The sequence below is a fragment of the Notamacropus eugenii genome, chromosome 1 (assembly GCF_028372415.1).
Source record: "Notamacropus eugenii isolate mMacEug1 chromosome 1, mMacEug1.pri_v2, whole genome shotgun sequence".
NCBI classification, from domain to species: Eukaryota; Metazoa; Chordata; class Mammalia; order Diprotodontia; family Macropodidae; genus Notamacropus; species Notamacropus eugenii.
Window position 1 is genome coordinate 44428990 of NC_092872.1, and position 144179 is coordinate 44573168.

The 144179-nt window shown below is 39.5% G+C and overlaps 1 long non-coding RNA gene across 1 annotated transcript; it reads right to left on the reverse strand.

Moving 5' to 3' along the window:
* Positions 1-71237: 71237 nt before the first annotated feature.
* LOC140497204 (uncharacterized) lies at positions 71238-110778 on the reverse strand. Its single transcript, XR_011964570.1, has 4 exons — positions 110527-110778; positions 104875-104955; positions 102560-102873; positions 71238-71508 (listed from the first exon to the last, which is right to left on the reverse strand). It is a non-coding gene; the product is annotated as an uncharacterized lncRNA (long non-coding RNA).
* Between the last annotated feature and the right edge of the window lie 33401 nt (positions 110779-144179).

The window sequence follows — 144179 nt, forward strand, 5'->3', positions numbered from 1 at the left end:
ATTTAGTTTACCCTGCCCCCAACACACACACACACACACACACACACACACACACACACACACACACACACACACACACACACACACACCTTATAAGAAACAGAAGACACTAATTCTTCCACAGCCAGATAAAAGAAAGGGAATATAAATGAGTTAGTGGATAGGGATTTAGGAAGACAAAGAAAGACATAACCAGGTACAGAGGAAGAATCCTAGAAACCTAGCTGAAGTCAGTTTTCAGGTCTTCCTAACATTTACTCTGGGTAGGGACCCAGTTAGGTATCCACATTCCTCAATCTGAGACAGTAAAAAAGACCCAATTTCATGAGTCTACAAAAGAGAAAAGGTGAATGGCAAATCAGTAGGATTTTTAGTTGGACCAGAAAATGAGAAACCAAGGATAAATTCCAGGGAATATAAAACTATTGAAAGGCAGAAAGTCTAACAGAGAAAGACTGAGTATGAAGCCTAGCTCCCATACAAATAAAGCCCAGAGACTTAAAGAGAGAAGGAAAAATTCCCCCCAAAGTCATAGCTCTTTGAATAAATATATTACTATGAAGGAAAATTAAGCTGAATAACCCCATTGAAAAAGAGTACTGTACAGTTCCCAGAGATCATTAAACAACAGTAGGAAAAAGCAAAAATGTGCACAAGAGAAATAATTGTTAAATAATACATGAGGATTGAAGTTAGTTTGAAAATCATAGCTCTTCAAAGCATAATTAACAAAGATAGATTAGATAAATTAGAACTCACAATGAAGGATCCCTCAAAAGTAACAAAGGATCTGAAAAATAGAATCATAGCTTTTGAACTCAAAAATACTGAAACTGAAGAAAATCTGTCAAAAGAGAAGCAAAAAGCAGCAACTCTTAAAAAACATGACATCTATGCCAGCCAGAGCAGTAGTGGAATTAACATAAAGATGATGGGCCTCCAAGAAAAAGAACATGATAAAAGAATCCTAATACCATAGTATGCAGAATAATTTGAGAAATATTCTCAGAACTTTGAACATAGAGACCAATCATTAATTGATCAGTGGAGGAGAGGGACCAGGACAGGGATGGAGGGAACAAAAAGATGCTGTTATAGAAGGTTCCCACAGAGTGAGAAGGGACATATATTTATCTACAGTAAGATATAGGAACTTTATAATGAGCATGTCTGGGAGAATGGAACAGCAAGAGAACACCTTTGAGCAGGCTTTATACTTCCTAGGACTGCATCCCACAGCAAAAAAGGGAATGCAGCAGGCAGAAGAATGAGTGAGACAACAATCTAGAGAGAAAATATAAAGGCTCTACAGTGGTGGCGTGGCTACAGTAATGGGAGAAAGGGAAAGAGAGATCAAAAGAGAAATGGTCACTAAATAGATTCAAAGAATTTAGGACAGGGAAGGTAAAGTGGAGCAGGAGGGAGAGTCTATGGGAACTTAGAATAAACTAAAGCAAATCAGAGTAATTAAAATTAATTGCTGAGACAAAGTGTTGACTTAAAAAGAATAAAAGGATGAAAATCAATTTAAATAAACCCTTTCTCCTCCTTCTATTCAACCCTACATCCAGCTCATTAGTCATCCATAATAATACACTATTCTAAGATATGGATTAACTTAATAAATTGCCAATCTAACTACAAGTCATAATCTAGGCAATATGAATTCTTCATCTATGTTTTCATCAACAGAAGGCTAGAATGGTTTTCAGAATTATAGTAGATTTCATAAATGAAGCTCTATAGTGTTCCAGAGCCCAACCTAATCAATACAACATGATACAATAGATTGAGAAAACCAGGTGACATGGCAGATAGAGCATAGGATTAAAAGTCAAGAAGGTTTGAGTTTGAATATTGCCATTGTGAGAGCTAATAAATATGTATCCTTGGATAATACATGTAACCTCTCAGACTCAGTTTTCTGATCTCCAATAGTGGGAATAATAATACGATACTTAGGTCACAAGAAGGGTAACTCTCCTCACAACAACGCCTGGGTTGTAAACATCTCCCTATGTTACTTCTATTTGATATTAAAATTCTTCCACAATTTAGAACCAACCAGTATTTCCAGAATGACTTCACATTTGACACCCACTTTTTATTCCTTATATATGAGGTTCCATCACCCAACTCTATGCCTTTACTCAGGTTATTTACATTTCTGGAACACCTTCCTTCCTCATTTCAGGTTCTTTGAATTCCTGGCTCCCTTCAAGTCTCAGGTTAAGTGCTATGCCCTACCTGACACTTTCCTCATTAGTCTCCACCCCTGGTTGTTAACTCTTCCTCACACTACTTCATACAGCTCTTGTACTGATTTATCTGGGCACAGATAGACTATCTCACCATTCCTTAAGAGCAGTAACTGTCTTTCTTGTTGTTATTACTGTCTTTATTGGCTTTGTATCCTCAGCCTTTGCACAAAGTCTAACATCAAAGCTCAATAAATGCTGATTGAATTTAATTGACTTTTAACTCACAAATTCTCAGACTCTGTAAACAATGGGTAAAAGTTACAAAGAAGCAAGTTTACTTGGCTTACTAGAACATCTTTCTAACAATTTGATCAGTCCTAAAGTGGAACAACATGCCTTAGAAGGTGAGCGGTTGTCCGAGGGGTCTCCAAGAATAGAATGGATGACCACTTATTGAAAATGGTTTAGAGTAATTTATTATCGAGGTATGGATTTAACCTCCTGGCTTGGGGTTCTGTGATTTTCATCCCTTCTATCCACTCTAAGTTAGAGTCAGAATGGGTAATGATCTACTCCCAAAGCACACATTATATTCATACACTTCAGTGCATTCCTTCCAGTGTTCTCTGTGCTTGAAATATCCTTTTTCATTCTCTTCATCTGTTGAATGTTGACTCTGCCTTTAACTTCCAATTCAAATTCCATTTCCTCTACCAATCCTTTCCTGATTTCCCCAGTTAATATTGGCCTTTCCTTCAGGGCTCACAAAGAACGTTTTTGTAGCTCTCTAGTGCTTGTTATATAATATTTTTGCATTAGATTAATCTATGTTGATGTCGTATCTTCCTGCTGGACTGAAAATTCCACAAGGACAAGAATTATACTGTGTTTTATCTAAAATTTCTGTCTCCTCTAGCCCAGTTCTCTGTACCTAATAAGTATCCAATAAATGTCCATCAATTTTTATTAAATAAGCTTGTCTGAAGCTCCCACCTTGCCTCAGGTAGTAGTAGCTTATTCCCCTTAAAATATTATTTTTGTACATCTTGTGGAGCGGCTGGGTGGAGTGGTAGATAGAGTGCTGGACTTGGAGTCACATTCATCTTCATGAGTTCAACTCTGGCCTCAGACATTTACTAACTATGTGACCCTGGGCAAGTTGTTTAACCATATTTGCCTCTGTTTCCTTATCTATAAAATGAGCTGGAGAAGGAAACAGCAAACCGCTCCAGTATCCTTGCCAAGAAAACCCCAAATGGAATCCTGAAAAGTTAGATATGACTGAACAACCACTCTAACATGTGTCTTGTGGAGGGAATGCAAGCTTCTTGAGGTCAAAGATCATTTTTTTCTTTGCATCACCATTGCCAAGCACTTAATAAAAATAAGAACATATAAATATATAATATATATTATTTTTTCTTTGAGTATTAACCCTTCAATTCTCACAACCACACTGTGTTGCAGATATTACTATTATCCTCATTTTATAAATCAGGAAAGTGAAAGGTTAGATGACTTGCTGAAGGTTCACATAAGGTTTACATATCAGGATTAGAGCTCAGGTTCCCCTGGATCCAATTCTAGCACACTGCTTTATTCAGTAAGTGACATCACTGCCTCTATAAAGCACTTAATGAAGCAAGCCAGTTTGACTGAATTGTAGAGGGCAAAAGGTGAGAGTAGAAGTTTTATTAATTGAATGAATGAGAAAGCTTTTATTGGATGCGAAGTATTGCAGACACAAATAGAAAAGCATGATACTCCTTGCACTCTCATGAAGGAAACACATATAGAAGGTTAATGAAATACTCACATTTATACACAGTTTTAGGGTTTTCAAAGTTCTTTCCCCAAAGACCTCTAAGGTGAGTCATACAAGTATTATTAGCCTAGTTTTTGTTTTTTTTTTTAACAATGAGGGAACTGAGTTTCAGAAAAGTAAAGTGACTTGTCAGCCAGTACATATAGCAACCAGGATGAAGATCCATATCAACCTAGGTTCAGCACTCCACAATCCTAGACTGCCTCTACTTTATTAAATACAAAACCTTTCAGCAAAACTTTACAGGAACTTTCCATAGAGAGGAAAATGGAGGGCAATAGTAGAAGGATGAAGATCAGGATATGGAGAGCAACAGGGATGCTCCAGAACCTTCAAAGATGGCCTCTCCAGCTCAGAGGGAATATTTGCGTGATGCTCAGAACCTTTTATGTCACCACCCTCCCTCCCTTGTGATGCAGGACCCCCAGTCCATCTGTATCTGTCTGGGGAGATAAACACAGAGAAAGGAAATAGATGTAAAAACTCAATTAACTCAGCCCTTGGAATATCATCTGGGAGAGAGGCTGACATTGTGAGATGTGGAGAACAAAATGGCCTTCAGAGAGCAGGGCATGGACGCCCAGGAAAACTTCTAAGGCACATGGCCAGACAATTCAGTAGTTCCCTTGCTTCCAACCCCTTTCAATTCCCTCAGACTTTCTCTGAAGCAGTATCTATACAACAACAAAGCAGGTGCCTCATTTGGCCAGTTTAGTCAAATCCCCAGTCATCTCAGTGGAAAACTGTTTTAACAAGTGTCTTGAGTAGACCAGTAATCTGGCAGTAAAAAGAGTTTCTGTGGTTTTCAGAGTGCAGACTCTGCTAGAACTTTTTGAACCTAAAATAATAGATAGTCAGGTGGGATGGGAACTCAACTGGGGCATAGCCACCAGGAAACAGAAAGTGAGCTGAAATCCTTGAGGTCTATATACTGATGACTGGCCACTGCTGAGGACTCAGGAGAGCAGCTGTATAGCCAACAGGAGAGACAGGAGCAAGCTCCAAGATGACATTGCTGCCATTCTCAAAATTTTGGTGATCTGGAAAAAAACCTGTTATCTTGCCTTAGTTATGGCTCTGATAGTTACCCTGAGGGAGACAGCTTACATGTTGAGAGAGAATTTTGAAACCAAATGGAGTGAATATCCCCTCATCATCTGATCTAAATATCTCAGATGGGCTATGTTAAGGTCACTATCCATCCCTTGGAAGATGTCAGCATTGATGATAAAAGGGATGGGGTCTGGGATCACTAAAAGCTCCTGTCTGCCAAGAGATAAGAAACAAAATCCATTTAAAAAATCATTCCATCAACACACACATATTAAGTACTTCATACATGCCATGAGAAAAACTGATCAGAGACCCATGGGGGCTCCCTCTAAATCCAGAAAGCCTCAATAATTATGAGTTAGACCTAAGGAGGAAGCCTTGATAGCTCCAGTTTAAAAGGCATCAGAAACCCTCTGGTGACTATCAAGGCTATTTATTCTACCAGAGTGTTATAGCAAAGCTCCCAAGAGCATAAGAATCCTATAGACCAGGATATTTAGCCTAGAGATTACTTAAAGGGGAGATGATGGCTACCTTCAGGCAATCAAAGGTCAGTTAGATAGAGGGTTGATTAAACATTGTGCCAGTCCCTGAAAGGCAGAATTTAGAGCAATGGGTAGAAGCTGCAGTCAGATTTCAGCATCATGTAAGGAAGAATTTTCCTCAAATTAGAGCCATCTAGAAATGAAATGTGCCACTTCAGAAAGTAATAAATTCTCCATCACTGTCCGTCTTCCACCAGAGGCTAGTTAAACCCTTATCATGTATGTGATAGGGCAGATTTTTACAATAGATGACCTGTGAGGCCTCTTCCAGTTCCAAGATTCTACCTAAATCCTCTACAACACTATAAACCCCAAGAGGTCAGGGGCCAAATTTTAGCTAAACTTCAACTCACCCCACAAACCAAGCACAGTACTCTGTACCAAACAGGTAAGATAGCAGTTGGAGCTCTAAGAGAAAAGACTACCCTATCAACTTGGGAAAGGGAGGCCAAATAGAAGGGGGTCCTTGGGCACGGCCCCAAGGTTGGCCACGAAGAATCTAAAAGTCTCCTTTTAAATCTAACTATGAGCAGGCTGTGTTGTGTAAGAGAGTCTAGGAACATAGCTAGACAATTAATCAATGAACAAATATTAAGTGCTTTCTATGTGCCTAGGAATGCACACAGATATTAGCTGGAGCCAGTCTCCTTCACCTAGGAACCTCATATGCCTCCCTGCTTCCTAGAAGTCCATATGCTTGGACCTAATTTGAAACCTTACAGCAGTTCCTTTCTTTCCAACAAGGTTGTCAGTAGGCTGTCTCCTCTTCATTGATGTAAAGCACTGAGGAATAGAATTCATAGTCTGAGGGCCCCAGGGTTCTAAAGAACAAGGTCAGGGACTTCAGTTAGCACCTCAGAGCTCTTTTATTCTGACTGAAGAGGAAAGATCTGAATGCCCAAGGCATATAAATATAGTTATTATTACATGTGAGTTTCTGGAGCACTTCAGAGCTCCTTCCTCAACCTTCCCTTATCTCGATAGTTCCTCTGGATTTAAAGCACCCCTGCTGATCTCTGACTAGTCTCCATCATCGTCTGGCATCCTCTAAGAGACACTTTCAGATGGAGAAAGGGAAATAAATCCCTCAGAGTTCAGGACTAGGGTCCTCATTCATAGACCAGGTATCATCTCCCAAAATTGGTCAGAGGTCTTAATCACATAGGACAGTCCTCAGGAATGTGTGCAGAAAGATGGCCAGCTTTCCCTAAGAAATAGGGCAGTTATAGTCAGAAGAGAAGAAACATGGGATTTTAACTGGTTGGCAATACAAGTAAGAAAGGAAGAGTCAGCCACAACACCAAGCAAGGGAAGCATCTGCTCCAATTAGGTGGGAATGGGAACAATGGAGTAGGAGGTTGGGGTGGGAGGGGAGAGAGAAAAGATTTATATGGAGGACTTGGGCTGCTGGAGGACTTGAACTTGCCAGGTGAAATGAAGTCTAACTGTCAAGGTTCTGAAAGGATCTGACACCAGATCACTATCAATGGCATAATGGAAGCAAAAAAACTCCTATTCTGCAAAGGCAAGGGGGAGAGAGGGAAGAGATGTCAAGCGTGCAAGGGAGAGAAAAGTCAGAATACCTGCCTAATCTCCTCAAAGGTTTCCTAGAGCCTGGACCCAGTCACATGAAAGAGAAGGAAAAGTGAGAAGGCAATTTGCATATCCTCTAGCAATGAAGGAGTAGAACTAGGCATCTGGGGTCAAACTAAGCAGAGTCTTCTCTCTGGCTCTACAGGATGGTATAGCATAGAGGTTCCCAAAGTGGGCAATTCCACCCCCTGGGGGACACCAGAATGATCCTTGGGGGAAGGGTAGTAATTTTGGGTGCAATTGAGAGGCACTCAATAAGGGGGTGGTAGCATAAGAAAAGAAGAGAAGAGAATTTTAAAAAACTGTTCATACATGTTTCACCTATTGTGTAACAGAGTTAAAGTAATAATGATTACATTATTTTCCAGATAAAGACACAAAATGCAAGTTATAACTGATCTGTAGTCAAGTACGCTGACAGGTCTTAACAAGCAAGTGTTGGCAGGTGAGTGTGTCGTGCAGTGTCAGGAAGTCCAGCATGCATTGGTAGAAATATGTGCATGTAATGACTTGTTTACAATAAGATAGTATATGTTTATGTGACATATTATTGTATCATCAAAATTTCAAGGCAGGAAAAAACCCCACAAATTTACAAAAAAATTATTAAATTTAAGATGCATCACTTTTAGAAATCTATATATTTTATATATTTTTGAAATGACACAAATTTCCAAAAAACAACATTAAAGGGTCAAAGAAAGTAGATTTGCGGGGGGTGAGGGGAGAGTGCTTTCTTTTAAAAGAAGGTGGTAGGCCAAATAGTTTTGGGAATGTCTAATGTAGTGGTAAGGGCCCTGGGCTCAAATTTAGGACATTTGTATTCTCCAAGCTGCACCATTTCTCTATGTGAAATGGGACGCACTTCCTCCCTCTGGATATTGGTTTTCTCTTCTGTTATTGTTCATATTTTGTAGAGGACACTGAGGCTCAGAGAGGTTAAATTATTTGCCTACAGTTTAACAGCTCCTAATTGTCAGAGATAGGATTTGAACCTCAAGTGTCTCAACACTAAGTTCACTGCCTTTTCTAATTTTGTTTGTCTGTACTTCCACTGCCTAACACATGACAGATACTTAATAAATACTGGTTTGGTTGATATACCACACTGACTTACAATATGCCCCTGAATAATAGCAATGGGCCAAGGACTAACTGGTCAGGTTACTGCCTTTTACCAGCTGCTTTCCACAGGTGAAACAAATGGGTTCTCCCATGAAGTGGATCTTTTTGGGTAGTTAAAGCAGATATCTCTCAATTCTGGATATTTTCTCTGGCTGTCTCCCTTACCTGAAATACTCTCACTCCTCATCTCTCCCTACGGGCTTCCCTAGTTTCCTTCAAGTCCCTAAAAATCTCATCTCCTTCAGGAAGCCTTTCCCAACCCCTCTTAATTCTAGGACATTCTCTCTGTGGATTATTTCCTATTTATTTGGCATGTTGCTTATTTTACATAATTGCCTACATGTCATTTTCCCCTTTAGACTATAACATTAAACTGTGACTTCTTCAAGACTGGGAACAATCTTTTTGCCTGTCTTTATATTTATTTATATTCCCAGCACTCAGATGCTTAACAAATGTTTACTGACTGATATCCAACTTCCTGCAACCATTTTTGTGCCATGACTGACATGTGGTCCTTGTGCAGATCACTTAACTTCACAAAATCATAGGATTTAGAACCGAAACCTTTACATTTTTGGCATTGCTATTATTTCCTCTCACCCTCAAATCCAACTCCCTAGCAAGTAAATAAAATTTCAAATACAGAACATAATACTAAATCTGGAAGAAGCATTCAAACTGGGGACGTAAAACATGAAAATAGAAAGGAACCTTAGATACCACCTGGAATTCAACTCCCAAATTTTTGTTGTTGTGTTTGTCCTTCATTCTCAAAGAAGACCATGACAAATTTTACACGTGAAGAAAATGAGGAGCATTTTCAGGAGAAGCAAAATCAATTGACCTCTCCATGCTCACATTGGTAGTAAGTAGCAGAACTGAGATTGAGACCCAAGTTCTTATATTTCACATTCAGTGTTCCTCGCACCATATCTCCTCAATGTGTCATTTTGTGAAAGAAAGATGAACTCTATACCCATCTCCTCTCCAGTCTACCCAGGGAAAACAAACCTGAATACTCTTAGCCTAGGAAGGGGTCTTAATAAACCCTGTTCTAACATGGTGAGTTCTGCTTACACTAAAGTAATCAGTTATCAGCACAAGTAGAGTGTGGAGTTGATTCAAAGTAGTAGTGGTGAAGCCCTCTTCATCTAAGCAGCTCTGCCAGCTGGTTTTATGAAAAGAATAAAATGTCTAAGTGAATTTAATGCTCATAAATCAAAGGATTTAATGAGATCGTCATGGGAAGTACCTGAAAAACTCCCTCCAAACAGCACCAAGGATGAACCTGAAACCCCCTCATCCCTGACCAAACTTCACTCCAACCACTGCAGCAAGGATGGATGATCAGACATGATACAACCCCAGAATCTTAGTGCTAGGAAAATTGTTTGAGATCATGGGGAGAACCCATTTGTTTCACCTGTGGAAAGCAGCTGGTAAAGGGCAGTAACCTGACTAATTAGTCCTTGGCTCACTGCTATTATCCAGGGGCATATTGTAAGTCAGTGTGGTATATCAACCAAACTAGTATTTATTAAGTATCTGTCAGGTTGAAGCTAGAAGGAACTTTAGAGGTTAGCCAGGGAGGGGAAGTGAATTTCTAGCTTTCTGATCTTGAGTAAAGGGTGCGACAAACTTTCAAACTCAGGTTCTAAGTGAACAGGTTCAGGTTCCTTTCTGCTATGCCTCTGCTGTCTCCCATAAGACAGCCCTTTATTTTAAAGATGAGGGCACTGAGATCCAGAACTGGATACTCCCCAGGTCATGTAGAAATAATAAGAGCAGCTCATTTTTATATATCATTGTAAGGTTTGCAAACTGCATCATCACCTCACTTGATCTACATCACAACCCTGTGAGGTCCATAGTATTATTATCTCCATTGTTCAGATGAAGGAATTGAAATTCCTAGAGGCTAAGTGGCCCAGAGTCACTCAGCTAGCAAGTATTTCATGCAGGGTGTCAACCAGTTTTCCTAATCTCAGGGACTGCCTGGGTTAGGACCCAGATTTCTTGACTTGGCTTGTATTCTTTCCATTACATCCTACTGAAATAAATGCTTTTGTAATGCTGTAAAGGGAGTCTCCTTTATATAATAGATGGGATCATGATATTTCTTTATTTATTTTTTCATAATCAAATCATGTTTTCCCATTGACATGCAGTAGAGTTTTGTAGATTGGATCTTCATTCATTTGTGTGTTAAGCAGCTAAAGCCACGATGCTACGGAATTCAAGGGCAGAAGAGAATTTAGTGTTACAATGACTAACTACAGTCAGGATGGTAAAAAAGGGATGTGGAGCCAGATCAAAGAGGAAGGATACACAAAACAGGAAGTGATTCAGGTACTGCTGGACAAACAGCTGGTTTGGGGGAGAGGTGGAAGGGCAGGGTATTGCTCTTATAAAAGAAGATTTGAGGAGCTCAGTTTTGCAGATGAAATAGAGAAGGAAGAAGTGGAGGTGGGGAGGGGAGGGCTGGACCGAACGAGTTTGAGAGTGCCTGATTAGATGAAAGCCTTTTCCCTGGACATTTCTAAATGATTAGAGATTAAAGGAGCAGGAAGTTGGACGTTTGCTAACTACAGGGCTGGGGGGAGTTCCAAGATGGCAAAAGTCAGGGGGGGGGGGGGAGTAAATCAGTCCCATGACTCTAATTAAAATGTTGGTATGATGAAGACTTCACAGATACCAGCTCCCACGTGCTTTTATGGGTTCTAAATTCCTCTGAGCCCAGTCTTTCTAGCAAACAGTTCACCACCTATAAACATATAGCTCCTGCTAAAATATTCTTATTTTAAATGGGGAAGAATTTTGATCTAATGAGGACACCCACTTCCTGGGAATCCCACAATCCTGGGTCTATTCCTAGTTCTGACATTTACTTGATCTGTGTCACCACCTGTAATGGGTCAGTGACCCTTATTAGTTCTGTGACTTTGAACGATTCAAACTGACAGGCTCCAGATGTGGTGCTAAGCACTGGGGATACAGAGAACCATCCAGGAGAAATACTAACAGTACTCACTCAATACTGTGATCTGTGCTTCCAAAGACCTTTCTTATATTCACATTCACAATCTCTTTTAGGCCTCAAGCAGGAAATAAACATAAATATCGTTACCTCAATATTGTAGATGAGGAAAATGAGATTGATAGAGATGAAGTGACTTTTTGGGGTGCTCGGGATCCCAAAATACTGACACACGGGGTCCTGCCGAATGAATTTGACTCAAGCCTTCTTTCAGTCAAAGTAAAACAAGGTTTATTAAAGATCTGCCATACCAGGTTGACTCTTAAGGAGCCTAACCATTTGTGATGCTTGTATTGACAAGTGGGCCAGATAGAATCTCAGCTGGACAGAAACACAGTTGGATTGAATCTAAGCACCTTCATGGAGGCAAGAATTTATATACAGGAAGACTGTGGAAGAGATCTGGAGGTGGTCTAGTCTCGATGGGATTGGGGAAACTCGTGATATAATCAAGGGTGGGAAACAGCTGAAGGCAATGAGGAGGAAGTATCAGACCATAGATGACTGGGGCGGGAAGCAGGTGGGGCAATCCAGAGGTAACAGATAATGGAGGGCCAGGCTAGGTTAAGGGCAACAGATTAGGTATGAAAAGCCAGATTAAGTGGGAAGATTCAAGGAGAGCTCAAGGAGGTTCCCAGAGTCTGTACCCCATCAAAGTCACACACCCAGTGGTATGCTACAGCTAAATCTTGAACTCAGATCTTTTCATTCCAAAGAGGCTTTTCCCACCATACCATGGAACCCTGTCCTAGGTGGGAAAACACATACACATACACACACACACACACACACACACACACACACACACACATTCACTGTGTTCATAGCCAATATTTTATAATGCCTTGCCACAATTTGTTGCATACATGGTAAGTGCTGTAGGAAGCCAAGAAAGAGAGAGATACAAAATGAAACACCATATAATTGGGAAGTAAATGAGGTTGTAAAGACAATAAGGGTGGAGAAGGTCAGAAGCATTTCCTATTACACCAAAGACCGGGTTCCTGAAAGTCTGCTCCTTTTCTAAGGGAGACTTTACAGGGCTAGACTCTAAACATCTCCTCATCTTTAGGAGGCACAATTTCCAATGTCAAGGGGCAAAACGGGGGGGGGGGGGAGTGAGGGAGGGTGTGTGCAATGAAGAACACTATTTAAAAAAAGATTTCACAGAAGAAAAATAAGCAACTCATTTATTTTCCTTCCAAATCAGAAAGAAGATGAATGAGAAGTGTCCTTTCCAATTTATATCCTCAGTGCCTCTCAGCACATCCTGGACTCCCTGGCATTTCTCATTTTCCTGTCTCTTCTGTCAGGGTCCAACAGTAATTCTCTTGTCCATGAAATGTAGCCCAGTTATCTCTTGTTCTTCACCATCTCTGGAAATGAAACAGTCACTCCTATTTCCAGGGTTTACTAAACATTTTCCACATTGACAGCCCTGTGGGTGCTAGTTAGTACAATCATTCCCATGTTACAGATAGAGAAACTGAGCCTCTGATAGGCTAAATGACTTGGCCATGGATTAAATTATAGGGTCTGGATCTAATCTCAGGACTCCTGACTCCATATCAAAAGTTTTTTTCCACTCCGGGACTCTCCCACCTCTAATATTCTTGAATTTTATGACTATTTCCTTGAGAGATCAATGATTAGGGAAAGAATAATCCAAGAAAACTCTCTCATCTTGAATTTTGATTCCGAGTCCAATACACCATGCTACCTTTCCCAGAAGAAGGAAAGACAAAGCCAGAGTGGCATTCCAGGACACCTATATCTCCTCCTGTACCTGGCATAGCTCAGGGCCAGATGGTCCCAGCCTTCAAAATGTGACAACATCTCCTTCCTTCATAATTCTCAGAGTAACCAAGGATGACACCTAAGTTAGAATGCTTTCCATGAACATTTAATGACAGATCTAATATGGATAAGGTCAAGACAACTCAGACGTAATTCCTAGTCAGTACCATCCATATAACATTTTACTGAGAGATGTAAGAGAGATTTCAGATCTATTCTAAATCAATCAGGATTGATGTATTGGGCAACAGACATCTTGTTATAGAAGGGCATTTCTAACCACAAAGGTTAGACCCATGACCCCAAGCAATCACACTGCAGCTCCATCATCTGCTTTGGGAGGCTGTAGCTGCTGTTTAACATTTAGGGCAAACACCAGAAAGATCAGTTCCATACAGTCTATCATGATTCCTGCATTCTGCCTTTCAGCCAAACTGAAATAGATCTCCTCTTCTCATTTGTAGCCTGACTCAACCACATCTAAAAATTTGCTCCTTCTTGGAATCTTTTTTTTTCTCCATCTCTAGTCTATATTAATGGCTAGAGAGTCAACATGGAGTCACCCCTAGAGAGTGGCCTCTGAGTAAGGAAGACCTGGGCACAAGTCCCACCTTTGATAAAGGCTACATCATATAACCTATTAACCCTTTAGTAACTCTCTTAGACTAAAAATTACTGATCTGATTCTGGTTCAGATTGGTAGAGAAAGTTTCTACATGTCCAGTCAAAATAATAATAGCAATAATAATTTTATTGTTATTTATAGTTAATCATGGGTCTGAACCAAATATAATAGCTAAAATTTCTGTAACACTTTAAATTGGGTAGCCTTGAGCAGATCACTTAAGCTTCTCAGAACCTCAGTATACTCATCTGTTTGATGGGGGTGACAGTACTTAGAGTGCCTATCTCAGAAGAATGTTGTAAGAATCTTGAGATGACATATGTAGAGCACTCAATAAACTTTAAAACACTATGTAAAAAAATGTATTATTTTGGTCTGCTAGGGGAGAGTTAGACATCACTCTTAAAACTATAATCAATATCCATGCCAAGATCCCTTCTGTGATCTCTAGGTATTTATTCCAAATCACACAGTAGGAGCCATTTTGGTAAGACAAGAAGGGGACTTTAAGAATGGTGCTGAGAACCATCACTTCTCATTTCCATTAGGGGTCTGGTTTCTGACTAGTGCCATTTTCCCATTCCTTGGGAAGCTACAGGGAAATGTACATCTCCTCTGAGACTGGAGACAATGTGAGAAGACAGTATAGTGAAGAAGTAATACATAGGTATACTAGAGTAGATAGCCATACCTTCTTCTCTTTTGCCTTTGAGACTTGCTTAGACTTTCTTCTGCACCATGTGGGAGTACAAGCACAATTGGCTGCTTCACAATGAAGGCTGACAACTGACTGTCAAGTGGTCCAACAGTAAATGACATTGCAAATGACATTGGAATAACTGTACACTGGCCACAGTCCCATAGACTCCTTAACCAGCTCTTCAGGTGTGGGGCAGAGAAAGTTGGGCCAGCTGGCCTGGCCTGGCTCTTAAGAGTCAATTGCTATATTTTCAGTGTGAGCATTTGTACCTTGGAAATCAAAAAATACTACAAATCAGGACTTGGTTTATTGTTCTGTTGTTTTGTTGACTGATAAAATGTCTGATCACATCACCCTTCTCCATTACACTCCAGGGATTTCCCAAGCATTCCAATGAAGTAGGAGGAGATTTAGAGACGATTAGGCAAAATACTCTATCAGAATGGAGCGCTTGACAGTTTCTCTGCAATTTTATTATGTTTCACATACCAATTGGCTACAGAAAGGTCAATTGCCTGTGAATCATGAATATAAAGAGGGTTGGCAGCAGGAAATTTCTCAGAGTTGCGGTGGGGACTAGAGCCATAGAGATTTCCATATTTTAATAATCCTGAGCAATATTTTATATCATGACCTAGATTCCTTCAGAACCTGGTCAGCAAGGGCTTCTCTCAGTCCATCTCATTGAAGCTATGTCACTTGGCACAGCTGTTTGGGCTGTTTAGTGGATTCACAGAGGTTGTTATAGATCCCCTGGGCTGGGGATACACTACCTACTAGGCAAAATTATGAATAATAACTGCTTGGTGATTAATGATACAGTGACACCTTTTTTTTTTCCCATAGCCTTACAAAAGACTGCAGCTAGGTGGTGCAGAGGATAGAGGACTAGGCCTGAAGTCAGGATGACTCATCTTTCTGAGTTCAAATATGGCGTTAGATACTTGCTAGCTGTGTGACCCTGAACAAGTCACTTGATCCTGCATGCCTCCCTTTCCTCATGCATAAAATGAGCTGCAGAAGGAATGGCAAACCACTCCAGATCTTTGCCAGGAAAACACCAAATGGGGTCATGAAAAGTCTGACGCAACGAATCAACGCAACAACAAAAGAAAAGGCAAGATCTGAGCTGTCTTTGTTACTATAGCACCTCTGGAGTCACCTGGATTACCTACCTGGTGTTAGATATCACAAAGTATTGGGCAACATCTTCCTTTATATCCTTATGGATTAAAAAATAAAATTGCACAGATAACTAATCCAGAATAGGACTTGATAAGGAGATGTATGGATCAATATTGAAAAGAAAGATAATAAAAGGGAGAAATCACATTCAACTGAGGAAAGGCTTCATGAAGGAGACATCCAAATTGAACTGGAAGGCAGAAATGGATTTCAGCTGGTGAAGATGTAGAGGACTGAGAGGGGGGCTGGAAAGGGGAAACACTACACTTTTCCTATCACTCACATCTAGTTTTGAATTAGAAATGTTCACTCTCCCTTAGACTAACTTCATTCCACCCCTTTCCTCCCTCCTACCTGCCACCACCAATACCATTCATAGCTTTCAGATGCCTGGAGAATTCTAGAACACCATGTCTGGAAAAGACATCAAAGATCATGACATCCAAATCCCCTCATTTGACAGATGAGGCAGCTGAGACATAGAGAGGGGATCATGAAGCACATAAGTGTCTGAGCCAAGACTAGAACCCAGATCCTGTGACTCCCAGGATGATTGATACCCAGCCTTCCCTGCTTTCCCAAAAGTGCAATGCTTTAGGGAGCTCAGGGTGGTCAGATGAACAACAGATTTGGAGCTGCAAAGCTGGGTTTGGGTCCTGCCTCTGGTCCTCCCTGCATAACCTTGGGCTGTTGGACATCTCTGAACATCAGCATCCTCTAGCATAAAATGGAAGGTTTAAACCATAACTCCAGGGGACCAATGATGGAGAATGTTATCCACCTCCTACCAGAGCAGTGATAGACCCAATGTGTAGAATAAGACATAAATTTGGAGGCATGGATAATGTAAAAATTTGTTTTACTTGACTATACACATTTATTAAAAGTTGTCTTGTGACCATTGTTTTTCCTTTAAGGGAGGGAGGAAGGGAGAGGAGAGAGACAGAGACATACAGAGAGACAGAGACAGACAGAGGTGGAGACTAACAGAGACAGAGAAAAACACAAACACAGAGACTGAGAGACACACACAGAGAGAAACAGAGACAGAGAATAAATGCCTGTTAATTAAAAAATTAAAAATAAGATGAGAGGGCTAGGTTAGACGGTCTCTGCAGTCCGTTCTAACTCTACATTTTTTGTGGCTCACCCCGGCTATTCTCAGCTTCCTTCTCCCCCATCCTCCCTCTCTTTCTTTTTCCAGATATTAACATATGTCAGGGTTCTGAACAGGTACAAAGTGACTAGAAATGCTAGAGTGACGGGATCACTGGGCAGAGACACAGCTTATAAACTGTCTCCAGACTCCCACGTCAGTGAAAGGTTTGACAGGAGAGAATATAGATTGGCAATATTGCGTGGTCCACATTTCCTGGGGAGAATTGAAGCTATCCTTCTTAGGAATGGCCTCATAGATCAGGGAGAATGCTTACATCAACCACCAACCAGAGACTAAGTGGCCCCCTCCCTGCTGCCCCTGTCACCTTACTGATGAGTTCCCTCCTCCCTTAGTTGTCTGTAGCCCATTCAATAATGGGAGGGTAAGGAGGGGCAGGGAGAGGGGAAAGATCAAACTTGAATATCTTACACAGGTTAAGACTCAGGATACTAGAGCCTAAAAACTTCCCCAAGAAGAGAATTTATGCTAAAGTAATAGAGATTATTGGGATTGATTTTTTTTTCCATTTCAAAATAACCTCAAAAACTTTTCATTTCAATACCATCAAATATTCAGTCTGGAAGGGACCTCACATCTGATCTAATTCTAATTCCACCTTTTTAATCCCCTCATCAGAGGTCTTTATGCAGAGCTGGGAGTTGTGGGGTATGTTGTGATTCTTTTTTCAGATACAGATTGGACTAGATGTCCATGGAGGCAAGTTCCAACTAAAAAATCCTATAATTCCATGATTCTAGAATATGTGTAGCTATCTTTAATTCCATTTTACAGATGAATAAATAGAAGCCGAGAAAGAAGAAATTAGCCAGGAGAAATAGGATTAAAATCTAAATTCTCCTGATTCCCAATGCAGTACTCTTTCTATCACTCTGTATACCCATTCCCTACCAGGGCTTTGACCAATAAAACTCCTGAATATTCTGGAAACATAGATGATAAAACTGACATCTATGTATGACTTTAAAGTTTGCAAGGCACTTGTTGTTCGTTCTTTGTTGTCTAGGATATCTCAATGATATCATGAGCCTCACAATAACCATGGTAGGCAGATAGAATTATACCCATGATACAGATGAGGAAACCAAGACTCAGGGAAGTTTTTGGTTACACAGCTAATAAGTGTCAGAGGTGGGATTTGAACTCAGGTCTTCCTGACTGCAAGTCTAGGACTCTGTCTACTATGGGGCACTGACTCTAAGATGATAATGATAATAATAATAAATATCACTGATATAATACTTCACTTTACCTCTTATCTAACATGACCCTCTCAACAACTCTGTGAGTTAGGTGTTATTGGCTGAGGAAGTTTTTATTATTTGCCAAAGGAGAGTCTGATATGGAATCTGAAACCACATCTTCCTAATTGCAAATCTGTCATTCTACCCATTATACCACACTGCCCATGACATAAGCTAAACAGAAAGCATCTTAGATCACTGAATGTTAGAAATGAAATCAAATTTAGGGTATAGAATACTATTAGAGTAGAAAAGTACCTTAGAGCCCACAGCCTACTCCTCTTATTTTACAAATAAGGAATCTCAGTTTCTACAAGAAGTGGTTCTCTCCAAAGTGATTCTCTCTAAAGTCCTATAACAACTAAGTTGTTGTTTTGTCATTTCAGTTGTGTCCAACTCTTCACCATCTCATTTGGGTTTTCTTGGCAAAATACTAGAACAGTTTGCCATTTCCTTCTCTAGCTCATTTTGCAGATGAGGAAACTGAAGCAAACAGGGTTAAGTGACTTGCCCAGGGTCACGTAGCTAATAAGGGTGTGAGGTTGGATTTGAATTTACAAAGAGGAGTCTTCCTGACTCCAGACCCAGCATTCTATCCACTGGGCCACCTAGCTGCCTGGCATACCCCATAATCCCTAATTTAGGCGATGTTATCAGAAGATAAAGGTCATCTAAAGAATATATTGCTCCCTTTCCAATCTGGAATCATACACATGTCCTGCTCTATGTATTTACAATTCAGAAAGCCACCCTACTACAAACAGAACACAGAAACACTGAAGTAAGGCATAGACTACAACATCAGAGTGTAGCACGAGAGTGTGGAAAGACTCTACAAAAAGCTAGTCTGCAAAGGGGGATTGGGACAAGCACAAAGGAATGGGTTGCTGTGTACGGGGCTTGAGGATAGGGACAGGAATCAGTTGTCTCATTATCCTTCTATGGAATTAGTGAAGAGATTGATAGAGCCCATTTCTAGCAAGGACAGAAGGATGAAACATTTGATGATGATGTAGAGGATTGTAGAGGAACTACAGCATTAGAAGAGACACAAATTTCACATTTAAAAAGCAGAGAATTAAGCCTTCAGACCAAGCTAACAATTGGTTCCTGAAAAGAGTAGATTTCCTAGGGGGATACAGGGTATTCAGGAAAACTAGCACTTCTGATATGAGGGCTTGCCAAGCCCTTTCCAGGACTACTCATCCACTTTTGGTGTCCACCTGGCACTCAGCTCTCAGCTGTGACTCCAAGAAGCTGTGGCATGCTTGGTGGTTACACTGAGTAAACTGTCTCAGCTGAATGACTAACCCAGGTTTAGGGTAACTTATGGGCCTCAAACCCATTGGTGAGTCAGAGTGGTGTTGACCACAAGCATGTGAAGACATCCCCCATTGGAATGGGTGGATGATAATAATGTGTTCACCCATGAAGGCAGCAGAAGCAGGCACTGGGGAGAGCTTAGAGCTTGGTCAGACATGGAAGACATCAATGTCATCCATCCATTGCATCCAAGGACATTGCCAGTCATTCTGCAAAGGTAAGAGAAAGGAAGGGAAGGGAAGGCAAGGCAAGGCAAGGCAAGGCAAGGCTAGGCAAGGCTAGGCAAGGCTAGGCAAGGCAAGGCAAGGCATCCAGGAAGAGAGAGTGAGGCTGATGACTTTGTGTAACTCTTCCTGACTTCAATCCAATTCACACCCAAGTCAAGATATCACCTCATAATGTCTTTAATCTGCTTCAAAAACATACAAACAACACGACTTCCAAAGAGGTTTCAATTGAGGTTTAGCCTGGGGTTGATATAAGCATGAGTTGATATATTCAAAGAAAATACGAAAATTTGAGGTCTCAGGTCTGTAAATGATCAGTTCTAATTTGGTTCTTCTGATCTATTGGCCCACTCCATCTGGTCTGGTTCACAAACCTCATTTCTTCAAGAAGCATACAAAGATGCAGTCCAAAAGTGCAGGCCACAACTCACGCATGCCTTCTCTTCCCATATAAATTCTCTCCATGTTTTCCCATAATAGAAACTTTTTTGATTGGCCTTTAAATCTTATCCCAACATGGTCCCTCCTACCTTTCCAGACTTCCTCCTTATCCCATCCCTTCACATTATTATTCAGCTATACTGACGTTCATGTTGTTCTTCCCCCATAACACATCTCCCCTCTCTGTGTCTTTGTGCTGTCTAGCCCTCTCCTCCAGAATCCACTCCTACTCATTTCTGACTCTTGAGATGGTGGGCATCCTTCAAGACTCAGCTTAACCATAACCTTTGTCAAAAAGCTTTTGCTCATCCTGCCTTCTCCTCCAAAGGAACCTTGTTTCTGTTTTGTATTTCATATTATCCCTATGTTGTCACACCAATGTAATCTGAGTTCCTTTTCAGCCACAGATTGTTTTGTTCCTGTCATGTTATTCCAAGTACCTAGCTCCAAGTACCTAGTACATGGTAAGAGCCTAATAAATGGATGATTAATAATTCTCCATCAGTCATCTCCCCAATATTCTAGAGGCCTTCTTCAAGATCTAAGATTATGTTGGTACAAGGGCAGCACATGGACTGTCCATCTATTATCTACTCTTGATATAGAATAGGCCCACCTCCCTTTCTGGTCATATATCTCCTAGATGTTATCTTTTATACCATTTCTTTTAGGCAAGTCAGTCTTGGAAATGAATGTGCTGCAGGCCATCATCTCCCTTATAGGTATCTCTAATGCCCTTTGGACTACCCTGTAATTTCAATTTTTCAGAAGCTGTGACTTTTCATGTTTCTTAGCTATATGTCTTCAATAAAGAATATTAGTGATTTGGGCTACAAAAATGTGCATACCCTTTGACCCAGCAATATTGCTACTAGTACTATATCCCCAAGAGATCATAAAAATGGGAAAGGGTCCCACATGTACAAAAATATTTATAGCAGCACTCTTTGTAGTTGCCAAAAACTGGAAGTCAAGGGGATGCCCATCAATTGGGGAATGGCTGAATAAATTATGGTATATGAATGTAATGGAACACTATTGCGCTATAAGAAATGATGAACAGGAAGACTTCAGAGAGACCTGGAAAGACTTATATGAACTGTTGCTGAGCGAAAGGAGCAGAACCAGGAGAACTTTGTGCACAACAACAACCACAGTGTGTAAGGATCTTTTCTGGTAGACTTGGAACTTCGTAATAACGCAAGAACTTAAAAAAAATAATTCCCAATGGCTTTCTAAGGCAAAATGCCTTCCACACTCAGAGAAAGAACTATGGAATTCATTTGCAGAATGTAGCAGATCATGTTCGTGTGTGTGTGTGTGTGTGTGTGTGTGTGTGTGTGTGTTATGTTTTGATTTGTTATACGATTTCCATTTATTTTAGTTCATCTACATAGCATGACTATAGTGAAAACGTATTCAATAGGAAAGTATATGTAGATCCTATACAGAATTGTATGCCATCTTGGGGAGGGAGGGGGGTGGGGGGGGTAGGTGTGGAGGGGTTAAAATCTAAATTTTATGGTAGTGACTGTGGAACATTAAAAAATATAAATTAAATTAAATTTAAAAAAGAATATTAGTGATTAAAAAGATAGTTTTTTTTTATTTTAGAGGGTAAATTGGGATGATTCAAAGCAGTCATCATCATCATCACCATAGCTAATAATTATGATAATAATAATAATAAAATAACTAAGCTACCATTTGTATAGTGCTTTTAAGGCTTGCAAATCACTTTACAAAATATTCTTATTTCATCTTCACAACAACTCTAAGAAGTAGGTGCTATTATTGTCCTCATTTTACAGATGAGGAAACTGAGACAGGTTAAGCGACTTGCCCAGGATATCATAGCTAGTAAGCATGAGACTAGATTTGAACTTGGTTCTTCTTGACTCTAGGTCCAGTGTCCTAAGCACTATGCCACCCAACTGCCTATTTAGCTTATGCTAAGATCAAACAAAATTCTTTAACATAGGCAACAAGAAGAATAATCTTATTATCCAATATATACAAGATAGAATCTATTCACTTTCCCCCTAAATCCATCCATTATCCTAAGTCCCCTCATTCTATAGAGGAGACCATCATCCTTTCAGTAACCCATGATCACAATCTAGGAGTCACCTATAACTCTTCATTTTGACTCACCTTCCACATCTAATAGGTTGTCCTATCTAATTACTTTTTATCTCCCACAACATTTCTCATCTTTCTCCTCTCCACTCACACAACCATCACCTTAAAGCCCTCCTCACCTCTCACCTGAATTAAGATGGCCACTTAATTTGTTTTTCTGCCTCTGGTCTGGTCTCTCCCCCAACCAATCCATCCTCCATATAGCTGCCAAAGCAATATTTCTAAAATACAAGTCTGACTCTGACATACACTTCCAACCCTGGCCCTGCAGACACTGTAGCTCCAAGCTCCTTTGTACAACATGTAAATCCTTTCACAATCTGACTCTAACCTTTCTTTCTTGATTCCAACCAAAGTGGGCTGCTTGCTGCCCTTTTTATATGACTTTCTTACTCTGACCTCCATGCTTTTGTACAAGTTCTCCTCCAAACCTGAGATGTTTTCCTTCCTCTCTTTCAGATTTTGGAACCTCTCCCTCCCTTCAAGGCTCATCACTTGGGTCACTTCCTATAAGAGGCTTCTCATTATTGCTGAGTTGGTAGTACTCCCCCACTTCCAAATTAGGAATAACATTGAGTACACATCATCACCACTGTCCTCTCTGATACTAGAATTATCCTAAAGAACCTTTCCATGAGTTTCCAGAATCTGAACGTATAGACTAATATTTCTCTTCAATTACAAAATACAATTATTATAGTTTCCTGTAGAATAGAACTTTAAAAAGAACAATGGTAAAATTGTGGCCTGACCCAGAACCATTTATATCTCAACTCCTTTAAATAAAAATGGAGAAATATAATAAATTAGTATTGCAAGTAAAACATTTTACTCGCTTCTTCTTAGATATTAACCTGATTTCACCTTTCTTAAGAGGAGGCATTACATAACCATTACTTCACTTATTAAGGATGAGAATGCCAATTGCTCTTCCAATATCAGTTAGTCGTGAGTTTATGTACTTAAGTATTCCCAGCTCATATAACCAAAAAAGTGACACATACTTAGAATAAAACAATATATTATCTGAGAAGCAAAAAGGGCCTGCCAAAAATTCTCAAGGGTATAAAAATCAACATGCTATGGATCCAATAATTTTTTAATAAGCTTCACCAAAGCATTGTAACATTTATTCTGCCTTTGTTGATTACCACAAAGCCTTTGACTCAGTTCAGTATTCATGGCTTTTTTGTAGCATAAACATATACAATGAACAAGTATATTGAAAATACAATGTCCATATATAATGCATATATATGTATATTTTCTATTTTAAACATGCCGACAGCATTATAATGTCAGAATGATATGAAATATGGCATTTTGGAGGGAATTCATTTTAGTCTATTTTGGTTCTGCCTCATTAAATCCATTATCATCTCTTAAACAGAAAGAAGTATGACTTCAAATTGAAGAGACAGTCAAACAAATGCATCTTATTAATCATTTGATGTACATGGGTAATATTAAGCTGTGTGGTAGCTTAAAAAGACCACATTGAACAATTTTATCACATGGGATCTTTTTAAACACTTATTGTCAAATTATCATTGTTACTTGATAAATGTAAAATTTTTAATGTATACCAAGTAAAGATGGAGACTAGACACTTCAAGCTAGAATTCAGAGTTCATATTGAACCAATGGAAGGAAATGATACCTACACATCCCTTGGTCTTCTCTAAGTAAGACACATCCAGCATTAGGATATCAAAGAGAAGATTGTGTCTGACCACATTGAGAGACTCACTGGCATCCCAAAATAAAAACTAAATGAGAAGTATGTGTTTAAAGCAATTAACACCTATATAATGCCAGTTTTAATGGACATTCTCAGAACTGTAAAATGGACCATAACAGATTTGGAAAACATTCTAATAAAAAGCAGTAATATTTCAGTGAAATAATTCCCTAAGACAGCTAAAGAAGGATTAACGCTTCTTTGCCAAAAAGGAGAAAAAGAGGAAGAGGAACAAGAGAAGTCCTCAGAATATATTATCAGAAGACAAAAACTACAGAAATATTTTTTGGGACAAAATAGATATCAATTCATTAAGCAATAGTAAAGGTAAATAAAAATAGGTGAATTTGTCAAATATTCCCAAAGTTGTATACCTCCAAATGGATCCTATGAAATGATTAATATCCAACAAAGGAATTAGAAGCCCCTTCATAAGCAACTAACATGAATTCAGCCAATGATGTCAACAAAGAATCATCTAACAGATGTGTATACCAGAAAATGGAAGAAAACCATACAACATGTTACCAAAGGCTATTTTTAAAGGTCTCTTTTTTTGGTGAAATATCAGGCAAAGGTCCTTGATTGAGAGTGTATGATGCCATTAAAGGCTTAGAAAAAGATCAGAAGAGTCCTGTATCCCAGAGATCATACAAATGGGAAAAAGAACCCACATGAACAAAACTATTTATAGCAGCTCTTTCTGGGGTAGCAAAGAATTGAAAATTAAGAGGATGCCCATCAGCTGGAAAATGGCTGAACAAGCTGTGGTAGATGAATGCAATGGAATACTATTGTGCTACAAGAAATGATGAGCAGGTGGATTTCAGAAAAACCTGGAAAGACTTATATGAACTGATGCTGAATGAAATCGGCAGAACCAGGAGAGCACAGTAATAGCCACAATGTACAATAACTAACTTTAATGGAATTATCTCGTTTTAGCAAGGCAAGGATCCAAGACAATTCCAAAGGACTCATGGTGGAAAACATTGTCCATGTCCAGAAAAAGAACTATGGAGTCTGATTGCATATTGAAGTATATACTTGCTCTCTCTCTCTCTTTTATTTTCCTTTTTGTTTCTTCTTTCTCATGGTTTGTCTCATTGGTTCTAATTCTTCTTTCCAAGATGACTGAAGTGAAAATAGGTTCCATATGAATGTATATATAGAGCCTATATCAAATTGCATGCTATCTTGGGGTGGGGTGAGGGGAGAGATGGGGAGAAAATTAGGAACCCAAAATCTTATGGAGGTGAATATTGAAAACAAAAATAAATAAATTTTAAAAGAAAAAATATCAGAAGGTTTAGAACATCTGCTGTGAGGAGTAAGATAATGAATCAGTTACAGAGATTTAGAATGTTTATCTTCTTGCAGTAAGGACCTGGCTGAGATCAGGTAATATATATTTGTAGCAGACCCCATCAGCAGCATGTGAATAACTGCAAAGAAAGCTAATAGTGCTAGCAATCTAGGGTTGAACTTTGACAAAGCGTGATCAGCATTTGAACAGAGATGCAAAGGATTTAAGAGTGAAGTATGACAAGAAATTGAGTTGGTTCATTAAGGAACTTGTGTTGTTATTGTGTTCATCGTTTGTTGCTGAAGAAGACCATGCCATCAGAGAAATAATGACGTGATTTGCACTTGACTTTGTTTTGAGTGAGGGCGGGTCGTGCAGGTCACCAGCCTCACTTCTCCTCCAGAGCCATCTGAATCCAGTGACCAGATATTCATCAGGATGACTGGAGATGACCCAGGATGCAATGGGAGACCTTGGTCTTTTCAGGTACTCACTTAGAGGGAAGTAACACCCATTGAGTGAATAGGCCTCCTTAAGAAGTAGCTAAGGAATAGAAGAGCCAAGATGAAGTATAGCAAATACCACCACTCCTACCAGTTGCATCAATACTGACCATTTCTGTCTCTTATCATCTTTGTCACTGCAAAATGAGGTAAAACCTCAGAGTTGTTTTGATTTGCATGTATCTTATTGTTATTTAGAACATTTTTCATGGCTCAGTGGATAGAGCACTGGGCTTAGAATCAGGAACACTCATCTTCCTGAATTCAAATCCGGCTTCAGACACTTACTAGCTGTGTGACCCTGGGCAAGTCACCTAACTAAGGACCTGAGATAGTTAAGGAAGACCAGTGCAAAGTTGATGGTCTAAGGAAAAAATTGAGGATGTCAAGGTAATAGAAGCCATGGTAAAAATAAAGAACAGGAAAGATGGAATTATGAAAGATTACGATATGATCAAGGAAATCCAAAGTTTGTGAACAGGAAGTTGAATTTATGGGTGATGGAAAGATACTGGACAGAATTATTTCTGTGTGTAGCTGAGGTGTAATGGAGGCATAAGTCATAGGAATTGAATAGATTGCAGAATTAGGAAGTTATGGAATTTGAGGGAATGTCAATGTGTATGTTAAAGTCTACCAGTATGAAGGGATGAGTGAAAGCCTGCGAACAAGGCATTGAACTCATTGAGAAAGGAACGAGGATGTCCTTGGAGTCAAAAGATAACAGCCAATAAAATCCAGACAGGATGATAAATTTGGATATCATAAACCCAGAAGTAGAAGAGTTCACTTAGACAAGACGGTAGGTAGAGATTCTGGAAAGGAAAATTAGGAGCAATGAATTTTTGGATCCCTTACCTTGACCAGTGAGTTGGGGAGTATAAGAAAAGAGAATCTGTACTAGAAAGAATGAAAAGGTGTCATCATTAACAGGGAGCCAGGTTCCAAAGCAGCCCCAAATATAGAATAAGAAAGGAAGCATTTTAAGATGAAATGATGTTTGTTCATCACGGATCAGGTATTCCAAAGGGCAGGCAGATCTGGAGTGGGATCTTGGTGGGAGGATGTGGGTTGAGGTACACACATGTAAACAAATAGGAAGTTGAAAATGAGGAGATTTTGTACATCAGGACAGAGGGATTCAGAATGACTAGAATATGACAAGTGTAAGGGGATGGGAATATACTGACCATTTTGGAATGAATCCAGGCCAAGTATCAGTGGTTGAAGAGAGGTATATTGAGGGAGGCAGATTAGACCGTATAGGTCCTCCATTGAGGTTCCACCTGGTGACATGGTGATGCTTTGTCCTGTGAGGCCCAAGGAGATCTGCTTCAGAATAGGAAGGAGCAGGAAGAGGTGTGAATGCCTGATTAGGAGATCGAGTGCTTTTCCTGCCTTGAAGAAGGGAGCATGAGGTGGAATAGATCTTGCTAGAGATGGTACTGGGCAGAGACTGATGGTAGAAGGAGGTGGGCAGTGAACCCCTATGTTGTGTTGGAGAGGGGCTGGTCTTCTCTCCCAATGCTGTAGGAAAGGGTCCAATGGAAAACAAGGAGAGGTCTTATATAATAAGGTACACTATCTGCCTTCACTTAAATCCTGTCATATTTAGTGGCATAGAGGTGATCCTGGTTTCTCAAAGCCCATGGTTTTGTCCATGTTAATGAAATACTTGGTCTTTGAAATAAGTGAACTCCCCAATTGGGTTGTTCATTTTGAGAAAAAGAGAATCTTTTTAGTGAAAAGAAAAGCTACTTTTTTGCCAATTTTTGTTTTAAGTCAAAATACTTGCTAAAAAAAATGACTTTCTAAAGTTGAACAGTTATTTTGGTTCAAATGTGAATGGACAGACTATACTTTAGATTACCTATAGGTTTACATTTGATTCAGCTGACCAATTGTTTAGGCACTGACAATCAAAGCATCCTGTGTCTCTGTGATCATCAGAGTCTTAAAACCCAGTGGTCAGGGAGGGACCTTAAACTGTAAAACCTAGAATGTTTGTGCTACAACGCCTGAGGGTATGGAACATTGGGTAGCGGAGCTAGAAGGAATCCTAGAACTTACCACATAGGATTTTGGAGCTGGAATGTGACCTTAGAAATCCCAGAAACTAAGAGTGGGCAGAGACTTCAGAGGTTATGTAGTCCAAACTGTACCTCACATGGATCTTATGAGGATCAGATGAGTTAACATATGTAAAGTGCTTTGCAAATCTTGAAGTGATATGTAGATGTTACTATTATTTTTATTACATAACAGAAATCTCTTCCACCATATCCTTGGCAAGCAACCTTCTGCTCTCTATTTGTTGACTTCTAATGACAGTGAACTCATTACCTTATGATGTAACTTAACCTGCTCTCTTAGCAAGTTTTTCCCTTATACCAAACCTCAATCTGTCTCTCTGCAGTTCCCACCCATTGCTGCTCCTTCTGTCCTGTTTGACCGGAATAGGCCTGATTTGTTTGCATCACAGCCCTTCCAATTTTTATCTTTGTAGATTTTAGACAAGAGAAAAGAAGCCTAGAGAAGGAAGTGATTTACCCAAGCTCATGTGGTTAGTTAATGGCAGAAGTGGGACCAAAACCCAGGGATTCTGACTACTAGTCCTGTGCTGTTATCCCTATACTATACTGACATTCTCATACGAGCTTGAGGGGTGGGCGATCCAAGTGAAATATTTTGGAAGGGAATAAGGGATGCAAAACTCTGGCTTCTCTTCCCTTTCCCAGCTAAACCAGAAGTTTCTTATCTTATGTCCCTTGTTCCTTGTTCCTTCTTGATTGAGTGACTGATTGATTGATCAATTCCCCAGGGCCAAGAGGTAATGGGCCAGACTAGTCAAGCCAGTTTCTCTTTGAAGCCAGGCATTCCGCCAAGCAATCACCCCTTTTCCAAGTTTCTCAGGTGTCCCTTGTCAGCAGGACTCCATGGGCTAATTAAAAAGGAGGCACACACCATAAACTTTATTGTGCGGCCAGGCTTGTTTCCCCAACTCGAGTTTCTGCTGATTTTTCAAAGAGTTGATGAAGGTGTGTGCATCTCTGCTGATCACTGATGCATCACAGAAAGGGAGCCAGAGTGTTTAATTAAATGTTATTTGAGGAATAAAATTCAGCCCCTCCGCTGACAACGCTGAATATTAAAGCATCAATTTCCTGAAGGAAACCTGCCTTAATGAGATTCTCCAAATAAATGGAGGAAAAAAGAATATATTAATCCCAGCTGCTAATGTCAATGCCATCAACATTTGGGAGACATCCTGATCAACAGAGGCTGAGGATATTGTTTTCCTAGGGGGAAGAGGCAAGGCAGGCAGTAATGGCAACCTAGATCAGATCAGAATTCAGGATGCAACAGCATTCCTCGATGGCTGGTCACTTTGCCGAATATGAAGCAGTGAGGGTGTTAGAATCAGAATCTTAGGGCAGTGGAACTCTGTTTAGTGGAGAGACTGACTTCCCTTCCCAGTCTGGAAGCAGACACTGAGCCTGGATGTAAGGACCATGCCTGGTGTTTCTCCATCTGTGTGAGCTTGGGCAAATCGATTAACTTCCCTGGACCTCAGTTTCCTCCAGTGTAATTTGAAGACTCCTGTGATCCTCTTCTATACACACTCATTAGCACTCACGTGATTTCACACAGAGTGAACAAGTCAACATGCATCTACTGTTTACTATATGCAAGCATTATGTTTATAATAATAGCAACAGATTTTATTTCTAGTGAGTTGTATAATTTACGAAGTATTTTCCTTGCAACAGACCTATGAGGTAGGCAAGTAGAAGTATTTATATCCCCATTTGAGAGAAAATGAAATCTTAGGGTTCTGAGAGATGAAGTGACTTGCCCACAGTCATTTAGGTAGAGCAGCAAGGGCTTGATCAGGAGCTTAGGACTCTAATTCTCTTTATGAGAGAATTATGCGGTGCTTTTCTCTCTTTCCGAGTCTAGGACATTGCTCTACATAAGTAGGTATTAAATAAATGCTTATTAAATTTAATAGGATATTGAGTGGAAAACTGACCTACATGGACCCATGTTTCCCTAAGGATGTGGCAAGAAAGAGTAGGTATCAGATACAGAGGTCAGAATCCACTTCTCCTTTATTAATACCTTCCTAAACATACGATAGCCTTTGTAGTCTATGGTAATAGCATTTAGGGTCAAATATACTTTACTCTTATTATTAAAAGGTCATCCAAAGATGCCTTCATAAACTTCTGAATTCCAAATATGTTCCAAACTAATTTAGCAAAAATCAACAACTTCAGGGGGCCATCCTTAGGAATTTCTGGACTGTAAGGGATATGGGACTGAGGAATGGGGAATAGGACTTCAGGCTATTGCTAAAGGACTGTTCCTAAGAGTTTTAGGGTCCAAGGTTATATCTAGGGGAGGTGAAGTCCAGGTCTCTCCCCAAAGTATGAGAACAGGGTGGGATGGGGTTGAAAGACTACAAGAAGATGTGAAGAACTAGGATTATCCAGGTAAGGGACAAAGCCCAGGGCTATTTCCAGGAGATTTGTTGCCTTGGGTTGTCACCAAGGTGTGTAGGTCTGAGATTTGGGACTCCGGGCTATCCTTAGGGAAAGTAAGGGTCCGAACCATCTCTAGCTGGTATAGTGTTGAAGAGTCATCCCCCAGAGTTATAAGGTTTATTCCAAACATGAGGAGCTTGGATCCTTGAGGTTATATGTGGCCTTCTGGATCCTTACGTGCAGCCTTTTTACTGAATCCAAATTTTACGGATCAGTCAAAAAGCCACACTTAAGGATCTAGAAGTTCACTTGTGGCCTTCTAGATGAAGGCCATAGTTTCCACACCCTGTCTAGTCTCTTCCTAGTGACTCAGGGAAAATCAGAATATATGCTTACCACATACTCCCCATTCCCTCTCCAATTAGTAAAAAGTTCAAACAAATCATCAGCATAAGTTTGAAGAAGTAAAGAAAACAGAAGAGCAGGGTTCTGGTGAAGGAGACAGCTCTATCCCATTTTGCCTTCAAGGGAGTTTATAGGCTTTTTGTATAGAGAAGCTTCATCTTTTCTCAGTTGCCACAACTCTTTTTCTCCATTGGTAACTTCTGGTACTTCCCAACTTTCAGGGGGCAGGGGAAGAATAGGGAGATTTAAGACTTCGGTATACCCCATACATTATTTTTGAAAATTATATTGGGGGAGGAGAGGTACAGAATGGAAGGTTGAGATAGGAACCAGGCTCCATACCACAGGATCAAAAAGGAAAGTAACGAATAATTCCAGGAAGAAGGTCAGCCCCAGGCTGTGATCATCTCATTCAGACAAGCATAGGATCTGATCTCATTTTCTTTAATTATTAAATTTAAGTGGGAACAGAGCTAACATTTTTCTTCTTATCAGTCTTCTAGTATCCCTGTATCTGAAGTCCACAGCACTTATGCTCTGCTGATATTCCATGTTTTTTGCTCAGAGGGATGTATGTAATCTTCTAGTTTGCCTAACGTGATGAAAAAAGTCATAACCCAGCTCTTTCCAGAGGGGATGGTGGTCTCCCCAAGAAGGGATGTTCTCTCCCTCCCTGTCCTCTGAGCTTCCTATGTTAAGATTCTTGCCACATGTAGGAGCTAAGGATGCAGATGTATTAGAAGTCAAATCAAGGATATACCCGTGGGTATTATGCAGTCACTGGGAGGCAGAGAGAGGGACAGATCTCACAATTTCCAAAGAAGCCCAGACTTCCCTGAACCAGTTCTACATGCAGCATTGGAAGGGGAACAAAGGGAAGTGGTGGGATTCCCAAGGAATTCATCAAACACTCCCCACTCTACAACTACTGAAATCTTAGAAGGCAGGGTACTACAATGGAAAAGGCATGAGAGCTGAAGTCAGAGGACCTGGGTTCAAGTTCCATCTTTGATACTCATTACCTGTATGACCTTGGGTAAGACACAACCCTCCTCAACTGTAGTTTCTTCCCCTATAAAATGAGGGAATTGGACTAGATCACAGCTGAGGCCCTTTCCTATTCTATGATCCTGTTCCACCATGTACACACTCCATCACAATCATTCTATCCCCACTGGCTTCCCTGCTAGCCTGAGCTCATTCCCTTTGGGTGCTCTCTTTCCCCATATGGGGACCACATGGGGCTTAGAAAGTTACCATTCTGATGGAAAGATTAAGATCATGTGTTCTCATCACCTTTTCCAAAGTCATTTTCAGTAGATAGGAGGAGGCCAGAATCATATTTCAGGGCCTGCTGCATGGTTGGGAAGGGAGATCAGTCTCTGCACTTGACCTAGTTCTTCCCCAGCCCCAGTTCTTTACATCAAGCTTCTCTGCCTGTTCTCGACTAATAAACAACCTGCAGAGAATTCCAAGCTTCTGAACACTTTCACCACACCCACACCAGATCACTCTCCCAGATCACTCTTTCCACCTCTCCTTCATACGACTCTTCTCTTTATCAGCTTCTCAAATATTCCAGCACAATAGTCCTTTCTCTGAAAACACCAAACTCCCAAAATACCCAAATATGTACTTCCAAGGGCTTGTGTCTATTGCCACAGCTACTCAAACAGAAGCAACAGAAGCATGTCTGGAAATGAATAAGAGATCAGAGCAGCCGCATAGCCTGAGGAACTTAAGTTTATTTCTCCCTGTTGCTGACATTCTTGAAGTTTCTTATTCTGGGCTCTGAATGGCCAATCCAGGAAATGATACCAGTTCTTAGGAGAAAATTCAGCAATTTCAAGAGTTTTTGTTGTGGCTGCTCGATCGTTTTAAATAGCGTCTGACCCTTCGTGATCCCATGTGGGGTTTTCTTGGCAGAGGTACTGGAATGGTTTCTCATTTCCTTCTCTCATCCATCTTACAGATGAGGAAACTGAGACAAACAGGGTTAAATGACCTGCCCAGTCACACAGTTAGTAAGCATCTGAGGCCAGATTTGAACTCAGGTCTTCCTGACTCCAGGCTTACCAGTCTATCGAGCTGCCAATTTCAAATGTTCCTAATAAGAGTCAGCATTTATATAATTCTTTGTTTACAAGTATTATTTCATTTGATCCTAACAACAACCCTGGGAGGAGGTGCTATTATCCCCATTTTGGAGATGGGGAAACTGAGGCTGAGATAGATCAAGGAACTCACCCAGAATCACACAGCTAGTAAGAGTCTGAGGTCAGATTGAACCATGTCATCCTGATTCCAGGGCTAGTGCTCTGTTTTCTGTCTTACGTAGCTGCCTGTCCATGCTGAGCACTGAACCCAGTCTACAATGGGATGAGCAGCTACGGGCCTCATGAGCCTTCTCCAGTAGGACACAGGTTATAAAGCCTCCTCAGGGAAGAAATAGCCATATTCCCTTCTTGGGATCATGTGGACCCAAACAGCTACTATTTCTGCCTTTTTAAAAAAATTTCAACTGGGTTTTCAGATGTCAGAGCCACAAATATGAACACAGGGTAGAATGTTAAGGCATCATAGTGCCAAGTCAGAGACACAGTGGAATGTCCAGACATGGTTTTCACAACTGCATATACACCCACAGTAGAATGTTCCAGTGCCCTGAGTCTAGTCATGGACACAGCCAGAGCAAAACAATTAGTTGTTAACAGTCAAAACACAGATATGCATAAACAATACAAAATATTTTGTTGTTCAGTAGTGTCTGACTCTTCAAGACTCTGGGTTTTTCTTGGCAAAGATATTGGAGTGGTTTGCCATTTCCTTCTCCAGCTCATTTTTACAGGTAAGGAAACTGAGGCAAACAGAGTTAAGTGACTTGCCCAGGGTCACACAGTAGGTAAGTGTCTGAGGTCACATTTGAACTCAGGCCTTCCTGACTCCAGGCTCAGCATACTCTATCCACTGCACTACTTCACTGCCCTAAACAACAAATAGCCCAGTTTAAATATTCTTGTTTGATTGTTGGGAGATACAATATGTAATAGTTTGGTCATACTCTAGCCACTGGATATATTTTTATTAAGAAAACATTCTGATACTGAAACATTCCTAACATTCTCAAACACTAATAACCTCTCGGTGGATCGCATCCTCTTCCCCAGCTATTATCTAACTCAAATTACAACTGATCTCAATGCCCTAAATAGTATGAATGGAGGCTCTTTGTCAGGGAATACAGGGGATCGTTGTTAAGGACTGTGTCTGGTCTGGTCCTCTGCAGAGGCTGGTCACCTGTCACTTTGGACTCTTGTGTGACTTTAGCTACCTCTGCTGCTCTGGCAACTCTACCTTAATCTCTTTTGTTTATACAATCAGTCCCATTTGGCTCATTAGATCTTTAATTAGCTATGTTAAGTAATGCTAAAGCCCAGAATGAGTTGAGGCTGGCAAAGAATACTAAGGATAACAAAGAATTTTCTTTTTTTCTTTGTTTAATATGTGGGGGACAAAGAGGAGGACTAAAGGAGGGGTGAGATTGCTACTCAGAGTCAGTGGGGTGATGATAATGGACCATAGGAGAAGGCTGACTACTCAACTTTTATTTCTGTTTTGTCTGGTAAGGAGAATAATCCTTGAACTGAGAAAGAGAATTAAAACTAAATTGTTGTGGCCAGTGTGTAGCCTCTCTTTGAGGTGAAACTTAAAGAGCATCACCCTGAAGCATGTTTCCTTTACCAGGCTGGCCACACTCCCCTACAAAAGTAACAGAAATTTCTTATTGAGGCTCTGCTGAGAAGCTAAGAACATCAACCCTAAATTCATAGAGAGTTGGAACCACAGTGAGGAAATGCCTTAGCATTAACTGTTTGCCTTCAATGAATTCAGGTTAGGATGAGCTACATTCTAAGATACTGGAAGAATAAGAACTGTGATTAATTGAAACATTATTAGATCTCAGAGAATGAGAGATGTGTCCCAAGACTGGAGAAGGTAAATGTTATATGTTTTTTAAAAGGAAAGATAATAGAATCTGAAAACTATAGGCCAGAGAATTTGAGTCCAATCTTTGAAAAAATTCTAGAAGAAACAGAGACAGAGAGATACAGATACAGAGAGAGAGAGAGAGTTATCTGAGGATAACTGATCAATCAGTCCTTTCCAATCCACTTGATGAAAACAGATTATGTCAGGGATAGCAGAGAGAGAGATGATATCTGTGTGCCTTTCTCTGACTTTAAGAATCATTTGCATATGGAAGGATCAAGAAATTTGGCTCAGGACCGGCAAAGGCATGGGCCAGCCCTATAAGACAACCACATCAGAAAAATGCTATTGAAATATTTTTAATTTAGAAAATAATTTGACAAAGTAATTATGTAGACTACATTGTAACACAACCTAGTGAATTGAGAACCAGGAGAATGACTGAAACCCAAAAATGGTCATTAATGGATCAGTATAAACTTGAAATAGAATTGAGAAAAGTGAATTGTCCTAGAGATCTTCTTGGTTCAAAGCTCCATCAGTAATTTAGAATAAGGACAACTAGGTGGGGAAATTGATAGAGGGCCAGTCTAAGAATCAGTAGGACCTGAGTTCAAATATGGCCTTAGCTGTATGACCCTGAACAAGTCACTTAACCCTGTTTGCCTCATTTTCTCATCTGTAAAATGTGTTGGTGAACCATTTGGCACCTTTGCCAAGAAAATCCCATATGGGGTCATGAAGAATCAGACATGACTGACGCTGAATGACAACAAAAAACTTGGAATAGAATTGAGTAGAGTCTCCTAGAAATCTTGGCTCAACAACTCTATTGGTAATTTACATGAAGTGATAGAAGATATATACCTATCAAATGTACAAAATATACAAAGCTAGGAAAGATAACTAACACAGTACAGTCAGAATTACCAAAGTTCTCTGTAGTCTAGAATCATAGGACATATTAAGTAAGATGAAATTTAATGGAAATCAATGTAAATTTCTCCAAAAAGTTTCAAAAACTCAACTTCATAATTATAGGATGAGGAAGGTATAGGTAGACAAGTTTGTCAGAAGAAAAGTCTGGAGGTTTTAGTGCACTAAAAGATCAATATGTCGATAGTGACATGACACCCCCTCCCAAAAGCTAAAACTCTCCTTGGCTGCATTAGCAGAGACATTAAAAAGAGCACAAAACATCTCGCCCTATTGCTTCACTGTGGCGTGGTGACCCTGAGTTTCCAAAGACCCACAAGAGCATATAAAGCTTTGGATATGAGTCTGTTATCAGGAGACCAACCTAGTTAAATATGAAGAAAGCTAGCCAGTACTACTCTGTAGTAAAGATATTACAGTGAGAGAAAAAGGGAGATAGTCTCGCCCACCATGGGAGAAAAGCATTAACTGTCAGTATTCAAAATGTAAAATATTTGCCCAATTGATATTTTATTGGAAAGACTGAACAATATGAATATGGACAATTTTGTAAAAAATGAAACTAAAGGGAGTAAAAGCTAAAGGGAAAGAAGACTCCCAGGTTCTCCCAGGTGAGGCAAGCAAAGAAACTTGACAGAGTTGGTTTTATGATCTGCCTAAAAGTAGTAAGAAATATTATTTGTTACTTGAAACTAACAATTATTTGTTCTTCCTATTTTTCGTTAAACATGGTCACTGTAGGCAAACTATCTCTGCCCTTGTTATTAACGTTTTCCTTTATGCTACCTCACACAGTCCTGTACTTTCTCACCTTTAAAAACTGCGTAAAAAAACCTGGAGAACTGGTCTGCCTTGTCTGTCATGTAGTTTCACAAACATTTAGACCTCAAATAAGACAGTGCCCCTCAAATATGCTTATCGTGTACAATTTGCATTGTTGATATCTGTTTTGGCCTTATTTCTATACTTGACTGTCAGGTTATCTTGTGGTGTACAAGGATTTTGCCTTATCTGAATTTTGTAACATATCTATTATCTGGCATAGTTTTATGCACCCAGTTAGGTGCTTAAGAAATGTTTGCAGAACGAATGAGCAGATGAATGGATGGATGGATAGATAGATATAGATGAAGAGATAAATGGATGGATGGAGATGCAGATGGATGGATGGATGGATGGATGGATGGATGGATGAAGTTATTTATTAAGCTTTTACTACAAGCCAACCACATTGCTATGTGCTAGTGAGACAATCCCAAAAGAGAGACAGTCTCTGTCTTTAGGGCATTTGCATTCTAAGTAAAGAAAACAACACAAAGAAGGAAAGTGCCTTATGGAGTGTTATGGAGTATTGATTCTCTTTCCAGAAGGGATGGTAATGTTGAGTTGATTATTCCTGTTTCCAGAACAAGAGATGGGAAGGGAGTGAGGAGTGACACATAGTAGCAAGGCAAGATATACAGTGAGAAACATGATCTAGAGCAAGAGCAAAGAACTTGCAGCATTAAGGCCACATGTAGCCCTCTAGGTCCACAAGTGTGGCCCTTTAAATCCAGACTTCAGAGCCACAGTTTCCTCACCACTGGTAGTCTGAGCCAGCTAAATATACTAGCTTCTTACCAACCAGGACAGTATAGCCCCAGTACAAGAGTTTCAAATCTGAGAGGCTTAGCACCTCCAGGGCATGGTCTCCAGAGGTGGAGCTCAGAAGATGCCACAGCGGCAGCAGCGGGATGGCATCGCAAGAAGACGGAACTTGGTGACTGAACTGCCCATATTCTGTCCACATGGTAACTACATCCATGACTAATGCCTCCTCTCATTCCTCTACCCCAGTGGTCAATGGCCTTTCCAGTAGAGCTCTGCATTTATCAGTTCTGTCAACATGGACAAAATAGTTTGAGAAATGCTGCGGAGTTTCTAAAGGAATGACTTTTGAACTTTAAATTTTTCAACTCAAGATTGTTACTCTACAAAGAATGAGTCATTTCTTTATTGTGACTCATGGGTGAGAAGGAGAAGCTAAACATACTTAGAACTGTCCTTTCTTTTCTAAGAAGGGGCAGGGGAAATCTTAAGTAGAAAAAAACCATTATATAGTGAAAAGGGCATTAACTTTGAAATCAGAAGTCTAAAGTTGAACCCAGCTTTTAAGGAAGGAAGGAAACAAGCACTTAATAAGTACTTTACTGATGTTAACTCATTTGATGCTCACAACAACCCTGAGAAGTATATGCTTCATTTATAGATTAAGGAAATGAAGTAGACAAAGGTTAAGTGACTTGTCCAGTGTCACACATTAAATGTGTAAGGTCAAATTTGAACTCAGGATTTCTTGACCTCAGGCCCGGTACTCTATCTGCTGCACTACCTGGCAGCCTCCACCTCTTAATCAATTGCATCATGTTGCCTATAAAAAAGGAAGGAAGGAAGGAAAGAAGGAAGGAAGGAAGGAAGGAAGGAAGGAAGGAAGGAAGGAAGGAAGGAAGGAAGGAAGGAAGGAAGGAGAGAGTAAACACTGGTGAGGATACTAACTAGCTGTATGACTTTAACAAGAGATTTCACCTCTCTGGCTTCAGTTTCCTCCCAAACTAGGAGTAAGGGCTATATGCTCTCTTAGGTCCAGTTCCCTACCAACACCTTAGGATCCATGGCAAGTACAATAGCAGTAGATGACTTACTTTGTATCTTCATTTTAAATTAACTGTACCTTAACTTCCTTATATGTTGATTCCCCTTTCAGTGAGTGGTTTAGGGGAGATAATACCAGTGTTTAAAAGGTCATTTTCAGGCAGAGGTTCTGAAATAGCTTAAGAACATATATTTACAAAGTGCAAATCATTCTCATAAGTGCCTATAATTTAACCTTTATAGATAACTAACAGAAATATATAACACCACAAAAAATAAAAGAAAGAAAGAAAAAAACAAAAAGCCATTTCCCCACAGATAAGTGACCAAAGGATAGGAACAGTTTTCAAAAGCAGAATTGCAAACTCTAAACAACGTAAGACTACTCTAGATCACTAATAAGAGAAATGCAAATTGAAACCACCTTGAGGTAATTCCTTTCCTCCAGAAAATAGACAAAGATACAAAAATGGGAAGAATCAGTGTTGGATAGCTGTGGAAAGAGCAGCACACTGATGCACTGTTGGCGGAGCTCTGAAGTTGTCTAATCATTCTGGAAAGCAATTTGTAATTATGCCAAGAAAGTGATGAAAATATCCATACCCTTTGACCCAGAAAGCTCACTAATCATTAGGCATGCACCCTAAGGTTGTTGTGGCTATTGTTTTCTGTCCTTTGTCCTTGAAGAGGACGATAAGATCAGGGAGGTGATGTCATGACTGGCTAGTGAACTGGATTTAAGTGAGGCAGGGCTATGTAAAGTCACCAGCCTCACTTTCTCCTCTGGAGCCATCTCAGTCCAGTGGCAAGAGATCAGGGTGAATGGAGATATTCCTCACACCCTAAGGAGAACAAAGCCATAAGACAGGGTTCCCTGTGCACCAAAATATTTATAACAATGCTTTTTTTGTAATCAAAAAGAACTGGAAACAAAGTAGATATACATGTATTGTAAATTAACTAAACAAACCATAGTAAATGAATGAAATAGAGTATCGTCATACCATAAGAAACTGTGTATGCAGGGGACAGAGCCAAGATGGTAGAGAGAAGCCAGGAAGTTTTCTGAGCTCTCCCCAGTTTCCCTAGGAAACAACATTAAATCAAGCCTCTAAACAGATTCTGGAGTGACAGAACTTACAAAAAGATGGAGTAAAACAATTTTACAGCCTAAGATAACAGAAAGACTTCAGGAAAGTTCTGTCTCACTTAAGTTGAAGAGGTGCACAGCCTAGAGCAGAATGTGTCCAGACAAGTCAGTGGGAGCCACTTAGCTATAGCACAGATCAGCACTCAAGACCTCTCAGTCCTGGCTCAACAGGCTAGTGACACAACAAGCCAGCTGTGAGGCCTCCAGCCCCAGGAAAGAAAGCAAACTAGCAGAGCAAAACAGGCATGACTAAGCCAGGTCACCCCAGAGCAATGGGTAAGACGCTAGCACCTGAGAAAGCCAGTGACCAGGTCTCAGGCTCCCAGCACAAGGAGCTTGATACAGTGCTCTCTGTGCCACAGGAGCAGAGCTCAGCTTTAAAAATCATGAAACAGGCTTAAAAATGAACAGGGAAAAAAAACAGAGAAGAGTCCTGACCATAGAAAGTTACTATGGTGACAGGGAAGATTGAAAGACAAACTCAGAAGAGGACAATAAGGTCAAAATGCCTATGTGTGATGTCTCAAAGGGGAAAATGAATTGGTCTCAAGATCAAAAAGCCTTCTTGGAAGAGGTGAAAAAGGATTTTAAAAATCAAATGAGAGAGGTTGGAGAAAAATTGGGGAAAGAAATGAGAATTATGCAAGAAAGAGTCAACAACTTGGAAAGCAAAGGACCAAAATTAATTGAAGAAAACAATTCCTTAAAATAATAATCCAACAATATGTTGTTTACAGGAAACATAATTGAAGGAGAGATACACACAGAATAAAGGTAAAAGGCTGGAGAAGAACATATTATGCTTCAGATGAAGTACAAAAAAAAAAAGCAAGGGTAGCAAAGCTGATCTCAGACAAAGCAAAAACAAAAATAGATACAATTAAAAGAGATAAGGAAGGAAACTGCATCTTGCTAAAAGGTACCATGGACAATGAAGTAATATTAATACTAAACATGTAGGTACCAAGTGGTATAACCTACAAATTCTTAGAGGAGAAGTTAAGTGAGTTACAGAAAGAAACATACAGCAAAACTATACTAGTGAGGGAACCTCAGCTTCCTGCTTTTGGGATCTCTTTCAGGAGCTGATCAGTGGATCCTTTCCATTTCTATTTTGCCTTCTGGTTCTAGAATATCAGGGAAGTTTTTCTTGATAATTTCTTGAAAGATGATGTCTAAATTCCTTTTTAGATAGTTGTTTTCAGTTGTACCAGTAATTTTTAAATTCTCTCTCCTGGATCTATGTTCCAAGTCAGTTGTTTTTCAAATGAGATATTTCATATAACCTTCTATTTTTTTCATTGTTTTGGTTTTGCTTTATAATTTCTTGATTTCTCATGAAGTCATTAGCTTCCAGTTGCTCCATTCCAATTTTGGAGAAATTATTTTCTTCAGTGAACTTTTGTGCCTCCTTTTCCATTTGGCCAATTCTGCTTTATAAAGATTCTTCTCATTTTTAGGTTTTTAGACCTCTTTTGCCATTTGGGTTAGTCTATTTTTAAAGGTGTTATTTTCTTCAACATTTTTGGGGGTCTTCTTTAGCAAGCTGTTGACTGGTTTTTCATGATTTTCTTGTATTGCTCTCATTTCTCTTCCCAATTTTCCTCTACTTCTCTTACTTGATTTTCAAAATCCTTTCTGAGCTCTTCCATGACCTGAGACTATTCCAAATTTTTCTTGGAGGCTTTGGATATAAGAGCCTTGACCTTGCTGTCTTCCTCCACTTGTATGCTTCGATCTTCCTCATTATAAGAAAATACCTTTTCACCAAGAAAGTAACCTTCTATAATCTTATTTTCCCCCCTTTTGGTCATTTTCACAGTCAATTACTTGATTTTTGAGCTCTTTGTTAAGTGGAAAGTGTACTGTCCCAAGTTTCATGGGGTTTGTGCAGCTATTTTCAGAGATATCTCTAGGGACCTGTAAATTCTCAGTTCCTCCAAAGTGGTATGATCAAAGGAGAGATGTTCATTCCTCTCATGGCATGCACTCTGCTCTGTGAGCAACCATAAGCATTCTTTCTTACTCTGAAACTGTGGGTAGAATTTCCTCTCCACAGCTGCCACCAATTCTGCCACACCAGTGCTCCTCCTCACCTGAAAAGGTCTTAGCCCAAAAAGGTCAGTGCCTCCCATTGCATCCTGGGCTATTTCCAGTCATCCTGATGAATATCTGGTCACTGGATCCAGATGGCTCTAGAGGAGAAAGTGAGGTTGGTGACCTTGCACAGTCCTCCCTCACTCACATCAAAGTCAATTGCAAGTCATGTCATCATTTCCCTGAAGCCATGGTCCTTTTTGAAAATGAAGGACAAACATAACCTGCGAGTAGACCAATCTGCCTGAATGGGGACCCAGCTAGTTGGGTAACTCAGCTCTCCCTCTTCCTCTCCCTCGCCCTCTCTGTCTCCTCTGCAATGGGAGGTAAATTTCCAGTTAACTTGGTATTTACTGCCTATATTCCTTCCTTCCATCCTTCCTTCCTTCCTTCCTTCCTTCCTTCCTTCCTTCCTTCCTTCCTTCCTTCCTTCCTTCCTCTCATTTCATTCTAAAGCTCATACATTCAACCACAATGGGTCCACTTCATGGCTGTGTTTTGAACCCTGCTGGCTTTGAGTGAATTTAGAGTGAATGTCAATGATAACTGTTTCTCTTTGAAATAGCAACCCCAAGGGTCTTCCCCTCCCAGCTCAGTTTTTTTTCATTTTCTTTTATAAAAGGGCCAACCCTTAACTCTATTCTTAAAGAGGCAATGCCTATTCCCTGAATGGGCAATACCTCACTTTAAGTGAGTACCTGAAAAGGCCTTAGCCTAAAAGGAAAATGTTAAAGTAGATATGGGGAAATTGGGACACTAATGTATTGTTGGTGGAATCATAAACTGACCCAACCATTCTGGAAAGCAATTTGGAACTATTTACAAAGGACTATAAAACTATGCATACCCTTTGACCCAGCAATATCACTATTAGGGTATATTCCCAAAGAGATCATAAAAAGGAGGAAAGGACCCATATGGATAATTTTATAGCAGCCTTTTTCATGGTGGCAAAGAATTGGAAATTGAGGGGATGTCCATGAATTGGGGAACGGCTGAACAAGTTGTGGGATATGAATGTAATGGAATACTATTGTGCTGTGAGAAAGGATGAGCATGTGGATTTCAGAAAAACCTGGAAAGACTCACAGAAACAGATATTGAATGAAGTGAGCAGAATCTGGAGAACATTGTACACAGTAACAGCACATTGTATTATGAAGAACTATGATAGGCTTAACTCTTCTCAGCAATGTAATGATCTAAGACAATTCCAAAAGACTCATGATGGAAAATGCTGTCCACATCCAGAAAAAGGATTATGGAGTCTGAACGTAGATTGAAGCAGACTATTTGTCTGCTTTTTGTTTTTTGGGGTTTTTTTCTTACGGTTTTCTTATGTTTTTTTCTTTCTTATGGTTTCTCCCTTTTGTGCTGATTCTTCCTTCAGAACATGACTAATGGGGAAATACATTTAACATGCTTGTACATGGATAGCCTATATCAAATTGTTTACTGTCTTGGGGAGGGGGTAAAAGGATGGTGGGAGGAAGAAAAATTTAGAATGCAAAATCTTATAAAAATTGAATGTTGAAAACTATCTTTACATCTATTTGGAAAAAATTAAATACTAGTAAGTGAAAATAATTATGTATGTAAAGAATAAAAGAGAAGCATGGGAAGACATCAACTTATAGAAAGTGAAGTAAGCAGGATTAGAAAAAATGAGTAGTATTTGTAGCAATGCAGACAGAGAGGAAACAACTGAGAAAAGAAAAAAATTAGAAATTGAATGTGAAGTATGAACAATTACTGATCAAGCTTGGACCCAAAAAAGATGTGAGAAAATGAACATCCCTCTCTTCTTTGCAGATGTGGGAAACTATGTGTATGGAATTTTGCATATACTTTCTAGCTCAATAGGTTGTTGCACTACTTTTTGCTTTCATTCTCTTTTTTATCATGTTTATTTTTATTATTTTGTAAATCATCATTTATTATGTATATTAAATATATTTATTATATCATTATACATAATGCATTTATTTTTATTATTTGTTCCATGGCTCTCTGGAGAGAAAAGGGATGTATTCCCGAAATGAACATAATGGAAAAACAAAAATATTCATAAAATTAAGTTTTTTTATTAAAAATGTATAAGAATGTCTCCACATAATGTTGCCTGATTGGAGATAGAAGGTTGTCCTAATTTTGCATTTCCTGACTTCCTTTGGCAAGCAGTGCCAGGCTTCTCTGATTCTGGCCACCTGGCCACCTCCTTCTTCTACCTCCCCCTTAGCCACAGGCATTAACAGACAGGCTCTTCCTCAGAGATGACAGTTGATGCTTTGAATTCTGCATGGGGCAAACAGGTGGCCAGGTGGCTGTCCTTTCAGCCTTAGCAAGGCACTTAGAATTCTTCTCAGCATTAAACAATTAGCTTAGAGCTCAATTTGTTAGAGTAGAGAATAACAGGGACTCTCTATGGTACACTCTTCCTCCACAGAAGGCTTTCCCAGGTGGTCAGATGAGCTAATCACTTTCAAGTCCTCCTCCTACCCAGGAACTGAGGCTCTCATAGCTTCTCAGCCCCAAAGCACCCATTGACTCCAAATCCACTTCTCTCGATAACAGCAACCTGCTTCAACTAAACAAATACCCATTATGGGTGCAAAGGAGATCATGGGGTGCTGGAAATGCTAAAAAAAAATGATAGTACATAAATCTAAGGATCCTAACTTTTCACAAGGGGATATGACATACATAAGTGAGTATGGCACAAGGTAGACAAAAGAGGAGGGACAAAAGAGAGGTCCAGACAAGCTGATTTGAAAAAGTAGAGAAGGAGGAGATCATTTTCACCTGAGCAACAGCAGGGGAGGGAGGACAAGAAAAGTTCAGGGAAGGCTTCCTGGAAGAGGCAGCACTTGGATTAAGTTTTGAAGGAAGCATCAAACAATTAGTCAGTATTCACTGTTGTTCAGTTGTGTCTAGTTCTTTGTGACCTTGTGGACCATACTATCCTTGGGGTTTTCTTGGCAAAAATACTGGAGTGATTTGCTATTTCCGTCTCTAATAGGTTAAGGCAAACAGAGGTTAAATGACTTGCCCAAGGTGAAACAACTAGTAAGTGTGTGAGGCTAGATTTGAATTCAGGTCTTCTTGACTGTAGGCAGAGCCATCTGGCTGACTCCTATGCATTTATTAGGTGTCTATTATATGTCATTGTAATGTTAATTATGTTAATGAGAGTTAAAGATGTTCCCCACCCATTAAGGGAAATTTGAATAGGGGAGATTTGTTTTGTAGGAAGGCACTGTTAATGAGGCACTGGTTCTCAAGGGTTGTGATGTCCTCTGGCTCTGAAAAGTGTATATATACTCTGAGGTGAGATGTATTGTGGGCTTACCCCTTGGAAGTGTTTGTTTGGCCAGATGAGTCTCTTGGCAGTTGCTAAGGAGCCCCCCAGCTTTGAACACCTAGATGTTGGTGCTTCCCTCTCTGGTAACTCTGTATGTGTGGTCAGACAGTTGGATCTGCCTGTTGATCTGTGATGTATGTATTGCCTATGGTCAGACAATTGGAAGTCCTATATTTTGGTCCTTATTTCTCTGTATTTTTTCTGAAGTCAGGGTACTGACTTTTTCCCCTGAACTAAGTGAATGATATGAGTGTTTGATTAAAGTGATTGCTGACCCCTCAAAAGTTGCTTTCCTTTTAGAAAAGCATATCTAAGAACCTGTACAGCAGCCCCTTCTGCGTATGTCAGGGTCCTTGTTGTTATAGTCATGAACTTTGATAGGGACTGGGGAAACAAAGACAAAATAAAATAGTGTCTGCCCTCAGGGATTTTCAATAGACAAATAGAAAGAGAAGGTGTAAAGTTCCCTGGGATAGCAAATAGCACTGGATTTGGAGTCAAGGAACCCTGAGAGCTAAGAAACATACTTCATCTTTCTAAGATCCTTCTGCACAATTAAGGATTTGGAGTCAATCATCCCTAAGGTCCCCTTCAGCTTTAAATCCTTTGGTACTCTGACCCACCCAAAAGTAAAGGCCTTATGTTTGAACCATGGCCTTTGCTAGTTAGGTGACTTTAGATGAGATGCTTAATCTCTCTGAGCCTCAGTGCCCTCATCTTTAAAATGGGGATAATTAATATTTGTACAGTCTTCCTCACATGGCTGTTGTGGGGAAAGCACCAAAGGTCTGGAGGTAGAAGTCAGGTTAAGAATCAGTGCAGAGAGTGCCTGTATGACCTTGAACAAATCTCATCACTTCCATGGTCTGGAGTTTCTGAATCTCTAAAGTAATGAGGTGGAATTAGATGATCTCTGAGTTCCCTCTCAAGCCTAAATCTATGATCCCATGACCCTATCAAAGTAGTTCACCTTATCTGGACCACAGAAGACACAAAGGGAAGCATTGTGAAATGACTGTCACAGATCTAGGACTGGAAGGGACCCCAGAAGCTGACACTCCCATTTTAGAGATGAGACACCTGAGACCCAGAGACAAGGAGGGATTTGTTCAAGGTCACAAAGGTAGTAAATAGAAGATGTGGGCTTTGAACCCAGGTTCTCCAACAGTAAATCTACTGGTCTTCCCATTACAAAATGATTGGAGTCATATTGTGGTGGGCTAAGGAGTTGAAACTTTACTTGATAGGCCATGGGGAGTCAGTAGTTTCTGTTGGAATAATTTCCCCTCTTCTACCCCATATTTTTGGCATCAAAAGACAAAATGGAAAAATTGAAATCCTCAAAAGGTGAGGTATCCCAGGCCCTAGGGTAGGACAGTGGATAAAAGATATATCCATTCAGGGAGAATTCATTTCTATGTCATTCTCCACATTAAGTATTCCCCTGCCTCAGGCAAGAGAGCCATCTTAGACCATTGCCCCCCACCAGCTTCTCCCACTATCTTCCAGCTCTCGTTTGAAGAATATAGATAATTCACAAAATTATTGGTGAGAACGTCCATCTTTATTATGGATGGGACGAATCCACTTTAGGGGAGTTTGATTGAATACCCAGTAGTCACAATTAGTCTTCATTGAATGCAGAATATAAATATGAAAAATCAGAGAAGACAACCAGATTGTGAAAAATCTTACAAATTTGTTTTTGCCATGCTGTTAAATTCCTTTTCTGATTAAAATAATTCATCACTTATCTATAGCAAGCAATTCTGGGTGGCTATCCATATATAAATCTGCCTTGGAAAATATGCACCAACTTAAAATGGTTTTTAATAAAAATATATTATTTTAAGCTGACGATTGGATTCCAACTGCTGCTATACTACAATCGGGAGAGGATGCTGTGCTGCAAAAGTGTAGATGTTTCCCAGTAAATAAATTAAGAAAAAAAAACAGGATCCATAGATAACTAGAAATTTTGATACACATTCATACTGCTTGTTTTTGCACAGAGACACATTCTTCTTAATATTTTTTGGCAAAGTCAACCTGAACTGCTCCTAAGAGCTCTGACTCTGCAGTTAGTTTAGCATCCCAGAAAAATCATCATTTAAATTACCCAGGGAGAGAGTTAACAGGAATGGGGCAGGTCAAAGGACCACTTGGGAATTGTGAATCTAGATTTGCAGGGTCCTTGGAAACCTATAAACCATCTCTTAGACATTGCTTTGGCACAAAGCCCTGGGGTTGCTCTTCAGGAAGGATGTTTCTAGGAAAGTCTGTTAGTCAACCAACATTTATTAAGCACTTACTATGTGCCCAGAGTTGTATTTAGTACCGAGAACACAAAGAAAGGCCAAAGACAGTCCCTGTCATCCAGGAATTCATAGTCTAATGATCGACACAGCATCCAAACAACTATATACAAGCAAGCTATGTACAGGATCAAGTTGAAATAATCAGCAGAGAGAAGATATTAGCATCAAAGGGGGTCAAGACAAGCTTCCTGTAGAAGGTGGTCTTTTAGCTGGAATCTGAAGAAAGCTCTTCTATGAAGAGAAGAGTTGGATGAAATCAGGAATTCCTCAGTTTTTGTGTTAGGGACCCCCTTTAGTAGGGTGATGAATCCTATAGATAGTTTCTCAGAATAATACTCTTAAATGCATAAAGTAAAATACAAAAGATTACAAAGGAAATCAATCATATTGAAACACTATAATCAAGGTAATATTCAAAAAAGAAGTTCATAGGCCCAAGGTTAAGAATCCCTGGACTAGATGGTAACTAAGGGACCTTCCAGGTTTCATAGTCTGTGCTCCTTATAAGGCTATATCCTCCTCAGATAATCTATGGCCTGTCTTGTCTACTCCAGTCTCTGATGGAACTCTCAGTTCTCCTATTCTCCTAGCTGGCATCCCCTGTAAGTCATCTGCCAACACCAGCAGTACCAGCCACACCAGCATCAGCACCAGCAGTAGCAACATGGTTATATATTTCTGTGTTATATAAATTACCAAACTATGTCTGATTCTCTGTGACCCTGTTTGGGGTTTTCTTGACAAAGATATTGGAGTGGTTTTCCATTCCCTTTTCCAGATCATTTTATAGACGAGGAAAGTGAGGCAAACAAGGTTAAGGGATTTGCCTATGGTCACATGGCTAGTTAGTGTCTGAGGCTGTTTTTGAACTCAAAAAGATGAATCTTCCTGATTTGACACTCAACACCCTATCCATTGTACCACCTAGACACTCCAAACTAGATCCATGTTCAAATTCTGTCTCTGATACCAACTAGCTGTGTAACCATGAACCTTCATCTTGTTCATCCTCAGTTTTCTCATCTGTAAAGAGGGGATGATAATGCCAGTACTACCTACCTCACAGAATGATTGTAAGTATAAAAAAAGATGATGCATTTAAAATGCTATGTTAGTATCAGTTATTAATGCAAATATCTGATGCTTGTAAGCTGTTCAGTCATTTAGTCGTGTCTAACTCTTTATAACCCATGAACCAAAATATGCCAATACTCTCCATGGGGTTTTCTTAGCAAAAATTCTGGAGTGGTTTGTCATTTCCTTCTCTAGTGGATTAAGACAAAGAGAAGTTAAGTGACTTGCCCAAGGTCACACAGCTAGTAAGCATCTGAGGTTGAATTTGAACTCAGGTCTTCCTGACTACAGATCCAGAGTTCTATCCAACTGAGACATCAAGTTGACATTCGTATTTTACAATTGTCAAACAAGATTAACAATAACAAATCACATTTGTACAATGCTTCTAATGTTTTCAGAGAACATTCCTCCCAATGTCTTTATGACATAGTTGGTGTAAGTATCAGAGGAGAAAACAGACCTGGGGAAATAAAGCGACAGCCAAGATGATATCTTTATTAAGTGCCGAGACTCGAATCCAAGTCCAGACCTTTTGACTCTACATGCTCTTTCCATTATATCAAGCTACTTCCAAGGATGGTCAGAATTTATTCCCTCTCTTTTTGAGTGTGTACTCATTTTACTTCTCTGTTGGGCTCACAGCTTGGTTGTGGAGGTGCAGGACCTTGTACTGAGGCCATTCAGAATGGAAGAGCTAGTATAATGGAAAGATTAAACTGGAATTGAAATCAGAGGAGTTGGAACTGGGGTCACCTCACCTCTGTGCCCTCAGTGAGCTCATCTAAAGTAATGGGTAGATTGAATTCGAAGATTCTTTCCAATTCTAAATTAGAGGGTCATGAATGAGAGCCAGCTAATATTCAATTTTCTTTGCAAATAGAATGAATGAAATCTTATCTCCATGTTGATATTATGATTGCTTCTGGAAACACAGAAGAGAAAGATTAGACTTGTTATGCCTGGCCCTAGAAGACATGATTGGAATCAGTGGGCACAAGTTGCAAACATGCTCATTTTGACTTGACAGAAGAGATAACTTCCAAATAACTATAGCTATCCCAAAGTGAAATAAGCAACTTTAGTAAGGATTCAATTTTTGGTCATTAAAGGCCAAATGACCACTTAGGAAGAATGTTAGAGAGGGCTTTAGAAACCAAATAGATTTCATATTTGATCCTGGAGGTGATAGAGGGCTACCGCAGTTTATTGAATAGAAAAGTGATATGGTCAGACATATGCTTTAGGAAGATTACTTGAGACTTGAGGCAGGGAGAACAATAGTCCAGGTAAGAGGTGATGAGGCCCTGCACCACAGTGGTGGTGATGGTGGTGGTGGTGGTGGTGGCGTAAGAGGTGTGAAGGGAGAATATATGAGAGATATTTCAAAGATAAAATAAACAGAACTTGGCAATTGATTGGATTCGGGGGAAGGAGGTGAGAGAGTAGTGGGTGGTGGATGACACTGAGGTTGAGAACCTGAGTTGAGTAAGAGGGTGGTAGTTCCCTCAACAGTAATAGGAAAGTTGGAATGAGGGAAAGGTTTTAGGAGAAAGAAAATGAATTCAGTCATGGTCATTTCCAGGTGGAGGGAAATACTGAACTAGGTACCGAATTCATTGAGGAAAGATGGGTAGTGTCCTGATGGCTGGTAGACAACAACTACTAGGAACTTGATTGGGTAGTAGATATCAATTTAGTGAACCTCAGAGGTGGAGAGAACTTGAGGGCAGAGAGAGAACCTGGCAATAGCAATGAGGAGCAGGAAGTATTCTAAGAAAGGGAGACCAAGAAGGCTGCATCATAGAGACTGGTCTCAGTGAGTGTAAGAAGATGGAAAGAGTAAGAAAGGAAAAGATTTAAGCTAAAAGCAAGTTTGTTATCTTTGGAAAAGGCATTCCAAAAAGCACAGTGTAAAGGGCAGGTAGCTTTAATGGAATATTAGGGTGTTTGGGCTGATGAGTGTGGAAATAAAGGAGTCGTTAGTGAAGGACAGAGAAAGAGTTGGGATGATGACAACTTGGGGTTCAGAATCACTGGGTAAATGGGTAAAAATGGATGGGAGCTAATTATTGAGGAATGAATTCAGGTGAGTTATACTCAATTCTCAGGGTTGGATCAATAGGTAGAATCATCCTAGGGCATCAGGCAATAATGTGTAGCTGGAAAGATGAACCAGGGGTGGGTCAAGGGATACTCAGAATCAGGCAAGAGGTGGAGTTGTAGGAGGACGGAGAGTGCACTGGAAGAAATAATGATAGAATGGCTGACCCAGGGTGAAGGATGGCTAAGAAGCTCCCTCCTTTTCCTGTTAGATGCCTCTGTCCTTACCCAGGAGAGACAGGTTAGCATCTAGCTGTGGAAAGGACTCAGAATAAATTGATCTGTGCTCAAACCCCAGTTGTCTAATTTACTAGCTGTTGTTGGACCTTGGTCAAGTCACTAAACTTTCTGGGTCTTAGTTTCATCTCTATCCAGAGAGAATTGGACCATATTATTTCTAAGGTCCTTCCAGGATGAAAGCTGTCATGAGAATCATTTTAGAAAATGTAGTTCCTGAAAATCCTTAAAGTGCTAAATATAAAATCAGCTTTTATGTACAACACACACATTGCAGAGTAGCATTGTACACTAAGACAGCTTAGACCTTATTAGATATTATCTTCTTTATCTTATTATTATTCATAATTTATATTTCTTCAATATTCTATCCCCACCTCAAAAATCTCAATGCCTGAGCTACACATTCCATCATTAAGTCAACAGCACTGAAATTTTCAAATCTTTGGATATATGAATTTCATAGTTTTTGTTTTTCAAGATGGCAGATCATCTTGTCCATCCATTGCCAATATTACAAAATGGAAATTGAGAAGCTACCCTCCTCTATCCTCTACTTCAACTCCTCCTCCGCCACCACCCCCACCCCCAAAAAAACCCACGGAAAATGACCTAGTTTGGTCCTTCCCCTTAATGTTGATCACCACCACCATAATGATTATTCACCATTTCTGATGATGAAATTAGTGTGGGGTAAGATAAATAGAAGCATACTATTTTTAACAGACCTGCTGAATGTAAGAATAGATTGCCACTTTGAAATTTTCTCATGAATCTGATCACTTTTATAAGTTGCTTCACATTTAATCGTATTTACCTCCTTGCATTGAAGTATCATATTAATTTTATTTATTTCAGAGTATGGGCAATAAGATAAGATTTTAATGGAAGGAGGTGAATCCAATCTTATAGATTGGTGGAATGGGACTCATGATTGGAACACAAAAATTGAAAGGTAGACCTGGTTGTTGTGGGTTATTTTTAAGAAGAAACAAACCTGATAGAAATGTCAGAGTAGCATTGTACATTAAGATAATGTACGCTGCATGAAAATCCATCACCTTGAGGGTGAAGACAAAGCATGGAACATTTGGGTAAGGTTAAAAAGGGCAAAAACAGAAGTGACAGCATTGTGGATTTAACCGACCAAGCAGTCAGATGAAGTATATGAATTTTTTTTCATGTTCTAGCTAACAGAAATTGTCAAATAGAGGAGTTATCCTAGTAAGTGCCTACTATTCATTTAACAGGGGCTGAAGCAGGGGTTGTGGAGTGTAACAGTACGGACCCCAGCATACACAGGGGGGCCTACTGTACAGGTACTTAGATCTACTTTTCTAAAAGAAAAGCAACTTTTGAGGGGGGGGGGTGTTTCTTAAGGGCTACCCAAAGTCTCATCTGGCCAAAGGAACATTTTTCATGAGTAAGCTCCTAAAGCAAAACCTCACCTCAGAGTATGTATACACTTTTCAGAACCAGAGGGCATCACAACCCTCGTGAACCAGTGCCTCATTAGAAATTAGCAAAAGTTGTGTGACTTCCAACAAAACAAATCTCCCCCAATCAAGCTTCTCTTAATGGGCAGGCCCATTAATGGGCTGGAAAGATCTTTAACTCTCATCAATATAATTAACATTACAGGGAGGGTAGAAAACATTGGATACATTGGCAGTGGATGAGGTAAAGGGTGAATGTAAGGGAGTTGTTGAGAAGAAAAATCACTTCTTCATCAGATACTGATCTAAAGAAAAAAATAGTAGAGGATATTATAAGGAAGTATGAAATGAAAAGGGAGAAAAAATGGTGCTCCTAGCAAGTAGCCTTGATTTCCTGAGTAAAGGAGAAAGGTGGGAATAGTGGGTGCTGCTAGAGGTTTGAAAAAAGAAGTTTCAGAGCATCTGTCATGGTGGGTGGGATGATAAATTAATTAGTGAGTCACAAAAGGATTGCCTTGCTGCAGAGAGGGCCCAGTTGAGATTAGATACATCAATGGGTAGTGGACCCTATCAGCACCATTGCATTAATTCCTTCATCCAGCTCCATTTAGTAGCAGGTAGATAAGAGTAGATGAGGAAGATGGTGGCAGTCAAGAAGGTCTGGAGTCTGGCCAGGTATAAGCAGTGACTGTACAAGAGTATAAAAGCTTCAAGGGTAGGGGATAGTGCAGGTTTGAACTGGTTAGCTAAAGGGCCAGGCTTGGAAGGAAGGAGATGCAGAGAAATGGTAGTGAACTGAGAAAATAATGATGGCAGAGAAATGGGAAGTCACAGTGAGGATGAAAAGTAGGTTGAGAGGAATAAGGCAAAGGGAGAGGGGAAATGACAGGATTTAATGAATGTTCAGTTGCTTCAGTTGTGTCTGACTTTGTTCTCCCATTTGGGATTTTCTTGGAGTGGTTTGCCATTCATTTCCTTCAGCTCATGAGGGAAACAAGGTTAAGTGACATGCCCACGTTCACACAGCTTCGGAAGTAATTGAGGTCTGATTTGAACTCAGGAGCATGAGTCTTCTTGACCTCAGGCTCAACACTCTATCCATTGTGCCACCTTGCTGTCCTTATTTGATGAATAGATAAAGGAATTTCAGAGTTCTTATTCATGGAAGGGTAATCCGTGTAGGTAGAAAGAAAAACCAAGTGTGTGACCATCTTCATCTCTGTGTGTGGCTGAGGTGGGGTAAAGGAGTAGGACATGCGAATCAAGTAGATTGAGGGATTGGCTTAGGTTTCTGTGTGTGTATTATACTGTATCATATGTGCATTGTATTATGTGTGTATGTATTATTTTACATACACACATACATACATAGGTTTAGCTGTTTGAAGGACATTAGCATGCATGCTAAAGTTCTAAAGACCAGAGTTAGGCCGTAGACTTTGAGCTAAGCTACACATTCATAAAAAAGGAGAAAAATGTGCTGGGAGCTGTCAAATAATAGTCACCAATGTCTAGATTGGGTAAGAAACTTGTATAGTGTGATCCTCAAGGGAAGGGAGGTTGCTGAACAGGGGTGGTAGAAAGGGAAAGTGGAAGTGACAATAGGGAGCTTCACATTTTCCCTCTAGGACCAGTGTAAGTGTGAGTGCTGGGAAGGGCAGAAGGAAATTATGAAAGTATAACTGATTCTGGAAAAGGTGGCCAGATTACAGTGTCACTGAATGCTTGTACCCCTTTTGTCTGCTGCTCTCAAGCAGTTTATATGTCATTTCACTTGATCCTCCCACCCAGGCACTGGTTACAGATTTTTAATTATGTATTTTATACACACACATACACATATACATATATAAAACTATATGTATAAATATCGATATGCGTATACATATGAATATATGTACATACACATAAATATATGTATCTGTGCATGTGTATATACATATATGTGTCGATGTATGCATGTGTCTATAAAGAGAGTTGTTCAATCATTCAGTCACATTCAAGTCTTCATGACCTCATGGACCATACTGTCTATGGGGTTTTCTTGGCAAATGGATACTGGAGTGGTTTGTCATTTCCTTCTCCAGTGGATTAAGGCAAACAAGGTTAAGAGACTTGCTCAGGGTCACACAGCTAGTAAGTGTGTGAGGCCAGATTTGAACTCAGGTCTTCCTGCATTCCTGAATCCAGGCCCAAAACTCTACCTACAGAGCCATCTAGCTGGCTCTATAGAGAGTGTATATGTATACAAATATGTGCATATATATATACATGCATATGTGTATATCATATGCATGTGTGCATGTGTGTGCATAGGTATATATCTCAATATACCTATATATGTGTGTATGTGTTTATATATGCATGTGTATACATACACATCTACCTTTATATTTCTTTATACCTATATAATTATATATACACCTATATTATATATACACATACATATGTATAAGATATGTGTGTATATATACAGAATCTATGTGTGCGTGCACACATATATACACATATATGTATGTATATATACATGTATGTATGTGTGTATATGTACACACACGTGCACAAGCACGTTCTCTTGTGACCTGAATTTCTTCCAGGCCTAAGCTTCCAACACCTGCCCAACATGGTTACTCCCAGGGAGGGTGACAAGCTCTAAATGGAATGGCCTTAACCAAGGGCCCTGGCAGTTTGATGTGCCCTTTGCTAGGACTGTCAGATCCAGTGGCTGCTAATTGACCAATGTGCCTGCCTCCATGCAGCGATTAGCCACCGTACAGTGACAGCCAGTTGACGTTAATTATCTGTGAGTTAGTGGCATCTGAAAGCACAAACAGCAGTTTGTCATTGCAGCAAAACAGCCTCATTATTACCACCAGGCCATATATCAGGGCTCTGGAAGAAGAGAAAGTTGTTGAATTGAGGGGCAGTGGGAAGGAACCTCCATCACAAGCCCAGTTCCCTGAGATCTCTTTCACCAACCTGTCTCTTTTGTAATACACTAATTCCCCCAAAATCTCTTTCACAAACCAGTGTCTCCTTTGCCACACCCAAATAGCACTTCCATCAGCTTATCTCTCTATGATAACCCCGACAAATAACTTCTTCCACAATCCTGTCTTTTGTGCAAGACCTCTCAGTATTTTTTTTCTACTGATGAATCCCTCCCTATAGTCCTTACATCACCTTGCAAGCTTCTTCCAAAACTCCATCCCCCCAAAATCTCTTCCATCAGCTTCTAACCTATGTCTGAAATGCTACTAGAAGAAAGTTGTCTTAGCTAAGGAATGTTAAAGATGCAAGTGTCCTTGGAATGGCTAATACATTCAGGTAATGAAGCAAATTTGCAAGCTGGAACGCCATATAGAAGGAGGTAACCAAGATTGCAAAAAGCCCATAAAGTATGTCACTGTGTTCTCTGGTTGATATCACTGGGGTGGTTGAGGTCAGAGAGAAGACTTGTGGGAACACTTTTAACTAAATTCAATGAAACAAGTATTTATTGAATGTTTATTAGGTTCAAGGTCCTGTGCTAGACATCAGGGAAACAAAGACAGAAAGTAAAGCACCCCTGCCTTCTGGCGTCTTCCATTCAACTAGGCAGCTCTCCTAGGATTTTAGGGCAGAGAGGGATCTTATCAAAAGAGGAGCCAAATTTTGAACCCAGGTTTTTTGTTTTCTACTTCAGATCCATTAACTTATCACCCACGTGGATGATTCATGGAAAAGAAGAATCAGACTTCTGTGTAATTCTAGAGGACAAAGTTAAAGCCAATCATAGAATTTTCTAATAAATTATTAAATTAATTTATTAAGCTAATACTTAGTTTTTCTATTATTAATGAATCATAGGAAGTAATAATAATAGCATCCCATATTTTGTGATAGAATAAGGGAATACATCACCAGATTTAGAAATGAGGGAACTTAGAGGTGAAGTAGAAGGCCATGGCACTGAGATGTTAAGTGAGTTGCCTTAAGAAATATAGGTAATGAGAGAGGTTATAACTAGAACTCCATTGCTTGATATAAATTCAGCGTGTCACAGAGGAATGGGAATAGAGAGGATAATCCAGCTAATTCAAGGCCAGTTTTATTGGAGGAAGGAGAAGGCAACCCATCCCCAAGAGAATCCAATCCTAGTCCTTCCAGTGCTGCCAAACTTTAATTGCTAATCTCTGGGGAATAGGTATAAAGGCAGAAAACAGAGGGATATGGTGAGGAGGAAAGGCAAGTCCTGGGATACTACACCCATCCAACCACCCAATATTAGCCCCTGGAGTAAAGCTCTTGTCACCTTCTCATAGTTAGGGCTCTAGGCAGTGAGTAGTAAAAAAAAAAAAAAAAAAGTTTCTGAAGTATCTTCATCAGAAGAATTTTTAAGGTAGAGAGTTCAAATATTATTCCTATTTAGAGATAAGACTCAGTGAAGTTAAGATAGAATGGGTAGAGAAGAGTGGGGAAGGATTTGGAAATGAAAATAAAAATAAAATTGAAAAAAATAATCTTTAAGAGAAAAGATAAGGAACTTCCTTGTAATCATATGGTTAGCGTCAAAGGCAGAATTCAAAACCAGATCTCTTGCTATTACACTTAGAGGGTCTTAGATGCTCAAGATATCCCATTTCCCAGGCAGCCTCTCCTGGTAATTAAGTCATTCTTCCTACGTAACAGACCTAGCAATTGGTCACCCAGCTGCTACTTCAGTGTTCCCATTGACACTGGCTCTGAAGACAATCCATTCTCTTTTGGCCTAGATCTAATCATTAGCAAGATCTTACTTATTTTGAAACAAAACCAATCTAGACCTATGTCCCTTTACCCATCATCCTTTCCAATCACCTTGTATCTTTTTTCTATATGAGTATATATAGTTTATATATGCTGTTATATATTATACACACTAATATATTATTATATATACACTATTATATGTATATACATACATATATGTGTGTATATATATATATATATATATACTCTTGTATATGCGTGTGTGTGTGTGTGTGTGTGTGTGTGTGTGTGTGTATGAGAGAGAGAGAGAGAAAGTGTTTACCCCATAGTGTAGAGCATCAGCAGCTAAGTGATTCAATGGATATAACTTTGGGCCTAGAGTCAGGAAGACCTGAATTCAAATCCAGACTCAGATGCCTCCTAGCTGTACAACCCTAGGCAAGTCACTTATCCCAGTTCACCTCAGTTTCCTCATCTGTAAAATGAGCTGGAGAAGGAAGTGGCAAACTCCTCCAATATCCCTGCCAAGAAAACACCAAAAAGGGGCCATACAGAGTCAGACACAACTGAAAAAATGACTGAACAACAAGAAAGATATAGCGCAGAGTGTATTTCACTTCTGTCATTTGATCTCCGAAAAGCTAACATGGTACCTAGTATATAGCTGGCACTTACTGCTCATTGACTGATGGATTGTCCAGTGAGTCACCCTTACAATAAAAAGGCATGAAGACATGCCACCTCCCAACACTAATAGGTTTTGCAAAATTGTTAACTAAAGAAAAGCAATGTTTCGGGAAGCAGCTTCCTTTAACAATCCAATTCAATATGGAACTGTGATTACACATTACCAATGTTTTATTTGATTCCTCTAGCTCAGCATGTGCAAACAGAACTTTTCTTCCTCCAAATAGCTGTCCCTCTTCCCATATTCTTTATTTCTATCAATACCAGTGTCATTCAAATTACCAAGCTTCACAATTTTGCCACCATCCTTGATTCTTTACCCCATCCCTTATTTATCAAATCCTCTCTGTTTTACCTTCACATTTTTCTAGTAATAGAACACTGACCCTGGAGGAGAGAAGGTCTGAGTTCAAATCCAACCTAGACACCTCAGACAAAGCAAGTCATTTAACCTTTGCCTACCTCCGTTTCCTCATCTATGAAAATGGGGATAAAGATAGCATCAATCTCCCAGAGTCATTAGAGGGAAAAAATGAAATAGTAATCCTTAAAGTTCTCTACAAATATTATGATTATTTCTGTCAGTCAACCTTTTCTCTCTTCTCTCTACTTTACAGTCATCTCCCTAGTCCAGACCCTTATCACTTCTCACCTGAATTACCCTGATAGCCTCTTAACTCATTTTCCAACTTACCGCCTCCTCCCTCTGTTATCGGTCTTCCACAGACTTATCAAATCAATGTTCTTAAAACATAGGCAGTACCAATTTATTCCTCTGTTCCAGAAGTTTCAGTGATTCCATATTGGAACTAGGATCAGCCATGAAGTTCTCTGATATTTAAAGCCCTTCTAGATGGGGCATCAGTCTGTTTTTTCCAAATTTATTTCACTTCATGGGTACCATACATTGAAACTACATTGCTATTTCATACACAAAACTCCATCTCTCACCTCTTTGAGTTGTATAGCTATGACAAGTCTACAAACATTTAATGCTCATCTTGTAGGCAGAGTCCACAGCTCAGAGACTGGAAAGGCAAAGTGGAGACAAGAGCACTGTCTTTGCCCTCCTGGAGATCACAGCTTCTTAGAGGGAAAAAGAAGTAAAGTTGAGTCGTCATCGTCATCATCTTCATCATCATCCACACTCATGTTTAAATTCTAGTGACTAGAGTAAAGTCAGTAAACACGAGGTTCCAATCCCACATATGACACTGAGCTTTAGGCAATTCCCTAAGACATCCATGAAGTTATAGACAGATTTTGAGGGAGTCTCCTCAGGGATGAAATCACAGGTCCTTGAAGTATTGACATATTGATTTAAGTGCATAATGTAACCACAGGCAAAATGCTTGCCAATGACCTTCTCAGTGGAAACTAGGTTCCTGGGCAGCTAAAATCCAAACTACAGAAACTTAATAGGCACCTATCACAGCACCAATAGGGCTGGGCTAGGCTGGGCTGAACTGAGCAGCTAAGGGCTGCTTGGGTACCTAGTAGACCCAAGGTGTAAAGACCTGACATTCCTCCATCCAGGGACTCTGGAGATTTGCAAATGGCAGTCAGGTGATTGGGGGTACAGCAGGGGTACCAGGTAGTTTGAGGACAAAAAAATAAAATCCAATGACATCTTGGAAGTAAATTAGGGAGAGAGGCTTACTACAGCCTTCCCAAAAATATTAAACTCGAGCTTCAGATCTATCTAGACAGAGTAACTCATAGTTGTCTTTGAAGCACTATTTCTCAGAACAAAAGAAGAAAGAAAGTATATTATTCATTTCTGGGCACAGATACATACTATATTCCCACCCCCACCCCTGAGAAAAAGGAGCAAGAGAAACGTACTGAGTCTTAGTGGATTGTATGAAGGAGGAAAAGTAATTGTTGATTGGACTTGGGGTCTTAGGGTTCAGAGGCTAAATCCTATAGTCTCTTAAAGAGTCTGAAGAGTGGAGGGATGAATAGGCCAGCGACTTAAAATTAAAGTTGGGCTAAAAGGGTCTTTCAAGATTTTGTTATTTTTTTCTCTTCTCTTTTACATTATTTTCCAGAGGCTTTCAGGTAATCATCTCAATGCCTGTTTTTGTGAATAGGGCTGCTGCAGCTGCTGCCAAGACCCCTATAAGTGAATTGTTTGGATAAAGTGCTTAACCTCTCTACAGCACTCTGCATTAGCAGTAATGAATAAAGATTAAAAGTGAACACAAGGTCTAAGATGGGCTGGTCTCTGGGGATTGACTGAAGGACATCATAGGAAAGAGTTTAATTTGAGCGTGAGGTTGTATGACATTCTTATGAAATGATGTTATTGGACCAACTTTATGTATACTATTTTACTATCTTTTCTGTCATATTTTGACTTTATGTTATTTCAAAAAAATATTTCAATGATGTTTTAAAATATCTATCCTCCTCTCATTGGAGATAGAATTAGCAAGTTAATCTCTTTGGGTTTCAGTTCTCTCATCAGTAAAAACGATGCCTTTCCTAACTTCTTTAGGGAGGATAAAAATCATTTTATAAGTTATAAAGGGTCACAAAAATGTCATTTTTCACACACTTATTTAAAGTGTTAATAGCTGAAGACAGTTGAATGTGTTCTACTTCTTTACACTGTAATAGAAGTGTCCAGAAATGAAGTTTTTACTTAAAGAATTAACTCTCTCAACTGTTGAGATTTCTAACTTGAGGATGGTAAACATACTTTAAAAAAGTTTTTCTAACTGTATTTTATACAACTGATTTCCTTTGTAATCCTATTTTATTTTGTGTATTTAAATACATTAATCTGAGAAGAGGTTGTTGTATTTCCTATGAAACCTAGACAATATACCAGTGCCATGCCAGGAAACTGAATCACTTCACTAGACTGCCAAAGAGGACCAGGACATAAGAAAAGGAGATGAACTGCTCTAAAGAATAACATTTCAAGAACTGTCAGTGAAAGGGAGTAAGTAGAGGGAAGCCTAGTGAATAATCCTGTCTGAACAACACACCATAAAGCTAGAAGTGAGCCAAGGACCATCTAGCCCAACACCTTTATTTTAACATGGTCGCTGTCCTTTGTTCTTGAAGAGGATCAAAATGACATCACTCTGTTGGGGTCAAGGTACCGACTGTGGCTGACCAGACCAAAGGAGCTCAGAAGGTTCTACCACAGGTCAAGCACAAATAGTCCCTATGAACATTTAGAGTGGAGATGTCTCTAAATTTGCTCACCTAATGTTGCTTTTGAGCTACTGCAATTCTGCTTCGGTCATAGAGCATAGCCCTTTTTTTTTATGAGGACATGCTGTAGTGGGTGGTCCTGGACCAGTGTCTCCCACATCACACAATCAATTCAGAGAGACTTTAAGAGTGTCTTTGTAGCATCTGACCTCTGACCTCCATGTGAGCACCTGCTTCATGTGAGTTCTCCAGAAAATAGTCTTTTAGACAAATGCACATTTGGCATTTGAACAATGTAACCAGCCCATCGGAGCTGTGCTTTCTGCAGTAGAGTTTGAATGCTTGGCAGTTTAGTTAAAGAAAGGACCTCAGTGTCTGGTATCTTATCCTGCCAGGTGATCTTCAGAATCTTCCTAAGACAATTCAAACAGAAGCAATTCAGTTTCCTGGCATGGCACTGGTATATTGTCTAGGTTTCACAGAAAATCCAACAATGAGGTCAGCACAACAGCTCTGTAGACTTTCAGTTTGGTAGTCAGTCTAATGCCTCTTCTCTTCCACACTTTCCTTCATAGCCTCCGAAACACTGAGCTAGTGCTATCAATGCATGTTTCAACCTCCTCATCTATACGTACATCCCTGGAAAGCATACTGCCAAAGTAAGTGAACTTAATCACAGTATTCAAAATATTTTCCATTTGCTGTAACTGATAGCTCCACATATGGATGGTGTGTTGCTGGCTGCTAGAGAATCTGTGTATTCTTGCTGCTCATTGTAAGGTCAAAATCAGTAGCAAAAGCAGCTGAGAACTGCTCCATGCTTTGTTGCCTCTCAGCCTCAGAGGCTGTCTGTGCTAAGTGCGCAGTCGTTGTACACAATGAGGGGACTGAAGCAGAAGGAGAAAACATGTCTCACTCAAAGTTACCCAGGGAGAGAAGGTCAGAGGAGGGATTTGATTCCAGGTCCTCTGACTCCTAAGGGGATCCTCCTCCCTCTTTACCATGCTATATTATTTTAAGGTTCAAAAAATGTTTTCCTTAAAACACTTTTCTGAGATACATACTGCAAGACTTATTATTCTCCATTAAACAGATAAGGAAACTGAGATTCAAAGATATAAAGTGAATTATCTGCTGTCCTGTCACTAGTAAATGTCAAAGTCAGGACTTAGATCTTTCTTGATTTAATTGTCTCTTGATTGACCAACCCTCCCCCAAACATTCCCCACTAATTGGTTTTTGTTTGTTTGTTTGTTTTTTATGACACTGCTCTCTCCTATATCTTGGTCCTGGACTGTCTCCTCCTACTCTTCTTCTTCCCCTTCATTCTCTTTTTCCTTCCCTTTCTTCTTCTTCTTCTTTGTTCAATTCCTCCTCCTTTCTTCCTTCCTTCTCCTCCTCCTCCTCTTCTTCTTTTTCTTTTTCTCCTTCTTCTCTCTTTTAGTCTCTCTGTCTTCCATCACTGTCTGTGTGTGTATATGTCAATCTCTCTCTGTGTCTCTCTGTCTCTGTCTCTCTGTCTCTCTGTCTGTCTCTCTCCATCTGTCTGTCTCTGTCTCTGTCTCTCTCTGTCTCTCTGTCTCTGTCTCTGTCTCTGTCTCTGTCTCTGTCTCTGTCTCTCTCTCTCTCTCTCTCTCTAGCCTATTTTTCCAGACATTTCATTCTTGGGCCACTTTACCTAAATTCCAAACAAAATGGTCCCCTTGCTGCTGCTGTCGCTCTTCCTCTTCTTCCGCCTCCTCCTCACACAACGCTCCATCTCCCACCTCTTCAGCACCTTCACCTAACAACTTCTTCCTCATGTCTTTAATCTTTTCCCCTCTTTGTTCTGTTTCTTATAACCCCTAGCTCTTATAATCAGGACTCAGTTCAGTTTCCAAATCCTACACAGAGACCTTCTTAAAGTTCTCTATTGTTAGTTCTCACCCCCCTCAACCTTTTCAAGAAATAATTTTATATTTATTTTATAAATCTTTTGTGTTTACTTCTCTGCGTATACATTGTCCTCCAATCCCTGCTCCTCAGCCCCCACCCCCCATGGAATGTAAGATCCTCAAGAACAGAAAATGTTTCTTTTTATTTCTGTTTTTTTTTTTAATCTTTAACTCCCTAGTGCTGTGACAATGCCTGGAAAATAGCTGACAATCCCAATAAACACTTGTTGAGTTGAACTGAACTCCAAATCCAGTGGGTTTTCCACTGTATCATATGGACTATGACCCCAATCTCTGTACCTCAGCACCTTAAAGATCCCTTCAGCATCATCAAATAGGCAATGCCTTCTAATCCCTAAGGAGTTGGCAGTTAAGGCTGGTGTATCTTTTTTCCCCAAGGACTAAGCTCCCAAACTTCCTCTCCCCAGTATTGAGCTTCCCTAAACTGAGTTCCATCACTTGTGACCTATCCCCAGGTGAAAAAGGGGGCTCTAGTCATTTACATTGAGTTAAGGCATCAAGAGTTGATGATGGTGTAAAGCAGCTTGGAATAGTATGAAGGGCACTGATCTTGTCAGAAAATGAGAGGTTCAAGGCTGGATGAGACCCTGAAGGACATTTAATCTGATCACCCCTTTCTACAGGGGAGAAAATTGAGACCCAGGGAGATTACAGGATTTGCCCAAGGTCATATAGACTGTAGGTGGTAGAGCTGGGATTTGATCATGGAGTCTCTTACTCCAGACTCAGTTTTCTCTCAAGGCTGTATCCTACTGGGTCCTGACATCCAGGTTTGAGTCACAGTTTTGCCATTTACTAGCTGTGTTTCTGAGGGAAAACCACTTAACTTATCTGTACTGCAGCTCTCTCCTCATTTGGGCTTCCCTCAAAGGGGGATAATAATGCTTGCACTTACCTACATCCTAAAAGTGTTGTGAGCATGAAATGAGATAATGTACATAAAGTCATTTGTAACTGTAAAATGCTACATAAATGTGAGCCATTATTATTAATATTATTAATGGCTTCTCTTATTCCACAGTCATGGGGAATTCCTGGGGCACAGTGAAAAGAATGTTAGATACAAGAGGCAGAAAATCTTCTCTATCACTTTATAGATGTGTGACCTTGATCAAATCACTTCCTTTCCTCTGGTCCTTGGGTCCATTGTCTACAAAATTTATTGAGAGGCTCAAATAAGCCAATAGCTATAAAGCCATTTATAACCATTAGGAACTATTACAAATGTGGGTTATGAATTATTAGTTATTGCTTCTGTATTGGTGCTGGTTTGGGTTGCTGATTTTTTTCACTGTAGTGAGGCACTACTAAAAAAAAAAAACACCAACAACTCTCAAAACAGAATGTCCATATCCTTGTTAGATGCAGGTGGGAAACTAATTTTCAATGCAGTATTGCCCTTAGAATCAATAATATTTGGAAACAAATGCCACCCCTAGCACTTATGAACTCTATGACCATGAGCAAGTTTCAACTTGCATATTCCTATCCATGATAGGAATGTTAGGTGTTATGAGGTGTCGCTATGAGGCTCAAACAAATTTATGTGAAGTGCTTCATAAATCTTAAAATGTAACCATATCAGTATTAATAATAATAATAATCTATAGTTAATGGAGTCATGCAACATATCATAAAAGTCATAGACTTGGTTGGTGTCAGGAGACCTTGATTTTTATCCCAGGTATGGCACTAAGTTGAGTGACCCACAGAGGAACCACCCATCCCCTTTATGAACTTCTATTTCCCCCCTCTATAAAGCAGTTGGATAAGAATAGCTCCTATTTGGTTCAATGTCCACATGGCAGGAGATGGCCAGAGGAGTACTTCGGTGCTCTGAGCTTGGTCTTGGGTGCTATTGAGATTTTGGTAATGATTTGAATTAAAGGCATAAGTGCAGTACTCCAAATTTCCCATCACCATGAAGCTAAGAGAGACACTGGGTGGGCAGCAGGATGCCATAGGAGCTTGATGTGCTAGAGGATTGAAAGAAACCTAATCATTTCTCCGTAATTCAATAAGGAGAGATATCAAGTCTTACAAACGCACACAAAAAACAGTCATCTTCAAAAAGGCTAAAGAGGGGTAACATAGTTAGACAGCATGTGTTACGAAAAAAGATTGGGAGGTCAGGGTTAGTGGACTGCACTGTCAAAATGAGTCAACAATTTGACACAGCAGCCAATGCAGCACTGAGCTACATTCAGAGGGACACAGTTTCTAGGAATGCATCCAAACCACAAAATGAGAATAATAAATTTTGTATTATACTTTATGGTTTAATTATGTGATTAACATATACAGCTAATTGCCCAGAACCTCAAGGCTCCAGATTTACGTGAATGGGGTACAATATAGGGAACACTGTACCTCCAAAAGAAAAATTTCTTTGGATAATAGCAATATCCAGGCTGTAGTTGACATCTATGTCTTCATACGTATTGATTAAAGAGTCACCAAGTTCTGTGCAATCATTCAAGGTAACAATGAACATATCTCAGTCAGGACAACCTTTATTTCAGTTGTCTTCTTTTATCCTCCCAATGGACCTCTAATGTGAGTAGTATGAGTATTAATACTATTGGTGTTTCACAGATAAGGAAGTAGAAGGTGAGAGGAGTAACGTGACTTGTCCAGAATCCCACAGTCATAGCTCAGGACTCAAACCAAGGTCTTCTAACTCTCAGCCCTGTGATCTTCCCATTCCATATGCTAGTGATGAGTTCCCTTGGTAACATGGCTCATGACAGTTCCTATTTTTCCCTTCCCTTAGCATAACCCAGAATTTAGGGTTACTGTTGCAGTTCACTGTATATTTTTGCTTTAAAAAGTCAAGATTTTGTTTCTAATTTCATTGTTTTGTTTGCCAATAATAGTAAACATTGACTAAGTGCCTACTATGCACCAGGCATTATGCTAAGTGCTGGGGAAACAAAAAGAGGAAAAAGACAGTCCCAGGCCTCTCATTAGTAATTTTTTCAGAATTGTGGAAGATTTTTTTCCTTTTTATTGGATACCCTAACACATGCTGTGCAACCAGATCACTTATAACTCACGACATATAAAAGAATATAGTACACTAGGAGGGATAGCCTTACTCTCTTGGATCATAACCCTCACCCTGAAAATCTGAAACACACAAGCATGGCACTCCATGGTCTACTAAGACCAGCTTCCCACTTGCAAGCATGTATTTCACATTGTTACAGAGGAAACTTTTGTTGCAATGAAGAAAACTAGAAACCATGAAATAAGTAACTATTTTCTCCCAAAGAGGTCTGTATGTAAATCCTCAGAATACATTCATAATCACGAAACCTGACATCTGAACAAATGCAGGTAAGCTAGACAGGAAGAAGAAAGGTAGGGAGTAAGAGTCAAAGACTTCCTTCCTCTGCCCTTCCAAGACTCACTCTCTGCCCTGATGTATATAAGATATAGACCAGATTAGGATTCCTAGGTTCACAAACTTCAATCTTTAGACCACTGTGAGGGAGAAGTATAACTCTGTGTGTGTGTGTCTGTCTGTCTGTGTGTGTCTGTCTCTTTCTGTCTTTCTGTGTCTGTGTCTCTATCTTTGTCTCTCTGTCTCTTTTTCTCTCAATCTCTCAGCCTCTATGCCTATCCATCTATGTCTCTGTATCTCTGTCCCCCTCCCTCCTTTTCTCTCTCTCTCTCGCTCTCTCTTTCTCTGTCTCTCTCTTTCTCTGTTTCTCTCTCTCTTTCTCTGTTTCTCTCTGTCTCTCTGTCTCTCTCTCTGTCTTTGTCTATCTCTCTTTCTCTCTGTCTGTCTCTCTCTCTGACTCTCTCTCTCTTCTGTCTCTCTCTCTCCCTTCTCTCTCCCCCCACTCCTCAGTTCATTAGGAAGACAGACTAGCATGAAACAGAACAGATCTGCATTCTGTCAGGTAGGTGGTAAGGAAGAGAAAGCTATGCCCAAATGCAGTTCCCTATCTATCCTCCTCCCTGCCACCTCTCCCTCTGATCCCCTTAATGTACAGATAATGGAAATATGTGGTAGAAGCATATGATATATTGGTCAAATGGTCTTAGAAGGGGAGTTTCTAGATACAAAAGTTCCTGTTGTCTTCTACCTTTCTGCCTCCTTCTCTGAGTAAAAGAGTACATTCTGGTAAATAAGAGTTTACTAGAATGGATTCTCACAGCCAATGATATGATAGCCTTGAGGCATCAATAGAGTTTCTGAAATAGAACCACCAGACAGAGCAAACAGCTTGAGGGGAGAAATCCTGAAAGAAGACTTTCCCATTCCTGCAAGTTCCCTTATTAATAATTGCCAATTCAAGAATTCCCAAGTTCAAGAGTTTGAGAGTTTTAAGAGTTGCCACATTCAAGAGCTCAGGGATTGGGCTTTCTAGAAAGGAAAGAGGACTAGATGCAGCATACCTCTTAAAGAAAGAGGATTTTCCATAAATAGTATCCGTGTATCATCCTACTTGGAAAGCAAAGCCAGCAGGACACTCAGACAATACAGATCTACTGAAAAGATGATTGCATTTTTAGAAACATCCCCTCCGAAAGTATTTCTTTTCTATCTGGGTTGAATCTTAACCATAAGTCTATAAAAAAAATAGTGTAAGACTTTGTAGTACAGGGAGAATCACGAGAAAGTCAAATGGTTAGCCTGACAACAAGCCTAAATTCAATGCCCTTCTAAGGAAAACTGAAGGATTTTCTCAAACCATAAAAAGATCATTCAGGAGCATTATTAAGTATCTGTGTAATGGGGACTATGCTAGGCCTTAGGAATATAAAAATAGAATTGAAACAGCCCCTGCCCTCAAAGAGCTTATATTTTATCTATGGAAACAACATGTGCACATATAAATATATGAAAAATATATATAAGATACATAGTAAAGGGGAGGAGGGAGATACTAGCAACTGGAAGGACTCTGAAAAGTTTCATACAGTATTTGAACTGAATTTAAAAAAAAAAAACCAAAACCTAGAGATTCCAAGAGTTGGGGAAAGAGGAATTACATTTTAGGCATGAGGGACAATCAATGCAAGGAACACAAGCTCAAGAAAGAATACCATATGTGAGGACCTTCTTGTTGGAAGGTCCAGTGTGTGACTGGACCTAATGTGAAAAGAGCAGTAATATATACTTAGACTAGAAAGGGATGTTGGAACCAGGTTGTGAAGGGCTTTAAATATGGAACAGAAAAATGTATTTGATCTTAGAGGAAATAGGGAGACATTGGTCTTCAATGAATAGGAAAAGACAAGACATGATCAGATCTGTGCTTAAGGAATAGTAACTTTGTTAGCCGCTTGCAGGATGAATCAGAGATAAGAGACTTGAGGCAAGAATGTTAAAGAGATCATGACACTAATACAGAAGACAAGTGTTAAGAGCCTAAACTAGTATAATGGCCGTGTGAATGGAAAGAAAGAGACAGTTATCAGAGATGTTATAGAGCAAAATCTCAATGGTTATATATATGGGTGAGGGTGATGAAAGAGTCGAGGATGATTCTGAAGTTATAGAAACGAAAGATAGAAGGATAGTAGTATCCTTGACAAGAAAAGGGGTAAATTTGGGACAAGGGAAGAAAATCAGCTCTGTTTTGTAAATGTTGAACTTATAGGAAAGATGGACAGCATAAAATCTTGAATTGGCAGTTTTCTCTGGGTACTTTTTATGTTTTTGCATCTGTTTACAGATTGTGAGTTGTTTTTCCTTTTAATTTCGGTTTCTTAAGCATTTTTTGTGGGGGTGAAATAAAGGCTGACTTACACCTGATTATGCACTGGATAACTTGAGTGCTTTTATAAAAGCTGGAGAACTTCCAACTTCCAATTCATGTCACCAAAATAGAGGAATAGACATTTTTCTCTGATACCCACAATCTCTCAAACCTCTTCAAAAGAGAAATTATTTACTAAAGATAAAGCAATTTCAATTTTCTCTATGGTCTAGAAGGTTTAAAAGATGAATTGATGGCTACCCTGAGTTCAGTAAGCACCCTAACCCCACTGCTCACCATGCTACTAGCATTGAGGCTGCGCTAGCTAACCCAAGGACCCAACATACGGCTTGTAACAAAACTCCACTCTGCACCCTGGTCCGCCTTCACTGCCCTCTTTTCAGTACCATGGATATCCAGGCTCTAGGCTATAGAAATTTACTCAGAGTAGGAGAGGCAGCTAATGCTAAGTGCTGCATTCCAGACTATGGAAGTTTGTTGGGGCCTTGGTCACCAACAGTTGGCCAGTCCTTGCAGCCTCAGCAGCAACTGTGCTACAATAGATCTCTGCAGGAGAGTGAAAGAACAGAGGAAAGTGGTAGGGTATATGTCTGATCTTGAAAGAGAGATGAGCCCCATGCCCTACCCCACTCTTTCTCCTATAGACTTGGAGACCCACACTACAAATGATGATACCAGAACTACCAATACTGGGGGAAACTAAGGAACAGAGGAAGCAAGATAGGACACTGTGGTGGGAGGGAGCAGCACAGTGTTGGTTGTGTGGCATTCCACTAAACCTGAGGGAAAGGGCTCAGCATTCATCTGGTACCAATCATGTCCCCCAGAAAAATCACTTGGGACAGAGACCTAGGCCAGTGAACTGTGAATTGCCTATTGTTGAAAGAGGCTGAAATGCTTTGAGATCCTGTCCCCAGGGAAACTACCATGAGAGGAAAAAGAATTAGAAAGTGAACAAAGACTAAGGGGAAATAAGGAGGAAAAAAGCTGAAATTCCCAAAGATCATAAGAAGAAGAAAAAACTAAAAGGCTATTAACAAACGAAGATAAATCAACAGGGATACATTAACAGCAAAATGAAATATGACTTCGAGATCTAATAAATGACTTCAGGCATATATGAATAAATGCTACAAAACAAAGGAAAATGATCCAACACCTGAGGAGACAGAGAATCCTGTGCAATTTGAGATTATGGAACCACAACAAGCTGTGACACTGTTCCTGAGTGTTTAAAAATAGAAATGAGAATCATGAGAGCAGAATTTATGGTCTGTACAGCAAAAATAATTGACAGAATAGAAAAACTTGAATCCAAGAAGGCAAATGTTACCAAAGAAACAAAAGAGAAAGCAATAGAGTAGGAGGGTCAATATATGGAAGTGAAGGACAATCTAAAAGTAAAGGAAAAATATTAAAAGATAATATGCTTATAGGAGATGGACCCTATTATCCACATACGGGAAAACCTAGACAAAAGCTATGCTACAAATATACTAGATTTTCTTGGAAAATCTCCAGGTAGGAGCCATGATCTAATGAAAGAAACTGACTTTAATTCATCATGCCCAGGATTGGGCACAGTCCATGTGAGCCTAGAATCATGGTGGACTTGGACCACCAGTCACACACAGAACCACTGAATTTCTGAGTTGAAAGAGACCATAACAGTCACCTTATCTAACCCACACTTGAAAAAGAATTATTTCCCAGTCATTTCTAAACCATGCATTTCCCACCCCCACTACTTTCCAGCTGCCTTTTATAAATTGTCTTCACCCATTAAAACATGATTTCCTTGAGAGTGGGAACTATCTTGCTTGCATGTTCTTATATCCTTACCACTTAACACGGTATCTATCACATAGTAAGAGCAATGAATGGAAATTGGAGGGGAAAAGATAGAATATTATCACACTTGCTAAAACAAATACATTTAAAATACACTTCGGTATCTGTCTCTCTCTCTGTGTATATAGATATAGAGAGAAAGATAAATAGATATGGATAGATACTTGCATGTATATATGTATATGTGTATATATATATTTATTTCTCTATTTACATAGATAAATAAATAGCCACTGATAAATGTACACACACTCTGCTAAGATGGGCCAATAATCCACTGGTGTACAACATAAAATATAGGGTGCATTCAATGATCAAGTTTTTTAGTTAATGATTGGTCAACTGACCAATCTCTAATGGTTCCCTACAGCAATAAGTGGCCTACCTCCCCATGCTGCCAAAGCACAGAGACACCAAGGAAGATAGGTTGCTCATGTGTTTCTATCCCCCATTACCATCTTTTTCTTTTCTTCATGAATCCCCTGGGACTACTTTACGGGCCCCAAGAATCCGCAGGCCATGGTTTAAGGAAAAACTGGACCATGTGCTCTTTAAGGACCCATCCAGCTCTGATATCCTGTGATTCTATACTACTTTCCAAAAAAAGTCTGGATAATGTGAGATTCATTATGACAAAGCACCTGAAGTCAATTGTGCAGGAGGTAGAAGCCTCCAAGCCAGAATGTTTTTAGGCCTCATCACCCCAAGAAGAAGAAAGAGTGCCTAAGAGATATCTCTCTTCAAACCAGCAGCATCCATCTCCTTGTTCTGACAGCATGCTGAAAGGGATAACCAAAGATTCTACTGCCTAAGCATTGTCTGGGCTCTGACGAGTTCCTGGTGTATAATATATGTTGTACATAAGGAAGATAATATATCCCTTCATCTCCCTTTTAATATTGCTGTAAATATGTCTTGTGGGATAGATAATATGGATACATAGAAAGTAATGATAATGATATAATCTGAATGATAGGAGCTCACACATGTCAAAGAAGGTCGTTTCCCTTGTCAGAGCCTCATTATGGATGGGGTATTAGTTAGAGGGTGATGTCAAATATATTTTAAATTATGGGAAACCTGGAACACTTAATTACCTTGCTTTTCTAATAAGAGAGAGAAGCGGATGGTGAAGATCAATACGTTCATTCTGGTGCTTTATTTCAGCTGCTAGATTCACCCAGTTGGAGTGGGGGAGGGAATGGGGCGCAGACAGGAAGAATGGTGATGGATTCTCTTGCAGAACCAGCCAAAGATGCTCAGGGAAGTATGTCATGAAGCTTGCATCTGTCACTCAGCATTTGTTTGCACAAAATCACATCAGCGCCAGCTTGGCTTCTGTCCATCAGGAGTGTATTTTGACCTAGCAGCCAAAGATGGAGACCAGTGATTTGTTTCTCTTGTCAAGGCAGCAGAGGTTTCTCCCTCTCACCACAGGGAAAAGCAAGTTGGAGCCCAAGTCTGGATTATGGTGCCAAGTCTATCACAACTGGGAATTCTGGAAGTTGAGCCTTCCTTCCCTTCCCTTCACTAGTCTTTTTGAACCTCTTCTACATTAGGCTGTGAGGCCCTTGAAAGCAGGTCTTTTGCTTTTAATTGTATACCTAGTGCTTAGGACAGTTCCTGGCACATAGTAGGCACTTAATTAGATACTGACTGACTGACTATCTCCCTCAAAAGGAATCGTTTTTTTCCCAGCTGGAAAAAGGCCATGATGAAGATTGCTTAGGGGAAGACTGGGGGGAATATTATAGTTTATCTTGAAAATGAAGGGAAGGAGCTTAGGTGATTAAAGTCATCTTAAATTTTTAGTTGAAAAGGTAAAAGTTATATTTTAGGAAGGTGAATCTGGTCAAGATAGCTAGGAGAGATTGAAAGTGAGCCTGAAGGAAGAGAGAAGTCAGGAAAAAGCATAGTCTGTGTGACTTTGGGCAAACCTCTGGGCCTCCAATTTTCCTCAGAAAAATGATGGGGTTGGAAGCATAAGCTCATAGATTTTCATATGAAAGGAACGTTGGAGATCATCTAGTCCAACTCCCTTATTTTACGATAAAAAAAATAGAGATGCTTAATAAATGCTTGTTGATATCCCACAGGTAATAACAGCCAAGTTCCCTGGGTCTTTTGACTCAAAATCCAGGGCTCTTTGGACTATGTCATTATTTTCTACAACCAATTCCATAATATTCCAATTTGTGAATAAATTAAGTTCTTCACTTCTTCCTACCCTGTGAACAGAAAAGGAATAAACGTTCTCTGGTTTTAAAAGTATCGTTCTGAGCAGAAATTGTGCTAGAAAAATCCAAACTCTGTACTTCCACCCCTCTGCCATGCTTGTCTCTCATATAACTCCAAAATGCTATGGAAAAATTGAAAGCTGTCCATACTTCACAAAACTTTTGTTATAGCTAAAGTCCCCCAAGAACAGATGATCCCACATCTGGGGTCACAGCAGACTTGATGGTCTTGAGGATTTGCTCTGGCTCTAAAATTCTATTATCCAGCTCTGTTGCAGAGGACTATGTGTAAGGGGAGGAGGGCCCAGGCAAGGGAGAGGGCAGTAGGGATGGAGAAGAGAAAGAAAAAGAGTAAAGAGAGATTTTAAAAGATGCCAATTATGGTGTAGGTCAAGGTAGGAGACAAAAAGGAATCTAATAATAATCTAATTTTATATGATAAAATAATGACAATTACTATAAATAATGATGATGATATTAATCACCATCGCCACCATAATGGATAATAATTCCCATTCTTGCAGAGCATAAAGGAAGCACTTTCTTCACATCAACCCTGTGAGGGGAAGGGAAGGGAAAGTCAGAGAAGACTCCTTGTTTTGGGAAGGGTGAACTCAGGTACCCCAGGTATGGCAGTCTCAATATCTTTATTCATCTCTTCTGTTGGCTCCAATCTCTTCCGAGCCAAGTGTCTTTCTACTTATCCTGAACTCCTACAGCTTCAATCAAGGCTCTCTGGGTCTGTGCCTAATTCCCCTCAACAACCATCTCCTTCTCCCCCTCCTGACAAAAAGTCAGGAAACCACTGAGCCTCATCCTCTGTCTCCAGGGAGAAGAGTTTGTTGGGTTTGGGTTTTTGGTTTTTTTTAATAATTCCCTCCTTCAGTGATCCATTCTGGGGTTTAACCTGTCACACTCTTTAATATGATCTGGTAAAGAATGAGATACCTTGGAAAGCACCCAAAGAACAGCCTAATGCCAGTCAAAAAGCCAGCTTGGGTCTTACTCATCCAACTGAGTTCCTCTAGTGCCCAGGTCATTTGCCATCTCTAAGGGTAATTGCTCCTATAGGATTTTTCCTACCTCTGGAGTGCCAGCCTTCTTTACCAATCCACCCCCTTCTTTCTCTGTTTCACTTTTGCAGGTGCCTCCCTAGTCAAGAGTAAGCAAACAGCCCCATCACTGACACAGCAAGCTTCATGAAGCTCCTTTTGGATAAAGGGCACTGGGCCAGGTACTAGAGGACTTTGCAAAAGCACCAGAAATTCCAGTCTCTAGGCTTGCAGTACTTAGAAGTTAATCATCATCATCTAAACTCATGTTTTCATGGTCTATTAAGGCTCATAATTTAGATCTAGAATTCCAATCCTTTCATTTTATAGATAAGGAAACTGAGACAAGTAAAATGACTTGTCCAGGGTCTCATAGCTAATAAGTGTCAAAGGTGAGATTTGAACTTAGGTTTTCCTAAACTCAGGACTCCAAGCCCAGTACTTTACTCAATGGACCACCCAAATGGCCAACATATTTTCCTCATAAGAATCCTTTAAAGTAGATGGTTAAAAAAAGACAGGTAGCATAGTGGATAGAGCATGGGGGCTGGAGTCAGGAAGACCTGAGTTTAGGAATTTGGGAAATCTAGAGGGAATCCAGGCTCAGATCCTTACTCTCTGTAAGACCCTAGGCAAGTCACCTAATTTCAGTTTCTTCATTTGTAAAAAATGGGGGAAAATATCACAATCCCTTCCCAGGGTTGTTGTAAGCTTAAAATGAGAACACATTTATAAAGTACTTTACAAACCTTAAAGTAATGTATACATGTTAGCTGTTGCTATTAATCTCTCCAAAACTTCATTTCCCCACCTACAAAATGATTTTAATAATGCCTAGAGCTTCCCAGGATTGCAGTGAGGACCCAGTATGATAATATATTATTATTATCAAATCAACAAAGAAAAGTCATGATGAAGCCTTTCATTCTCTGAATATTTCTCTCAATTGAGAGATCAAAAAGGCACAGCATATTACAAACACTACTCTCAAGTCTCCTTGTTCCAAACCAATATCCTCCTCGAGGACTAACTTGGTTTCTATGCAAATGATTCTCATAAAAATCAAGAATTGGGAAAGTTAGTGTACCTGTCCATGGTTGCCAATGTTCTCTTAATTACCTTGTTTTTCCATACGATTAGGGCTCTGGGATTTTGTTCCCCACTCCTCTGGTATCAGTAAACAAAAATCAATCAACAAGTATTTGTTGGTCACCAATGTGATATACCAGTATGTTGGTGTTCAAGGATACAAAGACAAAAAGGAAATAGTCTTGCCCTCAGACAGCATACATGGGGGAGGGAGGAGTTGCAACATGTACACATGTAAGTATAGACCAACCCCCCCCCAAAAAAAAACAATGAAAACAGATGCAAAATTGTTGTTGGGGCACTAGAAGTTGGTGAGAGAGAGAAGATGGCACTTGAGTCTTGAAGGACATCATTGATTCCAAAAGACTGAGATGAGAAGTGGCAGAATTCTAGTCATATAGTCACAGCCAGTGCAAATGCACAGACAATATATGAATGGATCGCATGTCATGGGCATAGGACAACAAAAAGGTCATGTCCTCTCTTGTCTCAGATAGCTTTCCTTCCTTCAGAGATCTTATGAATGTGTCTATCAGCATTCTCACAATTGTGATGCCTCTAGCATGGAAGTCCTCTAAGTCTACTTGGTCTAATTCAGTTGCTTTTCCAGCCCAAGTACCCCTATTGATATTCTTAAGATGTCAAAAAAAGTGAGGAAGGGATACAGCAAGATGGATAGATTCCCTGCTACAAACCTGGGAGGACATGGACAAAAGTCACGTGGGATGAGAAGGCATGGATGAGTAGCTATCAATCAATAAACATTTATTAAGCACCTACTACGTGCTATGTACTGTGTTGGTGGGAACATCCAGATGTATGAGATCACAGAGCTACTGTTGTTTTACACAGAACATTAGAACTGGGAAGAGCTTTAAAACATATGACATACAATGTTGGAGCTGAAAAGGACCTGATCACAAATTCCACAGAGTTTCAGACTTGGAAGGAACTTCAAAGGATATTCAGTTCAATAGGTACCCTCAAAAAAAAACCCTGACAAGTGATCATCCCATTGCCTCCACCTGTTAATCTTTCAAATATTTAATGTAGCTCTCATGACTTGCCACCAGGGTGCCCTCTTCTCCTTTCATTCCTTCACCCTCTGACCAGCCATACCTCCTGGGGCATCCTAGTGTGAGGAAAACTGGCCACCAGAGGTGTCTTCCCTTTTCCCCTTCCCTCCACTCTTGCCTATCACGGGAGCCAGTAGGTAGCCTTAAATCAAATAGGTCAGGAAGAGGTAGGTCACACTGTTTGGATGAGAAAGAGTCATCAATTGTAGACCTTCATGTAAAGTGCAAGATTACCACAACTTGTCATCGGCCTTGCTACTATGATACTCCAGGTCTTACTATTTCTGCAGCCTCTCTGACCTCCAGACCCCTGGACACTGTCATGAGCATATTTGATGTACCCTAAGAAGCCCTGCCTGGGACTTGCCATCCAGCCCTAGGAACTTCTGGGTATCTCCATCTTCCCTTCAGCCAAACTCTTTCATGTATTGCCTCCCACAATCACACAAGAACTGGGAAGTCCTTGAAAGGGGGACCATCTCACTCTATTTATATAATCATCACTTAGCATAGTTCCCAGTACATTTGTTGTTCAGTCATATGTGAGTCTTCATGACCCCATTATAGGGTTTTCTTGGCAAAGATACTGGAATGGTTTGCCATTTCCTTCCCTGGTGGATTAAGGTGAATAGAGGGTAAGTGACTTGCCCAAAGTCATACAGCTAGTATCTGAGGTCATATTTGAACTTAGGTCTTCCTGACTCCAAATCCAGTGTTCTATCCACTGAGCCACCTAGTTGTGGCACATAGTCAATGATTATTAAATGCTTTTGTATTCATTCATTCATGCATATATACATTCTCCTGGTTTAACATCTTCCATCCCTTCAACTAATCTTCTTATAATTATATCTCAGTACTCTTCATCATCATGATCCTCTTCCTATTGATGATCTCCTACTAACAAATGTCCTTCCTAAAATAAGGCACCTCAAGATGAACCTACTATATCTGATCAGGGCAGAGTACAGCAGACCTCCTATATTCGAGACATTTTATCTCTCTTAATGCAGCCCAAGTTATCAACCTTCTTGTTTTACAGATGAAGAAACTGAGTCCCAGGGAAGAGAATGACTTGCTCAATCACAGATTGAGTTAGTAGATGATCCAGGACTAGAATCCAAATGTCTTATTTTCCAGGCCAGGGCTTTTCACATTACACTATACTACACTACTTGCCTCAGACAAACTGAGAAAGATCTTAACTTAAAAAGGCCAAGGTCTCCCACTGCTTCTGAGGCTATCTCCAGTTATCCTGATCTATGTCTTGCCGCTGGACTTAGATGACCCTGGAGAAGATAGTGAGGCTTATGGCTTTGCACAGCCCTGCCTCATTTAAATCTATTTCACTTGCAAGTCAAGACATCACCCTCCTGATGTCACTGGTCATCTTTAAGAATGAAGAAAAAACAGCAACACACTACACTACACTATATTATACTACACAACTGACAATGCTCTGCTTTGTAATCAGATTAAGGGGAAACAGCATATGATACAATGGAAAGAGCACTGGATTTGAATCAGAGGATTTGGGTTCAAACCCTAGCCCTGCTATTTGTTACCTATGTGACTTTGGGCAAGTCACTTAACACCCTATGGGCCTGTCTTCTCATCTGTCAAATGAAGGGGTTGAACTAGCTGACCTCTAAGGTCCCTTCCCACTCAAAATCTGTGATCCTATAAAGAAATGTAGGTTCCGTGGGATCCCCTGATGTTCAGATCAACAGCATATATTTTGTTAGTAAAAAGAGATTCTCCTCTTGTGTTCCAGTGGATGACTACATACTTTCCTATTTCACCAGGAATGCCTCTGGTGCTGCCCACTCTGGGTTAGGACTCAGTACAATAGAACTTCTTAAGGGTCTATAATGTATCAAGCACTGTGCTAGGTACTAGGGATACAAAGACAAAATGAAAATAGCCCCTGTCTTCAAGATGTTTACACTCCATTTGGGAAGCCAGTATGTACACAATGTAAACACATACAGAATATAAGGACAGACGTAGAGACTGAGCCTGTGATTTCAGTGATATAGAAAACTCCCAGGTGAAGAAAATCTATCTACAAATGCAGATTTCCGCCACTTATGAGCTTTAAAAATTGCCCGAGAGCACTTAGAAGCTAAATCACTTGCCAGCAGTCATACAGCCAGTATGTGTCAAAGGTAGAACCTGAATTCAAAACACCCAGTAAACATTTGTTAAGTGTCTACTATGTGTCAGGCACGGTGCTAAGAGACGAAGATAAAAAGAGAGGCATATGGAGATTGGGAGATGAGTGACATATACTTGGACCTCGTGATTGAGATGTATGAAATGACTCTCAAAAGAGAAAAGAGGTTGCCAAGTGATGGTGATAAAAGAATGCCCACCAGGAGAGCATACTCGGGGATACAATGTTTTCTGGGGATGATAAGAACAGTAGGGAGAACACTAGCCCTGGAGTCAAAGCACCTAGGTTCAAATCTCTTTTGATGTTTGCTACTTGTGTGACCTTAGGTAAGTCACTTATCTCCCCCCTGGACCTTAGTTTACTCATTTATAAAATGAGAGAACAGTGCTAGATGGTCTCTGTGACTCCTTCCAGCTTTTGCCACCATCACTTGGCAACCTTATTCCCCTTTGAGAGCACTCCACAAACCTCAGTTCCAAGCATATGTTAAAGTCACCTACTAAACTCTAGATCATTTGTGTTCAATATTTGGTTCGGAGTCTTCCTCTCTGCTCTCTTACTTTCAAATTTTAATATAAATGTCATGGTCCCCTCAAATACTCTGGCCTCCCAATTATCCAAACTCTTAAACTCCCATGATTTCTACTTTGGTCATACACGGGAACATCCACACCCTTCGCATGACCAACACTCATAACTGTTCCACTTCTAAAATTTCTCTTTCAAACTACAGCCCACAATTTCTCCCCCTGGCTTGTTCCTCCTAAGGCTATTCCTTGTCCTTTATGTTATGTCCATGTGTTTCCCCCCACCTTAAAGGCAGAGACTGCTTTTTGCTTTTGTGTTTGCATCTCTGGCACCTAGCACAGCACCTTGCACATAGTGCATGCTTAATAAATTTTTGTTACATTAGATTGGATATTGGAAAGGCTTTTTGACTGAATATGTCAAGGTCATTATTAAAGCCAGGCAGTTCTAAACCAAGCCAAGATGTAGGATCCAAGAGATTTGATGTAAAGATCTCTTATACTTTGAGTCATAAAATCATTGATCTAAAGTTGGGAAAAACCTAAAAGATTGTCTAGTTCAACCACTTCATTTACACATAAGAAAACTGAGGTTAACTGACTTGTCCAAGGCTACATAGGTGATAAGTGGCAGAGGTAAAATTTGATTCCATTTTCTTTGATTTCAAAGTCAATGAACTTGTCAAAATACTACACTGCCTAAAAACCAGTCATTTGTTCTAGTGGCAAGTCTGTGGTATAATAAAATCAGCCCTAGACTTGGAGTCAAAGGACCTGGGTTCTAATCCTACCTCTTGTTACACTACTCTACCTTGGGCTAGTTCATTTCCATTTTTTCAGGCTGTAATTCCCTCATCTAAAACAAAAAAAAAATAAAGAAATTGGACTCCATGATGTCTAAGGACCTTCCCATCTCTAAGTACTAATATCTTATGATCCAATGACCTCTAAGGTGCTGGCTGCTTCAGGAGTACAAAAATGGTGGTTGTCTTGTCATCTAATGCCAATGACAATAGCAGAATGTTACCCCCAAGATCATATAGTTGTCCTGGAGGCAGCATGCTGTTGGTCTCATCATTGCCATTGCAGATCCTCTGCATGGCCTTCTAAGAGAGCATGGAGAACCAAGGAAACAGAGCTTAGACAGTTCCCTTTATCCCTGATAGCTGCAAGGAACTTTAGACCTTTATCAAAAGTTAGGCACCACTAACCTTCTGCTGCATAATTACAACAATCTTGCCATTTTTATTCCCATTGCCATGGAAATATTTCAAAAGCTAAATGAGGTAAGGTCATTAAACTTTGTAAAGAGATTGCTTTAGGTATTTCCAGGCATCTATCAAAAGCTAAGTCACCATGACTGCTTACAGTGATAATGGAGCCAAGATTGGCAAATAGTAAATTGTCCCATTTTATATCCCTCTTGAATTTTTAGCTGAGGTTTCTAAATTCCCTTTCACATCCAATTTGATGACTGTCTTAATTAAAGTCGAGACAGAAGCAGGGCCCCCTTAATCTTTCCCCATGCTCTTGAGATGAAAGATGAGTCAAGTGTGTTTCAAAATGGCATCCTCACATCAGCTGCAGACACTGTTAACGGTTAATATAGAGGTTGTTAGTTCATTTCTAATTTTAATAGGAAGAAGACAGGATGGTGGGGTGAGCATTGTCATTGCACTGGCATTTAAGGTAAGATTTTGCAAATTCTTTCTCATCCTTCCCCACGTGTCCCCAGTAGGCACTCAGGTCCATTAACTTTACTGGTTAGTATTTGAGAAGGGCATCTCGAGGAGCTAAGCACCGTATTAAAAATGTCATGAAATATGCCCTGTAGTGCAACACTAATGTTTCTGTAGGAAGATAACAGGAATGATAGAAAGAAAGGTTTTTTGACTGTGCTGCATTTGTATACAAAAGGTTCCAAAAACTAGTGGAACTGTTCCCCAATCCTCCCTATGGATTACAAACCTAAAATTCTATCAGCAATTATTGACCTGAACAATCCTTCTCCCTCTAGTCTTCCCTGGGATCATGTGTTTCCCATATGATTAAGCCCCTGTGTGTTTATTGTTAATTGCATTAATTAATTATTTGCCTTTATTAATTATTTATTGTTAATTGCAAAATCACAGATTCTCGGTGATGGAGGCCATCTAATTCAACCTACACCTCCAAAAGAATTCTTTTTAAAATTGTTTTTACATGTAACTGGGAAATAAGGCATATAGGCAATGCATTGGGTATAGAAATCTATGTTGCCCTACAAGAAAATAGAGGGGAAGGGGATGAGAGAAGGGAGAGGTGTGATAGAAGGGAGGGCAGATTGGGGGAAGGGGTAATCAAAATGCACAATCTCTTGGGGTGGGCAGAGGGGAGAGATGAGAAGAAAATTTGGAACTCAAAATCTTGTGGAAGTGAATGTTGAAAACTAAAAATAAATATATTTTTAAAAAAGAATCCTTTTTAAAATATGCTTGGCAAGAAATCATTGAGCCTTTACTTTATTTTTCTAATTAATTTATTTATTTTTAATTTTCAACATTCATTTCCATAAGATTTTGAGTTCCAAATTTTCTCTCCCTCCTTTCCTCCGAGTCTTTATTTTAAAAACCTCCACTGAAGGAGATCCCTGACTTTGGGAGGCAGGCCATTCCACTTTGGAATAGAATTTGATTTTTGGAGATAGACAATATGACTTAGTAGTTAGAGGGCTGGCTTTGGAATCCCCAGCCTCTGAAACACATATGAGCTGTGTGACTCTGGTCGAGTCATTTTACTTCTCAGAGGTGCTGGGCAGTTCTCTAAGACTCTGAGTTATAGAGGAAATTATAGTTGTGTCCTTTTAGTCATGTCCAACTCTATGTGACCCCATTTTGACTTTTTTTTTCTTGGCAGATATACTAGGGTGATTTGCCATTTCTTTCTCCAACTCATTTTACAGATGAGGAACTGAGACAAACAGGGTTAAGTGACCTGGCCAGGGTCCTAAAGCTAGTAAGTGTCTGAGGCTAGATTTGAACTTATGAAGATGAATCTTTCTGACTTCAAGCCCAGTGTTCTATCCACTGTGCAACCTAGCTGCCCAGTAGAGAAGAAGTACTGATATGTATCAGTAAAGGGATTTTCCCATCCAGGAATTCCTTATACTCATAAAATCACAGAGCAGTCAGATTTCTACCTCTTCCACTCCCATCCACACCCCTGAAAAAGAAAAACTGGTAGGAAGATTTTTTCCTCATGTAAAATCTAGATTTGTCTCTTTGAAATTTCATCCCATTACTCCTACTACTGTCCTTTGCAATCAAGCAGAACAAGGACAATCTTTGTCCTTCAAACTCATGGAGACACCTATCGTGCCCCATGCAAGTCTTCTCTTAATCAGGTGAAACATTTTCAGTTTCTTCAGCTGACTGTTACATGGCATGAACACAAGACCCTTCATCATCCTCATTACCTTCCTCTGGAAGTTCTTCAGTTTGTCATCATCTTCCCCAAACTGTGCTACCAGAAACTGAATACAATATTCCCAATGTGGTTTGATTAGGACTGAGTATAACAGAACTACCATCCTCCTAATTCTGAAAATACTACTGAATGAGCTTTCTCAGCTGCCATACCACACTGTTGACTCACATGGATGTCTACTGCAACCCCCAAATCTTTTTTCCCCACAATTGAACTTCTATCTAGCTACACTTTCCTTCTCCTTTCCTTTTGAAGTATGTTTTGTCAATAGTAGGGGGGTTTTTTCCAATTACATGTAAACTTAGCTTTCAGTATTTATTTTTATGAGATATTGAGTTCTGAATTTTTCTCTCTCATTCCATCCCTTTACCCTCTCCCCAAGACAGCAGGCCATCTGATACAGGTAACCGGCAATCATATTAAACATATTTCTACATTAGTAGTGTGGAAAAAACAGAGCAAAAGAGAAAAAACAAACAAAAAAAAGAAAATAGTATGCTTTGATCTGCATTCAGACTCCATACTGGAGCCTTTCCCTGGATGTGGATAGCATTTTCCATCAGGAGTCTTTTTGGAGTTGTCTTGGATCATTGTAATGGCTAAGGGCTAAGTCTATCATAGCTAATCATCGCACAGTGTTGTTACTGTGTACAGTGTTCTGGTTCTGCTCACTTTACTCAGCATCAGTTCATTATTTACTTTTGAAGCTGATGTTTTGAACCCAAGTTATTATTTCACTGATACATTTTATCTTATTAGACTTGGCCCAATGAATACTGACGCTCTCAGCCAATGGATTAGCCAGGTCTCAAAGCTTTATATCCTCTTCAGTCACAAAATCTTACATTTTTTTAATTGAACAGCAACTGAGGAGATACTTAATTTTGTACTATTTGATCTCTAAGCTCCCTTCCAACTCTAACATCCTCTCATTTTATGGGCCTATATGCAAAGTGCTATAATGGGAAGACACAATACAAGTTATATAATCTTGGAGTTTGGTTTCGTGGCATCTAGTCTAACTTCTTAAGCCAGTGCAAGAAGCCCCCTGCAACATTCCTGAGTGTTGATCATCCAGGCTCTGCCCAGTTATGCTTCACAAAGGGCTCAGCGTTCACATACAATTCAGTCCACTGCTGGATGGCATAAAATTGTTAGAGATTCTTTCATACATTGGACAAGAAACCTGCTTCTTTATAACTTCCATTCATTTGTCCTTGTTATGCCTTGTAGAGCTACACAGTGTGAATCCACTCTGCCTTCTTTATGACATCTTGTCAGATATTTTGAGCTAACGTCCATATAGCCCTTCTAAGTCTTCACTTCCCCAGTAGGGCTATTCTACCAATAAAACAATTTTCAAGTTCCTGGCCATCCTTCCTGTTGAGTCACTTCAGGTTTTCGATATCTTCATATTGCCCTGAGAGGGTAGACCCAATGTGGGGAAGGGGAAGCTCCAAATAAGGTTAATAGTCCCCAGTAGTGGGTAGACCATAGGGTCAACCAGAATGACAAACCCATAACCTCTGAGTTGAAGGGAGTAGTAAAGGAAACTGTGGGCTGATGGGAGGAATGCAAGGGATCCATAAAAGGACTCCATAAAAAGTCCATGCATTAAAATGTTAAATTTACAGAACACCAAGCAACAGGACCACCTCAGCTGAAAACTGTCCACGAAATCCTCTCCCTCTGCTTCTATAAAGGACTAACGTCCACTCAAAGAAGCTACTTTCATTGGTAGAGGAGGAGAATAAAGAAGAGAAAAAAAGACCCAAACCAAGGAGCATGGGACTTTGGGGGAAAATAATCTCCCTCTTTAGTACTAAATAATAGAAGTGTATTAAATAATAAAAGAGAAAAGTTTAGATGAAATCTAAAGCATAATATCTCACGTCTACAATTAAATTATCGCCAAAGACAAAATATGCCATGCAAGCAATGGGGAGATTTTACTTATTTGGAGGACAAAATGACAACTACGTATATGTCCCCTAAAACAATTATTGTCACATGACATCTCCCAAAAAACAAAAGCCAAAAAAATGAATTTACTCATTGAATCAATGTTCCTTGATTCCTCTTCGTAGGCATGTCTACATTAACCCTAACCTTGACCTTGCCTGCATGCAGCAGACAATTGATAAATGCTTGTCATTTGGTACATTGATTGACTTTAGCCAGAATTCTGAAACTTGCACAAGTGGAAGCCTGAACCTAAGCCCAAGATGTAGGCCTTTCACTTGTTCAAATTCCAGACCTGTCATTTAACCAAGTTCTACGCCAAATCAAAATTCTGGGCATAATTGAAGCCTATACTCTAAATCAAGACCTAAACTAAATTGTAATCTGTCCTAACCTTACAACAAGTATAAGCCCTCATGCCAACCCCAAAAGTGGATCTCATGTTAGCATTAGCACTGAAGATATTCCTCAACCTCACTATCACCATTGTTGGTGTTATTCTTTTTCAGTCATTTTCATCATGTCTAACTCTTCGTGACTCCATTTGGGATATTCTTGGCAAAGATGCTCCAGCTCATTTTACAGATGAAGAAACTGAGGCAACCAGTGTGAAGTGATTTGCCCAGGGTCATACAGCTAGTAAGTATCTGATGCTGGATTTGAACTCAGAACTTCCTGACTCCAGCACTCTGTCCCCTGTATCACCTAGCTGCCCCTCACTATTACCCTAGTCCTAACCAAATACCTAACCCCAGATCATAACCTAAACCCTAATTACAGGCCTCCCTCTAACTTTAACCCAGGTTTGAAGCCTAGCTCTCACACTGGTCCTAACCCTAAACCCAGCTTTAAATGCAGCCTTACTCTAATTTTAACCCTAACCTTTGCCCAACCCTCCACCTCAGCTTCTCTCTACTTTTCCACTGAATTGGATTCGACAGATAAAATTTGACTATTTGGGGCCCTTCAGACCTTCCCTAGATATTTCCTAATGTTTGGGAAGTCACTCCTGACTCAATAACCATCAGAGAACTCCATGAGAGAAGGGGTCAAGCAAGCTAAGAGTGTATGACTGGGCATCAAGGTCCAGGTGGCATTTTCCTCTAAAAATAAAAAGCAAGATATGAATGAAGATGAAAAGATTGAATTGTGAGGGGATTTCTCCCTTCTTCTCTCTCCCTCCCTTCCCTCTCCAACCCATCCTTCATTTCTCCTTTCTCTGCCTTGCTTCTGCAGGGAGAAAGAAAATCAAACCCTGGCGAGAATGATCAATGTCTGCTTGGTGAATTCCCTCAGAAACTGTGAAATTACATAAAAGGTTTGATCAAAGGCTCTGTCAGTGCCAAGCCATAATGACTTCTGTGATTTTCCTTAACAGGATTTTAATTTTATGTTTATTATTTGGGGACCGATAAAGCAAAGGAAACGTCTCTGCTTCCGAGCTCCTCTTTCATACTCTCGTGCTAAGCTCTTCAGAACTTGGAAAACTCAATTGCCAAAGAAAAACACTTGCTTTGGGTGTTTGGGGCCTGCTTGGTTTGTTTTTGTCTTTCCCTTTCAGTTGCTGTTCCTCTTCCCCAGGCTTAGAAGCTGCCAGTGAACTTAATTAAAATCAATGGAGAAAAAGAATTGAATAAATCAAAACACGAATCTCTCCGAAATTCTATATAACAGGACAGTGTCGAAGGGGAAAAAAAAGAAAGAAAAGACATTCTGTTTCTTCAATCCATCTGGAAAAGATGAAAAATAAAATTTACTCTCATAAGGGATTTGATTGCAGTTTCTTTCTGCTGAAGCTATGAAACCAGGCATCAGGGAGGGATTGTGGGGTGCGGTTAAGCAAGACTTCCTTATACCCCATTTCTCCCTTCTTTGACCAAGCTGAGGAAAAAATTTGGTCCAAGTTTTAACCTGCAGAGTGATTATGGAAATAATAACAATCCTGACATTGAAATGATGCTAAGTGCTTTACTTACATTCTCACTGGATTCTTACAACAATCCATTGGGGAGGGAAGGGCATGGTAGTATCTCCATTTTACAGAAAAAGAAACTGAGATTCAGAAAGATTAAGTGACTTTTCCAAAGTCATCCACCTAGAGTTAGAGGCAGAAATCAAACCTACATTTTCCTAATTCCAATTCCAATGCTCTAACCACTTTACCACTCTATATCTCTTTATTTAAATCTCTCATAACATTTTGGGACTTTTTTATTCATCTATTACATTCTGTTTTCTGTATGCATATGTCTAATGTCCCTCGCTGACTTGTGAGCTCCTCAAGATCAGGGACTCTGTATTCATTACTGCATTCCCCATGGTTCCTAGCACAGGGACTTACATATGGCTCTCTCTCATGCACAGGTCGACACACACACACACACACACACACACACACACACACACTTTTGTTGAATGAATGATAACATTTCCATATCATTTTCCTCACAAGAACTCTAGGAAGGAGGTGATTCTACCAGTATTAGCCCCATTTTACAGACAAGGGAACTGAAGCCACAGATAGGTTAAGTGACTTAACCAGAACAAATACAATTAATATTTGTCCAAGCTAGGATTCCCAATTTAGGTTTTTCTAATTCTAACACTAGTACTGTAGGTTTGTGATTTGGGTTTTTAACAAACACCCTAACTGGAGGGTGACAAACATTGGGATCTGCTTGCTTTCCCCAGGCATTCATGAGTTTTGGCTTCTCAGGATAATGCTAATAGCAGACCCCTTTTCTCAGAATGGTATATTTGGGAAAATCAGCCTAAGCTAGCAGTTGATGATGCAATAAGAAACAGAATAGCATGAGACAAATCTGGGAAGGTAAGCAAGAGCCAGATAATGTGATATTGGAAACCAGGATAAGGATTTTAAGTTTTATTCAGTGGGTAATAAGGATATACTGAAGGTTTTTGAGGAGAGGTGTGACAGAATCTGCCCTGCGTAAGCACTGGGAAGTTTACATTGGCAACTGGAGGAAATCAAGAGTCCAATAAAGGCACTGAGATCAATTCAGATGTCCATTACAATAATCTAGTTGTAAAGTGATATTAAATATTTAAATAAATTCAAATTCAATTCAGCAAACATTACTCATTTGCCACACCAAAGGTTCTGTGTTATGCTGGAGACCCATACCCAGAGATTAAGACACCATCTTTGATGTCATGGCATTTATAGCATTACAGAAGAAAGATAATAGCATTGAGTAGCATGAAGAGCACTGGACTAGGAACCAGGAGACCTGGGTTAGTATCCAGGCTCTGCTACTGGCTTCCAGTGGAAACTTGAGGAAGTTGTTTCCTCTATCCAAGCCTCAGTTTCCTCCTTTGTAAAATGACAGAATTGAACTTGATGATCTCTCCCATCTCTTCTACTTCTAACGTTGAACCTACAAGCAAGTGAGCTAAGGTACATATTCAGAAATCCTATCTATACAAAAGAGAGCTGAATAAGTGCAGAGGAGAGATCCACCCAAAATGATCTAAGAAGACCTTCCCAGCTGGAGACTCTGGGAAGGGTTTCATGGCAGCAGTAGCAACTAAACACATGGAAATCCCCTCACAATACCTTCTTTGATTTCAAAGCCTTGGTAGAAAGATAATGACATAAAATTCACTGTCCCCTGCTCTAGCCAAGCTGAAGAGATGTTTTAGTCCAAGTTTTAACTGACAGGGAGGACAAGAAGAGGAGGTGAGAATATCACAACTGAAGATGAAGATAGAAAAGATATATTGGTAAGTGTTTAACAACCAGTTTCCCCTTCCAAAAAAATGGTATGTAGGACACACTTTTAAATGTAACATACCTTAGTTAAGTTTTTTAATACAACAAATCATCATCATTATTATTGTAAAGTGAACCTTCTACCTAACAAAGGCCTTTTAGAGAATGGGATCACCCCCCATCTTGGCTCTTCCATTTTGTCTCTCCCTGATTCATTTCTCAGAGGGGGCTCCTCATGAATTCTACTTTCCAGTTGCTTCAGACAGTAGAAAATGATCTTGTAAGAAACACCAAGGGGAAACCAGTCTTGAGGAACTTGTGTATATATATGTTTACTTCTAGATTGTTTCCCTCGACATCAGCGCCTTTCAATTAATTGTTGGTAATAGGAAGTTTCACTCCCTCCAGTATGGTCAGGCTCATCATGTAACCAGACAAACTCAAAGAAGATGTCAGAAAAAACTATTGTCTGGTGTCTAAATTAAGGTAGCAGTGATATACTGGAAAGAGAAGACTGTTTACATCTGGTCTCTGATGAGTTCTGTCTCTCTGCCCTTGAAGAGTCTACTTTACCTCTCCTGGGCCTCAGTTTCCTTATCTGAAAAAAGAGGGTTTCAGAATAGATATCCTTTGAGGTCTCCTCTAACTCTAGATCTATAACCCTAGGAGTTATGAAGTCTCCTAAAATATAAATTATTAATACTTCTAAACTTCAATCTATATTTTCATTACTCTTATCTAAATCAGACAAGTTAGCCTTCATCCATAAATGATTTGGCGAACGGGGTTTCTCTCCACAACCTCTCCTTGAAGTATTCTCACTTAACAGAAGCTTTATGGAAATGCTTCCACTGAAATTCATGGACTAAACATTACCCTCAATTTCCAAAGGTTAAGTCGATAGTCAATAAACTCTGACAAGTTCTATTGCACTGGAAAGATTTCACATAAAGGCCAAGGAATAGGTCTTGGAGCAGACATTCATGGTCTAGCCTAAGCAAATGCAGATGTACAACCAGGAGATTGGCCTCAAGCTTATAAGTAGAGATGTTTCTATGAATTTATTTATTTGTTGACTTGTTTGTGGAGTGTAAGGGGAGGATAGTTTATGAAAAGTTGTCTGAGAAGGTATGAAAGCATTGGGATCTATGATGGCAGAGGAAGGACCTACATGGGTAAATATCATGTATCTTTTAAAGTATTCCCACATCAAGTATGGAACTGATGGAAGTGAAGCAAAGACACCCTCCCCTCCATTAAGGCCCATCCTTATGGACAGTTAGCCATCACCACCTCCCTAGGCCACCCAGATATCTGAAGAGGAACATTCAATGACCACACATGAAAAGAGCAACCATCTTATTAATGAAAGGGTCGCCACCATAATGTCTAAAACATGTGCCAATCTCTTCCAGATCAATTAATTTTTTAATCACACTTTTAATGGAGTAGCATGTTAGAGCCCATGTGGGAACGATGAATATTAGTTGTATTTAACTGCCAAAAGCTCTGATATCGTAAAGCCTGCTCGCAGTTGCACAATAAAATTCAAAGTTTAATTGGTGGGTAACAAGCCTCTAGGCACTTGTCCCTTATTAATGCTGACAACAGTAATATTGTACATTCGGCAATGACAGCTGGCTACTTAGGAGAGTGCCAGCGCCTCCTTCCCCAGGAAGTGGATGTGACTAGCATGCTGTCTGGGCTGGCATTTCACTGTGGACAGTTTAGCCAATTAGAAAAAAAGAGAGGTCTTTTCCACTCCATCTCAAATTCCAAAGGTAAGGCTGAGTTGAGCAACAGCTCCATATAAACCATAGGGCATCTATAGATTCAACTTCAATTTAAATCCACTAATATTTATTAGCTAAGCTATGTATACAGGTACAGCTGTTTGGAGGCAAGAGTTGTTTCAATTTTTGCCTTTATATTCCTGGAACAGAACCCAGTGACTAGCCCATAATATTTACTTAACAGATACCTGTTGGTTGACTGATTGTAGAGTATAGAATAGGTTGGAAGAGACAGAAAATTTGAGCGTGAAAGCTTTTGTCTTTGTGCCCCTCATAGACTTCCCCCTTCTCTCTACTCACAAGTCTAGTTCAGACTTTGGACACTCTCCTGTGAACTATTGCAATGGTCTTTAGATAACCCTGAGAAAATATGCCCCCTGAGAAATGGTCCTCCCTCCTTCACCTTTTCCATTCCAGAGTAGCATGAACCTCAGGAATCTAGAAATTTGAATCTAGGCTAGGGGTTGTATCCAGCACAGCAGCAATGCCTTAAGAAGTAAGAAGTAATGATGATTTTTGGGAGTGACCTCTAGCACTCCAGCCCAACAAAAAAAAAAAAAAAGGAAAAAAAACCTCATTCAATAGCTATGCTGCCTCTGAATGGAGTTTAGGAAATGAACGAAGTTTTGAGACTTCTACTCCCCTAGACTCTGAGGTAGTGTAGAGGAAAGTATATCCTGAGGGTATGTTAGGTAGTCCATTTGTTCTTAGGCTATCTTTGAAGTAGATATGTTTTTGTAAAAGTTCCTAATGTTAAAAAATGGGTTGCTACATGGGCCTCCAACAAATGGGGGTGGGGAAGAACACAATTGGTGGGAGCTTGATCCAAAGGCACTACAAAGAAAAGACATCTACAGATCCCTCAGGGTGCTCTGGAACCTTGAGAGGCAGCCTAGCCCCCCTGGCCTTGAGAGAGTAAGGCTGGGTTATACAGGTTACACAAGGACCAAAGATTTCTATCCAGAGTGGAGCCTCCTCTGAAGAAGAACACAGCTTTAACAGGTAGTCTATGTGAGTCAGTGTGGGCAAAATCAGTCCTTGTGCTATGACCATCTTTCTGATGATTAGCCTGGTTAACTTAACTAGGCCAGTTCTAATGTGACAGATACACCTCTCATTCCACTCTGGTAAGACCTCCTTCTATAAGAACTTGTACAATATATGACTATAATCAGACATGCAAATAAATTGTATTGATTTGGAAGTCCCTTCCAACAACACAGATCACAAGATCTGCATGCTTCCAATCCATGTCACCTCCTAAGAGTGTCGTAGTGGCATCCACCCAACATGCTAGAGGCATTCTTAGCATTCTCTTTATATCACAAGGGTGCCGATGTGGCACCTGTCATCTCTCACCTTTGCTCTAGTTCCCAAAGAATTAAAAATGAAGAATATGTAGAGGGCCATGAAAAGATTCATTGTGGATGTGATCAGAGTGAAATAAATACCCACTAAAGCAATCTAAAGAACAGTAGTAAAAAATGTCATTGAGGAATAGTATGATAGAAAGAGAACAGGGAGATAACTATAATTCATAGCAATACATGCAAAGTGTACTGTAAGGGTTGAGGGTAGTGGCTGTTACTGACACAGGGAGTCAGGACAGTTTCTGGGACAAGAAATCTTTGAGCTGGGCTTTCATGAATGGGTAGGAATTCAGACGATGAAAAGGGGAAGGCATTCTAAACAAAGCAGATAGCATTCAAGGACAATTCCTAGGGAAAGGTCCAGGACAACCAGTTCCTGGTTTATGGGAACTAGACCTATAAATGCCTTGTGCTCATGAATAGGTGGGGATGGGAAATCTGCATTCAGAGCCTTATCCCTAACTCTCCTTCTCTTGTGATTTAGAACTCAACACTCCATGACCAACAAGAAAGTGAATGTTCCATCAACTGTAGGTCTTCAAGTGGAAGTGGGAGAACCACTTGCCATAGATGCTGTTAAGCACTGTAAAATGCTTAGAACTTGGTCAGACACCAAAGACACCAAGGTCAGCCACTTCATCCCAGGCCATCAGTAGTCCTCTTGACTTTTGTCTTGCCACTGGTCTTCAATGACTTCAGAGGAGAGAGTGAGGCTGATGACTTTGTACAACTCTGCCTCACTTAAATCCACTTCATGTATGAGTCAAGATATTACCAGTAATGTCACTGGTCCTCTTCAGAGACAAAGGACAAGCAGCCACAAGATGTTCAAGTACAAGTTGTGCTGAAGATCCTGAGAGACCTTTCCAACTCTGAGATTCTAGGATCCTCAGATTCAATATACGTCTTATTTCCACAGCTAAACATTCAATTGCCGTATAATAGGAAAAATCCCTGAATTTGGAGTTAGGAGACTGAGATTGACTCTGGACTTTGCCACTATGTATCTGTGTGGTTTGGGGACATTAATTTACCTTATTAGCCTCAGTTTCCCTATTTATAAAATAAAAGAGTTGGACTAGATGCTTTTAAATATCCCTTCCTGCTCAAATGTTCTATTAATCTGATCCTCTGAAGGTGAACAGGATTTTAAAAAATCAAGGAAACTTACAGACTTAGAGACAACCAAGGGGCTTAAGAGATGGAACACTGGACTTGGAGTCAAGAAGACCTGAGTTCAAATCCTACCTTGGTCACTTACTAGCTATGCAACCTTTCTTTGCAAGTCTCTTAATCCTCTCTCAGACTCTTTTCCATAAAATAGGGATAATTATACTACCAATCTCACAGCTGGTGAGGTGGAAATTCACTTAACCCTGTTTGCCTCAGTTTCCTCATCTGTAAAATGAAAAGGAAATGGCAAACCACTCCAGCATCTTTGCCAAAAAAGAGGGGGGGGGGGGTCATGAAGAATCAGACACAACTGAAAATGACTAAACAACAACTCACGGCTATCGTGTTGTTATTGTCATTATTTAGCAGATAAGCCATGAAGGTGAATGAATAACTATAACACAAGACAGAATTTAAAGAATATAATAAAGTGGGCACAAAGGAAGCACTACAGGACCACAGAAGAGGCAAAGATTTCTCCTAGTTAGGCAGACTGGGTAAGGGAACGCAGAAGAGTGAGTTGGACTTGGGGAAGCTACCAGCAGTTCCATTTGGCTGGAGCACAGGGTGATTAGTGAGAGACAAAGCTTGAAGGGAAGTGGAGAGATTCTTGGAGGTTGGGCTTGAGTTTAGGCCTTATCCTACAAACAATGGGATTCCATTTAAGGTGCACTAATGGGGACCAGATAACAAGAGCTATATATTAGAAAGAGTACTCTCATAATTTGTGCAGAAAGGATTGAAGGAGTAAGATCCATAGGTAAGGATATGAGTTAGTATGATGTAAATCCATTAATTTAAGGAATTGAGACCTCTTTGCAAACCCCTCTTCAATATATTCTATACACACACACACACACTTCCCACCCCTCAATCCCCTACCAGCATTTTAAAATATTTTATTTACCAAAATCCAATTTAGGCAAAGTCAAGAGAGTTCACCTATTAGTCTGCACACATCAGGCGTGCCTCAGATTGATACTAAGAAAATGGGAACATGAAATATCCCTGCAATTTTGGGGTGCACTAAGACATACACACTTAAATATTTAGTAGATTATAAATGGCTGAGAGCCTCAGTCTAACTTTTAAATATCCCCTTTTAATCAGATTGGACAGACAAATCATCCCCTGGGGGAGTGTCAGGCAGTAATTGTGGCCAGCATGATAAATGCCTAGGAGTAGAAATTTATGACCAAAAGGTGTTAATGAAGTTATAATAGTGGGAACAAGGCTGCCACTGGGATTGTTGCATTTATCCACAATTAGTATTGTGGAGACTGCAGTGTGGAAACTACTAAAGGGAAGAATAAAAAACAAGTCCCCCCATATCCAGTATTTCCCCTTTCAGTCTTTGCTGTACATCTAGCCAGATTAATATCTACCTTTCTAGTGCATTTTTTTTTTCTTTTTAAGACTAGGTCTCCCGACCCCACTGAGACCCAAGGCACAGTAGCCATTCACAAGTCCAATCCCACTATATGTCTTCTGGGAGTTTTGACCTGCTCTGTCTCCAACTGGGGCTGATTCCTCTCTCCTTAGTTTGCTTGCTGTCCCCCTAGGAGTGGGGAATTTCACATACTGATGCAGATCTTAGTGTTCATTCTTGTCCAACTCTTCATGACCCCATTTGGGGTTTTCTTGGCAAAGATACCGGAATAGTTTACCATTTCCTTTTCTAGCTCATTTTACAGATGATAAAACTGAGGCACACAGGGTTAAGTGATTTATTTGCCCAGGATCACACAGCTAGCAAGTATCTGAGGCCAGGATTTGAATTTAAGTCTTCCTGATTGCAGGCCTAGCTCTCTATCCACAGCCCCATCTAACTGCTGCAGGCATGGTCAACTGTAGCGTCTAACTCCTGAGCTCAAGCAATCCATCAGCTTCAGCTTCTCTGGTAATAGAGGTCATTTCCCATTATACCATTTTACACATTTGCCATTCCCATTAGATGGGCCTGGTAGCAGTTTTCCACATGAGAAATCTTATCTCTAACCTCCACGACTCTGTATGAGTGGTCTCCCATGTTTGGAATAAACTCCTGCATCTGTTCCTTAGAGAATTCTTAGTTTACTTCAAAGCATCGTTCAGGTGACGCCTCCTATACAAACCTTTCCTGATTCTCTCCAGTTATTAGCACCCTCTCATCTTTCTTCAAGAGAAATCACTGATTACCCTGTATATTCACAAGCTGAATTTACCTTCTTGTGTTCACATCGAGTTATCCTAGTACAATACCAAGAACAGGCATTAGTTCCCGTTCAGTCTTTATATACTAAGTGTGTAGCACAGTATTTGTTGATTGAAATCACATCATTTCCTGGATGGAAGGTACCATGAAGATCCTGTGGTACAATTCTTTCATAATTCAGGAAACTGAGAGCCAGGGAGGGAAATTAACTTGCCTAAGTTACAAATGCAGTAAGCAGAGCCAAAATTTGAATATAGGGCCACTGGTTTCAGGTCCCGTGCTCTTACACCACTACACCCCATTGCCTCTCAACCAGCACAACTTTGATCATGTCACACTCCTGGGTCTAAAGGTCATCAGTTTCTCCCCATTGCTGACTAGATAAAGCCTGAACTTCTCTGACATTCAGAACTGTCAACAATGAGGCTGTCCCATCTTTCTAGTTTCATATCTTTCTACTCTGCCTCACTTGCTCTGAATTACAGAGATCTGGCAGAGATTTCTCCATCTGCTTAACTCTCTCTCACAGCCTTCAGTCCTTCCCATTCCCCTGGCACTCACCGCAATCAATTCAACAAGCATTATTTTTTAAAATATTTACTAAAATTCTATGTTTTTAAATTACCCCCCATTTGTCCCAGTCAGACATCCCTAATAAGAGATTAAAAAAGAAAAAAAAGCAGTCCAGTAAAACCAAACAACATATCAATGATTCTAACAACATATATATTGTTCCACACCCATAATCCCCTACCTCTGCAAAGATGAGAATAAGGTTCATTCCCATATCTCCTCTTGAGGACCAAGGACATTATAATTAACACAGCATTCAATTTCAAGCTTTTTTGGTTCTCATTAAAATTAAAATTATATAGTATTCCTAGTTCTGCTTATTTCATTTTTTTCAGTTCATCATTTTCTGTTCTTCACATCCTGAATTTCTTATAACACAACAACATTCTATTCACTTAACAAACAATGGACAAGTATTTTTAAGTGCCTGCTAAGTGTCAAACAAAACACTCTAGGTTGAGAATACAAGTAAAAGAACAAAACAACCCCTACTTGCAACAAGCTTACATTCAAATAAAGAACGCAGAGTACTTACCAAAATGTATACAGCACCTAAAGTTCATACAAAGTAATTAAATACAAGATAGTTGGAGATAGAGAGCACCAGCAGTGGAGAGAGGTTTCACAAAGATGACAGTTACTGGGCTACATCGGAAAGCAAGAGAGGGTCTCCATGTGGCACAGGTAAAGGAAGGAGTACATTCCAGGTGTGGTAAGGAGGTCAGTGAAAAGACATGGTGACAGAAGATGGAGTGTCACGTATGAGCAACATGTACAAGGCCAGTTTGGCCAGATATAGGAATGTAGGACTGTATGATCCAATGAGGCTGGAAGAATAGGTAGGAGCAGGTTGTGTAGGGTTTTACAAGCTACTTACATCCTATTGAAGCATTCCCCAACAGAAGAGCTTCTGTTTTACTTCTTGTTATTTTCTACTTTTAAAAAAAGTGTTGCTATAAATATGTCGATGTATATGAAGACTTTATTTCTATTTTTAACCTCCACAGGGCATATACCAAGCAGTGTTATCTCTGCATCAAAGGACATGGACAGGTGGTTTAGTTGCTTTCTCAGCCTATTTCTAAATTGCCTTCCAGGGTAGTTAGAACAATTCACAGTGCCACCAACAGTGTTTTCATGTGCCTCTCTCTACAATTCCTCCAACACTGGTTATTCTCCTCTTTGAGAATGTGATAAGAAATTAGCCTGAAAGGGCCAAGGTCTCACATTGCATCCTGGGCCATCTCCAGTCCTCCTGATGAATATCAGGCCACTGAACCCAAATGGCTCAGGAGAAGAAAGTGAGGTTGGTGACCTTGCACAGCCCTCCCTCACTCAAATCAAAGTCAAGTGCAAGTCATGTCATCATCTGGATGTCATGGTCCTCTTTGAAAATGAAGGACAAACACAACAACAACAGTGATTTTATGAGTATAGGGAAACTCTCTCCAATAGTGTATCAACCTGGAGGTGCTTGAATCAGATTAAAATGTAAATGGGGGAATGTTTAGCAAAATAGATAAAATACAATACAATATAAATAACATTGATTTGTGATTTTCTAAGTCAGTATGTATCCCTAATTGCACTGAAACTACTGATCTCATATCCATCCCACTTCCCCCTTTTTATAGATAAGGAAATCTAGGCTGAGAAAGGTTAAGTGACTTGCCCAAGGTTAAACAGCTATAAGTGATTGGGGAAGAATTTGTACCCAGTTCTTCCTGACACCCCAAAAACTGAGAAGGAAGGAAGGGAAGGGAAGGGAAGGGAAGGGAAGGAAGGAAGGAAGGAAGGAAGGAAGGAAGGAAGGAAGGAAGGAAGGAAGGAAGGAAGGAAGGAAAAGAAAATAAAAGTTAATCAATGTATAGTATTAATCCTCTATGAGGCAGGTAATTTATTTCTACACACACACACACACACACACACACACACTCATAGTAATACTGCACAAAGGAGACCCACAAGCAAATATCCACCAAAATAAAATCAGATTCAGAAACTTAAGGTCTAACTACTATTACAATCTTCTAAAGCCTGTACTTAAGCTACATCAGAACATACAGCAGTTTTCAGGTCTGCCATTTCACTTCTGTTCTGTCCAAATATTTCCTCATATATGTCTGTTATTAAAATGGACAGACTCAGGACAGCATTTTGTCAGTGATTGTCTCCTCCAAAAGTGTTGTATTAGGGGTTCTTTCCCTGCTGCCATTCAGTTTTGACCCAGAATGGCCAGACCTTTTGAACTCACAAGTTCACCCCAAGCCTGAATGCATCAATGTCTAGATTGGAACTGGTTCATCTAGCACATAGTATGTGCTTTATCAATGTTAGCTAGCTGACCAGGAGAGGTCAAAGTTCTAAGAGGCAGCCCCAAGCCAGGTTTAGGCTTGTGTAAGTAGTACATGTTGTTTAGATCCCATCTGGGCATAAGGAAAGTCAGTCCTATTCCCTATTCCTCAGTGGAAGTCTCTGAGCTACATGATTCCACTTGGAGAGTAGAAGTGACAGAGAGGCCAACCAGAAACTGTTTTGTTTTGTTTTCTTTTGTTTTTAGCCAATAAGTACTTTGTTCCCCTCCCTTTCTCAGGGGGCGGCACATCTCAGGTTTTACCATATCATAACTAAATGACAAGTCCTCTCCATATCAGATATCCCATGATCAAAAGCAGCAGAGAAGTTCATCATTCCCAAAAGCTCAAGAAATGAGTCACCATGTCCCATATATTTCTTGGAAGTTTCCAGGGAAGCTCTATATATTCCCTGGGATGGCCCCTATGATCCAATTCAATTTCTCTATGCCTATTTTTTAATGGATGATGAAAGGATGGCTGTGATGACACAGTCATCCAGCTAAGGTAAAAGCAAAGGCTTGGAGGTCTTCTGACTCTAAGGCAGGATGCTTTCCACCCTGCCACAGTGGACTACCCTGGTGGCGGTTAGAGGAGGCATGTGATGGAGGTAGAATCTGTGCAGCAGGGAGCAGGGAGCAGAGGTGGTGACACTGCTGTCTGCTGACATCCCTATTACCAATGCGGCCTCTGCTGGACTGGAGTTTCCTTTCTCCTCCAAATACACCAATTGTTTTTGCTGTATTTAAAAGCAAACAGGAAAGGGGAGGGGTGGGGGAACCACCACCCAAGGAGAAAGTGATTTTGGCATTAAATAAAAGGAATGTTTTCATCCTGCAATGAAAACGCTGTGATCTTGGAACACAATTTGCATAAACAGACAGTTTGGTTATAAACAATCTTAACAGTAACTGGTATTTACATATAGAACAACTCAGTCAAAATACAATTAAAGGCCCTGATGGATTGGAGAGTGTCAAAACATTTAAAAGGCTTCAAAACAGCTATTTGATTTACACCTCCTCTGTTGGACCAGAAACTGCTCTGTTTCTCCTGCTCCCTCTTACAAAACAGCCCTCCCCACCCCTCACTGGCAGACCCTCAGCAGTCCTGCCTAGCACCCCCTGCTGCTTAGCTGCAGGTGAAAAAGATCTCTGTTGGAGCAGAGGATGTTGGAGATCTCAGGAGAAGGGCAGAGGGTGAGAGGCAGAAGGTAAATCAGGAGGTCTCCCAGTTTAGAATCTTGACTGCAGGTGGGACTTCTCCAAGTCAGTCAATCCCTTTTCTGATGGTCTCCAGGAGGCTTCCTTTAAAAGTATGTATCAATGCTTAGAAACCTGACAGCTAGCAATTCCTTAGATCTGGTCTTGTCTTATCCTCTGGCCCGTGGCTCACACTCCTCCAATGATGGGATGGGGTGGGACAGCTCAGCTGGAGCAATCTATAGGCAGCGTGAGGGTAAATCTAGAGTATAGCTTTATCATCACTTAACTCCTCTTATTCCAGAATGGTTTGATGGATCTTGAACCTGGACCAAGAAGAACACACAATCCCAGAACCATGCAAAGACCCAGGAGCACCTCCACACTAAGCACAAAGAAGAAAGGCCCGGTGCCCCCACATTTTAGGGGTGCTGCTGCCCTAGACTCACTCACCTGACATCTGTCTCTATTGACACCATGTGCTCCCTGCCTTGTATAGGCAGGTTTGCTCTCTCCATCTGATTTGCCTAAATGATCAAGCTAAATGAAGTTCTAGACTATATAATGCTGATGCAATTAGACTACACCTTGCATCTTGCTCCCAGCTGATGTATGAACTCCTGCAATGTTTTTGTCTTGGGGAACGTCTAGCAACTGCTACCTGCAATCTCACTTGCGATATTCATCGTTTTCCCTTGAGCCCTGCAAAGTGTAGCTCTGATAGCGCTAACTTAAATTTCCCAAATTGCAGTCTAGTTCATTTCATCATAGAGACAGAGGGCTGACAGTGTTTACCCAATTCATAGGAGGGTGCAAATTACATCCAGCAAGCTTTGGCATAATAGAAAAAAACAACACTGTTTTTGGAATGAGATGACCTGAGTGCAAATCCCATGCTCATTCTCTATGTGACTTTGGTGAAATGGCTCAGTCTCCCTCAGCCTCAGTTTCCTTATCCGTAAAATGAAAGAGTTGAATCAAATGGGCTTTGTGTTCCATTCCAGCTATAAGATGTTCTTCCCCATGGGCCTAAAGTTAGTCAAAATGTTGAGGGAGGGTAGACAGAGGGAGTGGGACCAATCTATCTAGGATCAAACTAATCTATAAGACACGTCAGTGACTAGAATCCTAAGCTTTAGCAAAATTCTATATGGGTTTCTTTCATCCCCAAAGTTTTCCAGATGTCTCCTCAGAAAGGAGAGATGTTTCCATGTTATTTAGAGCAAAGATTGTCATATGTTGTAGATGAGATGTGCTCTAGTGCTCTAATGAGGGTCAGACTAAATTATTCTTAAGACCCCTCCCAGTTCTTTAATTCTGCAATCATTTCCGTGAACTTCATACATACTTCAATGATTCTTTGTGATCGCATCAAACTATTTTTTATTTTCCTAATATTCTCTCCATTGGTACAAATGACTTGGTGCAGTGGATAGAGCACCAGTGCAGGAGTCAGGAGGACCTGAGTTCAAATCTTACCTCAGACACGTGACACGCACTAGCTGTGTGATCTTGGGCAAGTCATGTAACCCCAATTGTCTCATCCTGGGTCATCTCCAGTCATCCTGATGAATATCTGGTCACTGGATTCAGTGGATTTAGATGGCTCTGGAGGAGAAGTGAGGCTGGTGACCTGCCCAGCCCTCCCTCACTCAAAACAAACTCAAGTACAAGTCATGTCATCATTTCTCTGATGGCATGGTCTTCTTTGGCAATGAAGGATGAACATACAGATTGACAACATCTTTGTGATGGAGAATTGAGCCATCTTTTGTCCTGCCTCTTAACTAACCCATTGTCATTGAATAGGTGCAGCCTCAGACAAACTGAAATCTGGGAAAGAACCTAATTTAGAAAGGCCAAGGTCACCCTCTGCATCCTGGGCTTTTGTTCATCATTGCCAGACATTTATCTCACCACTGGACTTCAGTGACTCTGGAAGACAGAGTGAGGCTGATGATTTTATGTCCCTCTGCCTCACTTATCCAATTCATGCACAAGTCAAGACAGAACCCTCATGATGTCATTGCTCCTCTTTGAGAATGAAAGAAGGACAACTACAAATGATAAGTCATCCACACCTTCTCTCACCCTGCCTGTGATTCTTACTCATGTTCATCCACCAGTGAACCCACCCAGCAGGCATCGCCAGGGTGCTAAGAGTTTGTTGCTATGGAAAGGACACTGGACTTGAGTTAAAGGTTCAAATCCTTATTTTGTCCCTTACTAGCTACGTGGCCTTTGGCAAGTCACTGAATATTTCTCAGACTCAGTTTCCTAATTTATAAATTGAGGGGGTTTGTCCCAGCTATAAATCTATAATTCATGCATTTCATGGGCACCACTGTAGTACTTGGGTGTCCTTCTGTTACCCCTTGTTCTTGCTATATGGCTGACTCTCCTCCTGTTTCCCATAATGTATTTTTTCAGCTATATTCCTTATGCCACTTCTCATACATAGTTTGTCCTTAGAAATATTATATCCCAAATGGTCAAAGAGTGTGAATAAGCAGTTTTCAGAGGAAAAAATTAAAGTATCTATGGTCATATGAGAAAATGCTCTAAATCACTATTGATTAGAGAAATGCACATCAAGACAACTTTTAGGTACCACATCACACCTGTCAGATTGGCTAACATGACAAAAGAGGAAAATTATAAATGCTGGAGAAGATGTGGGAAAATCGGAACATTAATGCATTGTTGGTAGAGTCGTGAACTGATCCAGTCACTTTGGAGAGCAATTTGGAACTATGCCCAATAAAAATGTGCATACCTTTCACCCAGCAATACTACTTCTAGGGCTATATCCCAAAGAGATCATACAAGTGGGAAAAGTATCCACATGTACAAAAAATATTTATAGCAGCTATTTTTGTGGTGGCCAAAGAATTGGAAATTGAGGGGATGTCCATCAATTGGAGAATGGTGGAACAATTGCGGTATGTGAAGGTAATGGAATATTATTGCACTACAAGAAATGATGAGCAGGAGGACTTCAGCAAAACCTGGAAAGACTTACATGAACTGATGCTGCGTGAAGGGAGCAGAACCAGAACATTGCACACAGTCAGAGCCACAGTGTACAATGACTGACTTTGATAGACTTAGCTCTTCTCAGCAATGCAAGGTTCTAAGATAACTTCAAAAGGCTAATGATGGAAAATGCCATCCACATCCAGAGAAAGAACTGTGGAGTCAGAACACAGATCGAAGCAGACTATTTGCCCTTTCTTTTTTGTTTTGTTTGGTTTCTTCTTTCTTGAGGTTCATTTCATTGGTTACAGTTCTTTACAACATGACTAATGTGAAGATATGTTTAACATGAATACATATGCAGAGCTTATATCAGATTACATGCTGTCTTGGGGAGGGGGGGAGGAGAGGAAGGGGGAAAAAATTTAAAACTCAAAAGCTCATGGAATTGAATGTTCAAAAGTAAAAATAAATTAATTTTAAAAAGAAAAAAGAAATATTATATCCCATTTGTGCCCATGCTACTTTTGCCTTCCACGCATCTGTCCATTGCCCTTTGGGACACTAACAAGAAAATTCCATTATAATCCTGAATTTATGGTAAAGCACAGATAAGAGTTATGTGGAATGAGGCCTTGTTCAGTCATTTCAGTCATATTTGACTCTGTGACCTCATTTGGGGTCTTCTTGGCAAAGATAATGCAGTAATTTACCATTTCCTTCCCAACTCATTTTACAGATGAGGCAACTGAGGCAAACAGGGTTAAGTGACTTGCCCAGGGCCACACAACTAGTAAGTGTCTGAGACCAGATTTTAAATCAGGAAGAAGTGTCTTCCTGATTTCCAGTCCAGTGCCCCCTACTCCCCCTACTTCCCCTACAAGTCCTAGAAAATCATAATTAACTGCCCTCTCACCATCCCTACCCTATCCCCCCAACACACACAAATATTTGCCTAGAAAGATTCAGGTCAAAGTTTCTATATCTCTTGTCTCTGCTTCTGTCTCTTTGTCTCTGGTTCTCCCTCTCTCTTTTCTCTCTCTCTTCCTTCTTCCCTCTCTCTGTTCCTCTATCTGTCTCTATCTGTTTCTTCCTCTCTCTTTTTCCCTCCTTCCCCAGGAAATTATAAAACATAGAAATCAAAAATTATTTTTCTACAGCTCACAAGCCCTCATCCAGAGAATTTCTCTGGAAAACTATATAGTACAGTTTTAGAATCTATTTCTCCTGTGCATTCTGAAGATCCATAGACCCCTGTAGCTCTCCTTATTGGCCCTCCCTCTCTGTCTCTGTCTCTGTCTCTCTCTTTCTATCTCTCTCTTTCTCTCTACCTCTCTTTTTCTTTCACATATATGTGAAATCACACATTGTGGTGCTACAAGGGTTAAGCACATTGAGAAGAAAAATGTAACCCAAAAATAAAGAAAATCTTAAGAAATGGAGATTCTGCAAAGGGCCATACCTCTTCAGGAAAGAGATGACAGGAAGGAGATTTCAACAGCTCTGGTCTCAGCAATCTGAACAGTTCCAGAAATCCAGCATCTGCTCTGTTACTTGTCTGTTGAACACAGAGCCCCTGTCCTGTAACATTGCATGGTTGGCATGCCCCACCATCATGATTCCCTGGGATGCTCCTCTGAGGTCCTGGTGCAGCTGCCAGATGCTGGAGTGGTCCTTCACATGCTTGCCTGGGTATGCATATACCCATTCTTGTGCCAGGGGGTATGCTTTTCCCAGGGTCCAGTTTCCTCTGTATGGTTTCTGCTCTACTTCTCCCTTAAAGAAGGGAAGAGAGCTAGCTAGTCAGTCAAAGTTTTGTCCCAATCACCATATTGTTCAGGCAAATTCCCAGAGAGTCAAGGAAGGGAATGCTATGGCAACTTCCATCCTGCCCAGTAGACCATCTCCTTGGCAACCTCAAGGGATGCTACAAAGATTGATATACTCACATATGTGTATATGTATACAAACACATATATATTTATCTATATGTGTGTGCAATCATGTATATGTATTATATATTATATATACATGTATGTATGTGTGTAGGTATATATATATGAATACATGTATAGATGTCTATATGTGCATCTGTTGCCCTTTGCATATTCTTTGCTTCCCCAAATTCTATATCCATCACCTAAGGCTCAGTTCAAGCCCCATATCTGTTCCACCATTCCAGCTTTCCTTTACATTATTCTTCTCCAACCAAATTAGACTTCTGCTTCTACCCTCAACACATTCTACCCTAACCTCCAGGACCTTGCTAACAGTTTCCTGTATCTGAAATGGCTTTTGCCCTTTGTTTTCATCTCTGCCTGATGAAATCCTACCTATCCTTTAAGTAAAAGAATTTTTATGTGCATAGATATGTGTATATATGTATACATATAATTATATATACATACGTATATACATATGGACCATATGCATGTGTATACACACACACATACATTCCCCCTTCATGAAATTTTCTTGGATTCCTCTAGGGCAATAATGCCCCATTCCCCCACAGGCCTAGCAAAGGACTTAACTGGCACTTCTCTAATACATTTATATGCCATTTTGTATTAGAATGAGTTGTAGATGTGTCCTATCCTCCTAGTAGCCTATAAGCACCATGAAGACAGGGACCAGGTCTCATTTACCTTGCTATCTCCACCACTGCCCAGAAAAGTGCTTGATACACAAGACAGAGTGACTAAAACATTGCCATGTTTTGCTGAAGTATAAGTAGAGATGTATGTTTAAGTTCCAGTTCCACCAGCTGTTGTGACCTTAGTCTAGTCATTTAAGCCCTTAAGCTTCAGTTTCCTCCCTTGTTAGCTCCTATCTCTACAGGACTCTAAAACACTTGCCTTATACCATCCCTATGGGGCAAGGGGTGGGCCAGGGTATAGGAGGGATAGCAAAAGTATGTTCTGCATGACTTCCCAAGTATAATGGGTTATCATTTCTTGCTTTCTCAATGGGTAGAGGAGGAGCAGAGGGAAGGAGAGAATTTGGAACTAAAAATAAAAACAATTTCAAAAGGGAAAATTGTTATTTTCCCTTTTTTATAGGTTAGGATACCAATTTTCAGAAGTGATTTGTCCAAGAGTTCATAGCTTTAAGTGGCAACACTGAGACGTCTTTCATCTCCCAAATTCAAAGTCAGCATGTTTTCCACTACCCAAAAGAGAGATAATACTAATTGTACCAACTGTCTCACAGAAATAACATGATGAGCAAATGAAATAAGGTTTGCAAAGTGCCAGAAAAAACGTGTTAGTCATGCTCGTTCTCTAATCGTTCCTTGTGAACCAATCAGATCAATGAAATGACCTAGTAAGTAAGTAAATGAGTTCAGGATGTTGATGATTCGAAAAAAAAACAAAAAAACCTACCATGAATTTTAGTCTGAGAGGCAGTACCACATTGTAAATGTAGGGATGGAATTAGAGGCAGGAAGAATTGTGTCTAAGTCCATGGCATCCTAGTTGTCTGATCATGAACAAGTAACAACCTCTTAGAGCTCTTTCCCACCCCCACCCCCCAGCCCAGGAAACTCTCTGAGATTATATATTCAAAATGAGCAAGACAGCTACATTAAGGGATCTTCCCATATAGATAAAATAAAAAATCTAGATTTCTCCCTCACAAAAAACCCACCCCAAACCTCAACTTCTAGCACAAAGCCTTGCATATAGATGATTCTCATTATGTATTTGTTGAATTGAACTGAAATTACTCATATCTCCTCAATAAGTTTGTCAAGAGCAGGGAATACGTTCTCACCCTTCTGTTGCATTCCTCATAGTATGTAGCACAGCACTGAACATATTGTGGAGCTCCATTAATGCTTCTTCACTTGATGACCTGAGTTGGAGGACAAAGATTGCACATTATAGCCTTTCTATGAGAGAGACTGGATTAGTGGGGGGAGGAGAGAGGGAAGGAGAGAGAGAGAGACAGAGAGAGACAGAAACAGAGAACAAGAGACAGAGACACATAGAGAGAGAAAATGAGCATGTGTGTGCATGGGGAAGGGCGGGGAGAGACTCTCCGTTTACCGTGGACTCTTAGGGGAGAGAATTTGACTTACAAAATCACTGAGTCAAAGTAATAGGAAGTTATTACTACAGAATTTTATCAAGAAAAAGACATTAGAGATCATTGACTTCAAGATTTATATATTACAGAATAGGGAACAAACACAGGAAATGACCTGCCCAAGGTCACACAACATGACAGAGTCTGTTGTGCTTAGGGTCACATTTCCCTGAAGGGAATTCATAAGCTTCATCAAACATGGGAAGAACTAGAGAAGATCTGACATACCCTATCCAACATTCTGGTATAGAAGATGAACAAAATGAGGCCCCCAAAGTGGGAATAACCCACCCAAGTACATACAAAGAGTCAGTGATAAGTTTGGGATTAGAACCTGAGTCTCCCAATCTTAGTCCAGTTCTCTTCCCACCAGACCTAGTCACAGTCAAGTAATGAGTAAGTAAGAGGAGGGTCTACACTGATGAGGATTCATTTCTGGAAAGGGAAGGAGCCTTGACTGAAAGTTGTGAAGAAGACAAGCCATCATTAGCAGTAGATAAGCATCTTAAGATCTTAAGACACCAAATTGGTTCATAAAATCCCAGGCACATACGCTCATGTCCTGTTCTGTTTTTCTTATGTACATCTGGAAGTTGTTCTCAAAGACATTTCATATCTTCCCTTCAAGGTCAGCTTTTGGGAAGCCTCCAAAAACTGCATCCTTCTACATATGGCTTAAACTATGGAACTTTATTTATAAACTGCATAATATATCTCAGAGGACAGAAGCTCAGCCTTTCACATTTTATTACCGTTTATCCTCAGTCTTTGCCAGTTGATTTGCCCTGCTGCCTTCAAAGGCTCCTTCTGTAGCCTTGAGTTCTCCCTCCCCTGCTAAGGAAGGATTCTAGGAACTCAGTGGAGTGAGATGCTTGTAATTTGTCATAATGTTTGTGAGAGCCCATTCTGAGAGTGCTGGGCACCCAGCCTGAAATACCACTGAGCAAAGAAAGCCAAAATGAGAGCGTAAGTGATGGGATTGCTGACCAGGACCCGCTGTCACCTCGGAAAAACACAGAGTTAGTGTCCCAGCTTCAGGCTAGCCTACAGTTGGGGAGCTTTGAAAATTTGTCTCTCTGTCGGGGGCTCTGGAAAGAACTCACTTCATTTCCTGATTTAGTAAGGGCTCAAGGTTAGCCAAGCTCATCAGCCTTGAATTAGAAAATCACAGAACTGGAGAGTTGAGGAGGTCCTCTAAGGTCACCTGGTCCAATCCTGATCTGAAAAATAATCTACTTTCTGCTTGGATATTTTCATTGTTGGGAAGATCATTTGGGTAAGTTCTAATAGTTATGAAATTTTTTTCTTGTAATAACACAGAATCTTCCCTCAGTAACTTCTGTCTATTGCTTCTCATTCATTCATTCATTCAATAAAAATGTACTGCACCTACTATGTGCAAGGCACTGGGGATACAAAGATAAGAAATAAAATTAATTCCTTCGGTGAAGGAATTCAGTTTTTGTGCCCTCTGGGAACGTGTAAAATAAGTTTAATCCCTCTTCTATGCACAACACTACCAATGCTTGATAGCTGAAATATCTCCCTTATGTCTTCTTTTCTCCAGGATAACATCCTAACTCCTTCAAGTGACCTTCATATAGAATGATTTCCATTCTTTTCCTTGTTCACTTTCCCTCCTTTGGGGTTGCCTAAGATTTATCTATGTCCTTCCTCAAATGTGGTGTCCAGAACTGAACAAAATACACTAGACATGGGCTGACCAGGACACAATGGCTATCACTTCTCCTCCTATGCAGGATATGATTAATATCAGCCTTTTTTTTCTCTCTTGTCACATTGTTATCTCATTGAACTTGCATTTAGCTAAAGTCTCCATATCTTTTTTTCATACTCATTCCTTCAATCACTTAATTTTCATTTTAAAAACATTTATTAAGCATCCATGTGTCCAGAGAACTATGCTAAACTTGGGGGAGAGATAATATTTAGAAACAATACTAGAAAAGGCAATGCTAGATAAGAAAAACGCACAAATAATTAGAACACAGGAGTATGTTAGAAAAGTACAAAAATCAAGTGTTTTCCTTGGCCTGGAGAGGGAATGTTATAGCAAATAAAAATGACTAGAGAAGTCTCCCTTTTACTTCTAAGATCATATATAAAATAATCCCTTTGGCTTTTAATGCCCTTCATAACCTGGTCCCTTCCTACCTTTCCAGTCTCGTTATACCTTGCTACCCTCCCCCTACTCTTCAATCCAGTGACATTGGTCTCTTTGATGTTCCTCACATATTATATTCCATCCCTGATCCCAAGCATTTTCACTGGCTGTCCCCCCTTCCCCATTCTTGCAGTGTTCTCCTTCCTCATCTTAATCTCCTGAATTCTCCAACTTCCTTAAAGTCGAGATAAAGTCTCACCTTTTACAAAAGCCTTTCCTGATCCCCTTAATTCTAGTACCTTCCCTGTAATATTACCTCCAATGTGCATGTGTGTGTGTGTGTGTATGTATCTTCTTCGTACATGTTATGTTTGCATGTTACCTCCCCTATTAAACCATAAACTTTGTAAGGGCAGGGACTGTTTTGCCTTCCTTCATATCCCCAGCACTTTAATGCAGTTCCTGGTATACAGTAGGTGCTTAATAAATGCTTGTTGACATCTTCCTGATGAAAGTGGCCTTTGAAATGGGTTATCATATAATCATACAGATAGAGACAGGGCAGTACAGTAAAGAAAGTTGTAGATTTGATGTAAGGAAGACTTGAGTTCAAGTTCAGCCTCAGGTACATATTAGCTATGTGCCCTTGGAAAAGCAAATTAATATCTCTGGTCTCCAGTTTTCTCATCTGTAAAATGGGAGGTTTGTATTGATGACCTCTAAGGTCCCTTCTGGCTATAAATCTTATAATTATGCCTCCCACATTTTGTACTTGTATAGGTCATTTTTTGAAACCAAGTCTTTATAAAGGACTTATAAAGGGACTTGTGTGATTAGATTTAACCCTGGGACATCATCAGAGAAAAGTATGACTGGAAAAGTAGGTGGGTCAGCTGAGATCAAGGGATGGATAAATGAAAGATAACCTATGTGCTCCATTGTTATCCTCAATGTCGAGATGCCCTGAAGAAGATTAATGGAAAGGCATGGCACCACAGGATGAAAGGTCATGGACAGGGTCTGTGCAACTGGATCTGCAAAACTAAAGGTTAACTACGTCAAGAAAATCATAGAGACATCAAGGTAACATATTTCAAATTTCTAAATTTAAGGTTGGAAAGGAACTTGGAGGTCATCTAGTCCAACACCTCTTATTTTTTCAGATGATGGACATAGGGCCCAGAGAGATTAAAAGATGTTGTCAATAATATGGAATTGTGCTGAGAGTTACTAAAATGTTCCTACCCTTTGACTCAGAAACCCTATTACTAGGCATAAAATAAAAAGACTCCATATAGTCCAAAATATTTATAGCTGCACTTGTTGTGGTGTCAATGGACTGGAAACAATGATGCCCATAGACTGGGGAATAGTTAAGCAAGCTGTGGCATGGGGAATGGTTTAGGGCATGTGAAGGTGATATAAAAATTATGTACAAATTATAAACACGTAAAATACATAGAAATTATACAAAGAAGTATGTGAAGACTTGCATAAACTGATATAAAGTTAAGAAGGAAGAGCCAGGAAAATAACATACACAATCACTACAATGTTATAAACGGGAAAAACATAAAAAAAATACTTAATTCTGTGAAATTATAATGGCTGAGTTTGATCCCAAAGAACATCTATGAGGTGGTGCATTAGATGTGGAACATAGCATATATGGCATCAGATTTTTTGAATATTTTGGTTAGTTTTATCAACTCTCCCCCTTGGAGACAGGAGAGGTGAGGATAAATTTGTAAATGTAAAGAAAAAAATAAATCAATAAAAAATTATTTTAGCAAAAGACTTACTCAAAGGAACATAGAAATAAGCAACAGAGCCACAATTTGAATCCACGCTCTTTGACTTATGTAGAACTTTGGGATTTACACAGCGATTTTCTCACAGCAAGTAGGCTGTGTAGTATTGTTATCCAAATCTTAAAGAAGAGGATTAGGGAAGTGACCCAACTGGTTCATAGCCACACAAGTAAGAATGACAAGAGTTGAAATTCACAACCAACTCTTTGGGCATTAAGTCTAATGCTATTTCCACTCTATCACATATAATCCCTGAACTCATAAGCACTCATTTGCACTATTCATATGGCACCAAGCATATGTTACTGAAACTGCTTCATTTCGACACAGGTAACACCAGAATTGCTCTTTAATTCATTAATAAATGGATCAGTGGTATCAAACATATGGTGCCTGGATGCATTGTTGGTGCAACAACTGCCAAGTAAAGCAAACCAAGATTAAAGTATAACTGGAAGATATTTAACAAAATAAAAAAATATATAATAGAACATAGATAATGTTAATATGTGCTTTTCTAAGTAAATACTTATCTTGCAGAGATCCTTCTATATGGTTTAATGTCCCTCTTCCTCTATTGTATTTGAGTTTGACACCACTGTAAATCTAGAAGACTACAACGGAGCTGACCATTAACTGACTAATCAGACATGTACAATGAAAAAGCCATGCCTACGAATTGACCTATCTGATCAAGCCCCTGGATAGCACTGAACACTAGAGCTATAATACCTCTCTCCTGATACCACCATGAAAATACTGACTTTTGATAGCTTTGATTTTCTCCCCTATTGCTTTCCAGAGTTCTTATCTTAGGTTATGATTTAAACCCATTGTTATCTATATTGAAGGACCATATTGATTCCCTTCCACTTTTTGTGGCATTGGTTTTATTTGTTCAATTAAAAATATATAACCAAATATGATCCATATTGCAAAGGGTGGTTAACCACTTATCAGATATGTTATAGTAGTTTCCTTTTGGATGTAATTTGGACTAGATGGCCATTTCAAAGCTCAATTTCAAAGATTCTATCATGCTCTGATACATAACTAGCTTAGTTCATGCCCTCATTCTCTAAGGATTTCAAGGTCTTTTCCTACTTTGCATGCTCACCCAAAAAGATTATTCATTCATACTAGATTGTATTATTTACTACATGTTAAATAAAATTAACAATGATGACTTTGAAACTCTAGAAAAGTATGAATCTCAATTTTCCTCATCCATTCCTCTATGTCCAAAGGCATGTTCCAGGAATATCCAATAGTCATATTGGCACCTACACCCCACTCTCTAAGCATTTTGATCTCAAAGGTTGTTTGCAAAGCAGTATTTGGTCAAACCAGGCTTGATACCTTCAGGTCTCACCATCTACATGGATTTATCTAGATACTCACTGATTTTTCAAGGATTTTTCAGTGTCCTTCTAGTTGGTAGCTAGTTGAAGTTCTGCTGTGTCTCATAGGCTGTCCTCCTCTGGTGTCTTCTCTATAAAGCATGGTAACTGATTATTTTTTTAAAATTTTCCTATTCATAGTATGAGAATGATTTTAGACAACTGCTTTCACATTATGTCACCCAGGCGATCCTCAAGAGTATTCCTGACTTTTCTAGAGAGCCAAGATGTGGGTGGAAAAATGCAGAGGGAGAAAAAGAAAACATAGCTAAGTGGACATTATACAATGTCATTATTAATTATCTTTATATTCATTTTTATATGTATATGTCCTATCACTCCCTTGAGACTGTAGCTTCTCTAGGAAAAAACAGTCAAATTCTAAAACTCCATGTCTCCCCCAAAGGGGAGTTCCTATGGTAGATGTTCAGTATTTATTACCAGCATTGATATTAACAATGATAGGATTGACAATTGGGACGAATTGGATTATGGCAAGTATTATTGTGATTTTTACACTGCTGATTGTAATTTTGACAAACATGGTGAAGGTGACAATATATTGATGATGACCTTGATTATGTTTACAATGATGTATGGTAGTGTTTTTACATCTAATATGGATGCCTCATCTTAGTTAGCTCGCTTCACTAAAATGCTGTGGAAAAAATATCCTTCCCTCATCAGTGTATTTCTATTACACATAAAAATTGACATATTGATATATTGATATATCACAGAAATTTGGTGGGGTATGACTTGGGTCTGAAGGATGGCTTTGGAATGGTGTACCTTGTTCTAAAGAAATAGGTGCAATAAATAAAGATAGCATTGAATATTAAGCAGATGTATTAATGTTAGAGAATCCATGAACTGGAGAGGAAAAGCTTAGTAGATAGCACTTGGATATAAGCTTAGCAGATATCACTGGATAAAACAAGTGCCATTATATTCAGTGTATAGTGCAGACCACAAAGCAAGAAGGAGGAAATAGACAATGTGTATAAGAAATAGATCACCAAAATGACATAAAAACACTTTAGAGTAGTAATGGGAAGCTTCTGCTATCTAGATATGTTCTTTAGCTCTCTGTAGGTCAAAAGTAGATCAACTGAGAAAGTCTCGAATTTTTTTATAATTTCATTCTTCAAAACTTTGAGGGAAGTTGCCTTTCTGGGATGAACTCTGACCTATTAGGAAAAATGTGTTCTTAAAGTAAAGTAATGGTGTTCTTGGAGAAATTAACTACTATATTATAGTTTGTGATAAGCAAGACAAGGAAAACTCAGGTATAGTCCAACACATAACCTAGATTTTAGTAAAAAACAGATTTCAAAAAATTTAGAAAAAAAGGAACGTAACCTCTGTGAAATAACCGTTATGTTCTCCGTGTTTGATTGCCTTCCCTTGCATTTTCCACGTTGTAAATGCCAAAGAGAGACAAAAGTATGGAAAGGAGGCCTACATGGGGATTACACTGGATGATTGTTGGAGGTCAAACTGATTATATTCTCTGACTAAACCTTTATAAAATAAATATATTTTTTTCAATCAATAAAGCTCTACCTTCTCTCCCTCCCATTCCTCATCTGATCCTGCCATTGAAAAAGGAAGAAAAACCATTGTAACAAATACAAGGTCAAGGAAAATAAATTCCTGCATTGGTCATATGCGGGGGGAAAGGATTTGTTTCCATCTGCACACTGAGTCTATTACCTCTCTGTCAGGAGATGTGTAGCAAAGTTGATCTGGATCTTAGGAACTGTGGCTGGTCATTGCAATGAGAAGGGTTCTTAAGTCCTACAAGTTGTTTGTCCTTACAGTGTTGCTCTAATTGTGCAAGTTGTCCTCCTGGTTCTGCTTATTTCACTATGCATTAGATTTCTCCAATTATTAGTTATTTGGGGCATTTTTTCTCATGGATATTGATATCTTTGATTTCTTCCTCTGAAACCTGCCTGTTCTATTTTTAAAAAATATTTATCAGTAGGGAATGGCTTTTATTCTAATACATTTGAAGCAGTTCCTTATTTATCTTAGAAATGAGATCTTTATCAAAGAAACTTGTTGCAAAAGAAATTTTCCCAATTACCTGCTTCACTTCTAATTTTAGCTGCTTTGAGGTTTTGTGCAATTCATATGCATATATATATACTTACATATAAATATATATTTGTAAAATCAAAACCATCCAACTATTCCTCTTGTGATCCTCCCCTTTTTTATCATATATTCTTCTTCCCCATCTATAGATCTGAAATGCATATTGTTCCTTGCTCCACTATTTTCATGATGTCAGTCTTTATGTCTAAGGCACATATCCATTTGGAATTTCATAGGTTCATTTGAGGTGTTGGTCTATACTGTTTCTGCCAGATTGATTTGCAATGGCTGAACATTTAAAAGGGTGACATGAGGTTCTTTAAAACATTCAATTTCTCTTGCTGAATGAATGGAAAATCATTTGTTAAGGTCTTACTATTTGCCAAACACTGGAGGTAAGAAAGGTAAGATGGTCCATGCTTTCAAGAAGTTCACACTCAGTGAGGGAGGCAACCCATGTAGATTTCAGTTGCAAGTCATTTGAAAGGGTTCCGTGGTTCTTTGGATCCATCAACAAAGGATTTGGGAATATGCCATCTAAAGGGTTATTTCTACTTATAAAATTGTCTATGTTTGTGATGTGGAACCATTTTAGAATTTTGGAGGTAAGAACTTTCTTTTCTAGGTCTTCAGTAGCTGTTGCCAGGCCACATTTTCATTCTGGCTGCTTCACGGAATAATGACTGCAAGGCCTAGGCTGAAAACAGGACTGATAATCTGGGTGATAACACTCCAAGGGCTCTTGGACTGACCTTCCCATCAATGGCAGTTGACAAGGAAGCTTTTCTGATAAAAGTGGTATTGAAGAAGATGGGGCTTCTTCTTTAAAATTTCTTCTCCCATCAATAATGTTTGAGGTCCTGGGCTAGAAGCAGAACCAGTGCATTCTTAGGTCCAGGGTTCTTGAACTGTCTCCATAATGGTCAGAGGGGAGATGATGGTTAAGACAGTAGCAGCGGTTTGACTTCCTGACTCCACCTCAGTGTTCTTTGCTGCTTAATCTAGGCTAGATTGCCTGCCTAGAGGGCTGTTGATTGACATTTAGTGGGAACTTTTCTTACAAAGTTGCTTGTTGAGATGATGACTTCCAGGGCTTAACTGAAACCAAGACTGGTGGGTAAGCAGCCACTTCTATTGGGTTTACCTGCTCATTGGTGGAAGTTAGCCAACAGCTAGCTGGTATCATGTGCCTACTTCTCTACAGGAATACAGTTAGCAAAGCTGACTCCCTGACATCTCTGGGACCAACCTGTTAAAATATCATGAAGTCAGATCCATGTGCCTGCTTCTTAGGATTTCACTGGAGTTTTAAGAGAAAGAAATGGTATGAGTTGAAATGTGATGAGATGGTTTTTCCCATTCCCTTTGTAACTTTAAGATTGAGAATTCTTGGTAGCACTCATCTACCAAAGGAAAGGCTTTGGATGAATCTGCTTCCCCATTGTACTCCTCCCCTTCCCCCAAGAACAAATATATAGGATATAGCATAGAAGGTAGGGAGAATTAGAAATTCAGAGTCTGCCAAAAATGGCAGTGACTCAAGCTGTTTCAGATGCTAACATGATAACATTATATTTTCAATTTCCTGTTACTAAGTTTCATTTCTACAATTCACAGTTATACCAACAGTGCATTAGTGTGTCTGTCTTTCCACAATCCCTCCACACTAAAACACAGTTGGTGGAGCTGTGAATTGGTCTGAACATTCTGAAAAGCAATTTAGAATGCTGCTAAGAAAGTGGCTAAAATATTCATACCCTTTGATCCGAGAGGTAAATACTATTCATATACCTCAAAAAAGTCAATGATTAAAAGAAATGTCCTATAGACATCAAAGGCATCTAGGTAGCACAATGGATAGAGTGTTGGACAGATCTGGTCTCAGACACTTCACTAGCTTTGTGACCCTGGGTAAGTCACTGAACCCTGTTTGCCTCAGTTTCCTCATCTGTAAAAGGACCTGAAGAAGGAAATGGCAAACCACTCCAAGTAACTCTATCAAGAAAACCCCAAATAGAGCCACAAAGAGCTGGAAATGACTGAAAACAACTGAACAACATATACACCAAAATACTGATTTTATAGTAGTAAAGAACCGGAAATAAATTAAACACCTATCAATTGTGGTAAGGCTAAATAAGCTGTGACACATTGATTTAATGGAATATTTCTGTGTCATAAGAAATGAATATGATGAATTCAGAGAAATATGGGAAGACATATCAACTGATGCAAAATGAAATAAGAAGAATCAGAAAAACAATATACCTAAGGGGTGCAATGATTTTTTTTTAAATGAAACAAAACATTTAAAACCTAATGCTCTGGAATGATAATGCTCAAGAATGGACTCTGGAAAGAGATAAAAGAATGAACCTCCCTCACTTCTCGGTAAAGTCCATAACTACAAAGACAAAACTTGGTTGATTTATCGGTTAGTTTTGCTGAACTGATTTTTCTCTTTTTTTAATTCTTTGCATTAAATGATGGCTTTCTGGAAGGGGCAGTGTAACCCCAGAATACCCAGGATGACCTGCTAGTACAGATTCTTGGATCTGCTTTTATTAAAAGAAAGCAACTTTTAACGGCTCAACAGTCTTCTTTAATTACATTCACTAGCTCAGGGAACGTCTCAGAAAATACAGAGAGAGAAAATACAAGCAGAGAAATTAGCACAAAGACCAACAGACAGGGCTGTAACTGCCTGAATGAAAGCAACATTGCTATGCCCTTTACATACACCACTGGATCGAGAGAGCCTTTATATCTGAGCAGCCAGCGGGGGCGGGGTGGGGGGGAGTCCTGAACATACTCAGGGTCTTGACCAGGGAATCAAACAGTCCTTCTCATAAGCAAACCCCCAAAGCAAAATACCAATCCAGAATATATATACACTTCTCAGAGTCAAAAGGCTTGTAACTCAGTACTAATAAACTTAGTACCAAAATGTGTGGAAGCTTTCCCCTAAGTAAGCCCCTCTCCCAATGGGCTCCATGTGAGGCCTATTAATGGGTGGAGAAGATCTTATTATCCCATTAACATTACAGGCAGGTAGTAGATAAATACTAAGAAATTAGGATTGATGCAAAAACAAAAGATAGCAATGAAATTTTTTTAAAAAACATTCAAATTTCTACTCAGCCCACACACTGAGCAAGTAAGTTCTGTGGTATTATGCTGAGAAGAGATCTGGGATCCAAGTAGGTAAGGTCATGTGATAAGCTATAATTTATTTTAGAGAAAAATAATCAATAACACAAGATTAAGGTTGTGGATCCTGGGGAAACAGGCATAAGACTAAAGACTGCACATACCTAGTCTGAAGATAGCTTAGCTCAAGCTTTGACAGTCCCTTGGTGATTTGCACTTCTACCACAACCCACAGTAGCTCTCTATGCTACAACCCCATAGGATAAATAATTCTCTTCCATTGGGAACTAAACTTCTCCTGCATGGTACTTGGGGGCCAAGGTCTCCCAGTGCATCCTGGGTCATCTCCAGTCATCCTGATGAATATCTGGTCACTGGATTCAGATGGTTCTGGAGGAGAAGTGAGGCTGGTGACCTGCACAGCCCTCCCTCACTCAAAACAAAGTCAAGTGCAAGTCATGTCATCATTTCTCTGATGGCATGATCTTCTTTGGCAACAAAGGACAAACACAACAACAGGGTCTGTAGTATTTCATATGTGTCCTGGGCATGTTATGATATGTGATAAGTATTTAAGGACAGAAAAATGCTGTCATGACTTAACATTCTATAGGCAGCATCAACACAAGAGGGATGGATGGGGAGTTCTCAAGAATGAAATTCTTATGACACAAACAATTTCAGTGAGAAAGAAAAGGGGAGCTCTCTCCAGAGACCTGTGTGGATACACGGAAAACTTATCAACCACCTCAGACTTTAAAATGACATGTAGAAAAGATGCAAGCAAAGGCAGAGTAAGAGAAGATGAATACAAAACAGATACACTGCCCTGGGAGATTGGTGCTAGGAACTACAGAGCTCCAAATGAGCTGAGGATGGCAAAAATATTGAGGATAACAAAAGGGCTTTTTCTGCTATGTTAGGGGTGAGAGAAAGATCAAAGAAAAAAAAGAAAAATGAGAGGATAATTATGATAGCTGTCTTTTATTTGGCATGTTAAGTTTAACAAAAAATGTTTACGCACTTTATCTTATTTGATACTCATGGTAGCCCAGTGAGATAGGACTTCAGGCACTGTTACCTCTAGATAGAAAATTGAGGCTCATTTAAATCATTTACCTATGATAACACAGCTAGTAAGTGTTAGAAGGGGAATTAAAATGTAAGTCTCTTATGAGGCAGAAACTAGGTGGCACATGGATAAGAGCACTGGCCCTGGAGTCAGGAGGATCTGAATTTAGATCTGACTACGGACACTTACTAGCTCTGTGACCCTGGACAAGTTATTAAACCTGTTATGCCTCAATTTCTCCTTTGTAAAATGAGCTGGAGAAGAAAATGGCAAACCACTCCAGTATCTTTGCCAAAAACAAAAACACACAAAACACAAAACACAACTACTCAAATGGAGTCAGGAAGCCTCAGACACAACTGAAACAATGGAACAACAGCTCTTATGACTCCAAGTTCAATATTCTTTCTGCTAACACACACTATTAACAGCATAAGATGAAAAAAAGCAGAACTCATTCTCAGTTGGCTTCATTTCTCTACCTTCTTCTAACTATAGAGACTAGAACAACACAGCCAATGTGGAATTGGAAGTCTTGACATACGGTCAGGGGAGCATCGAACGCTCCTCGACTAGCTCAGGTCACCAAGTTTAAATGACCTGCCTCCATACATTCCATAGCATGGTGGGGGAGGGCAGAACTGGCAGATTTGAGGGCTGCATCATCATCAGTGATCTTTGAAAAATGTTAAGAATCAGAAAAGTGATGAAAGGAGACAGGCAAATGTAATCCCTATTTTTAAAACAAGCAAGATAAAGAGGACAGGTGGAATATCTATATGTATGTATATTGTATGTATATGTATAGATATGTATTTATATACATACATGTATGTGTATATGTAATATATCACATACATTATATATAATATAAATAAGAACTTTGGTGGGCAGCTTCTGGGGCCCCAGGGAACCCCCTTGCCTCACTTTTAATTTCCTTGCCCGGGACCACTTTTTAATTTACTTTCTTGGACCACCTTGGAGACTCTTTTGACTTGATATTAAATCCTTTTATTAAAAGGGATGTTTATTTGAACCCTCAGGCTTTGAATGATTCATTGCATCAGATGCGGAGTTATGATAAAATATTTGTAGATATTCTGGTTATTATTATCTGCATCACGTAAATAAGAAAATCTCGTTAACTAGAGATTATTTGACCACAGTTACATGATTAGTGTCAGAGATAGGTTTAGAATCCAGGTCTCTTCTGACTTCACATCCCTTCTCTTTCCACTATACTATACTACCTTTTGGTAAAGGGAATGCTTATTGCCAACTCTATAAAGCTGACTGTGCTAGCTAGCCTGTGAATTACAGTCAGGATCCAAAATGATACTGAAAGGCTGGAATAATGGGTCAACAGTTATTAGATAGAATTTAAGAAGGTTAAATGTAAAGACTGACACTCAAGTCCAAGAAATAAACTATGTAAGTATAGGATAAGAGACTCATGGCTAGACAACAGCTCACGTGGAAAAGATTCTACATTCTTGTTTTCACTCAGTGATGGTAAAAGTAAGACTACTTGATTTGTAATTAATGGAACTGATTTAAAGATTCATCTTTACCACTGATATGTGACTAGGGAAATCACTTTACCTCAATTTATTTACCTGTAAAATTAAAGGAGGTCCCTTCTGATATTAAAGTCCATGATCCTAAGAACAGTTTTTGTTGTTTAATCACATTTTAGTCATGTCTGACTCTTTGTGACCTCATTTGGGGTTTTCTTGGCAAAGACACTGGAACAGTGTGCCATTTTGTTCTCCAGCTCATCTTACAGTGGAGAAAACTGAGGCAAACGGGATTAAGTGACTTGCCCAGGGTCACACGTCTGGTAAGTGTCTGAGGTCAGATTTGAACTCAGTAACATGAGTCTTCCTGATCTCAGGCTGACACTCAATCTACTGCACCACCTAACTGTCTTCTATGAACAAGTGAGATATGGTAATCCAAAAAGCTAATGTGAGTTTAGTCTGTGTTAACAGAAGTATATTGCTCATAACAGATTAGGTCACTGTCTTGCTTCTTCCTGCCCAGTTCAGGCCCTATGTGTGATAGTGTATTCATTTCTAGGTGCCACATTTTAGGAAAGTCACTGGGCTGTTGAATATTAGATTCAGGACAAGATGCCTAGGATGGCAAGAGGCCTAGAAAAACTACTGTACAAGGCTCATATGAGGAAAGTGGGAATGTTTAACCTGAAAAGACGAGTCTCAGGAAGGACAAGATGTATGTGTTCAAGTCATTCAAGGCACATCAGAAAAGCAAATAGAAATGTTCTTTTTGACCCTGGAGGGCAGAACTAGAGGCACTGGGTGAAAGCTACAGGAAGGATAATTTCAATGCCCTGAAAGGAAAACCTTCCTAACAATTAGAGGTAACTAAAAGTGAACTGCTTCAGGAAAAAGTGGCTTCATACCCTCATTGGCTGGTGTTATATAGGGGATTCATGCTCAGACACCAGAATGACCTTCTAGGCCCATCCAACTCTCAGATTCAGTGACTATGTTCTTGGATTCTCCAATCCTCTCTTATAAATGCTAAAGCAAGCCCACAATCTCACTCATTTCAAGTGAAAAATTGTATCTCGTTTCTCTACCAAGCATTAATGCTCCAGTGTCTTTCTCCACTATTCAAACCTCACTGCTATTAGAGTCTTTATTCCCAGGTCAGGGAATGAACTCTTTTCCTTAAGACCTGAGACTGCTTTTCTACCACCTGTGATTTATTACAATAGCACCTCGGGTTGCTCTCTCTCTCTCTTCCATTTGTCTGCTTTAAATAATTATTTAAGCTTTATTAGGTATTTATCAAGTAAACTGTCTGCAACTGAAGTTTGTTTATTGTAGCCAGAGGTTTAGGAGGGCGATTTGTATGCATCTCAGACTCGGCATAACAAATCCTCTCTCTGGATGGAAATTATGATATGAACATGATGTTTTATGAGATAATAGAATGAAGCCTCCAAATTCTGGGCTGGGGATGTTTGGTTGTGTTTTTTTTTTTTCAGCTTTCCTTGGAAAGAAATATGTAAGTGGTTCTGATGTCTGGATATTAGAAAGGTAGATGGGAAAAGGTATTCTCCAAGGGTCGGGAGGAATTCAAAGCAAGAACAGATAGATAGTCCAGATTGTGGTACCTTTAAATTCATGAACTTCAGTGTAATCCAAGTTCAAAACCACCAGGCTTCACAGAAGCACACATCTTTACTGAACTTGCTGCCAAAGTCATTTCACTTAAGAAAAAAAAAAAAAACAGGGAGAGGGAGGGGTCCTTAGTGCAATAGAGATGGACCTTCTCTCCTGGCTCAGTGCATCTGTATTCTAATTTTGACTCTATCTTCTTCTTGGTGATGAAATAACATAAAAACAAAAGTGATGATGATCACTGACATTTACATACCTCTTTATGGTTACAAAGCACTTTCACAGTCCACTGCAGTCTTAGTTCACCCCTGGGAGGTGAATAGTGCAAGTATTACCATTGTCACTTCATGGATGAGAAAACTAAGGCTCAGAAAGGTTGAATGACTTTAAGACCTGGTCCTCTGGCTCCAAGTACAATGCTCTTTCCAGAAGACATAAATTGTATACATAGTATAATTCAAGTATATTTACTAATATAATAGGAGAGATACATCATTCTTCCCTGTGGCTATTCAGTGTTATGGAAGTAGAATGGACCATGGGGATTAACAGAGAGGAACAAGAGGAAAACATCTCTTGATTCACAGCATAACTGTTCTACACTTAATTGTTCTTTTAAGAAAATAGTCTTTGTGTTATTTCCTAAGTATACTGAATATATATGAGTATAGTTAAGAAAAATACAGAAAAGATTTTATATGGACATTGGTTTAGTGCTGATCTGAAATTTGAGCTTAAAGAAACTTCAAAGGTCATTGGGTCCAAACTTCCCATTTTACACCCAAGGAGAGTGAGGTGCCTTAGAGGAGAAGTGACTTGCTCAGGTTCAGACACGTAGCAAAAAGAAGGATCTGGAGTCAAATTCATGTCCTATGACTCCAAATCTAACACCTTTTTCATGCAATGTGACTGATGGCCAGTGGGCAAGACAGGATGTTCACATCTCAGGTGAAGGAATCAGTCAGTGTTGACTGAGCACTTGATGGAAGACTACATCTTAAGATCCCAATATTCTATGAGAATTCTAAAAACCTGGAATTCTAAGCCTAGGAGTCTAAGAAATATAGGCTGCTTTGCAGCTTACACAGCATTTTGGTGACAACACTATACTGTGAGCAAGAAATCGTTTTTTAAATTTATTTTAACTTATTTTTTATAGTTTTGTTATATTATATATGCATATATATTTGTGTATATTTAAAATATATCATGTTAAAGTACATTATCAAATATGATGTGTATTATATTTTATATGTTTATATGATTGTTGCATTTTCTTTGGTTGGTTTTTGGTTTTACTTTGTATCCCCAGCACTGAGCATAGTACCTGGTATATAGTAAGAGTTGAAAAATGCTAGTTAATTAACTGACAACAACTCTGTAAAGCAGAGAGTAGAAATATGATTATCCCTGTTTTATAGGTAGGAAAACTAAGGCTCAGAGAAAATTAAGTCACCTGTTTCAGAGACCGCTGAGACTTGAATCTGAAGACTAGCAGCTCTCCTCCTTATTACAAAAGTGTCAAACAGGACAGAGCAGCAACACTCCCAAGCACTGCAGAACCAGCTTAAAATGTATTTGAGTAACACTGAACAAAATAAATACAACAGAACACAGATAATGTTTTGTGATTTCCTAAGTCAACATGTGCCCCTGCAGAGATCCTTACTTACTATGGATTAGAGGTCCATGTTTATGTTTGTAGTTGGCACCACTACCTTACACCACACTGACTCTCTAACAGTCTAAGATTTTAGGATTCTAGTCAACAAATAGATTTTTAAGTTCCTCCCAAGGGATTAGGCACTTAGAACTGGAAAAGACCTCAGAGGTTACTTAGTTCAACCTCCTCTTTCCTCAGGTGAAGGAACTGAGGTCTTCCAAAGTTAAATGACATGTACAAGTTCAGGCAGGTAGTAGGCATCGGAGGTAGTATTTGAACCCAAGTTCTCTGACTACAGAATCAATATCTTTTTCACTGTACCCACTTTGCCTAGGTAGAAGGGATTGTGGGAGTAGGTGGGTTCCATTAGAGTAGTCACTAAAGGGGTACACTGAAGACAACAACGTCAAACTCCAAAATAATGCCATTGGTGGCCCTCACGCCAGGTCACAGTACATCCAATCCCACTAGCCCCCTGCCCTACCCTGTCCCCATACCCCCTATGAAGGCAGGACCCTGAGATGCAGCTGCCTGTCATATCTCTGTACTGGTCTCAGTCTCAGTGTCTGCTTTGGATCATATTTCCTTAGGATGGCTAGCTAAGACAAAGGCTAGGCCAGTTTTACATATCTTCCAAAATTGGTCCCCTCTGGAGGACAGAGAGGCTGGCACATATCCCTTGGCAGGGTGAGCATTGGAGAATGCATCTGTGTCATTCTCCAACCAGCCAGCTGTTATCTGCAGAGCCTCAGTCTCTCCCCGACATTTGGCTGAACAAAGAAAGCACAACCGGGGCCTCTGTTGGGGATGTCTGCCTGCCGCAGACATATGAAATGTGCCATTCCATTAATATTATCCAGAACATATTAAAAGATAACACATGCGCCAAGGAATCAATGGAGAAATTATCTCCATTGCACAATATATACAAAGGAGAGAAATTTCAGAATCCCTCCAACGAGGCCGGTTATTGTCAAGTCCAACATTCGAGATGATTAATGCACAAGGGAAAATTCGTCCAGATTTCGATTCGAGCAATAATGCACATGGACCATTTTTCCTTTTATGGATTCTTGACACTTAACCTACTCAATGGTTTTTATTTGCATTGATCACATTTTATGGTATGATTAAATTTGTATGAAAGAGAACCAATTAGTTTTGTTTTACACTTATTGAATGCACTTTATAGTCAGACAAATTAACTCTCCACAGTTAGGGTGATTTATCCTATGGCAGCAGCTTTGATGGTGCTGCAGGTTCAGATAATGAGCTCTTAAAGAAGTATCTATCCTGGGAATGGTCTAGCAAGTAGGAAACACTTTTGACGAGTGGTCATCTGAAAAGAAAACCCAAAAGTGACCAGCTAAGCTTTTTTCCACCTTGCACTCATATTATGAATTTTTTTAGAAAAAGAATTATAATAACGTCTAACAGACTTCATGGTTCACAAAGCACCCTACATCCATGATCTCATTTCATGTTCACAACAGCCTTGCAAGGTAGGCTTTACAAGTATCATTATCTGCATTGAACAGATGAGGAAACCAAGGCTTGGCAGAGTTCAGGACAGCAAAAAGTGACAAAGACAAGCTCAGAAGTTGGGGTTTTGATGTCTAGAGCTACTTCTCTTTCTGTGCCACAAATCCCATATCTACAGCCTCTTTAAAATGAATGAATGAATTTTTAAAAGAATGAATGAACAAGTAAAGAAAAAAATAAAAGAAGCCCACTTTACTGCCATGCTTTGGAGGAAAGCTTTCAAACTTGTTTTGTCCAAATCAATATCTTATTCAGACTGAGCAAAACATGACTGAATTCATCTAATACTCCAACTAATCTTGGTGTTTAATACTTTAATAAATCCATGATGGATTTATTATCCATACTTTCCTATTCTCTTATTCATTCCCACCACCACAAAATCCTCCATAGGAAGTCCATCCAACATACCAGGTGTTTGCTTGGGGTGCGTCAGTAGACTTAGTCCAACATGAGGTAAAACTTTCTAACAATGAGAACTGTCCAAAAGTGAAACTGGCTGCTTTGGGAAATAGTGAATTCTGTGTCACCGGAGATCTTCAAGCAAATGCCAGATGACTGTTTGTCAGAGATGCTTTAGAGGAAACTCTTGTTTCAGGAATTTTGAATGAGGTAAGGGTTGGAGTAGTTGAACTCTAAAATCATTTCTAATTCAGAGATTCTATGATTCTAAGACATCTTCTTCCCTGTAACCTCTCTCCATGTTTGCTCTTTGTTCTACTTCCCAGGGCCAGTAAGAATGAATCTAATCCCTCTTTCACATAAGATTCCTTTAATACTTGGAAGCAGGAATGCTCTTCCATTTCCTTTTCATGGACTTCCTGAGAGGATTTCTTTTCACATATTAAATCCAATTCAGCAATCAACTATTGGGAACATATGAACATGATTTGGCCTTAAGTCTAGAAATATAAGAAGCAAAACAATCCCTTCCTATATTCCCATGGAGCTTACATACCACTGGAGATTCAGCATATATACCTATTATTAATAAATATATGGTCATTTGAGGAGTGGGACACTGTTAACAACTGGGGCCATCAGAAAAAGCTTCAGAGAAAAGATGATCCCTGCAGCTGAACTTTAAAGGAAAATATATATTTGGTAAAGCAGAGATGAGGAGGGGATAAATTTTTAGCATGGCCACAACTTGTTCTAGCATACCCCAAACAACCATACTATCTCTTCTTTGCCCTCCTCTTTTCCTCACCATGACTAAGACAACATCACTTTGGTTGTTTTCAACATTTGGGGTATTATTCCTCCTGACACCACCCTTATAAGACTGTGTCTCTTTTTACATTCATTCATAATTACCTACTCTTACCTCCATCCATCCCTCATATGTGTCATTTCAAAATTAGCTTGTGTCTGAATGACCTGTCTAGCCATCTCAGTCTCTTCAAATATTTTCCCTTTCTTTGTGTATTCACAACAGTTTGTTGAATTGAATTGTTGGTATCATCAGGATTTCATCATTGGTGCTCCCAACCTTTTAGACTCTATTACCTCTCTGTTCACTAAAATGACCTCTTCTCTCCTAAAACTGAAAGTGATAATCAAGTCATGGCAAATATTCCTCTTTGTCCTTAATGAACTAAGATTACATGGTCACTGCCTTCCTATGGGGCTCGTCCTCTCTGCTCCGCTGACAAGATCCTCCTTCTTGGTGAGAGTCAGGCTCAGAAGAGCAATTCCTCTTCTCACTTCCTCTTTCTTTGGAAAGATGACATTTTCAGTGAGTCAAAAATTTGTTAGTTTTCTTACTTGAAGCAGAAAGAGACCCCCAGGAGTTACCCAGATAGTTGATGTCTTCCATTATAGCTTTTTTGGAGTGAGTGGTTCATCTATCTTTTCAGGAACACCTCAAATTTGAATTCTGCCTCAAATACTTACTGTGTGACCTTTGGCAAGTGACTCAACATCTCTCCACCTCAGTTTCATCATCTGTAAAATGGGAATCATAGCATCTATCTCATAGGGTTGTTATGAAGATTGAATGAAATAGCATATATAAATCACTTTGCAAACCTTTAAGAGCTTTATAAAGGCTATTCTACTATTTGCTATTACTAGCACTATTACATGACTAGCATCCAAGGGGGAGTGAGTACTAAGTAGAATCCTAGATTTAGAGTCAGGAAGTCTTGAATTCAAATCTTTCCTTAGACATCTATCAGGTATGTTATCATACCTGGGTATCATTTAACCACTCTCAGGTTCATTTTTCTCATCTGTAGGATAGAGATAATAATAGTAGACCTCACAGGGATGTATGTGGATCAAAACAAATAACACGTGCGGAAGTACTTTGCTAACCTGAAGGTATACACAAGTGCTAGTTGCCGTTCTCATTGTTTCTGTTGCTGCCGTTCTTGCTGGGGTGTCTTCTGGTTGGGAAGCTATCGATTGTTTTGTACTCCTTTGATACTCTGCTGAATATTTTCTATCTTGTGGGGGTATGATGGAGCCAGATTCATCCAGCTTATGAGAGCCAATCATTAAATTTTCAGTGTAATTTTTTTAAATTTAGTGTATTTATACCTCAAAAATCAGCAAAGGCTATAAATTAGACCTTGATTTATTATGTTTTGATCGTCTCAAATTAAGGAAATAATGGAGAAAATATTACCAATGTAGATCAAATTTGAAATAATATCATTACTACCTTTTTTGGAGAGCTGGTTATTAAACATTTATGAGCACACTCCTCCTATCACCACCCAAAAGAAGTTATTTTCATACGATATATATTTTCACAAAATCACAGGATTCTAGGTCTATAAGGGATCTTAAATGCTATTGAATATAACACCTGCACTTTACAGAGAAGGCAACTGAGACCTAAGGAAGTTAAGTAATTTACCCAAAGTGATATCCCTTGAATAATAAGTTTCAGAGGTAAGATTTGAACCCAAGCCCTCTGGCTCGAGAACCAGTGCATTTTCCCCTCCACCATGTGGTTGTTGTCCTTTGTCTTCGAAGAGGACCAAAATGACATCACCGTTGTAAAGTGAAATTTCACTGTGTCCAACTGTGATTGATCAGACCAATAGGAGCTCAGAATGCTCTACCACAGGTTGGGCACAGATAGTCTGGTAGATATCCCAAACTTGCGCATCCTGTGTTTACTTTGTGCTGTCTCAATTCTGCACCTTCCACCCTAACTCTTATCTAAAGTGTACCTTTTGAACATGGTGAATCTTTCCATTGCTAAGCTTCTGTAATGATTTGTATCCCATCAAACCTCAATAATATCTAGGAAATTTTATGTACCTCCTTCCATTAAGATTTCTAGTTTACTGTACTACTGCTACTCTGCTGCAATAGTATGACCCAGTCATGGGAATGACAATGCTACTCCACTGTTATACTTCTGCCTAACAATTGAGCTGTCAAATAAATAGAATGACGTTAAGGAGAGTAAACTCCCTCTCCCCAGAATTATTCAGCACAGTCAGTTTGAGAAGGTGCCTCCTTTTCATGGGTCAGACTAGACCAAGGTGTCTTGACCCAGGAATCTATGGACAGATTTTAGGAAATCTGTAGATTTGGGTAGGAAAAAACTACATCTTTGTTTTTATCATCTCGAACTGAAATTTAGCCTTTCCTACAATTAAGAATTAAAGAAAAAAACCATAACTCTGAGTAGGCATCTATAGCCCTTCCTATATTGCGAAATGGACCCATAACACAAAAAAAGGTTAAGAATCCCTGGAATAGATAGTCTCCAGGGTCTCTTCCAATGTCTAGATTATATTACTTGCTCAAGTAATAAACAGCTAGTTAATGATTAAACCAAGACTAGAACCCCAGGGTTTATCTATGCTGAAGATAAGGTTTATGTAATTAAAGAAATGGATTGTTCAAATCAGATTTATCCCTTGGGATACTAAGGGAAAAATGCTGCCTTTGCCTATCCCCTCCACATCCCCACAAGTTCTAGTGCTGGGTTTTGTGCTGTCCTATGATCGGATGAATGGTTTCTTTATCTAATCAATTACTCTCTGAGCAATCAGGCCACAGCTTCTCAAAGCCCCTAATCACCTATCAACCCTTATCCCACCTGAATCACACATCAATTGTGCAAACCCATGTCCCCTGTCTCTCTGACACTCCCTTGTATTTTGTTCAGATATAGGGATTCAGAGGCCTTCCTACTCAGACGACATGTTGGGAGTGATCTCCTACACTGCATGGAATTTTGAAAGCCGATTGATGCCTGAATTATGATGTTTCTATGCATGATGTCCTGTCCAGCCTAGATTCCAGAATGTTAGCTCTCACCTATTTAACAAGACACTGCCTCTCTTGTTCCCTCCATTTGTTCCTGAGCTCTAGAATGCCTGACCCCAGCCTGTCTACCTGGGTTTTGCACCTTCAGTGTTCTTAGTCTTTGACCTGAGATCCCAGATTCTCACCTCAACTTTATCTGCTAGATTCACATGAACCATTGCTTGCTATACTAACTCCATGTCAGCTTGTTGTGCTATATACCCAGCTCCGAGATCTGGCTTCTTGGGTCCTGCTCCTCTCTTCATTTCCCACATGGCTGTATTCCTTTTGTCTTCTCTGTCATGCCTCAGGAACCTCTTCATCCTACAAGATTCTATCAGCCCTGGAACCCATACCTCATCAGAACCCTCTGTTCCTGGGGACCCTCCCTCTGATTGGAGGATAATGTAAAGAGCTCCTCTCAGAACTTCCATTTAAGTCCAGACTAGCCATCTCTTCATTCCCCACATGGCTACAATCCTTTGAGTTCTCCATCGTACTCTAGTACCAGATACCTTCTCTCCTCCTTCTCCTCTTTTTATCTTCCTTTCTTTTGTTTCTTTCTCCATTTGGTTGTAATCTCTATGTGGACAGGGACTTAATTATTTGTATCACCAACACTTAGCACAATGTCTTGCACACAGTAGGCACTTAACTAATGTTTATTGACTAACTGACTGCTCCTGTCACATTCCCACAGACCAATAGTTGCATTGTCTGGGGAAGAGAAACCCAACTGACCCAACTGGGCTCTAGGCTTAGAGCCCCAACAACCCTTGCATGTTGTCAAGCTATATGGCATAGTAGGAAATACAATAGACTTAAGAATTTCAACTCTGATGTTTGTATGATTCTGAGTAAATTATATCACCTCTCTGTGCCTTGGGATCCTTGGCAGTATCATGGAAATAACAGAATTTTGGACCACTTAGTGCTAGCTATAACTGGATGTCATCCAGCCCTTTTACTTGAAGACTTCAAGGAGTGAAGAACCCTCTGCCTCCCAAGACAGGCCATTCTACTTTCACAAACATCAGATTGTTTCCCAAAGACTATTAGGTTCATAGAATTTACAAGAAAGGACTTAGACACCATCTAGCATCAAACTTTCATTTTACCTTCTCAAACCCTTTAAATTGCTATGAACAACAATATCATCATGGCTTTTACTTTAACTAACCTTAAGGAAACTCAGGACCAGAGAGGTTAAGAGATTTGCCCAGGATTATACAGCAAGTTAAGGAGCTGGGATTTGAACCCAGGCTCCCCAATTCCAAATCCAGCATGTTTTTCCACTAGAACACATCATCCCCCTTCTCCCTCCTTCCTAGAAGGCAGCTGTCAGATATCCCGTAAGTCTCCTCCTCTCCAGGTTACAAGTCTCCAGTTCTTTCAACTGATCCTCTTATGTCATAAAGGACACAAACCATTCTGATTGCTCTCCCCTGAATACTTTCCTTTTTCACATTTATATCCTTTCTAAAATGTAGTGCCCAGAACTGAATACAACACTCCAGATATGGTCTGACCAGAGCATAGGATTCTTACCACCTTGGGCACTATCCCTCTATTAATGCTGTCTCAAATCACATTACCTTTTCTGGCTCCAGGAATACATGCACAGGGCTTGTTATGAGAAAAGGATTTTTTGCAAATATTAACACTTTTGCACTAAGGAGAAGGAGGCAGGCTTGGCTGCTGGGCCAGACCATGATTCCCTTACTTCCCAGGAGTCTTATTCAGGGAATACTTCTAGTTTCATCCCTCTCTTCTAAAGCAGTGCTGACTCCGGGCCCACAGAATTCTTTCTTCGGTGACTGACTTGGATTTTCATTAGCCATGACATATAAGTGGTGACTTCTAGGGAAGGATCATGGAACTTGACTAAGTGGGACAGAGCTAAATTTTTCTGGCTTAAATAACAATAAAGGACTCTTTGAAGGTCAGTGGGGAGAAGAGGAGGAAAAAGTCCTGATGGAACTGTGGCCCACAGTCACCTTAATTGTCAAGGCCACAAAACTGGTTTGACTGAACAGAAAAAAGAAAATTAGGCCCACAATTACCTGGCGCTGTGACTCTTAGTCAATTGTCTGCATGTTTCATAAGCAGCTGGTGATACAGTGGAATGAATGCTGGACCTGGAGTCAGGAAGACCTGAATTCAAATCCATCCTCAGATATATGTGACCTTAGATAAGTCACTTGTTTGTGGCAGTTTCCTTATATGTAAAAATGGGGAAAATCATTGGACCTACCTCCCAGGGTTGTGAATATAAAAATGCTTGTAAAATGTTTGGTGAACCTTAAAGTTCTATATAAATGGTCTCTATTATCATTATCATCATCATGGAATCACAGACTTAGGTCTGGAAAGAACCTTAAAACAGATATTATCAAAGTTGGAAGATATTCTCATGGACCAAGCACTGGGTTTAGAATCAGGAAGATCTGTGTTCATACGCCTCCTCAGTCACTTCATAATTGTGTGACCCTGGGCAAGTCACTTGATGTCTCTGGGCCTCAGTTTCCTAATCTGTAAAATGAGGAGATTGGACTAAGGTCCATCTCTACCATGTCTAAATCTATGATTCTGTGAGATCATAGAAAGCTAGAGTTGGAAGGGACCTTAAAGATAGTCTCATCCAACCCAATCATTTTGCAGAGAGAAAAAACAGACGTGCAGAGAGGAAGTGACATTCACCAATCAGAGAACTGTTGTAAGATCTGGATCCTCCAGAAATGCTTCTTAAACTTACTCAACCATGTGAAATACTCAGTTAAGGAGTAGTGGGTAAACCAGCCCTCTATCACTGTGGGGTTGACCTGGATCTTGCCTCATTGGTCCTCTCTTTGTTGTCATTGCCCTGTCCAGGTATTCATTACTTCTCCACTGGACTATTGAAAGACCCTCCTACTTGGTGGTCCCTCTTAACTATTTCACATCTGGTATAAAATTAAGAAAGCTCAAAAGTATTTCCCCCTATAGTCATCTCCCACTCACACATAGAATATTAGAATCCAAAGGGCCATTTGAGGTCAGCTAGTTCAATTCCCTCATTTTGCAGAGGAGGAACCTGGGAATAAGAAAGAGGATGTGACTTAACCAAGATCATAGAGTGGATAGTAAGTAGTAAAACCAAGCCTCAAAACTAGATCTTTTGACACCAAATTCAGTGCTCTTCCCATTATACCACATGTTAAATAAAATCTAAACTCCTAAAGCTGACATTTAAAGACCTCTATGATCTGGCTCCTAAATATATTTCAACCTTATTTCTCAGTTTTCCATTCCATGTATCATACACTCCAAACAAACCAGACCCCCTTCCATTTTCTGAATGTATTATAAGTTTTTCTAACTTCTAGGATCTGACTCTGTCACTTACAAGATGTGTGACCTTAGGTTTATTTCTTTCTCGGCAAAATGGGTATAATATTTTAACAGATTGCTGTGAGTATCAAATGAAATAACTTATGTAACATTTAAAGGATCTAGGATTTGGTAGGTGTGGGTATTCCCATAACCAATGCAGATGACGACTCCTGCATGATTTGGTATATGATCTTCAAGAATTGCTCTGGTCAAAAATCTCATCATTCAATGGCCAACCTGGTAGATGAACCTCTTGGAATATAACTAGAAGGGTTGTTGGAAAACAGGCATCATTATGCTCGTAACCCAAGCCTTTCCTGCTTAGACCTACCAAACTTTGGGCTCCATTGGCACGGCCTACAGCAATTCAAAGTCTCTCCATGCCATGAAGAAATCAACGAAGGACTTTTGTAGATGGATACGTACAAAGTACTATACAAATATTAATATTTAATGGCATGGCTTCCAATAAAATGTTGAATTTGGATTCAATAAGGCCTGAGTTAGAATCATGCCTCAGACTTTTACTAGCTATTTGTCTCTGGACAAGTCATATGACCTGAGCCTCAGTTTCCTCATCTGCACAGTACAGATAATAACAGCACCTGTCTCACAAGATTATTGTTAGGATCAAGGGAGATAATATATATAAAAGTTGAAAAGGCTGCACTATAATTTTTACTTCAATAGTGAAAGTTCTTTTATTTCATCAATATGGATATTCCCTCCCCTGATTTAACTCTTCTGACTTTAATAGACAATCTTAATGAATTGCTGTGACTGAAAGAAAGTCACTACCTGGTGGTCAGTCTCTGGAGAGTTAGCTAGGTTAATTCTTGGATGGCAGATATGGAGTTCTTTCTCAACCCATCTCTGTATCCCCTCTCCCTGAGGGCCTATATACACTACACTATCATCCTTCAAAATCTCAATGTCACCTCTATAACATTATTTGGGATCAGAGAAAAAGCTAGTGTGTAATGGTTATTACGAATAATTAGCTGATTAATGAGTTATTATCATTACTACTATGACCTCTGCATATACCATGCCAAGTAGCACAAAGTGTTGAATACAGTAGTCATTAGGGAAATGAATGTTACTTAAAAGTTGGAATTATTTCAATTTTCCTATTTTTAAGCTCAGCATCTTTTAGCATAGTGTCTGGCATAAAAGAGCTGCTTAATAAATGTTTGTTGATTGATTGGTTGGCTGATTAATGAATAGATGAATCTTCCATTCATTAAAGTCCTAGCTATCTCTGGTGTATAGAACTAAGACTCTTCTTTGGCTGAGTATATATATATGGGTGCCATGAGACCTGGGTGTTTGGAATGTTAGGCTTTCATCTAGGTTCTGCAGGACTTAGAGATGAATAAAATTCATACCCTACCTTGATGGAACTTATAATCTTGCAGAAAAGCTAGAGCATGCCGCAAATGCTACAGGACCACACCAAATGTGGCAAATTCTTTCCCAGTCATCTCTCGCATTAACCTCCTCCTCACACTCTGTGATCCATCCATATTAGCCTATTCAATGTTCTGTTCCACCCACATGCTTGACACTTCATCCCCATCTCCCTGCTTTTGCATTAGCTGTCCTTCATGCCTAGAATTCCCTCCCTCCTCTCCACTGATTCATAATCTTTTGTTTCCTTCAAGGCTTAGCTCATGTCACCTTCTATAAGAAGCTTCTTTTAATCCTCCTAGTTGCTTGGTGCATTCCCTCCAGAAATTATATTTACTCTGTATGCATTATGTTTATGTGTAGATAGATAGATAGATAGATAGATAGATAGATAGATAGATAGATAGATAGATAGATAGATAGATGTATTTGCATATGCATGTGTATATATTCAGGAATGTAAGTTCTTTGAGGGCAGAATGTCTTTTTCAGCATTGCATCTCCAGTGGATAGAGTGTGAACCCTGGAGTCAGTAACACTCATCTTCTTGAATTCAAACGTGGCCTCAGACTAGCTGTGTGAGTCTAGAAAAGTCACTTAAATCTATTTGACTCAATTACCCCATCTGTAAAATGATCTGGAGAATAAAATGGCAAACCACTCCAGTATCCTTGCCAAGAAAACCTCAAATGGGGGTCACAAAGAGGCAAATACAATTTCCAGCTCTAGGCATAGTACCTGGCACATACTAAATATTTAGTAAATGGTTCTTGGTTGGTCGAAAAGAATTAAGCACCTAGGGCAAGGAGCAGCAAGCTCTAGGTTTGTTGTCTCTAAACCAAAAAAGGCAAGAATTTACTTTCTAAAACATTCAAGGCTCTGGGGGACAGAATGGGGAATTGGAACCAATGCTCCCCAGAACAGTGCCATCCTAACACTCTCATATACATCTTGCAAAATGGTGCACATGAGAACCTGCCTCCTGCCTGACAGCTGGAGAGCAGAGACAGACACAATGGAGCCTCCAAGATTTCTGAGAAAGAGGCAGAAACCAAACATGCATCCAAGATGAACAATGGTCTGTGTGATCTAGAGGAGATACTAATAACTACATGTAGTTACAAAGAGAATTAAATGCCTCAACATTTGTTTAAGTGTCCAAACTATTTTTCCAGTTTTTAAAAACATTTTTATTTAAAATTTTGAGTTCCAAATTCTATCCTTTCCCTCCTCTCTCCTCCCTCCTTTAAATGGCAAGCAATCAGATATAGACTATTCACATGCAACTATGTAAAACATTTCCATATCAGTCATTTTGTACAAGAAGCCTCTAATAAAAGAAAAAAGTGAAGGAAAGAAAGTAAAAAATAGCATGTCAATGTATATTCAATCAATACCAGTTCATTCTCTGGAAATAGACAGTATGTTTATCATTAGTCCTTTGGGATTCTCTTGGATTATGAATAATGTATTGCTGAAAAGAGCTAAGTCATTCAGTTCTTCATCAAATAATATTGCTGTTATTGTGTACAATATTCTCCTTTCTTTGCTTCCTTTACTATGCATCAGTTCATGTAAATTTTTCTAGGTTTTTTTTCTGAAATTATCCTGCTTGTCATTTTTTTATAACAGAATAATATTCCATTATAATCATATACCACAGTTTATTTAGCCATTCCCCAATTAATGGGTATCCCTTTGATTTCTAATTCTTAGCCACCACAAAAAGAGCTGCTATAAATATTTCTGTACAAAAAGGTCCTTTTCTCTTTTTTGGATGTCTTTGGGATATAGACCTAATAGTGATGTTGCTGGATGAAAGGGTATGCATGGTTTTATAGACCTTTGGACATAGTTCCAAACTGCTCTCCAGAATGGTTATATCAATTCACAATTCCATCACAGTTCATTAGTGTCTCAGTTTTCCCATATCCACTCCAACATCCAACATTTTCCTTTTTTGTCATATTAGCCACTCTGGTAGGTATGAGATGATACCTCAAAGCTGTTTTAATTTCTCTGATCAACAGTGATTTAGAACATTTTTCACATGACTATAGATAGCTTTGATTTCTTTGTCTGAAAATTGTCTGTTCATATCCTTTGACCATTTATCAATTGGGGAATGAAATGAAGCCTTTCTTAGAAACACTAGCCATAAAAATTATTTCCCAGTTCTCTGTTTTCCTTATAATTTTGGTTACATTGGTTTTGTTTGTGCAAAAACTTTTTAATTATATATAATCAAAATTATCTATTTTACATTTTGTAATGTTCTCTATATCTTCTTTAGTCCTAAAGTCTCCCTTTATCCACAAATCTTACACATAAACTATTCCAGGTTCTCTTAATTTGCCTATGATATCACTCTGTTTAAATCACCTACCCGTTTTGACCTCATTTTGCTATGTAGTATGAGATATTGATCTATATCTAGTTTCTGCCATACCATTTTCCAGTTTTCCCAGAAGTTTTTCTCAAATAATGAGTTTTTGTTCCAAAAACTTGGATCTTTTGGTTTACCATATACTAGATTCCTATGTTTGCTATAATGTAAAATGTATCTAATCTATTCCACTAATCCAACACTCTATTTATTAGTACCAGATTGTTTTTTTTTAATAATTACCGCTTTATAATACAATTTTATATCTAATATGGCTAGACTACCTTTTTTCTCATTTTTTTCACTGATTCCCTTGATATCCTTGAGCTTTTGTTCTTCCAGATGAATTTTGATAGTATTTTTCTGGCTCTATAAAATAATTTGTTGACACTTTGATTGGCATGGCACTAAATACACAGATGAGTTTCTGTAGGATTGCAATTTTTATTCTATTACCTCAGCCTACCCATGAGCAATTAATATTTTTCCAATTGTTTACATCTGACTTTATTTGAGTGAAAAGTGTTTTATAGTCATGTTCATACATTTCCTAGGTTTGATTTGGCAAGTAGACTCCCAAGTCTTTTACACTATCTACAGTTATTTTAAATAGAATTTCTCTTTCTACCTCTTGCTGCAGGACTTTGTTGGTAACATATAGAAATATTGATAGTTTACATGAGTTTATTTTGTAGCATGTAACTCTGCTAACACTGTTAATAATTTTAAGTAGTATTTTTAGTTGATTCTCTAGGGTTTTCTAAGAATAGCATATTAGTGTTGTTTCCTCATTGTCTATTCTAATTTATTTAATTTCCTTTTCTTCTCTTTTTGCTATAGCTAACATTTCTAGTACAATATTAAATAGTAGAAGTGATAATGGGCATCTTTGCTTTACCTTTGATTGCACTGGGAAAGCTAGCTTATCCCCTTTACATATAATGCTTGCTGATGATTTTAGATAAAAATATTACTTATCATTTTAAGGTAAACTCCATTTATTCCTATGCTCTCTAATGCTTTTAATAAGAATGGGCTCTATATTTTGTCAAAGGCTTTTTCTGTATCTATTGAAATAATTATATGATTTCTGTTGATTTTGTTATTGATATGGTCAATTATGCTGAAGTTTTCCTAATACTGAATTAGTTTTGCATTCCTGGTATAAATCCCACCTGGTCACAGTATAACGATCCTTGTGATGCATTGCTATAATCTATTTGCTAGTATTTTATTTAAAATTTTTGCATCAATGTTCATTAGGTACATTGGTATATAATTTTCTTTATCTGTTTTTGCTCTTCCTGGTTTGGGTATCAGCACCATTTTTGTGTCATAAAAGAAATTTGGTAGGACTTCTTCTTTGCCTATTTTTCCAAATATTTTATATAGTATTGGGGTTAATTGCTCTTCAAATATTTGGTAGAATAACCTTGTGAATCCATTTGGTCCTGGGGATTTTTTAGGAAGTTAACTGGCTTATTCAACTTCTTTTTCTAGGACTGGGTTATTTAAGTATTTTATTTCTTCTGTTAATGTGGGTGATTCATATTTTTGCAGATATGCATTCATTTCACTTAGACTGTCAAATTTATCAACATATAACTGGGCAAAATAGCTCCTAACAATTGTCTTAATTTCCTCATCATTGGTGGTAAATTCATCTCTTTCATTTTTGATACTAGTAATTTGGTTTCCATATTTCATTTTTTAAATCAAATTAACCAATGGTTTATCTATTTTACTGTGGGGGTTTTTTTCATAAAACAAGCTTCTAGTTTCATTAAGCAGTTCAATGGTTTCTTACCTTAAACTTTATTAATCTCTCCTTTGATTTTCAGGATTTCAAAGTTGATGTTTAATTGGGGATTTTTAATTTGTTCTTTTTCTAGCTTTCTTAGTTGCATGCTCAATTCATTGATCGGCTTTTTTTTCTCTAATTTATTGATGTAAGCAATTATAGATAAAAAATTTCCCCTAAGGAGCACTTTGGCTGTATCCCATAACTTTTGATATATTGTCTTATTGTTGTAATTTTCTTTAATGAAATTATTGATTGTTTTTATGATTTGTTCTTTGACCCACTTGTTTTTTAGTATTAGATTATTTAATGTCAGATTAATTTTTAATTTCTGTTTCTTTTGTCCATATTGGATATAATTTTTATTGCATTATGATCTGAAAAGGATGCATTTACTATTTCTGTTTTTCTGCAATTGATTGTGAGGTTTTTATGCACTGGGTCAATTTTTGTGTATGTGTCATGTACTTCTGAGAAAAAAGATATATTCCTTTCTATTCTCCTTCAACTTTCTCCAGAGATCTATCATATCTAACTTTTCTAGAATTTTACCCTTCTCTTTATTATCTTTCTTATTTATTTTTAGTTAGATTTGTCTAGTTCTCAGAGGGCAAAGTTGGGGTCCCTGGCAGTATAGCTTAATTCTCTATTCTCTTATAACTCATTCAACTTCTGCTTTAAAAATTTAGATGCTACACCATTTGGTGCATATGTTTAGCATTGATATGACTTCATTATCTATGGTACCTTTCAGCAATATATAGTTTCTTTCTTATCTCTTTTAATTAGATCCATTTTTTCTTTTGCTTTGAGATCATAATGGTTACCCCTGCTCTCTGCTTCAGCTGAAGCATAACAGATACTGCTCCACCTCCTTACCTTTACCCTGTGTGTGTGTCTCTCTGCTTCAAATGCATTTCTTGTAAACAATATTTTGTAGGATTCTGCTTTTTAATCCATTCTTCTATTTGCTTCCATTTTATGGGTAAATTCATCCCATCCACATTTATAGTCATGATAACTGGGTATTTCCCTCCCTGCTATTTTTTGCTTGTTTATCCCCCTCTCTCTTTTATATCTCACTTTTCCCTCCTCACAAATGTTTTGCTTCTGATCACCACCTTCCCCAATATATTCTCTCTTTTATCAGTCCCTCCTCCCCTTTCTATAATCCCTGTCCATTTTTACTTCCTTATAGGGTAAGACAGATTTTTATATCCAACCAAGTGTGCATGATATTCTCTTTGAGCCAGTTTTGATGAGAGTAAGGTTTAAGTTTTGCCCACCACCAATTTACATCTTCCCTTCCGTTATAATAGTTCTTTCATGTCTCTTAGATATTTTATTTAAAGACTACCCACTGAACAGAAGGTATCCATATAATAGAACTGGGGGGTTTGTGAATGGAGAACTTATTGAAAATCTGTGAAAAGGAGGCAAACCATCTAAGGCGAATTCTCTTAGAACAAAGAAATCCAGTACTGGAAGGGCTCAAAGAATGCAGAATGCCAAAGCTTTGAAGCTTCTCAGTATCCTAAAAACACAAAATGTTGCATAGAAAGCATGTGCCCAAAAAGGTGCTAATAAACTATGCTCCCTCTTGTATGTAGATGACTCCTGGCGCAAATATGCAATAGAAAAGCCATTTCTAGAATAGGCATAGAGAAAGAAATGATAGGCACATCACATATATATAGATGCAGTGGCAGATTTGGCAAGACTCCAGTCTGGTAGTTTTAAAGATGCTAACAGTGGAAAGAGGCTATTCCCACTCACATGGTAGAAGAATACAGAGTGTCTTCTCCCACACGCTGATCCCTGCTATCTCCTATGTGATTACCTCCATGTTAGGAGATCTGGACATGCTCAAACTAAAACTCTGTTATATATGTTTCATGGGCTTGTTAGCCTGACAGTTTAGAGAAAAATACTCCCCTTTGGGGGAGACAAATGAGCCAGATACTGAAGTTCCCAAAGGGATGGGGAACAGGGGAGGGAAATATTATAGAGGGACAAATGGAGGGACATGAGTGAGAGGGATTTCCAACATTAACTAGTCTCCTGGTTTTACAAGAGCTAAAATACATTCCACTAATGGGTAAAAACTTTTACAAAACAATATACTTAACTTTACTTCTCTAAAACTTGTACCCATTTCTTCTTGTTCCTTCATCTGGGTGATTTGAAAAGAAAGGCCTCAGTTTCAAAACCCAGTTCTGCCACTTACTAAATAACTGCTAAACTTTGGACCTGAGTTCAAATCTCATCTCAGACACTTGACATTCACAGCTGTGTGACCTTGAGCAAATCACTTAACCCCAATTGCCTCATCCTGGGTCATCTCCAGTCATCCTGATGAATATCTGGTCACTGGATTCAGATGGCTCTGGAGGAGAAGTAAGGCTGGTGACCTGCACAGGCCTCCCTCACTGAAAACAAAGTCAAGTGTAAGTCATGTCATTATTTCTCTGATGGCATGGTCTCCTTCGGCGACGAACACACCTTCTAAACTTTGGAAAAATCATTTCCCCTCTCTGGGCCTCAGTCTTCTTAATTTAAAAATAAAGGATTTGGTTAGATGATATCTAAGATTCATTCCAATTCTAAATCCCCTGATTCTATGACTCTAGTTTATTAAGGAGTAAGTCATAATATAAAGGTTAAAACACTGGTTCCCAATAGTACTATGCTGATAAAACTTCAAAACTACACTGATAAAACTTCAAATGCAGTCTCCACGTTTATAGCTATACAAATCCAACATTATGGGAATTGATAAATAAAAACTGCATACACTAGAGGCCAGTAGGTTTGACAGAAAGTAATAGTTCTAACAGAAGAGCCCACTGGAAAGACAAGTCACTCTGGTCCATGATATAGAGATATGGGCTTTACCTTTTGGTCAGTTTGGTATTATGTTAGCCAGGTCCTCATATTTATGAAAACAATAATAATAACGCATAAGCATCAGTGGTTCTTTTTAACTAGTCATTCTAATGTCACTTTTTTAAAAAACCAACCACCCTATAACACTATGGCAAATCCTATCCGTACAGTGGTCTCCTGAGAGCTGAACTGACTCATTTGTTCATTCATTCACTGAACCAATACTGAATGAGTAGTTTGTCTAGAATCAGAGGAAAAAAGAATGTAAAACCAGAAGAAAAGTTAAGATGTGACACAGAATGTTTACGCTGCAAAATTATGGAACTTAAAATGCAAAATGTTTGATTTAGAAGGTTCCTTAGAACAACAACAAAAAATAAATAGAATGCTACGACTAGACATATAATATTTCATCCAACTCCCTCATGTTACAGATGAAGGAACTGAGTCCCAGGGAATAGAAGCAACTAAAGGACAAACTTTAGCAGAGGCTAGAACATTGGAATGAAATTGAAAAGTTCAGCACATCACATGGTTGTTCCCTCCATATGCCATCATGTTTTTTGATCCTTTTAATGGTCCTGGATACCATGTTCTTAGAAACACGCTGTGCTTTTCTAATATGATTAGTTTTTTTTTTCTTCATCTATGAAGCTGCTGACCTAAAATCAGGAGGTTGGTTTAATTGCCTCCAAGAATTCTCTTCCACTTTCAGAATCAGAGAATATTATTCTCATTAGCTAGCATTTACAGAGCTCTAAATGGTGACAAAGGACAACCTTGTGAGGTAGTCAATGCAAAAAGTTTTACTCTGTTTTACAGGTAACAATACTAAGGATCAGGGGTGGAGCCAAGATGGCAGAGTAGAAAGACACACATACACTAGCTCTGAACCCAAAGCCCATAAAATATCTGTAAAAAAGAACTCCCAACAAATTCTGGAGCAGCAGAAGCCACAGAACAATGAAGCATACAAGATTTCTGTTCCAGAGAGCCCTGATGCAAAAGGTCCTTCGCACTGCGGACCCAGAGCCGAGCCCAGCCCTGCCTTGGCCATGCAGCACCAATAGGAGCAGATCTGAGCAGGCTTCAGGGACAGAATCTCCAGCAGCCACGTGGGTCCCTCCACCCATGGGCCCCAAAGGTTGGTGAGAGGGTCTTCTTGGTTTGCTGAGAGGGGAATGGGGTGCCCCCAGAACTCAGGCCCTCTCGGGAGGCAGCTGCGGAGGCAGGAGCAGACCAGGGCTCCCCAAGCAGTCAGGAACCCAGATCCATTGTTGAAGGTCTCTGCATAAACCCCCTGAAGAAACTGAGCCTGTGAGGCAGCCCTGCCCCCACCTGAGCACCTGAACCTAATCTCACACTGAATAGCAGCCCTGCCCCCACCCAAAGCCCTGAGGCTAGAAAGCAGTGTTTCAATCTCAGACCCCAAGCACTGGCTGAGCAGATCTGGAGGCAAAGTGGGTGTGAAGAGAATATTCAGAAGTCAAGTCACTGGCTGGGAAAATGCCCAGAAAAGGGAAAAGAAATAAGACTACAGAAGGTTACTTTCTTGGTGAACAGGCATTTCCTCCCTTCCTTTCTGATGAGGAAGAACAATGCTTATCATCAGGGAAAGACACAGAAGTCAAGGCTTCTGTATCCCAGCCCACTCAATGCACTCAGGCCATGGAAGAGCTCAAAAAGGATTTTGAAAATCAAGTTAGAGAGGTGGAGGAAAAACTGGGAAGAGAAATGAGAGACATGCAAGTGAAGCATGAGAAACAAGTAAACACCCTGCTAAAGGAGACCCAAAAAAATGCTGAAGAGAATAACACCTTGAAAAATAGGCTAACTCAATTGGCAAAAGAGGTTCAAAAAGCCAATGAGGAGAAGAATGCTTTCAAAAGCAGAATTAGCCAAATGGAAAAGGAGGCTCAAAAGCTTACTGAAGAAAATAGTTCTTTCAAAATTAGAATGGAACAGATGGAGGCCAATTGCTTTATGAGAAACCAATAAATCACAAAACAAAACCAAAAGAATGAAAAAATGGAAGATAATGTGAAATATCTCATTGGAAAAACAACTGACCTGGAAAATAGATTCAGGAGAGACAATTTAAAAATTATGGGACTACCTGAAAGCCATGATCAAAAAAAGAGCCTAGACATCATCTTTCATGAAATTATCAAGGAAAACTGCCCTGAGATTCTAGAACCAGAGGGTAAAATAAGTATTCAAGGAATCCACAGATTACCGCCTGAAAGAGATCCAAAAAGAGAAACTCCTAGGAACATTGTGGCCAAATTCCAGAGTTCCCAGGTCAAGAAGAAAATATTGCAAGCAGCTAGAAAGAAACAATTCAAGTATTGTGGAAATACAATCAGGATAACACAAGATCTAGCAGCTTCTACATTAAGGGATCGAAGGGCATGGAATAAGATATTCCAAAAGTCAAAGGAACTAGGACTAAAACCAAGAATCACCTACCCAGCAAAACTGAGGATAATACTTCAGGGGAAAAATTGGTCTTTCAATGAAACAGAGGACTTTCAAGCATTCTTGATGAAAAGACCAGAGCTCAAAAGAAAATTTGACTTTCAAACACAAGAATGAAGAGAAGCATGAAAAGGTAAACAGCAAAGAGAAGTCATAAGGGACTTACTAAAGTTGAACTGTTTACATTCCTACATGGAAAGACAATATTTGTAACTCTTGAAACTATTCAGTATCTGGGTACTGAGTGGGATTACACACACACACATGCACACACACACATGCACACACACACATAGAGACAGAGTGAATTGAAGAGGATGGGATCATATCTTAAAAAAATGAAATCAAGCAGTGAGAGAGAAATATATTGGGAGGAGAAAGGGAGAAATGGAATGGGGTAAATTATCTCTCATAAAAGAGGCTAGCAAAAGACTTATTAGTAGAGGGAAAAAGAGGGGAGGTGAGAGAAAAACATGAAGTTTACTCTCATCACATTGCACTAAAGGAAGGAATAAAATGCACACTCATTTTGGTATGAAAACCTATCTCACAATACAGGAAAGTGGGGGATAAGAGGATAAGCAGGGTGGGGGGGGATGATGGAAGGGAGGGCATGGGGAGGAGGGAGCAATTTGAGGTCAACACTCATGGGGAGGGACAGGATCAAAAAAGAGAATAGAAGTAATGGGGGACAGGATAGGATGGAGGGAAATATAGTTAGTCTTATACAACACGACTATTATGGAAGTCATTTGCAAAACTACACAGATTTGGCCTATATTAAATTGCTTGCCTTCTAAAAGGAATGGGTGGGGAGGGAGGGAGGAAGAGAAGTTGGAACTCAAAGTTTTAGGAACAACTGTTGAGTACTGTTCTTGCCACTAGGAAATAAGAAATACAGGTAAAGGGGTATAGAAAGTTATCTGGCCCTACAGGACAAAAGAGAAGATGGGGACAAGGGAAGGGAGGGATGATAGAAGAGAGGGCAGATTGGTGATAGGGGCAATTGGAATGCTCAGTGTTTTGGGGTGGGGAGAGGGGACAAATGGGGAGAAAATTTGGAACCTAAAATTTTGTGAAAATGAATGTTAAAAGTTAAATAAATAAAAAGAAAGAAAAAAACAATACTAAGGATCAGAGAAGTTAATTAATTTGTTCAAAGACAAATAATTAGAAAGGGACAAAATCTGGGCTAACACACATGTCTCCTGACCCAGAAATCCAGAACACAGGAATGCATTCTGTATACCATATTCCCTCCTAGAAATCCTTGGGAAAGTACAGGAACACCACTCCCTAATGGAGTCAGGTAGAAAATAGAAGAAATCTAATAGAGATGTACAACTGTGCTGACCATCCATTCTTTGAGTATGTGACCTTGGGTAATCATTTCCTTTCAGAATTTCTAATTTATGGAACATCTGTTGAGGTCATTTTAAAATACTTCTTTCTGGTCTTCAAGTAAACTATGAGTTAAGCTACCTAGGTGTTAGACTTGCGCCCTGCATATCACCCCACCACCTGTATATAAACACAATATGCATCCCCTCTAACTGTCTCTTTCCCTTTGCCCCCCTGGAAACAGGAGAAAAGACAAGCCTTGAAAAATAAGCTTATCAGCAGGAGGGGAAACAGGACAGTGTTGAGAAATGCAAATCCAGCAGAGATCTAGAAACCAATTTTTCTCTCCCTAAAATATAATTAATCAATTATGTCCAAGGAAGTGGAATCAATATTTTTATAAATGAGATGTTCATGCACCAAGGAGGGATTGCTGTGGTGGTCACCTGATCTTTCACCTTCTAATCTAATGGAAAGTGTGGGCGTTTGAGCTGAGGCCTTTGGCAATGGATGGCCAAACTTTCCTGACATGGTCATTCTGGTCACAACTTGCGCATTGGCCCAGCTCACTCTGGGCAGTGGCAATACACCAACATCTGTTACTCTGCTATTCATCACTAATGATGAAACTTTGTAGTCACTGTGAGCTGCTTTTCTAAATGTTCATGGTAATTAGCACAGCCCTCTCCTTTTTCTAGGTCCCTCATGCAGAAGAGGAAAAGGGAATAAGCCATTAGTGCCGCATCTCTGGTCCTCCTCATCCATAAGCCTTCCTAAGTTGGATGTGACCAAAAAGCTTGCCATACATTAAGATCTAAAGATTGAGGGTGGTTATCATCTGTGAGCTCAAAGTGATTCAGGATATAGTGAGCACAAAATTTTGAGGAGAGGGAGTACTGGTAAGAGAGCAAATGTGTCCATGGCGGTGGGGGTGGGGGTGATGGAGTTTCTCTTTATAACTTACTGTGCCCTTGACTATACACTACCAGTCCACTACCTATGAACAAGCTAGGAGGAAAGATA